Source organism: Lissotriton helveticus, chromosome 9, assembly GCF_964261635.1.
Source record: "Lissotriton helveticus chromosome 9, aLisHel1.1, whole genome shotgun sequence".
In the NCBI taxonomy this organism is placed as follows: domain Eukaryota; kingdom Metazoa; phylum Chordata; class Amphibia; order Caudata; family Salamandridae; genus Lissotriton; species Lissotriton helveticus.
The window spans coordinates 1,290,867,223-1,290,992,248 of record NC_136070.1 but is presented as its reverse complement, the minus strand read 5'-3'; the positions used below and the strand labels follow the sequence as shown (position 1 = coordinate 1,290,992,248).

General features: G+C 47.8%; 1 protein-coding gene across 3 annotated transcripts; it reads right to left on the bottom strand.

Annotated features, from left to right (window-relative positions):
• Positions 1–4,422: 4,422 nt before the first annotated feature.
• LOC144782515 (uncharacterized) lies at positions 4,423–120,489 on the bottom strand. 3 transcript variants are annotated; one of them, XM_078661918.1, is made up of 9 exons: positions 120,219–120,489; positions 94,120–94,246; positions 64,802–64,894; positions 59,025–59,108; positions 53,975–54,061; positions 51,575–51,649; positions 23,897–23,992; positions 19,021–19,122; positions 4,423–6,521 (listed from the first exon to the last, which is right to left on the bottom strand). In XM_078661918.1, the coding sequence occupies exons 1-9, from the start codon at positions 120,387–120,389 to the stop codon at positions 5,767–5,769; spliced, it is 1,590 nt and encodes a 529-aa protein (XP_078518044.1). In that variant the 5' UTR covers positions 120,390–120,489; the 3' UTR covers positions 4,423–5,766. The 3 variants fall into 3 exon arrangements, with proteins under 3 accessions (XP_078518044.1, XP_078518045.1, XP_078518046.1); XM_078661919.1 differs by having other exon boundaries at positions 59,037–59,108; positions 120,219–120,458; XM_078661920.1 differs by lacking the exon at positions 59,025–59,108 and having other exon boundaries at positions 120,219–120,456.
• Between the last annotated feature and the right edge of the window lie 4,537 nt (positions 120,490–125,026).

Sequence of the window (125,026 nt, the reverse complement as noted above, 5' to 3'; positions counted from 1 at the left end):
GAGTTTGTGTGGATCGTTGCCCCTGGTGGTCTGGATGCTGGCGGCCTGCTGTTGCGGAGGTACATTTTGGCATTGCCTCTGCTGATTTCCCCTACAAAAAAAACCTCAAAAGGGGTGAGATTGCTAGGGGAACTGCCATACCGATGGGGAAAGTGCTGTAGCTTTGCTTGCCGTAAAACTTTCCAGGGCCAAATCCACCTTCAGCCCAAGGGCATGCCCATTAAGGATTGCTGGACATTCTTTGAGAACCAGTGAAGCGATTCCAAGTGTGGTCCCGACTGCTCTACCCAGACCGTCAGTAGAATCCAGGCCAGAGAGGCTGGAGCACTTCCCTGTGTCCTACTCAACTTGTATTAGGTGTTGTGGGTATGGCCAGGTATCATCCGGGACATCAGGGAAGATGTCTGCCATTGTGCCCCACAACGCATGTCGCATGGGAGCACCTCCCCATGAGAAAGCGGATGTTGACTGACCTAAGTACAAGGCTGACAGATTAAAACATACTCTTAGCAACGGCTTCCATGCACTTTGACTCTGCCTGGCAGGGTGGTTGGAGACGCATTTGGGTTAAGATTACTCGTGGACTCCTGCACCACCGGGCTCTCTAGAATGGGATTTTGCAAGAACCCGGATCCCTGGGGGCAGACCGGTGCTGCCTTGCCATCTGCCTGTTGACTAGGGAGCAAGATCCTGGCTTTGCAAAGGCGCCCATCATCACACCTAAAGAGCCTCGTTGGAAGGAAGGAGATGTTCTTGGTTTGTTTGTTCTGGGTGAATTACCACAGTCAGGACATTAGTTTTGCCCTCCATAGATGGCAAAGTGAAGTCCAAGACTTCTGCTGCCTTCCTGATCACGGTCGCAAAGGAGGCAGGTTCCTCTGTAACTGTGGTAGGTTTGGGGGAGGATAGGCCAATGTCTGGGGAGGTATCCAGGCCAATCACATTTTGTAAATCCAAGAAAAGATTTTCATTCTCATATGGGCTCTTGTCATCAGAATGATCATAAGACTGCATCTTTTGCAGTCAGCGAGAGTTAGGAGAGCTCGTACTGGGGGCAGACGTTTCTCGGTGCAGGTGGCGACGCTGTGGAACTCTTTGCCCCTCAAGATTCGTGCTGAGCCCAAGATCCTACTATTTAGGAAACTTCTTAAGACCTATTTGTTTCCACAGTAGTGATTAGTTGAGTCTCTCCTTCTGGTCTGTCGCGCCGGGATGCCCCCGGGTAAGCTGAGCGCGTTATAAATTTCATATTATTATTATTATTATTATTATTATAACAGTCTTGATGGTAGGTGGTTTCAGGATCACAGTTGGGGTAATGACGAATTGATTGCAACCTTGAAGGGATATGTAGATGTGTTACAGAATCTACTTAACTATCAGTCTGCTTCTGGCGAGGAGACTAAGACTGAAGGCGTCAGTGGCGGCGCTGAACTTGCGTTGAGGCTGGATTCAGTGGAGCAGTGTTCGAAGATAGGGCCAGCCTCAGGCTGAGCGGCACAGACAGTGTCAGGGACGAATCCACTAGCAGTAGCCCAACTGGAGGCTGTTTTTGACACAGGGCTCAGAGGTGTCCAGGGGGATCCGGTGGGTACAAAAAATAAATCGTAACCAAAATCGTTTTCAGCTCACAAAGCTGTTGTGTTGTTACCAATGGACAAGGGAAGGCGGATGCGTCAGGAGCAAGGTCGGAATAATTTTTTAAACAGGGCAATAACTGAAGGACCTGGATGTACCTGGAACATCGTGCACCTCCAAATAGTGGAAGTGATGGGATGAGGGAGTCATATTTGAATGTCTTGTGCTTTTTGGACATCTTTGACTTACCTGAACTTCTGGACATCGAAAATAAGCGGTTGTGAGATGGGCCTAGGTAATGAGAGCGTGTCCGCTCCCTTTGACCAGGACCAGATCTTTTTCAACTCCCAATGGAGTTCTGTGACTGCAAATTTGGCTTTGAAGTCTGGATGGCCTTTCAGTTTATTTTCGCACATCAGGTGCATGAGGTCTAATCATGCTTGGGGCTGAGACACTTGTGACAGGCATCGATGGTGCCCAACACCAATATCTGGCAATGACATTCCATGCACGGTTTGAACCCTGCAGTCCGGTCCTTCTTGGGAACATGTGAGGGAAAAGTACATTCTTTCAAGTTGACAGGATCATGGACCTCCGAATCCATGTCAGAAGTCGTGGAAAGAAGGGAACAGACATCAGCACACAGATGTGGTACAGATATAGTGGCCGGAGCATAGACTGGAGTCGCATGACACACCTCCTGAGGCCCAAGGGAATTGCTACAGACAACCTTCTGGATCTAGCCTGGCACCTGGGGATAGATACAAGATGAGGAATTTGCAGTTGTCTCTATGAGAAAGATCCGTGTTCACATTATGCTCTACAATGCACTATTTGGCCCATTTGTTTACTATCAAAATACCCTGCAAAGCGTTTGTGGCAGGAGTGATGGAAGGGTTCCCTGAAACTCTCCAATATTCTTGAAGGTTACAGGTGACAAGTATTGGATCACATTTTGACTGCTGAGGTTAAGGGATCAGTCATAGATTTTAGGGCAGCATCACTTAAAAGGTGACGTGGCCAACAGGCTGCAAAGAACCTCAAAGTAGGCACAGGGAAGGCTGGTGACTTCACTGGAGGTAAAAGACAGAAGTCTATAGTAACTGGGACCCTCATCTGATTGGAAGGACACCTTACATACTCCTTGTGGAAGTGAGCAAAGCTTCCATGTATTCCAGCCTTTGTGTCATAGCTTAACACACCAAGAATCAGCACAATAAAAAAAACAACACAAAATAAAGAGTACAATACAAATCTCTCATAGGATGTAGTTCACACACGCTGCATCAACCCTCCCACAATCCACAAGGATAGGTACAGCAGAGTTTACTCACATGTCAGTTATTTTTACAGTGTAATACCCGCTCAGTCATGCTAGCAATCGGCACCGTCATAGTTTTTGAAATTCTACAAATGAGAATATTCCTTCTATTTGAATATGTTAGAAGGGAGAAGACGGATGAGCCCCAGCAGAGGAAGGGCTAGCCATAGATGCCATTTTAGCCATAAGGCCTCCGGTGAAGAGAGTAAAGTGCTGGAGCAACCATATTCAACCGCGATGTACATCAGTGCCCTGGTCCTGTGACGTCAGTAACCAGTGATGATTCCATTGAGAGAATACCTCCCATAAATAACTGTGCCTAGACAAGTTTTGAGGAAATATATTATGGTGACATAAATTGCATTATATTTAATACCAAAAATGCCTTTTTGTTTACAACGCTGGTCAAATTTGTCATATGCTCTCAGGATCGGGAGCCAACATGGCCCTGATGACTCAGAGGGGTCTCGGTCTCGACGCTGGATCATTATCTGAAGTGCTGGCTCGCGATCAGGATCGAGATAGCCCCGAAGACTCAGAGGGGTCTCGGTCTCGATGCTGGATCATTATCTTAAGTGCTGGCTCGCGATCAGGATCGAGATAGCCCTGAAGACTCAGAGGGGTCTCGGTCTCGATGCTGGATCATTATCTGAAGTGCTGGCTCGCGATCAGGATCGAGATAGCCCTGAAGACTCAGAGGGGTCTCGGTCTCGACGCTGGATCATTATCTGAAGTGCTGGCTCTCGATCAGGATCGAGATAGCCCTGAAGACTCAGAGGGGTCTCGGTCTCGACGCTGGATCATTATCTGAAGTGCTGGCTCGCGATCAGGATCGAGATAGCCCTAAAGTCTCAGAGGGGTCTCAGTCTCGACGCTGGATCATTATCTGAAGTGCTGGCTCTCAATCAGGATCGAGATAGCCCTGAAGACTCAGAGGGGTCTCGGTCTCAACGCTGGATCATTATCTGAAGTGCTGGCTCGCGATCAGGATCGAGATAGCACTGAAGACTCAGAGGGGTCTCGGTCTCGACGCTGGATCATTATCTGAAGTGCTGGCTCGCGATCAGGATCGAGATAGCCCTGAAGACTCAGAGGGGTCTCGGTCTCGACGCTGGATCAATATCTGAAGTGCTGGCTCGCGATCAGGATCGAGATAGCCCTGAAGTCTCAGAGGGGTCTCGGTCTCGACGCTGGATCATTATCTGAAGTGCTGGCTCGCGATCAGGATCGAGATAGCCCTGAAGGGTCAGAGGGGTCTCAGTCTCGACGCTGGATCATTATCTGAAGTGCTGGCTCGCGATCAGGATCGAGATAGCCATGAAGACTCAGAGGGGTCTCGGTCTCTACGCTGGATAATTATCTGAAGTGCTGGCTCTTGATCAGGATCGGGATGGTCCTGAAGACTCAGATGGGTCTCGGTCTTTACGCTGGATCATTATTTGAAGTGTTGGCTCTTGAGCAAGATCGGGATCTTGATTTCAGGGTCATTCTGGAGAGTTTCAAATAAACAAGGCACAGACATCTTTTTCAAATAAAAACATCAAATGTTTTATTTAAACTATATTAATGCATTGCTCATATATACTACAAACTTCTAGCAGTGCCGTTTTTTAAAACTGCTCTTAACATAAAATCAGATTCTCAGTATTTCATCCTCTATTAAACCAGTGCTTCATTTTATTGGAAAATTATTTAACTTGGGTGGTTTTGAGTCCAAACCACCCTTTTTTAACTGCTGCAACATTTTTAAACCTCGCCACGCAGGATGCACTTGCATTCTTATACTCTTAACTAGGGTGTGTTAACCCGTTAAGTGCACCCGCCGGCCAATGGCCGTCACAAGCACTACCTTGGCAGTGTTGCGCACGTCCGTTGGCTGACGCGGCCCCGCCCTCGCAATAGAACGCGGTAAACGGGTTAAACATGCATAATTTGTTTTCCTGAAATTATATGAAATGCCGGCAAAATGACACAAAATTATTCGTAATTACACAAAATGCTAATTTGTCATTTTACCTCCTATTTTAGGGTGAAATGCATTCTTGCGTCAATTTTTGATGAACAGTGTGAAAAAATCAAAAACAGACGCTCATTTTTGGTTGTTCCTGCATGTTTATGGTAAAGTTTTACAGGAAATTGCACGTTTGCCCGTAAATCTGTACCATAAATATTGTGTAATTAAGCAAAGTTGCATAATGGTGTTATTTCAGAAATTCCGAGTAGCAAGTATAAAGTGAAATTTCTGTAATTACGTGTATTACGCCAGCATTATTTAAATTTTGCCCAGGCCTACTTTTAACATTGCACATGGAAAATGGTCTTACACACACATGTTTAGGGTTAAGTGATTGCGAATAGCACATAATTAGAGCTAGGGTAATTAAATAATGTACCTTGAGTTAATAAAGATTCCTTAGAGAAAGGAAATGGCAGAATAATCAAGTGGCCAGAGTTTAATAAATAACCGAAAAGCGCTAAATTAAGTGAGAACTATCCACAGGCTTCTGATGCCTTTAAGGAGAGAGACAACACCTAGATTCTGGAGTCTGACACAGGTGGTGTGGAATAGGTACTGATTGCAGTTGGGTGCCACAACAGCTACACAAAGGTTTTGTTTGCCCTACAATCATATGACTGGAGGCAAGACAGGAAATAGAAATAGTGAAGACGCTAATTGATGGCTCATGAGACTAAGATATTAAGCAAGTAAAAGACTCCTCATGGAAAACTCTAAGCCATGATGAATAAATAGCCAGAAGTGGTAAAGTTGTTTTTTGAGAAATGCAATGACAAGACTGAATCCCATTCTTAACTAGGGCAGTACAGTGTAGTTGTCAGTAGTTTAATAAGCAGAGGAGGTGTTCCTTTCAAGCTTCCTTAAATACATGCGTCGACTGGTGTTTATAGAGGGTTCCTTTCATACTGAAGCGTTTCCCACATACAAAACATTCATAAGGTCTTTCTCCGGTGTGTGTTCTCTGATGCAAAATAAGATGATCTTTTCTAGGGAAGGCTTGGTCACAATCCGTACACTGGTAAGGTCTCTCTCCTGTATGGATTCTAAAATGCATAGTTAGGTTTGATTTTACGTTGAAGCTTTTATCGCACTCACTGCACTTATATGGTCGGTCTCCCGTGTGTGTTCTCAGATGCCGATCGAGAGAGCTTTTCATACTGAAGCACTTCTTACATTCAAGGCACTGGTACGGCTTCTCTCCGGTATGTGTTCTCATGTGTAATTTTAGATTTGTGTTCTTGCTGAAGCCTTTTCCACATTCGGTACATGTATACCATGTCCAGTTTAGCTGACCGTCCTGCTTATTCGAATAAAACGCTGTATTTCTCAAGGGACTCTCACTTTCGGTACACTCACCAGACACCACTACTTGGGGAATTATTTCTTGTAAACCAAGATATGTTGGACTACATGCAACTTTTTCACAATGGGTATTGTTTACTTGTTGAAGTCCCCAATTAATTTCGGACCAGGTTTGCCGTCCAGAGTTTGCACTGGTTTCAGAGTTCAGGAGGCCAGTCACTTTGTCCTTTCCACTTAAATGTTTCATATTAATAGATTCTAAAGATTCTCCTTCGATCTTTTCTCTCCTTAAATCTTCATTATCTGTTAAATTAAGAAGTACACAATTAGGACAATTTACATAATTTCATTTACTACAAAGAAAATATTATTTGTGGTTTGTCCCAGGAGTTGCAGGTAAAACGAGACACAACTTTGCCTAATGCGGCTAGATTGCTTGATTACAGCGATGGAAGGTACCTTGAGGCATAGCCATAGATAAGTCATACTTCACTAATACCAATCCTCCTGTCGAGCCTTTCTAGAGTCAGCGGTGCAAGTACCCCCATTACTTCTTAGGAGAGACTGTCCCGTTAAGAAATGTGCACCTTTTCCCTAGGTATTTCTAATTGAAAAGATAATAATAACCACTGCCAACACTTTCAAATATTTTGCCCTTCTGAAGTAATGAGCTGATCACTGCTCCTGCTTTCAAAGAGCAAAATGATGCTACATCATGGAGAGACTGGGATAACGAGGAAGAAAAAAGCAGTCACTAACAATGCCTAATACAGAATGTGCTTGCCAAAACGTTCTCTGAATGGTCAGGTGTGATGAAGGTAGGTGGAGACAAGAGTACAGTTCACTATAGAATATATAGCTAACAGAAAGCTATAGGGAACTTGAAAAGGAAATTATTACTAACCCAGTAATCATCTGTTCTTGGCATGTCATGCTTTAGATTCACATGCTGTGCATACTCCGGCCTCTAGTGTTGGGCCCAGATGTGTGCAAGTTTATTTTCTTCGGAAGAAGAGTTTTGAGTCACAAGGTAGTGTGACTCCTCCACTCACTTGCTGGTAATGCGCATGGTCGTCGACTACATGTTAGATTGATTTACTCTGCAGCGGGTGAGGATACACTGTAAAAACAAAGTGATGTACAGTGAGATGTCAATGCAAAAAGAGACCGAAAGATTACTGCAACGGAGGAATAGGCAATGTACTCTTAGCTTTAGCATAGCATGTTTAGATGCCCTCTACTATTCATCTTTCAATGCCTGATTTGGATAGGGCTATCCCTTTATGGGGTTTGGAGAAAGCAACTAAGAGCTGTTGTGTTTCTAAAAGGTTTAGTCTTATCAATGTAGCACATGAGGGCTTACTTGACATTTAAAGCATGGAGAGCCCTTTCCGCAACCGAATCAAGTTGTGGGAAAAAAACAGGGAGTTCAATGGTTTGGTTATGGTGGAACTGAGAGACCTCCATCGGGGAGGAATTTGTGGTTGGTGCGCAGGACAAACCTAAACCTGTGGACTTGGAATAAAGGCCTGACGCTCAATGACAAGCCTTAGTGAAATGATAGCAGCCAAACCACCACCTTCCAAGACTGAAACTGAAGGAGGCAGGAATAGGGGATCCAGCCGTCTTGTAAAGGCAATGTTGAGGTTCCAGGTGGGGGCCGGCAGTACCCGAGGATGAATGACCCTCTTAAGGCCCCTCATGAAAGCCTAGGTGACCCACATTCTGAAGAGTGAAATGTGTTGTCTGATCTGAAGGTAGGCGGGCACAGCAGCTAGGTGCAGCCGTGTAGAAGTGAAGTCCAAACCCAACATCTTCAAGTGGAGTAGGTAGCAGACAGTATCCTGCACTTTGGCTGCCACAGGGTCGATGTGGTTAGAGTGACATTGTTATGTGAATCTCTTTCACTTGGCAGCATGACAAGCACAGGGGGTATGCACATACATTCAAGATTAAGGTACCCAAACTCTAGGCCCTCGAGAGCCAGATCACACGATTGAGAGACCTGGGATTCGGGTGCCTGATTCCTCCATGGTTCTACGTGAGAAGGTCCTGCCTGTTGGGAAACCTCTAGTACGGAACTACCGAGCATCTGAGCAGAGTTGTGAACTAGGGTGGACGAGCCCAGATAGGAGCTACCAAAATGAGGGTGAGAGGTCTGCCGAAGCCTCCAACCCACAAAAGGGCGTAGTGGAAGAGGAGGAAAGGCACAGGCAAATATCCCTGACCAACTCACCCATAGTTATTGCCCTTGGACTATAGGTGTGGAAACCTGGAGGAAAAGCTTGGGCATTTGGTGCTTTCTGCCGTAGCGAATAGGTCTATCTCTGGGAAGCCCCATTGGTGTAAGTACTGGAGGAGGACTTGCGGGTGGAGTTCCCACTTGTTGACGCATCCTGTTGGGGAGGTCAGCTAAGTTGTTGTCAACTCCCGGGCGGTACTCCGCTAGGAGATGGATCTTGTGTCCGAAAGCCCACAGACAATTGATCTGGGCCAAGTGAGAAAGATGGGGTTATTTTTTAAGATAATGCAATGGCTGTCATGTTGTCCGTCTTGATGAGGAATACTTTGTCAATCAGGTGGGGAAGGAAAGCTTTCAATGGAGGGTGAGCAGCTAGTAGTACCAGGTAATTGATGTAGAGACCTTGGTGGCGGGGTTCCCACTGGCCGGGGACAGTTAGATCCTGTAAGTGCGCAACCCATCCTGTAAGGGCGGAGTCCGTTTTAATGGTTCTCTGCAGAACTGGGCAGAGAAAAGTCCGTCCCTGCAACAAGTTGTTGGTGTGCCACCACTGCAGTGAAGAGAGCGACAGGTGTGACGGCTGATCAACACTAGACCATCTAAATGACCCTCCTCTTGAGACCACTGGTGCGTTAAGCACTCCTGCAATGGACACGTATGTAATCTGGCATGGGGTACTATGGCAATACAGGAGGACATTATACCAAGGAGTGAATGACTGCACTGACCATGACTTGTCGGTCTGGTAGGAAAAGAGGAATGAGTGTCTGAAAAGACTGTATCCAGGCAGCATATGGATAGGCCATGAGTTGAGGACTGCCCCCAGGTAGGGTTGGCGGTGGAATTTTGAGGCGTTGATAGTAAAACCTGGTTGCAGTGGTGAGTCAGAAGGGGAGCCCTTTGAATTCGTAATGTACAAGGTGGATTGGAATGTGGAAATAAGCACCCTTCAGTTTGAGAGCGGCCATGAAGACACATTGTTGTAGTAGCAGGATGATATTCTGGTGAGGAACCATGTGGAAGTGCTCTGACAGAATGTATTAGTTTTCGGGCCTGAATTGGTCTGAGGGACCCGTCCTTTTTGGGGATTAGGAAGTACAGAGAGTATACTCCCACACCCTGTTGATGATAGGGGACAGGTGCTATGGCCCCTTTGTGAAGGAGAGTTTGGACCTCTTTCCTGAGTAGACGTTGGTGTTGTGGGGAGGGTTTGTGTTTGCAAGTTGGAATGTTGGGAAGTGTGAAAGTGAGCTCCAAACTAGAACCATGTTGGATAATATCCAACACCATCTGGTCTGAGGTGATATCCTCTAAGCGGGAAAGAACCTTTGGAGGCAGCCCCCGACAGTTGTTGGTGTTATGTGGTTGGGGCTGAGGACAGATTACGTCAGGGTTTTGTGGTGCTGACAACTTCTTTAGGAGAGCCACTTTTACATCACGTCTGAATTTGGTATCCCAGTAGGTACCTCTGAAGTAACCCCTAGGAGAGGACTGCTGGGCCTGCGGACGGTAGTAGATCGTGGAGGCATCTGGGAAGGTAAATTTCGAGCATCCACGAAAGGAAGTGTGGCGAAAGGAGCCGTGATAAGCTGGGATTTGGAGGGCACCCATAGCCTTCGGTGTCTCCTTTTTGATTTTTTTCTAGCATCTGGTCAACTTGTGGGCCGAAAAGAAGTGGACCATTGAACGACAGGCTGAGTACATTTTGCTGGACTTATGGCTTAAAGACAGAGATGTGATGCCAGGCATGCCTGCGCAGGACACTGGAATTGACTCCCCTTGCAGCAGTGTCCGCAGCATCTAGGACATAGTGTATGGTGGTATTAGAGATTTGCTTTCCCTCACCAATGATATTGTAACCGCAATTTCTATGCTCCTTTACGAGATGTTGGAGGAGCTCCTCCATCTCATCCCAGTGGGCACGGTCCCACCTAGAGTGGTACGACAGAACTGGCAATCCACCAGTGGTTGGCAGATTGTGCAGCTGCCCTTTTGCCCACTAAATCGATGCGTTTACTCTCCTTGTCTGGTGGAGGGGCATCACCGGTAGCCTGAGAGTTAGCTCTTTAACGGGCATTACATTAGAAGGTGGTGGTCGGTACCGACCATGGGCCAAAGGCAGTGGTGCCCGGCAGCCTGTCTCAGAGGCTCCAGAGCGGCAGGACAATCCTTATGCTCAAAAAGCGAGCAGTGGCAAAAGGCAAGGAAGTCTGTACATACAACAGGCTGTGCCAGAGGCAAGTCTTCAATCTCCAAATCTGAGCCGGAGCTGTCAGCAGCAGAGACGGTCCCCTTATCCATCGCCGAAGGTCATGGGCGATGTTCCCCCTCACGGTCCTCTGAGCCGAAGAGATCTGGTGTGCTGTCTCTGCCCCTAAGCCACATCTATGGACATCAAGCCTGACAGCCACGGAGAGTATTCTTGGAACAGAAGACGCGGCAGGCCTTGCAGGAAACCTCATGTTTGGGAGACAGACACAAATTGCAGACCTGATGGAGGTCAGTTTGAGGTTACTTCACGTGGCAGCGAGGACAGTAACGAAATGACATCTGTTCTATTGCCATCGAGACATGGTGGAGAGATGCAGAGAGGAGACGTAAGTAGGCCCCGAAGGGCAATGGCCATGTGGGTCGAAGTCGACCCGAAAGTTGCCCCAAGAAGCTTGAGCTGTCGACCTGAGATGAGCAAGAAATGGAAAACATGTTCAGTCACAATACCGATGGAGGGGGACGAACCATGTAGACTGAACAGACCACCACAACAGTGTCGAACCGTAGCACGACAGCACGCGTCGGAACCCTAAGGCGTAAAGAAAGCAATCTAACAATGGATAGATGACAAAGCACATTACCAGCAAGAGGAGTCACACTACCCCATGACTCAAAGGAGTTCTTTGAGAAAAAACAACTTGCACACATCTGGGCTCAATACTAGATGGCAGGAGTATGTACATCAAACAAGGAAAAAAAATCCCTTTCTGACAGATTAAATAGTGGGCAAGGTAAGTATAACTGCAAGCTACAATTCGGGTCATATGATGTAGGCACTTAAAGTCGAGAACTATTATCAAGGTAAGTTGAAATAATTTGGAGAGCACTTGGCCTTTATCATTTGCTGTTATGTGTTACAATAAAACTACAAAAATGAAACATATAAGAAACTATATATTCTTTTATTAAAAAGATCTTTTGTTATAATTAAATTTAAAAAATAGTTGATGTCGAAATACAGAGAAACAAAAACAATCTGTCACAAAACATCAATTTTGTTGCCACTTTTTAGTATACTTTTCTTAATCCAATTAATCCAAAAGAAGAAAAGTAGCAAATACAAATTAAAAAACACACAATTGGTAAAATAGCAAAGGAAAACTGTTGACTCAGCGTTTCGGAGAATTTATGTTAGATCGTCACCTTCTTCAGGACAAGAACTTTTTTCTGTTTATTTGGAATTCTTTTGAGGAGACCCTGGAATAGTCTGCCGATTTTAATGCCCAATTACCCGTAATAAAAGAACTGTATTCTTGAGATAGAAGAGTTCTATTGTGGACGTGGATACGTTTCAAACAATTCTATCTTGAAAGTCACTTAAGAGTCGTACGTGTTGTGAATAAAGATTTTTCTGATTAAAGTCACGGGGACAGTTTATTTATCAATCTGCTGCTCGCCTACACCGTCAATATCTTTCTTTCTTCTAAAATTGCCTTCATTGGCGATCCAATCCGTATTGCTGTGCTCTTGTTTTGCTTTATATTTTTTGAAATGTCAAAGAATTACGGGAACTTATTATAGAGAACAGTGGACCCTAGTATTTGAAGGATCGAAGTAATGATAGGCATACACTATATAGTAAGTATGTCCTTTGTCCAGCCGGACAGGATTTTATTTAGTGAATATAAACAATAGCACAAGAATTTTCCATAAATGACAAGTGGGCACTACCTGTGACCCACAGTGAGCAAGACAAAACAACGAAAATTCAGGCAAAAACGAACAAGGCGGTCTGTATACTTGTACTCAAGGTCCCTAGTGCATTACCTTTGGGTTCCCTTGTTTCCTTGTACCACAAAATATTACGGGAGGCAGATTTGAGTGATTGATAGGCATATTGAAGATAAAGTCCTAACGACTCTATAGTTTGGGTTCCAGGTACGTGAAGCTTGTTAGCTGAGGAGTATGTACAGCCATACATGCCTCAAACACAGACCTTTCTGCCTGTTATATCTTCAAACGAAGACATGCAGAAGGAATTTGTTGCTTACCCTGTAAGCATCTGTTCATAGTGTTTAGGACTGTAGATTCACATGCTCTGCATACTCCTGCCATCTTGTTGGGCTTGGACCTCTGCAACTTGTGTTTCTCGGAGGAAGTACTTTGAGTCATGAGGTGTGGAGACGCCTCCCTTAAATTGAAATGCGCATGGACACCAGCTTCATTGTTGGATTGGTTTTCTGCACATCGGGTTAGCATACTAATGGAGCAGTAAGTAGAACGGTATGGGGACCATGCGTAAGATTATGGATAAAGGATTGAGAGTTAAGTGTGAAAAATCTGAAACAACCACTGGCTTCCAGAGAGGCAGGTGGGCGTATGTTCATCTACAGCACTACACGCTACGAACAGATGCCTATAGTATCTGTAAAATATTCCACTTGCAGCATGTGTGGCTGTAGATGCACCAGCTCTGCATAGACTGTACGGCAGTACTCCCCTAAGCTGGGGGCAGCCAGTGGATGGTGCAGATGTTTGAAACAATGTCCTTAAGATGATTTGGCCAACCCAAGCTTGTTGGCCTGCTAGTGTAAGACAACAGTGTTTGGTAAAGGTGTGTGGAGTGGACTATGTAGTTGCCTTACAATTCCAAGGAAAGCCACAATGGCCCTTTTTAAATGTGTGAATGTGCCTTTGGTGGGGGAGCACAGGATTCTTTTGGCTTTCAGGTAGCAGATCTAGATGAACGTGGTTAACCACCTGGCTCTGCCTGCCTTTGACACAGGACTGCCTTTATTCTAAGATTTAGCAAAGACAACAAAGAGCTGCTAAGTTTTGAGAAAGGGTTTAGTCGTAGACTTTGGTGGTGACTGCATTCTGAAAGGACCCTAAGGAGGGCTGGATCTGAAGATCGGATTTGGAGGCCTTTATGGTGAATCCCAAGCTGTAGAGAAGGGAAATGGAGGCCTGGGTGTGGGGCTAGGCACTGCTGCAGGCGTGTGCTCTTGATAAGCCAATCAACAAGATAGGGAAACGCATGAGTGCCCGCCCTCCCCATCTCAGGTGGGGGGCTGCCATGGCCACGCATTTGGGTAGGTACTCAATTGGGGGTGTGGTGACCTCCAAATTGCACCACTTCGGATTGGTAGTAATTGCTCACCTACCACGAAGCAAAGGTGGCAGCGATGAGCGGGATGGATGATTATGAGGACGTAGGCATCCTTCAGATCTAGTGAGTCGACACCCTATAAGGTGGTCATGTGGAAATGTTCTGAGAGGATGTACTTGTTGAGGGACCTGAGGTGCAGTATTACTCTGAGAGAACTGTTCTTTTTGGGATTGAGGAAATCTAGGGAGTACATTCCTCTGCCTTGGTGCTGTGGGGGTGCTGGTTCCATAGCCCCTCTTAGGATAAGCATCTTCCTCTAGCAGGTGAAGATGTTCTGGCTGAGGATGAATGCAGGGTGGGATGATTGCTGGGGTGGAGGTGAGCTCAGGAAAGTAGCTCTGCTCGATGGTGGCTAGAACGAACTGATCTGAGGTGATCCCCAACAGGGAAGAAACCCCCTGAAGCCTCCCCCAACAGGTGTTGTGTAGGGGGGTATATGGGTTAAATCACTGCTTGGAGGTAGAGGTTCCTCTAACTCTTCCCTTGGAGTTATTGCCCTGAAAGGTACCGCACACATACCCTCTATCCTCTGCTGGTAGAGGCCTGGGATTGGTCAGGGGAAGAGGTTTTATAGACTCCTCTGCATTGCTGTCTCCGAAAGGAGCCCCTACCTGTTTGGGTTTGAAAGGCACCCCTGATTTTGGCACTGTGTCCTTTATCTTTTCCGACATCTCATCAACCGGCGGGCCAAAGAGGTCTTCTATGTCAAAGGGCCGGTTGATGAGGTGTTACTGGACTTCTGGCTTGAAGTTAGCTATACGAATCCAGGAGTGTCAGTGTAGAATGACAGACGTATTTACTCCTTTGGCCACCGTATCAGCAGCGTCTAGGGCACAATGTATGGTGGCGTTGTATAGCAGCTTGTCCTCCTGTACAATTTCATCCCACTCTTTTTGTATTTGTGAGGGGGATGCTGAAGTAGGCTCTCCGTTTCCTCCCATTGGGCCCCATCATCGTATGCGAGAAGGCCAGCTGCACTGACGATGCAGCAGTATGTGGCAGCACTGGCGATGCAGCAGTATGTGGCAGCACTGGCGATGCAGCAGTATGTGGCAGCACTGGCGATGCAGCAGTATGTGGCAGCACTACATTCCACCCTTTCACCAGCAGAGTCGACGTGCTTGCTCAACTTGTGTGGCGGGGAGCGGCTCCTGTAGCTTGAGCTGTGGCTCACTTATGGGCGGGAGAGACCACTAAGGAGTCTAGGGGTATATGGGCTATGATGTACAAGGAATCTGAGGGAGGAAGCTCAACTTTTATTTCTACTGTGGGTGTGAAAACCCGGGATGCGCAGAGTTTCTGAGTTCTCTTCAGCCCAGAGTGTGTCTGTTTTGCCAAAGATATGTGGTGCCCCCTTCATGGATTGCTATACCTTGAGGTCGGCCAGTATCTGCGTCTCTGCTGCTGAAGGGTCTTCTTGAACCCGAAGACGAGGCAGAAGGAGCACAGAGTGTTGTGGTCTTTCAGCAAGAGACCAGGTTACAAACCATGTGGAGGTCAGCCCAAGCGTATTGCACTGAGGGCATTTCCTCCAGGGCGTCAGTTTCATCACCCTCTACCCCTCTTCACTGTCTGGAGTTGGTACAGACGGTAGCGAAGCTCAGAGGGGCAGGATGTTTGAGGGGATGATAAGGGAGGGTGAACTTTATAAAGGATTCAGGGACCTGGTCTTAAGTACAGTCTCCAAAGCACGTTGTGGGAGAAGAGAGAGCAAATGTTGATGTAGAAATCTTCTCTGCAACGGGAGAGGAGAGAACAGACCTGGAGCAATGACCGTCGAACATGTCAAGTCAGGGACCTGCGTGATACAAGTCTCAACCTAATGATGGAGAAAAACAATCTAACAATGGAGCCAGAGCCCATGCACATACAATGGAGCCGGAGCCCATGCACATACAATGGAGCCGGAGCCCATGCACATACAATGGAGCCGGAGCCCATGCACATACAATGGAGCCGGAGCCCATGCACATACAATGGAGCCGGAGCCCATGCACATACAATGGAGCCAGAGCCCATGCGCATACAGTGGAGCCAGAGCCCATGCGCATACAATGGAGCCGGAGCCCATGCGCATACAATGGAGCCGGAGCCCATGCGCATACAATGGAGCCAGAGCCCATGCGCATACAAGGGAGCCAGAGCCCATGCGCATACAAGGGAGCCAGAGCCCATGCGCATACAAGGTAGCCAGAGCCCATGCGCATACAATGGAGCCAGAGCCCATGCGCATACAAGGGAGCCAGAGCCCATGCGCATTGCTAACAAAGGAAGGAGCGCCATTCCTTGTGACTCAAAAAGCTTCTTCAGAGAAAAACAAGTTGCAAACGCCCACGCCCACTGGCTGGCAAGAGTATGCAGAGCGTGTGTATCTACAGCGAAACATGCCATGAATATAGCTTTTTAAACTGAATGATTGTAAATGCATTTAGTGGTGTATTGTAGTTGCTCAGAAAAACTAAGCATTTGAAGTTATGTTTTTAAACAGATTGCAATCAATGGGTGAACTATGTGAACGATGGTGTCTGCTTTGTTCCTGTTAGGCTGCACTGTAAGCTTCCACCCACAGATACACGCGGTCCCTCACCATAAGGCAGTAATGTTCAATCTAGTCACCACTGGGGCTTGTTATTATATCATAGAACAGCCTGGTCACTCCGTCTTGATTTTGATAGCGCAGTTTCAGTGGCTTTTTAAATAGATTCAAGAAAATGAATTATGAAATGACAAATGTATGGCATTTGAACTGGATCTGGAGGGCTGCCTGGATGGCTCTGGTTTACTGCGTGATTGGCCAGCTCGATGGAGGGCAAAGCGGTTCCGCAAGTTTAGCACCGACATCTGCAGTGAGCTAGAGGTCATGAGTTTAAATTCAGGCAAGGCCAACTCAGGCTTGCATCCTTCAGAGGTCAGTGAATGGAGTAGCATGACAATAGATAATAGCACATATTACTTAAAGTGCTTAGAACCTCAAACAACTGATCATTTACTAATGAATTTTGCCTGGAGAGAGAGAAGGAGCTGCCACAGCTCCACCTCAGGGGATGTTGCATCAGGGAAAGGTTCAAAGGGGAAGTTCCCGCGCGCTGCCACGACTTGGTCATGGTTTAGGGCATCCAAGACATGGACAAGGAAGCAATCCGACAGAAGAAAGCCGGGGGCTGCACTCCGATCTTTTCAGAGGGACTGAGTTACTGTGGGAGGCCTCACGCCCACCACTGAAGTAGGACCATGTGATCCTAGGAAGTCTGGCTCCCCCCCCCCATCACTCCATTAGGACTGCATCACAGTGGGAGGCCTCCCCCCAATCCACACCAGAAAGACTGAGTGACCCTGGGTTTGAATGGCAGCACTGAGTGGCAGATCTGGAAGGGGAAGGTAGTGAGCTGCTCGTCAGGATCTTTACAGGATATCGGGCTGGAAACCCTCTGGGTGGGCTGGAAACCCTCTGAGTGGGCTAGCAACCCTCTGGGTGGGCTAGCAACCCTCTGGGTGGGCTAGCAACCCTCTGGGTGGGCTAGCAACCCTCTGGGTGGGCTAGGACATCTGTTACAGCAAGTGTCACCATCTTGGGAAGACTCTCGCCACATGGGGACATGTAGCTACTCAATATTGCCATCAAGAGACTTCCAGCTGAGGCTTGTGACAGCACAAGCATGTTTTAACCCTTGGTAGGAGGTAAGTGACATGTTCAGTTTAATCCACATATTTGAATCCTGTAGCCTACAAGCTTCCTCTAACCCGCAAGGAAACAAACGATGCTTTAGTAACGACTACGCAGTGTAAGAGAATCTGGGACCCAGCCCAGAGGGTTTGTAGAGATGCTCACATTCCAAAGAAGTGATACACTAAGGGGTCCCGCTTTAGCAGTGAGACGTCAGTAGGGTATGTAAGGTAAATATATGGTTATAAACTCCTTTATGATTTTTAACGTGCTTTAAATCATGTCTGGAGAAGTAAGTGAAATCTGAATGGGACCCATACGCGAACGACATCACCTTTTCATAATGTGGAGATTGGGCACATTACTGTATCGCATTTACACACAACAAATGTCATGGCACTCAAAGAAAGTCAGCTATGGACGTGACATTGCGCCAGTTCAGTCTTAAAAACTTGATGGGCCGCTACATGTAAAGCACGTCTGTTCCACAATACGGAGGCACTGGATAGTGCACGAACACTTAGCAAACACACACTGTCAAGATACCGAAACACAGGCACTCGAAGGCCTATCCTGGCTACTAGTACAGGGTGTGTCATCAGTGGGGGCATCTACTGGGACTGGAAATCACCCCCTACTTTGTGGTTAACATATCTACTGAAGAGGGCCAGGATGCACAAAGGGCTATTTATTTTCCTGGAGTGACGGACGAGATTGTGGAATATGGAGGAAAGGAGGCGCTGTCAGGAAAAAGAGGTACAAAGAATGTTATGTTATGTGGATTTCTAAAGCGCACTATCACCTGCAAGACAGAAAATGAGAGAGAGAGGAGAAATAGTGAGAGAAAGAGAAAAAAGAGCAAGAGAATGCACAAGAGCAAGAACCTGAAAGTGAGGGTAACAAAGTGAAAGTGTAAAAGACAAGACGTGTGATGTGAGAGAGCAGACGGAAAGAGCATGAGAGAGAACGAGAGTGCGCTTGGGTGTTAGTTGAGGGATAGCTACGCGAGGTGAGCTGACCCTCTGACAGAACCGTGATGTGCAGACGTAGGTACGAGTCATCCAAATGAGGATGAGTTCAACCAGTTCTAAGTACAATGGTGAAGTTTTTCAGCAATTTGTAAGTTCGATCAAACACACCTAGGTTGCTTGACTTGCTTCAACCATCACTTTACCATTATACTGTGGTAAATGGTGAGGAAGATGAGATTGGTTCAGATAAAACAATTGCTAACCTGAGCACCCCAGAGATTAGACCAAAGTGGGGACCTAAAACATCCTTCCCGGTCATTGGGAACCCATGAGCTCATAAATGTGTTACATTTGTAGTCCAGCCTACATACATTGGCCATGGCATTGTCATTGTAAAAGTTAATGGTGAGACGAGTGAGTCAAAGAGATGCCACTGTGGATTTCTCAAACCACCTATCGGTTGTACCCAATAACCCAAGACTTCTTGCAGCTGCAATCAGTAGAATGTTCATTAATATGATCAAAATGTTCTCGTTAACTCCTACCTGTTCTTTTCCCCAAAGGCTCTTGCTGCTCTTGATGGGGCGATTCTCTTTCATTGCTAATATTCACCGATGAAGCAGATGTGACATGCGTATTATCCGTAGCTTTGAAGAAAAAAACTGAAAAAATTAGCATGTTTATCCCATGACCTATTCATTTATTAACCTCTCATTTTCATGTTCTCTCAATCTCTCCATGCTAATCTCTTAGCCTCTATGTCCCGCTCTCATATTCACTCTGCCTTTCTCTCTCTCTCCCTGCCTCTATCACTTTCAACCTCTCTACGGAAACCTCTTCCTCTAACTCACATCTCCCTACCTTTCTTGTACTTCATCACCATCTTATTTTGAACGTTAATCACTCAGCAACGCCTAACTCTAAGCATATCTCTTATGAACAAAATATATAAATGTATCTAAAGTTAAACTGATTTTTTTAAAAGATAAACACCGTACCCTCACCTTACCACGACTGGTAACCTGAACTCTCCCCAAGGTATAAAAAATTGTAGAATTATATATTGTATAATTATTTATCGTTACTTATATTTATTCAAATCAAATTCATGATCATTTTCTTGTCCCCAACAATAACACTTACAGTATTGCTTCCTTAACAGAAATCTATAACTTGGTATAAATCCATAAATTAAATCAATTTACATTGATTTAGAATAATTAAGGAGCTCTTACTGAACCCCAACTAATTTTAACTAAAATAGACAAATTAAAATAAAATTAAAATACAGTTACAGTACAATTCATACATGTGGCACCCATAAACATGATCCTAAAGCTAACACTAACACTAATTCTGGTAATTGTTTATTATTTGTATTTACTTTATTGAATCAAGTTAAACAAAATGTCATTAGGTTGTTTAAAAAAATAAAAAAGAAGAACATGGACATGTTATGTTATGTTAATAACATTTTTATAGCGCAGAGCTGCCCCAGCCAAGGGGCGTCCCGGCGCTTCTGGTAAGGTCATCACACACAACACATCAAAACAGTGGGAGAGAAATACTAAAGAGGAGTTTAAAAGGGATGAGGGAACAAATGAGTTTTAATAGCTTTCCTAAAGCTCAACAGCTCATCAATTTCTCGAATGCGGGAAGGTAAAGAATTCCACAGCTTAGCCGCCAGAACTCGAAAGGAACGACCTCCGGCTCTACTCAATCTGAATCGAGGGATCACAACCAGATTTTGGCCCAAGGATCTCAGAGCGCGCGAGGGAACATAGAACTTCAAGAGATTGTTAAGAATCGGCGGGGAGGCCATCCTGAGAATCTGGAATGACAGACAAAGGGTCTTAAAATAGATCCTCTGTGTAACCGGTAGCCAATGTAGCGAGCGGATGGTGCTCTCAGCAGAACAGAACCTTGGAAGCCCCACAAGGGCTCTGGCTGCTGCATTCTGGATACGTTGCATCCGCATGATTTCAGCCTGGTTGGCACCCAAAAGTAATGAGCTGGCATAATCAAGCCGTGATAGTATAGATGCTTGAATGACCAGCTGCCTAGTTGAGGCATCAAAAAACCTCAAGATTGGTCTTAGCCCTCGAAGAATACCAAAGCATGTGGCCGCTACTTTCTTCGTATGGCCACGAAAGCTGAGGGCAGGATCAAGCCAAACCCCCAAGTTCTTCGCCTCTGTCACAGGAATAGGGGTTACACCCAGCTCAGGGGGCCACCACTCATCACCCCAAAGGTCCGCACGCTTACCCACAATCATAACCTCCGTTTTTTTGGCGTTGAGCTGGAGACAGTTGGTATTCATCCAGCTAGCCACTGCCAGGAGTCCTTCCCGGAATCTGGGAGCGTCAAGGTCTGAGTCCCCACTCAAGGTGACCGCCAGCTGCGTGTCGTACGCATACGAGGCCATAGTCAGACCCCACCGCCTGACGACATCGGCCAGCGGCCTCACATACAGATTGAATAGAGTGGGGCTCAATGATGAACCCTGAGGCACACCCAGATCAAGGGGGTGGAGTTTGGACTCAAACGGAGGAGTAGCAACCTTAAAGGTTCAGTGGGATAGAAAGGAGCAGAACCAATCGAGTGCCATGCCTTCGACCCCAGCCTCTCGCAGACGTTGAAGTAAGATTCTGTGCGAAACCGTGTCAAACGCGGCACTGAGATCGAGAAGTATCCGTGCCGCAGTCTGACCGTAGTCAAGCACAGAACGAAGATGTTCCGTCATAGAGAGTAGGGCGGTTTCCGTGCTATGACCCGCACGGAAACCGTTCTGGGAAGAGTCCAGAATGCACTCCCTCGCAAGATGTTCAGTCAATACTGCGTTCACATGGGCTTCCGCAATTTTCGCGGCCCAAGGGAGGAGGGAGATGGGACGGTAGCTCTCAAGTTTAAGGGGGTCTAGGGTGGCCTTCTTGAGAATGGGTGTCACGACAGCCTGTTTCCATTTTGATGGGACGATGCCCGAAGTGAGAGAGAGGTTGATGAGATGGCATACTGGGGGGAGGCAGACAGCAGCAGATTCTCTAAACTGTACAGGCTTCAGAGGGTCTTCTGGAGAGCCAGATTTGATTTTAGAGACCAGTTTATAAAATACCTCCATCGAGAGACTGGGTAGAGAAGATAAAGCCTCACCTCTAGTAGGAACAGGACAAGAAAACTCATCATCCTGATTGGTAGTAGGAAAGGCACGATAGATAGCCAGAACTTTTTCCCTGAAAAAGGCAGCCAGATTTCCACAGTGGTCCGAGGAGCGGACATCAGCGTCCATAACTCTTTTGGACGTCAAGTCCTTAAGGACTTTAAAAACTAGCTTAGATGGATTAGGGCGGTTTCTGAATTCCTGGGCATAATAAGCCGCACGAGCTCTGCATACCGCTCTATGATAAAGTTTGATTTTAGCGAGATAGGCAGTTTTTTTCCCAGCCTCGTACGATTTACGCCATTCCCTTTCTGCCTGTTTACAGGTTTTTTTTAACTGAGCCAGGGAACTGTCGTACCATGGGCTGGGTGCTCTAGAGCGGCATTTAGTCCAGGCAGCAGGTATCAGAGCATCTAACGCACTGGAGACCCAATCACAGAAGGCGTCATACCCAGCTTCAACACAGAAGATGGTGGAAATCTTCCAGTTTGAGTTTCTTCCAATTACGCTTCATCACTACTTTGTCTTGAGGCATGAACGAGTGCTCATTGATCACAAAGGAGATTCTCACCAAAGAATGGTCAGTCCAAGCTACAGAAGTGGGTCTAATTACCTTGACCCCAGTTAGGTTGGTGAAAAAAGGATCAAGAATATGACCCCCGAGTGAGTGGGGGAGGTAACCAGTTGACTAAGCTGAAGGGCCTCCAAATCGGCCAGAATACTGCTAATAGTGGGCATATGGGTGCAATCAAAATGGAGATTCAAATCTCCAAGAATACAGAAGTTGGCGCATCCCAATGCCAAAGAGCTAACACAATCGGGGAGAGCCATTCGAAAGGCAGTATCACATCCAGGAGGGCGGTAAATTAGGAGGCCAGATAGCGTGAACTGATGGCTAATAGAGATTTTTAAAAAAGCACATTCACACCCCACTAGGTCCACTACCTTCCATTCACATGGATAGCAAGATTTTACAGCTACAGCAATGCCACCACCCAAGAGGGCCGGTTATGCGTGAAGATGGAATAATCAGATGGAAGAGCAAGATTAATAGCAGCCACATCAGTCTCTTGCAGCCAGGTTTCCGTCATCAAAAATACATCTGGCAGTTCTTCACTGATAAGATCATTAAGTTCTGCAAAATGCTTCGGAAGAGATCTGATGTTCAAATTCCAGACCATTATATCTTGGGGACCTGAAGGTCATTTGACAGAGGGTTTAACCGAAATAAACTCCCATATAACACGAATCGGGGCGGGGGCAGTGAGGGACCATGTCCCACAGTTACAGGTATGTGGGCCACAGAGAGGACTAACCGGCACATAATGGCAGCGAGGAATGAAATATCTGATGTCGAGCAAATCGGCCCGAGAGCAAACATACCTTGATGGCATCTACAAAGGAAACTCTCAAGTAAAGTGTGTTGGCGCGTCTAGCGCCGTCTTAGCGCTGACGGGCGCAGACGGGCAGGACTCTGGCACGACTCAGGCGCAGGGAAGGCGCTCCCGCTGCGCGTCACCGCTGCGCGGCGAGTCGTGCGCCTTAAGTAGGTGGATCTGAATTGCCAGGAGCGCTAGAACGCTCAGAAATGGCGCCCTGCAAGTGACCCCTTCGCTCCCAATATGGCGAGCGCAAAGTCTGACCCCCAGGACCGGACCCGTTCGAGCAGCGGTGGAATCCAAATTAGAGTGCAGGTAGGTGGGCAGGGAAGAAAACAGCTAAAAGCAGGGCAAAAGTAAATAATAATGAAACCAAATAGCAAACAGGACGTTTTTAAAACCAATAGCGCGTGCACAGCAGCGTTAGCAGCGTGAGATATGAGGTTACCTGTCCATATAATAATTTAAGTCTAATAATAACCCTAACTCAACCCCTAGCACCTTCCCCAAACAATGGTAAATATGTTTGCTTCTATTTAGTTTATTCATTTAAGATGTGATGTGTTAAACTAATTAAAATCAAAATAAATAAAATTAAAATGATTCCCTAACTTTAACATAAGCAGTACAACTGTATTTTATATATTAATTTAATTTTTTTTTTTAATTATTCTAATTAAGTTAAAACATTGGTCAGATATTTAATTATTTACACCTTGAAAATGTAATGGGGCACAGGGCAATGACAAATGAGGTTTTGATGTTGAAGAGAGGTCACTTTGTCAAGATAATGGTCAGTATAAGTAATCTCCCTGCTCTTCTCTCTCTGCCTCACCAGCCCACTGGCAGCCATCATGGCATCAAAGCCGACATGTTCCTGCTCACCTGAGACTCTTGCCTTAGATTTGCTGTTCTTTAATACGCGCTTCTCTTCCTGCGGCCTGATGTTCAGTGAAAAGACTGAAGCGATAACTGGATAATCTGAAATAAAGGCAGCACCAAATAGGATTGTTTTGTTTGATAAGAAATGGCCTGGAAACAAGGGACAACGTAATAGGCAGCCAGACTAAAAATCAACTGTAGAAAAAAGTGTCAGAAGAATGTATTGGATCTGGGAGCAAACTAAAAACTGTCGGACAAAATGCACTCATACATAGTGTGTCTCTATCCTATCCAAATCTGGGTTTAGGCAGCCCACTGCTGAAATAAAGGCAAATGCATCCAGTTCCTTTGACAGTCCACCATGCTGTTAACTAAGGAGACTGTAATGGAAGTCATGGGATGGGCTGTGAGCCCCATATTCAAGGGCTTCAAATAATCCTTCTCAATCAACACAAACGCATCTGAGTAGCATTCCCTTCCATTGTCTTTTAGCCACTATTCCAGAAGGGGAGCAACCATAAGTAAATCCATTTTGTACCTGGCTCTAAAACCAATAGCCCACTCCATGTGCTCAGCAATACAAAATTCTCTACCCAGATGGCATTGTTGACAGATCTTAAATCAATGAGAAATCGTAACTTTTCAGATTTGTTTTAGTCACCATAGCTGGAGAAAGCCACAAAGTGACATCAGCGGGTTAAATAATTCCATTGTCTTTGATTTTTGTTAAAATTGTAGAAAGTTCACACTATGGGATACATTGCGTAACACCCTCTTTGACCTTGATTTTCTTGTACAAAATTTTTGCTTTTGCCCCCTTGCGTTGAAAACCCCCTTTAAATATTTTTTTCCAATCGACATCAGAGACAGAGTTAACCAGAGTTACTGGGTGCTTATGTCCAGGTCTAATCATTCTTATTGCCAATTTTTTAGCGTCCAAATAAACTCCTGTAAATGAAATTGACATGAAGGGTTTATTGAAGTACAGCAAACAGAGCTTCTATTGTACATCAGGGCCTTGAGGATCCCACCAACTGATCTAAGATTCAAACCAAAGTGAGGAAAATTGAATTTTGCCTTATCATGTGTGCCTACGTGTTCCCCATCCTATGTTATATGTGCATGATTAATATGCATATGTTCCCTTTTTGATCGAATAAAGACGCAATTATAGTTGTGTCCAACTTTAGTATGCCAGTTATCTAGTTCCCCTGAAAGCAACAAGTATTAGGCCTATGTTGCCAACGTTTTACATTGTGCACATTAATTCATCGAGTTGTCCCCGTTTTCTAGGCCTCAAAGGGCCCGGACACCAGATTCAAGCTCCAGTCTCCTGAACCTGCTCCGAGGAGCGATGCAGCCCCTCCCGCATCCCTGACCCTTCGCTTACTTTCTGCCAAGCAGCGAGGTGCCCGGCCTGGCTCTGTCTGCCTGCCTGCCAAGAATATGTTATGCCCACAGTTATCAGTTCAGCTCTCCGTCTTCACATTCCTAGCTAACGAGCTGCATAAACATCTTCAGCTATAGTCTAGTCTTTCTGTCTCCATGCAAGTGAATTTCTGTATTAATATCCATAGAAGACTCATGGTACACGCAATACATGAAGAATATATGCATGCACCAGCCTTAGTGTCAAGTTGCCTTTGCTCTGATGACTTTTAGATTCAATCAACATGTTCTCCAAACACGAGATACCAGATATACTATAGGTACATGTCGTCCTGACATCCCAGACTTTAGTCTGCTCTTCTAGTACAGAAGTCAGAGCCCCCAGCTCTCCCTAGTTACACGTCATGGTCCGTTTGCGCGCACCACTAGGTTAAAGGTTCCAGCTGCCCAGGTAGCCCCCTCCATGTATCCACCCATTTATGACACTTCTGTGACACTTCTGTGACGTTCTCATCACATGTCTTCGTGCACGCCTTGTGAACGCCTTCTTTTCACGCCCATATGTTCTTATCTTTCGTTTGTCACTTGTTCCGCCTACTGTATGCAATGTAATTGTAATGTTTTACTATATATACCATGTACTGTTAATATGACATTAGCTGTCCCTCTCTCCCCTGCCCCGGCAGCTGCCATTCCATTCTATGCCAGGCTATTCCGATCCTGTCCTGTCCCTTGTGCCTGATTAAAGCCTGTTCAACTCAGATACCCCGGATCCTGCCTCTTATTTATTGAGCTATTTGTTTTATTTAATGCATAGAAAAATAGTACCGGTAGTTATTTATTTATTTACCACATAATGGCGCCCGAATAGGGACGAGCCCCTTCCCCACGCGCCGGAGATGTAACGCAGGCCCCCTGACCCTTCTACAGCCGTGACGGAACTCTACCGTGCACGTGCAGATATTTCTGCTTCAAGTCTCCCTCAGGCCCACGGAGGAGACGGAGACTGCGGTCCGGCATCCAGACGAGGCGGTGAGGAATGCGGTTCGTCCCGACCAGAGCCCAAGCCGAGAGAGCAAGGTCCGAGGTATCCGGAGGCCCACCTGTAACCGAAGCCCGAAGCTCGAAGCGCATGCGTAGCAGTAACCAGACGTCGTAGCAGTCTAGTCCAGTCCGAGGCCTTCAGTTTCTGCTTCCCGGTGAGTACTGTTGCGGGGGAAGTATCTAGACAGGTTCATTAGTTTGTCCCTGGTCCGATGGGTTTGGGTACACAGATCCAGTCCGACGTGTCCATCTAGGTGGATACGGTAAGACGTGTCTCTTTATGAGACCGGTATGTTCTGTACTGTTTTAGCAGTGCATCTAGTTTCTGTACTGTTTCTAGCAGTGCATCCAGTATTTCTATTAAGTCTGTTCTCGAGAAATTCAAGTGTTATGTTTTCAGTGTATCAGGTAGTATTCTGTTCGAACTGTTATTAATGTATTTTTGTGTCGTGGTATGAGTGATTTGTTTGCCATTTCATTACTGTGTTTATCGTGTATTGTGTTTAAGTTCAAGTACAAGTTCAAGATGCCGCTGTTTTCTAAGTTACGTCAGATCAAAACCAGAAAAGGGTTACTCGAAGAATCAGTTCCTGTCCCTCCTAGGGACAGTCCTGGTCACTTTATGTATCACAAGCATGGCTTAGATGCCATATTATATCTAGACTTATGGGTGGATTATACAAAAAATCTTGAAGAGAAATATAGATGGCCTGTATCAGGTACATGGGATGCCGAGTGCATCATGCGAGTAGAAGAAGCATTATGGAAAAAGAAAGCCAGACAATCCCAGAAAGATGCCATAGAATTGTGGCGTAAAGAATCGCATAGGAGATCAGAGAAAGAATTCAGAAAAGCAGAATTAAGTAGGGAATCCTCAGAAAGAGCCCAAGAAAGGGAACTTCTAGAAGAAGGTGAACGAGTTAGAGCAGAACAGTCAGACAGACAGAGAAATGCCCTTATTAAAGGTATGTATCCTCTGCTTGCCGAGGGCTTGCCGAAGGCAACCCCGGAAGCATCCTGTAATTTACCGCCACCCTTGGTCCCGACTAAGCTACGTCATAAACCGACTGCAGCTGAAATTTTTCTTTCGACCTATTTGGACGATACAGTCCCAGAATATGCAAATCCTATTCCGCCTGCTCAACCTCAGCACCCAGTTAATAATGTAATTCCTGTTCCTCCAGTCAATGGTCCCGGGAACCCTGTCCATGTGCCAGTACCCCCGGACCAGTCCGCACCACGTGTTTTGCCAGTCACCTTACCAGCACATTCAGCATTAACTGACGATTCTAGTTCAGGAGGAGCGGGGGGAGGTGCTCCTACCACCCCGCCTCAAGTAAAACAACTAACGCTGAGAGACGCAGCGTTACAGCGCACGCCAAAAGTGACTACATACGCAGACCTCAAGCGACACCTTACTGATTGCATATATGATTCAGTTCCAGGCGAAGATCACATGATAATATACTCCATACGTTTACGACGAGTTGCCAACTATTTGGCCACCCTGCCCGACATGAAGGAACATCTAGACAGAATATATCGTTTTATCCGTACAGGGGAGGATCCAGAAAGTATTCACGAAGCTATGGCACATAGAAAAGTCGAGAATCAAAGTATGATTTTACAGTTCTTGATTAACTGTTTAATAAGAGAACAAGATCAACCTGGTAAAGACAAAGACGAGATGAAAGTCTTGACAAGATGGAGTGATAATATATCCGAGGGAAAACACAAGACACAGAATAGTATAGAAAGTATGTACAGGAAAATTCGTAAAGAAATTCTAAGTATACACGAGAAGGAGAAAGCAATACGAGCAACCGAGAAAGAGAATGACTCTTCAAGTGAAGACATAGACAGCGAGAATCCCGACAGAATAGCGTATGTAGGTAAAACTAGACTTTCCGACAGACCTTCACGCCTAGATTACAAGAAAGTTTTTCCGCCTCCCGTACCAGAACAGTGTTCTCTGGAGCAAGTATTCCAGGCTACAGATAAAATTCTGAAACTACGAATAGGTTATAGTGAGCTTAGTACCATGCATGAACAAGAACTAGCCCGATCAGCAGTCCGATGGACTAGTGATTCTACCACGTTTTCAGATGAAATAGTGGCCCAAATGTTTCTGAAGCTGCCCCCAGCCGAGCAGCGACTGGTGGGTATGTACATGATCCAGCACCTCATCACACTGTATGAGGATCAGCATTCTGATCCAGGTCCCTTGTATGATGTTCTGAGCGAGTTACTCCTAAACAGATGGAAAGGTCTAGGTACCGATTTAATTAACGTCATGTTAGAACAGCGCCACAAATACAGAACGTTCCTGACTCCGCATTTTGTTCCTGTTCCACCCCCAGTAAGAAAATCATTCTACATAGACAGACAGAATCCGTTGCGAGAAGTACACCCAGTTAAGGGAGCGGGGGGTGATCTAGAACGAGTATTTGTTTACACCCCTATCACGAAAATAGAACTCTTGGAAATGAAAAAGTTAATACCCTGTCACGATAAAGATCCAGCAGGGTTCCATCGTGAATTAAAAGACATGCTCCGTATGGGAGAATACACGTATCCTGATATTATTAAAATGTTAAAGGTCCTGTTGCCTGCGGGCATATATGAAAAACTCAAAGAAAAAGAATGGGAGGTGGGAGAGAAAAAGATAGATTGGACCGCATTAGAGACTGAAGATAACACACGAGTTCCAGGTACCGGTCTTGGGGAAAAAGCTAAAGCATTGCCTGAATTGTTAATACAAGTCTTGCCAAGATTACTAGCCACGAAAAAGGAAGACTGGGATGCTATCTCAGCCTGTAAACAGAAACAAGATGAAGACACTAGTGATTTTTATTCTAGATTTGAGAAATGTTTCATTATTAATAGTGGTCTGAAAACAAGTAGTGAATCGTATCCACATCTTTTTGTTACCAAATTAGTTGAGAATTCTTTACCACAAGTTAAAAATCGAGTACTGAAAGTCGAGAGTACTTGGCAAGCTAATACTCCGTCACAAATGCTCCAGATGCTCCAGTATCACCAGAACAGAATCAGGGAAGAGCAAGAACACGAAAGGAGACGTATGAAAGACACGAAAATGAAAGTACTAGTTGCACAGTCTGTTCCACAAGACAGTCAGAAGAGGGGTACGAATCAAACCAGTCATCCTGCAGCTCCCGTCAAAGGGACATGCAATTACTGTAAACAGCCAGGTCATTATATAAACGAATGTGCAGTTCTGAAACATAACATAGCTACTGGTAAGACGAAAGAGAGACCACGTCCTCCTAGACAAGAACCTGTTCCGCAGAACACGCAAGCACCGCAGAACGCACAACACACAGTTACAGTACCGCAGCCTATAGCTGCCACACAACACGTTACACAACAGATGTACCAGTATGCACAGTCAGATTATCCAGAATATCAGCAGTATTCATGAAACAGCCTAGAGAGGGAGGTTGGCTTGCCTCTCATCGAGATTCCTGTAGATCAAGAGGGTCCCTATGTACACAGTCAAGTATTAGGGAAAGACAGAAAGTTTCTGATTGATACAGGGGCAAGTAGGACTACCATCAGTCATGACGAGGTTCCAGGGGCTCCACTCTCAGGCTCTAGAAATGTTTCCCTTGGATTTTCAGGAAAGCCTATTGTTAATGAAATATCGAAACCAGTTACCCTAGAAGTTGGTCCATTGTCCCGAACTACAGACTTGTTACTTACGAAATCCTGTCCTGAAAACTTACTAGGTATCAAGACACTGAAAGAATTAGGAGCAATCATTTGCTGCTCCCCAGAAGGAGTGAGATTGTTTTTACGTGATTTTAAAGGTCATTATGTATTACGTGATTTTGATCCGAGATTATTGAATGTACCTCAGCATTTATGGGCGCAAGGTCCAACTGATGTAGGTTGTATGCACATTACACCCTATCGTGTCACTCTGAAACAAGGTGTTGTATTACCACGAATCCGACAGTACAAATTGCCACCTGAGGCTGTAGCAGCCTTATCCAAAATTATTGACGAGCTCATTGCTCAAGGAGTAGTTGTAGAAACTGACTCCAATGTATGTAATTCTCCTATCATTCCGATTCTTAAACGTACTGATCCCAATGCACCTCCAGTTTATCGATTAGTGATTGATCTCCGAGAACTTAATAAATGTATCATACCCCAGTACCCAGTGGTTCCAGATATCTCTTCCCTATTGACAGCCATTGATTCCGAAGCTACGTTCTTTACTGTTATTGATCTCAAGAACGCATTCTTTAGTGTCCCCATTCATCCAGACAGCCAGTTTCTTTTCGGATTCTGTTTAAATGGAAGAAGCTATAAATTCACACGAGCTCCTCAAGGTTTCACAGAAAGTCCTAGTATTTACAGTCAAGCACTTAAGAGACAACTAGACAATATTCACATGCCAACTGACACTGCCCTGATCCAGTATGTCGATGATCTATTGATCACAGCCCGTTCTGAATGTGACTGCGAACGTGCGTCACTGACAGTCTTGTATTTCCTGGCCGAGACGGGGCACAAGGTGTCCCCTTCGAAACTGCAATTTTGTGTCCAGCAAGTGGTGTACCTTGGACACTTACTGTCCAAGAGGGGTAGGCAGTTGACACCAGACCGTATCCAGTTAATAGCACATCTTCAACAGCCCAAGACACAGAAGGAGGTACGAGCTTTTATCGGCCTCACTTCTTACTGCAGACAATGGATCCCTCAGTACGCATATCTAGCCAAGCCACTGATACAGTTAACGACACAGGAGGCAGCCACATTGACTGTCCTCCCTTGGACCCAAGAACATACACTTGTTTTCAATGAGTTAAAGAAAGCTTTATGCCAAGCACCTGTTCTAGCAACACCGAACTACAGTAAGCCTTTTACACTTTTTGTTACTGAACGTGAGGGTACAGCATTATCTGTTCTCACACAAGATCAAGCAGGACAATACAAGCCCTGTGCTTATTTTTCTAGCACATTAGATCCAGTAGCCCAGGCTCTGCCTGTGTGCCTCAAGTCAGTTGCAGCCACAGCTCTAGCTATCAGACAAAGTGATTCCATAGTGTTAGGACACTCCCTGACAGTACAAGTTCCACACTCCGTGGAAGTTCTTTTAAACCGAACACAGACTCAGCACTTGACTATTGCACGTTTAACAGGATATGAACTAACATTGTTTCAGCCACATATAGAAATCAGACGCTGCAACATTTTAAATCCCGCTACACTGTTACCCTCAGTTACTTCAAACCCTGCCACACATGATTGTGTGGAAGTTGTTAACACCATGACAAAGCCAAGACAAGACTTGACAGACATTGCATTACCTGATCCCGACCTGACACTATGTGGATGGTTCATGTATGAGAACAAGTACAGGAGAACTAGTAGCTGCGTATGCAGTGACTACTGAAACTGAAGTTATAGAAACACATCGTATTGACACCCTGTCTGCTCAAGCAGCAGAGCTCGTCGCTCTGACCCAAGCCTGCATACGAGCCAAGAACCTGAAAGTAAACATATATACAGATTCACGTTATGCATTCGGAGTCGTACACGACTTTGGAGTACTCTGGCAAGAGAGAGGTTTCATGACCTCTCACGGAACCAAGATTCAGCATGGCCCCCTCATTCAAGCTCTGTTAGATGCAATACATTTACCGACAGCTATCGCTATCATGAAGTGCAAAGCACATACGAAAGTCACTGACATCATTTCCCAGGGTAACGATCTAGCAGATCGAACAGCCAAGCTTACAGCTCAGACTCCAGATATTCCAGTTAACACGACACAGACAGACGTTCCAGTTCAGACTACTTGTATGACAGTTAAGGACCCTACACAAGACGTACTAGATATACAGTCACATGCTACCCCCGACGAAATCAAGAAATGGTCTGAACAAGGAGGGGTCCAGACAGATCAGGGATGGTTGACGAAGGGAAAAGCCACATGGTTTCTCCCCGACTCTATGGTCCAAGTCATTATTAACACCGCACATAGTCCAGCACATTTAGGAGAAAAAGCCATGTTAGACAGTATTCAGAACCTCTGGTTTAACAAGCATTTACGAGCAGCAGCCAAGCAGAAAGTACGTACCTGTATGATCTGTTGTCAGTTCAATCCAGGTAAAGGTGTCCCGGTGGAACAAGGTGGATTCCATCCTCCTGACCACCCTTTTGAAGTCCTCCAGATGGACTATATCCAGATGGATCGATGTCGAGGTTTCAAGTATGTCCTCGTAGTTGTATGTGCTTTGTCCAGATGGACAGAAGCATATCCAGTTCCAGATTACACTGCCGCGACCACTGCCAGGCAGTTGGTTCGTGAGTTTTTCCCCCGCTATGGATTACCGAGGGTCGTGTATTCAGACAACGGCCAGCCATTCTCATCCGAACTCATGAAACAAGTATCCCTTCTGTTAGGGTACCAGTGGAAGTTCCACTGTGTACGACATCCCGAAGCAGCAGGTCTCGTCGAGAGACATAATCAGACTTTAAAAATCCGCATTGCCAAGGTTTGCGCAGAGAAAGGCGTAGATTGGATGGTAGCACTGCCAGTCGCCCTTTTTTACATGAGAATGGTCGCTCACTCCCGTTCAGGTCTGTCCCCTTTTGAGGTAGTTTTCGGTCGTCCCCCAAACATGTGGGGTACACCTAGGCCACGTAAAATAACTGATGTTGACAGTAATATGCTGACAGATTACCTGGCTTCCTTGATGTCTGCACTACTCTCTTGTCGTTCACAGGTCGCTGCTGCCTTTCCAGACAACACCCAGGTGAAACCGCACGAGGTCGTTCCTGGGGATCTTGTTTTGATCCGAAATTTCGATCGTTCAAGTCCGCTGGAGCCCCGCTGGAAGGAACCAAAACTTGTCCTGATGACCACAAAGACCGCCGTCAAGATTGAAGGAAGAAAAGGGTGGCTGCATTCCAGTCACGTGAAACGGTTTCATGGACTCCGTCCAAAGACTTTTTTCAAAGACTGCCCCGTTCTCAAGGACTGCCCAGATACTGACTCTAAGCTTCCTCTGTTAGAGAAAACTCCACAGCAGGAGTATAAAGAAAAATTAAGGTCTAGTAAGTCAGCCAGTTTAATTGTCTAAGTCCCTCTCGGGTGAAGCGGTTAGACAGGTTCCTGACATGTATGAGATAGACCCACATAGTGAGAGAGTTAGTCGAAACTCTAGGAAAATACGTTATCACAAAGCTCTCCGAAGCCGATGCGTTGTTACTCTTTTAATTTGATTATTTCTGAGTTTTATGATTACAGGCATAAGTTATGTTTTATATGTATATTTTCCTCCTACTGTTTCACATGTACATTTTTCCTCTAATATTACAGTAGAGCACACTTTTAGTGAACTGCCTCCGCACGAGTTATCCTATCGTCTTGCCATGCGCAATAATACTTTTATCCGAATGTTACATTATTCACACCAGACCAGCAATGCCACTAATTGCTGGGTGTGTGGTCGACTCCCCCCTTTCCAGACACCGAAGGGAGTTCTGCCACTTTTTCCCTATCCTTTTTCACACAATGGTTCGTGTGGAGCATGGTTTACGTTAACGTCATCCTCAAACGATATGTCCCTTCTGAATAGAACATGTTTCCCAGACAAGGAAGGTCTTTCCCATAGAACAGGATTAGATCTAGAAAATGAAGTATATGATCTAGATAATTATTCCTCGAATTTCATGGTTTTGAATGTTCAGTCTGAGACTACTCCAGATTTGCCTGCTATTACAGTTCTACCAGTGAAAGGCGAATTATGTGTCAGAAAGAATGGTTCAGTACATCTAGGACACAGTGATTGTACTACTGTGGTCGAGTATTGTGACAGTGGGAAATCTACTTTCAAAGCCTCACGTCATTCGTATTTTGTATGTGGTCAGACCGCATATGTACGTCTGCCCCTTGATTGGGATGGAACATGTTACATTGCCTTCCTACTGCCACCAGTTTTTCTAGCCCCATCCGATTATCACAGAAACACACATCTAGTACACGTTAGACATAGAAGGGAGATTGAGTCCCCAATTGTCGATCAAACCGAAACTGCATTAGAACAGTATACAGACTTCAATAAAGGTTTCTTTTTCTTCATAGGTCCTGTTCAGAATAGTAAGTTAATACGTAGGTTAACCAGAACCCTTGAAGCAGTAGTGAATGAGACTACTTCTGCTCTAGGTAACTTAACTGAAGAACAATCTGCTATGAGATTTGTCGTGCTTCAAAATCGCCTCGTCCTTGACGTCATACTGGCCGATAGGGGCGGAGCTTGTAGAGTCATCGGATCTAGTTGCTGCATTTTCATTCCTAATAACGCACCGTCTGTTTATTCAGCTATAACCAGACTTCATAAAATAGCCCATCAGTTGCACCAGAATCCAGGCACCTGGACATGGTCCGGTTGGCTCTGGAGTATAATATCTGCCTGGGGATGGAAAGTATTGTCATTCCTGGGTATAGCAGTAATGATCATATTCAGTTGCTGTCTCTGTTTACAATGTGGCCCTGCGATTTGCGGCTTGTGCGCTACATCTTGTATTCCTAGTCCAAAGTCCCGTTCCAAGAAGATTCGAGACGAGCAAATGATGCTATATGAAATGATAGATGGTATCATGAATATTGATGTTTCCTGATGGAAACGTAGGGCACAAGGAGGGAATGAGGAAAATTGAATTTTGCCTTATCATGTGTACCTACGTGCTCCTCATCCTATGTTATATGTGCATGATTAATATGCATATGTTCCCTTTTTGATCGAATAAAGACGCAATTATAGTTGTGTCCAACGTTAGTATGCCAGTTATCTAGTTCCCCTGAAAGCAACAAGTATTAGGCCTATGTTGCCAACGTTTTACATTGTGCACGTTAATTCATCGAGTTGTCCCCGTTTTCTAGGCCTCAAAGGGCCCGGACACCAGATTCAAGCTCCAGTCTCCTGAACCTGCTCCGAGGAGCGATGCAGCCCCTCCCGCATCCCTGACCCTTCGCTTACTTTCTGCCAAGCAGCGAGGTGCCCGGCCTGGCTCTGTCTGCCTGCCTGCCAAGAATATGTTATGCCCACAGTTATCAGTTCAGCTCTCCGTCTTCACATTCCTAGCTAACGAGCTGCATAAACATCTTCAGCTATAGTCTAGTCTTTCTGTCTCCATGCAAGTGAATTTCTGTATTAATATCCATAGAAGACTCATGGTACACGCAATACATGAAGAATATATGCATGCACCAGCCTTAGTGTCAAGTTGCCTTTGCTCTGATGACTTTTAGATTCAATCAACATGTTCTCCAAACACGAGATACCAGATATACTATAGGTACATGTCGTCCTGACATCCCAGACTTTAGTCTCCTCTTCTAGTACAGAAGTCAGAGCCCCCAGCTCTCCCTAGTTACACGTCATGGTCCGTTTGCGCGCACCACTAGGTTAAAGGTTCCAGCTGCCCAGGTAGCCCCCTCCATGTATCCACCCATTTATGACACTTCTGTGACACTTCTGTGACGTTCTCATCACATGTCTTCGTGCACGCCTTGTGCACGCCTTCTTTTCACGCCCATATGTTCTTATCTTTCGTTTGTCACTTGTTCCGCCTACTGTATGCAATGTAATTGTAATGTTTTACTATATATACCATGTACTGTTAATATGACATTAGCTGTCCCTCTCTCCCCTGCCCCGGCAGCTGCCATTCCATTCTATGCCAGGCTATTCCGATCCTGTCCTGTCCCTTGTGCCTGATTAAAGCCTGTTCAACTCAGATACCCCGGATCCTGCCTCTTATTTATTGAGCTATCTGTTTTATTTAATGCATAGAAAAATAGTACCGGTAATTATTTATTTATTTACCACAAAAGTGCAAATAGATTTCAAAAGAGAATGAATACATAACCAAGATTATGGCAGTGAATTATGAATAACAATAGAAAGGAAAACGTCAATTGAAACGGTCATCGCTGCTTTTTTCTCGTCTAGTGCTGGGAACTCTTTCGAGGTTAAGGCTGGGCTTTTGGAGCTTGAACAGGACAATCTGACAAGTTGTTAAGAGGAAATAGCCAAGGAGTTACAAATGGATACAGGTTAGTGGCAGCTGACATGTCCCGAGGGTGGTGGGGAAATAAATACATATTTTTTTATTAAAGACACTTACCAGCGAGTGCAATGTCTTCCTCGATGGTCAGGCATACTCCAAACTCTCAAGCCAATCCTGGCGCTGCTCTCATCAGGAGAACAGCAGCAGGATTGGTGGGAGTGGCCTCTTTTAGCACTCACAAGAGCACTGGAGGCTTTTACTTTCTCCATCCCAGCTGTTTTAAGATTAGAGAGGTTTAAAATGCGCATGTCTGGCTGGCCGTCGAAAGTTGGCCGGCTAAAGAGACATGCACATTTTGAACTTTGCACACAGCTCCTTGCTGCCACTTAGCAGCAATGGCCCGTCCCGTCCTGATGCTCAGTTCGGGATGGTTGGTTGCTGAAAAATAAAATGGTATTAAATAAACTTTTTTACCATTTTATTTTTCAGCTCTGGCTTGGGGCTTTTCTTTGTGGGGCGACGCTCCTCCACTCAAATGGACGTTTTTCTTCACTGAAAATCTTCAATAGACATTTGACACGTTTTAATGCCTAGTGCTTAGAAAAAAGCTTGAAACTAGAGGTTTGTGATCGCTTTAAGACACTAGAAGTTATGATAGATGGGTTTTGAGGGAAGTAGCACGCAGAGGAAAAACTAGGAGAAATACAAATATTCCTCCTCATTGTACTCCTTACCTGGGGAAGCGTAGCATTTTGGCGGACTCCCAGGTCTACCTGTAATGATAAACCTGGAAATGCAGCAAAATTCACGAATGTCTCTCTGGGGTAAAGTAACGCTTTGCATTACTCTGGATTTATTGAGCCGTGCAAAGTGGGCTTTCTTGGCTCGATACATATTACTTAGTAGTTACATTGCCGTTGCTCCCCATTGTGTGCCGCACAGCCAGTGGAACTGGCAGTGGCTTAGCGAGACCTAGTGCTGCCTGTTTTAAAGTTCATGCTTTTGAGGTGTCATGAGTGAGGTCTCGGACCAGGTCATGAGTGATGTAATATGTGAGGTCATAAGAACTGCATTGCAGGGGGGTAAGTCATAGTTAACTTGGGTAACTATAACTGCCGAATTTCTCTGGTTTTGTACGAGGGAACTCTGACCCTAACTATAAGGTCCTTGTAAACTTTGTTTTTTCAGTGAATTTCTAATTTTTAAATAAAATCCTACTTCCTAACTCTAACAAAGCTGTAACCTTTGTTTTTTCTGTGAATTTCTATGGTTTTCTAACTTTTAGTTGCATTTGCAGAGTGAAGGAGAATGGGGCGGGCTTCCAACCAGCTCTCAGGAATCCAGATGTATGGGACTTACTGGAAGTAACAGGAGGGACTGTGGGCCCCAAAGGTCCCTCAGTATCCAAGGGAACTTCATCCCCAACCAGTTGTGCGTCCTGAGGCACTTTTTCTTAATTCATTAGTGGAGGGAGAACGTTTGGCCCCCAGTCCCTGGGCTGATTTCAGTCCCAGGAACCCCATCCCCGGGGCTAGGCCTTTTTTAAATGAGGGAGGGGGCCTTCCCCCAGGGCATGGCATCTTAAAAAAAAAAAAAAAAAATTAATTAAATTAAAGGGAGGTGGGCCGGATTCATTTCAGCCACAGGCAACCCATCCCTGGGGTTCGACATTATTAAAAATATTTTTTAAACAAATAAGGGGAGAGGGGCCGTGTGGCCCTACACCCGGGCCGATTTAGGCCCCAAGGACCCCATTGCCAGGGGCCCACCTCTCTTCTGGGAGCCCTTGTATGACCCAATTGTTGGGGACTGCAGGGGGAGGCTGAAGGCCACGCGTTCCCAGCTGGCTCCCCGGCTCCTGCGGGAGCTGGCATTACTTTCACAGAGAGGGAGCTGCTAAAAATGCAGCTCCCTCTATGTGAAAGCAATTTTGCTTTGCTTCCAGCAAGCGAGAGCATTTTTAATGCTCTCGCTTGCTGGAAGTGAAGCGGTTGATGTGGCTTGGCAGGAGCAATAAAGCACCCTAGGACATAGCAGGAGCCAGACCTGGGGGGTGGCAGTCCCCAGGGCCATCTATGGCTCCAGGAGGGGGCTGTGTGACACCCCTCCTTTCTTGAATTTTGTCTCATGGCGGTGGCCGTCCCTGGGGCTGTGTGAGGAGGGGCATGTCGCTCCCTGTATTAATTGAAATAAAAGACCCGGGAGGTGGCAGCCCCCGGGGCTGCGGGGAGGGTTCCGTGCGGCCCTCCCCAGCATTTTTTCAGGACTAGCCCCAGGGAGGTGGCAGTCCAGAGGCACCCCATATAAAAGTAAATAAGCCCCAGGGAGGTGGTGGTCGCTGGTGAAGCAGGGGAGGCCGCAGGGGCCTGCCCCTGCATTCATTAATAAAGAAGCACTGGGGAGGTGGTGGTCCCGGGGCATTAATAAGCCCCAGGAGGGGGGGGCCATGCGCCCCCCTCCTTTTTTAGGTCTCGCCTATGGAGCGGTTGCGCGGTCTCTTCGAGACATGCTGTAGTCAGGTCTGAACTTTAAGCTTCGCCCACCTTTTTAATTGGCTCCCGTTACGGTCCTTTGTAAAAGGTGGCTTTTGATTCGTCAATAGGCTTAGTAGTCCTTCCTTAGTACCTCCTTTTCTCTGGTTGTAACCTCCCAAGAGGACAGCCCCGTTACATGTGCTCTTACTCTGGATGTTTTAATTAGTCTGCCAGCACTATTTCTTAAATGACTTTCTCGGACTCGCTCTCCCGCAACAGCTTTTTTTTTTGTAAAACGCCTTATGTTTTTTTGCTTCAGCTGTAATAATGGTGGACGCACCTTTCTTTTCTTATGTGCGGCTCGCCTTTTTATTTATAAGCAGTGGGGCACAACACTTTCTTTTAAAGCAACACGGCATGCCGCGCTTTATTTTATGTATTTTTTTCAGCCACGCAAAATATTATGTTTTAATTTCAGCAGCGCAGCACTTCAACTTTAACAATAGCAGATGCAGCGCGGCTAGCACAACTTGATCTGAGAATCTAATATATTTCTTTAAAAGCAGTGCAGCGCACTCTTTATTTTTTTAAAGCACCGCGGCAGGCTGCGCTTATTTTTTGTATTTTTTCAGCTGCGCAAAATATTCAGTGCTTACTGCTGGGAAAGTGTTCTCCAACTACAGCTGGGGTGAAGAGTGTCCCTGCTGTTTAAGGCTTTGGCTTCCATTTCCGCTTGCTGCGCCAGTCCTCACATTGCCTGCATCTGATCGAAGTCAAAGCTGGTCACTGTCTCTCCCTAAAGCTCTCCTCAGATTGTCCCTATTGTGATGGCTCCAACAGGCGGCAGCAAGCAGCAGTCCAAGGAGTATCTAGTCCTGCAGTACTTCAGCTGCAAACTCTACAGTATGGTAGACGAAAAACTGCAACAGAAAAAACCATAAGTGAAATATGCCATTTACAATGCCAATAGTTCTAACACACACAAATGCTAACCTATTGCATTGCAAACGCAATAGGTCTCAAAATTGTGTGTGTTAAAGCTATTGGCGTTGTAAAGGACTTCCATTTTGTTCCCTACTATTGTTCTTACAGGATGGTTCCACAAAAAAAATAAAAAATAAAAAACGTCATTTACAAAGCCACTAGCTCTAAGTTTCACAAATGCGGGACCTATTGCATTGCACATGCTTGGTATTAAATTGCGCATGGGACCTGGCCCACTTGGGGGCGATTACTAATGAATCGGGGAGCCCCTGCTTTGTTTTTTTTCTTCATTATAAAATAAACGCATTTTTGGCCCTGCAGGGTCCCTGTGTGGGGGTGCCCCCGGATCCCCCCGTGAGGCCTAGGGGTCAGGGTATTTGTACCCTGCCCCCATTTCTTTTTTTTAGATGTTCTTTCTGGCACTCGGTTCCAGCAGAGTCCTAAGATGACTGCCAACACTTCCTGGTTTGAAGTGGTGGTAGCCAATAGGTTCTCCATATCTCAAACAGACGCTTTCCTGGACCAACATCTACCTACCTGCAAAATTTGCTGTAAATCCGTTCATCAGTTGGAGCTGTAGCTGTGTCTAAAGTTTCCTATGGAAATTAACAGGGGGAAGACACGTTTTTTTGGACCTCCTTCTACTCTGCCACGGATCACCCCAAAACGTTCGAGACAGGAGCTGAATTGAGCATTGAACTAGTTTTGAAAATTTCACGAGGATTCGCCACACAATGCCAAAGTTATAGGCAAATGGAAAAAAACACTCTTCCTATGGAAACTACATCCTAACTATAACTAACTACTGGCGGCCGCCAGTAGGTAGTAAACTTCGAATCATGTTTACATAGGAAAAGCATTTTTTGACTTGCCTATATCTTTTGCACGGATTCATTAATTTTCATGACATTTTCCCAATAGTCTGCCGGTGATTGTTGTTGCGCATGGAAAGTTTCGGGGCGATCCGTCAAGCAGGGGACGAGGAAAAGAAGGGTTAATAAAAAGTGCATTTCCCAAATTCATTCCCATAGAGATTTTAGAGACTACTGCAGCTCCAACCGCTAGGCGGAACTACACCAAATTTGCCAGAAAGCTAGGTCTTGGTCCAGAAAGTGTGTTTTTTGGTGTAAATCCGTTCAGAAGTTTTTTTAATAATTTAAAGAAAAAATTAATTTGTATATCTAGAGACGCGGATGCAATGAGGATCCGACAGTCCATGCAGTGATATTTGATTGGCTGTCAACACTTCAACCAAGAAGTGTTGACAGCCATTTTGGGACTCGGGTACCCCTAGCACCCTGCCAGGGTAAAAAAGCATTTTTTTAAACAACATTTTTAGCCAGTATAACAACCAGATCAGCGACTCTGGCGAAAAATTAACAACAAAAAAGTGCAGGCTCCCGTGCTTCTTTTAGAAAGAGCACCCGGGTGGGCCATGTCCAGAGGTTTTTTTTTTTTAAAGTAGGAGGCGCCCAGGGCCTCCCTTCTAAAGCGTTTGGAGCCGCAGGGACCACCATCTCCCCATGGTTTTATTTCTAAAAATGGAAGGGAGCCGAGCTGAGCCCCTCCTGGGCTTCGGAGAAGCCCCAGGGACCACCACTCCCTCCCAGTGACTTTATGCCAAATAATGGAGGGGGGTCATGAGGGACCCACCTCCTGGGCTTCCTAGAAGCCCCGGGGACCACCACCTCCCTGGCCCACATAAAATATATAATACCAGGAGGGGGCCATGCAACCCCTCCCCACCCCCCTACCGTGGCCATATACGGACCCAGGGACCACCACCTCCCTGGGGCCGGCCCGTGCACAGAGAATTAATGTCCCTGGGGACAGACACTCCCCAGGTGCACATCCCTATGTTCTGGGTGCTCACCCCAGGGACATAGCTGTTAGATCTAACTTAGCTGGAGCTTTGCCAGCTGCCGCCAAGGCAGAGCAAACACTAACCCCACCTCCAGCAAGCAGGATATGTCAGAAGGCTACCGCTTGCTGGGATTGGAGTTTCTGTCTGTTTGCCCGCCCGCCGTCAGACGAAACGATTGCTGTTGCATTCAGGGAGCTGTATCTTTAGCAGCTCCATGCGTGTGAGAGCAATGCCAGCTCCCGATGGAGGCGCGGAGCCGGCAGGGACTGTGGGGGCATTCAGACTCCTCGCTGTCCCCAACGTAGTTGACTGGGTGGGCTCCAGGGCACACAGCATTTGAAAGTTTTGCCATGGGGGAGTAGCATCCCTAAGGGGCAAATTTGGCCCAGGGAGGAGGCCGCGTGGCCCCAGTCCTCCTTTGATTTGTGGCCAGGCCGCCGGAGGTTGGGTTCCCCAGGGCCAATATCAGGGAGGGGGCAACGCAGGCCAACTCCCCACTGTATTATGGCCGGGCACCGGGGGGATGGGGTCCCCGGGGCTGAAATCGGCCCAGGGAGTGGTGCCACGTAGCCCGCCTCCCCTTCTAATACTTGGGCAGACCTAACCACCACCCACCTTAGTAGTATGCAAAGGTCTTACTGCCTTTTGCCAGGATGATGGACAGCTTACAAAAAGGCACCCCAGTGCATGTCTTGCCAATTTTGGAATATGAGAACATCTCCCCCAGACAAAGACACACTCCCTTCATATAGCTAAGAGGAAGTACCCTTCTTTGGTTGAGATTTACTGTGCTGCATCTCATCCTCTCTATAGGAGGATTCATGTGATCACAGATTTCTAGATAAAAACACAGAAGGAACAATCACACTGCCGAAATGCACTTTTCGAGCAGTAGCAGCGTTCCCCACCCCAGCGCCTTGAGACCCTCACGGGTGAGTAGTGCGCTTTACAAATGATATGATTGAGGGTCACTAGAGACATTTCCGTGTTGTCCATTACACAGATGTAGTGTAGAATACGCACTGGATATTTCCCAGAGGTAGCAGTTACTAATTAACCAGAAGAAAGTACTCCATTTGAGTAGATATTTTGTGCAAAACTATGGACTCGTTGGATAAAGGGGCAGGTGTGGTTCAGTCGTGGCCCTGTCACTCACACAGCTACTGATACACCTACTCACAAACCCCACTCAGGCACTCACACAGCCACTGACAGACCCAATCAGACACTGATACACCCACTCACAAACCTACTAAGAAACTCACACCCACTCGCAGACCCACACTCATGCACCCACTCACTCACAGCCACATTTACACTCATGCACCCACTCAGACAGGTACACCCACACACAGACTCACTCATGCACCCACTCACAGACCCACACTAATGCACCCACTCACTCACTCACAGCCACATTTACACTCATGCACCCACTCATGCACCCACTCAGACAGGTACACCCACACACAGACTCACTCATGCACCCACTGACAGAGCCACACTAATGCACCCACTCACAGACCCACACTAATGCACCCACTCACAAACCCCCACTCAGGCACTCACACAGCCTCTGACAGACCCAATCAGACACTGATACACCCACTCACAAACCCCCACTCAGGCACTCACACAGCCACTGACAGACCCAATCAGACACTGATACACCCACTCACAAACCTACTAAGAAACTCACACCCACATCATGCACCCGCTCACTCACAGCCACATTTACACTCATGCACCCACTCACTCACAGCCACATTTACACTCATGCACCCACTCACTCACAGCCACATTTACACTCATGCACCCACTCACACACCCACTCAGACAGGTACACCCACACACAGACTCACTCATGCACCCACTTACAGAAGCACTCATACACCCACTCACAGACCCACACTAATGCACCCACTCACTCACAGCCACATTTACACTGATACACCCACTCACAAACCTACTAAGAAACTCACACCCACTCGCAGACCCACACTAATGCACCCGCTCACTCACAGCCACATTTACACTCATGCACCCACTCAGACAGGCACTCAGACATGTACACCCACACACAGACTCACTCATACACCCACTCACAGACCCACACTAATGCACCCACCCACTCACAGACACATTTACACTCATGCACCCACTCACAGACCCACACTCATGCACCCGCTCACTCACAGCCACATTTACACTCATGCACCCACTCAGACAGGTACACCCACACACAGACTCACTCATGCACCCACTCACAGACCCACACTCATGCACCCGCTCACTCACAGCCACATTTAGACACTCACACACCGACTCAGACAGGTACACCCACACACACTCACTCATACACCCACTCACAGACCTACTAAGAAACTCACACCCACTCACAGACCTACTTAGAGACACGCACTGACCAGACCCCCCCCCCTCAGGATATTGTGGCATAGATTTGCACATTTTGCGGCATAAAAATGTGAATTTTACAGCATTATTGCGGCACTTTATTTTACTCATATTCATTCCCTTTCAGCCTTAAATCAATGGACGTGTTTTAGAAGAGTATTCCACTTTCAAATAGGCATGTTTAAAGTGTCTGAGTGTGTTTGTTTGCTATATTCTCCTTTGTTGTAACATTTTGGAGCATAAGTTTCACACAGCAGCACCTTCTTCAGGAAAGCCATGGTTAAAAATATGGGGGTACCTGCGAAATATATATAACAATGAAAATATGCCCTACTACAATATATTACAGGATGAAAAGTAATAATGTACAGGGTTTGTGTCTGTTAGCCGACCGTGTTAAAAAGACACCAAGTGAGTGCTTAGTGATGAAAATAAACCAGTGAGCAAAGAACAAGAATCCAAGACAGGCAGAGTTACCACAAAGAGACATGCAAACATCCAAGTGTGCCATGCGCCCTAAAACCTTCAGTGCCTCAATGAGTAAAAAAGATAAATAGTGACAGACCCTCTATCGGGCTGGAAGCGAACACTAGTGGCCATCCTAGTGGTTGTAAGAGGGCCTTGAGGCGATGGAAACAAATTGAGCTAAATTAAGCTCTTACACACTGGTAACGAGCAAGTAGTACAACCATAAAACAGATTACTGATGAAAGAGACAATCAGCAGAAAAGGGACCAAGCCCATGTTTTGCCAAGTGCATTCGGCATGTTAACAAACAAAAAGAGTGGCCCTGCATAAGCGAGCTGCTGGCTAATAATTTACCGTAGCAGACATAAGCCACTTCATGGAGATGGGTGGTAATGTTCAAAATGCCCACTGTAATTAATAACGGGGCGCCAGCAGAATGTCTGTGAACATGACCATTATATGAACAGAACCAAACATGAGAGGACAGACTAAATACACTTATTTAAAGCCGAATAAAGACTCACCGATTCAACAATAAGATCTCCACTCTATAGGAAACAAGTGGCACACAGCACTTCGTAGTGTTAAATTGTCTATAATGTCTGGTATTTGTAGAAATATCTCAGAATCCTATTATTTTGAATAACTGTGCCAACAAAAAGCCTGTGAAAATGAACGGTCTTTGGAGTTCATGTGAAATGAGTGGAACATTTTTCCTTACATTTTTCAGAAGGAAAAAGCAAGAGGAGGTCAGATGGTTGACTTGGGCCGAGAAATTGAGTTGATCATCGAGGATCACGCCCAAATTCCTAACTTTGGTAACAGGGCGCGGGCAATCACCCGCCTCTGTTGGCCACCAGGTGTTATTCCATAGAGAAGGTGCCTTGCCAAACTCCAAGACAGTCTTGTCAGTATTTATTTTCAGAAAATGTTGGCTCATTCAGCTCATGAAATCTTTCAGGCATGTGTGGGAGCTGCTGGCCACAATCTCTGGTTGCTTAGATACCGATATCATGAGCTGGGAGTCATCGGCATACGTGATTAAGGAAAAGCCATGTTTCCTGGTGATGTCAGCCAACGGGGATCCATATACGTTAAAAAGAGTCGGAGACAAGGCAGATCCCTGTGGGACTCCGCAGGGGAGGTGGGAGGGCTCAGACTGTAGACTCCCCCAGTGAATATTCTGCTGCTTGTCTTCTAGGAAGGAGGAGAGGAGGGTCAGAGCGGTATCCTCTATTCCCACGTCCCTCAGCCGCTACACTAATACCGTGTGGTTCACGGTATCAAATGCTGCCGCTAGGTCTAAAAGGATGAGGACCGCTCTGACCACCCCCCTCCTGCTCCCCCATCAACTATCTTCCGGATCTCCTACGTGGCTAATATCAGTGCTGTCTCAGTAGAATGTCGGGCCTAAAATCATGCTGTGTCGGGTGTAGCAAATTATTTTCTTCAAGGTATTGTATTAGCTCCTTGTTCATTGCTTTTTCCAAGATCTTTGCTGTCATTGGCAGCCTAGAAATTGGTCGGTAATTTTTGGTCTCCAAGGGGCAAGAGCTATTTTTTTTATTATTGGCCTGATACAGGCTTTTTTCCAGGCACTAGGATATAAGCTGGTTTCTAAGACCTAGTTTAGAAGGGGGGTAAGGTGAGCACAAATAGTCTTAGATACGAGTTGAAATATGGCCGGGGCAAGGGTCATTAGGGGAGCCTGACTTTGTTGATAGTAGGAGCTTGTTAACCTCCTCCTGGGAGAGTGACCTAAAACGTGACAGCCTACAATGTACTGGCCTGGCTTCCATGACTGGAGTATTGCTACCCGTCACAGCAGTATTGCTACCCGTCACAGCAGTGTCATCTACGCGGCGCTTTGCCGCTCCGTTGACACCTCTAAACACGATCGGCAGCTAAAAATCCTCACTTCCGGTTTTGTGCCCTCAGACCGGTCTAGTTGTTCGCCTTTCCTGCCACTGCAGCAGAGCACTTCCGGGAGACACGCATAAACTCTGCGTAATCCCGCCGGGTCACTGCTTCGGATTCTTGCCGGATTACGTTTCCTGCCGAGATATGGTGGACGCCTATCTCTTATCGCCTGCCTTTGGTTTCCGCTTCCATGGAAACACTCGTTCCGGATCCCTATGCTGATGCGCGTTCAGGTATCCTGCTCGTAGCCGTCTAGGGGGTATTCTCGCGTTCAGGTATCCTGCTCGTTGCCGTCTAGGGGGTGTTCTTACGCTCTGAAGCGTTTCTAGGCTTGCCACGTTCCGCGCTGGTGCACTGTGTACATTGGGAATGAGAGCACGCGCAGGAGCGCTATTATTTTAAGTTCCGCTGTTTCGCGCTGTTGCGCTTTGTTATTGGGGCACTTTTGTTTTGGAATTGTAAAACATGCAGGAGTGTAACAAACGTTTAGTTGTTTTCAAGTCTTTCTCTTACTTGCGCCGGAGCGCTTACATTTGGGACACAGGGAAAGCACGCAAGGGCGTGTTTGATGTGCATGACATTGCTGCGCAGGTGCAGGATTAAAGAGCCTACAGCAGTACTCTGGCACACAACATTTGCTTTCGTAATCAAGCGCAGGAGCGCTTCCCTTCATTCCGCACAGGAGCGCCTATACTTTTATTTTCTGCAAGTTGTTCGAATGCCTTGGTGAGTTCCTTTTCAGTTGGCTCTCATTAAGGAGTGTTTAGAGCTGTACATAGGAAGAAGGAGGGGTCTGGGTTCTCTTTCTAATGGGTCTCTCTTGTCTTCTTCTAGTGCCCATCCAACAGCAGCCTCCCATCCCAAATCCTTTTGCTCCTATCCCTGGGTTCACCTCATCCCTGCCGGGTGCTTCATTCCATATGGGGTCAGGTGGGTACAGGGGCGGTAGCTCTTGTCGTCTCTGCGGAATCTCTTCACAAGCAGAGGTAAGCCTTGTGGGGATCCTGACAAGCAGTAGCCGTGTTCAGAAGATCATTATAGATCATTTGCACTTTGCTTTGATAGAAGGTGGCCAATTTATTACAAAAAGCTTGATCTGGTCTGAACTGATCTGCATACTGCGGTTTAACTAGTGTATGGACGGTTTTAAAAAGGTCCGTAGAGGAATATCTAGCATCCGCGATTTTAAAATGTGCCGGTTTGGCTTCAATAATGGTCCTTTCGTATTTTTTAAGATTTAAGTTGTATGCTGCCTTATGCTCCTTACTATAGTCGGACCTCCAGGCCCGTTCACTTCTTCTACAATTCATCTTTTCATGTTTAAGTTCAGGACCATACCAAGGTGCAGACTCTTAACTGTGATATTTACTTCGGGAGCAATGCCGTTTACGGCTGCCTGAATCCAGTTATCGAGCTGATCAGCTGCTACATCATTGTCCCTGACCAGGATGGGCGGACAGGAATTCAAAGCATGTTCTAATTCTCTCCCTCGTATCTTATTCCAATGCCGGGGCCTCACCCTGGTAGCACGAATGGGAATTGATCGACTAGACTTGATTTTTTTTTAACTCAAAGTGAATGGCCCTGTGATCAGTCCAGGGTAGAGGTAGGGCCCTGGTCATAGTTATATCTGGATCGTTAGCAAAGATTCCATCCAACGTGTGACCCGCAGAATGCGTGGGTTCTGACACTTATTGGGTGAGACCATAAGCTGCTAGCTTATCCAAAAGTCTAGCTCTATCTTGGTTACTGCATAACTCAGGGTGATAATTAAATTTGCCTAGAATAGTAAGTGAGTCAGAGTCCAGACATAATTCTAGAAAATTCGGAAGGGCTTGCGAAAGAGCCGCTCTAGGCCCAGAGGGTCGGTACACAAGTAGGCCTTGAAACGTAGAGCAGTTGTTAAGTTTAAAGGAGAAATGCAACGCCTCTGCAGGAAGCAGCATAGTGGCCTCGAAACGCAGCTTGAGGTGATCTCGATAGATCAGGGCTATACCCCCCCAACCCAGAGTCCTGTCCTGTTTAGCCACTGCATAGCCAGGTGGAAGGACCAAATTCCAGTCAGGGTCTGAGCTTTCATCTGCCCAAGTCTACGTCAAAAAAACGATATCCGGCTTATCTAACTGTAGGAGACATTCTAGTTGGAACTTATGTTTTACAAGGGATTGTGTATTTAACATACATTTCCAGGTTTGTTTTTGCCCAGGTTTAACAGCCCTAACTGACTAACCACAATTTACACCAGCGTTATGCAAGGGAGATTTTCTAGGATCCTGGATTTCCGTTCGTCCTGGGTAAGCCTTGTTCCCCATACACCGTGTATTATGGTCTGCACCCACGGTCCTGGTTTCTAGAATGAAACAGAAATCACATCCAGGGCATTCATACTCGTTTGACTTCTGTCCCTCCTCCCAATTATTAGGAGCGTGGCACTCACCTCTCCTAAGTGCAAGGAGTTGCTGACATGTATACCTACGAGCAGCGAATTAGCCAGGGGTCCTGGCGCTGGGACCGCTCCGGGCGGCGACGGGCTTGCCTGCGGCGCGCCTGCTGTGTGGCCGGGCCAGCGTGTTTTTATGGCGTACGTGGCGAAAACAACTAGGATGCTGACACCGAATAGGCGGGCTCGCTCTAACAGGCGGCACCACGGGTCGGCGGAAGTTCACTGAAATCCTTTACACTTTTAAAATAATTGTTAAAAACAGTGAGGGAGCAGATTATGCTAAAACAATAGTAAAATCAGACTGTGCCAACAGCGCAATAGCAGCTACAAGTAATGAACATTCAAGGGCTCAAGATACCCATGTACCATATTAATGACTTATATTTACTTACCTCCCATTCCAATCTTCAGATGGTTGCACTTATTGTCCCAAACAATCCTGGCCTGCTTGCCTTCCTCTTCGTATTAAGCCCGTCAATTGAACGTCCTCCTCTTCTTCTTTTTAAAAAAAAAATCTTTTTATTGGTATTTACAGTTTACATTTAATAACAGACATATGCCCTTGATGTTCGTGGATGGTCCGCCCGTTGGGTCAATGATGAGTTTGACTGTCAGGTTTTATTTGCCACAACGGACTCGAAAACACGTAACATGTAACAGATATTGTCCCCATTGGCTGGTGTCTAGTTGGAACATAAAACATACAACAATGGAGGTGGTTGATGTTTTTTGACAGAAAAACATGACCATTCTAGTGCTTTAGCTCTGTTTGTCTATGGTGGTTTGAAGGAGTCTATGAATTTGTCTAGTTTAACCCACATCTCTCTGTGGGGGTGTCTTGTGGGGGTGTCTTCCAGGAGTGTTCCTGAGCGTGGTATAGTCTGCCCCTCTGAGGAAGATCATCCAGTTTAGCCATCCTTTGAATTTGGCCTTGCTGGTGTTCTTCCAGTTCATGAGTACTATCTTTGCCGCTGACGTGAGGAGGAAGTCAAGAAGATTCCTATCCTCTTGAGTGGAGATGTCTGGTGTTATATGTGCTGTAATGATTGTGGCGAATGTATGTCTAAGGCTGCAGCCCAACGTTCTGTTTGTGAAGTCCAGGACCTGTGTCCAGAACTTTTTGACTTTTGTACAGCTAAAGATGAGGTGTTCTAGGTCTCCTCTCTCCATTCCGCAGTTCCAGCAGATGTCGCTGTCATTTAGACCTATAGAGGCTAGGCGTGCTGGTTTCCAGTGAGCTTGGTGGAGTAGCCACAATTTGGTCTGTGCTAGTACCGGTGATATCATATTCTTAGATGGGGATGCCCACAGTGTCTCTATTTTCTGTTCTGTCAGTTTGGTTTTAGTTTGGGATTCCCAGTAGGCCGACTTTTTGGCGATAAGTTTGGGTTTGGCGAGGGAAGGTGGGGCGTGTTAAATGGAATGCAGAACATTTTGTGTTTTGATGGGAAACATGTGTAAAGCATCACAGGTGGTCGTCAAGCTGTGCAGAGTGCTCAATATCTGGTTTTAGGACTTAGGGCACACCCAGGACCAGGACTAGGAAAAGGGGGTCATAGAGTAAAGAGGGGCACGGACTTGAGTAAAGAAGGTTCTTACATCTCAGTGGAAGAACAGTCTGCTTTACGGGGGAGGGTTCTGGCAGAGTGCCAGTACGCAGTACTGCCAGTATCGACCACAGCATCCATCGTCGCAAACAGCTCAAGCTTCTAGGGTGCAGCTCTCACATTAAGAGGGTTTGGACGCCAACTTGACTTGTCAGCCCTGTTCGACCCGCAAACGGTCTAAGACAACAAACAAACGTCTCTTACTTAAAGCAGTCCACATGTTAAGCTGTAATACGTCTTTGTGGGCATTTGTCTGACCTCAGTAACACGCAGAACTTTCTCCGGTCCTTGGTCCCAGAGTGGCAAGAGAGGGTGTGAATAAAAAAAAAAGCGAGGCCACCAGGATAAAAGATGAAGCACGGTGGGCATCGGCTGGATGAGAACGGCAGACGTGAAAAGTGAATTTGGATTTACTTATCGGATTAAGCGGTGTTTGCTAGCAAAGCTGTCCCACGCTCCCCGACAGCCTACTTTGCGCGCTCTCTGCTGCCCAGGCGGGAGGGAGCTCTTGAGGCAAACAAAAAAGAAAATAGTATCAAAAACTAACATAAATTAAAAGAAAAGGACGAACACATGTAACAGAGGCAGTCTGCCGGGAGGGCCAGAAACAGCAAAAGGTGGGATGAATTAACCATACTAACCAATCAGAAGCAGCCATTTACAAACGGGCAGTAACAGGAGCCAACAGAAAACATAGGAGGTGCTTCAAGCCCATGTTCTAGATACAGCATGTCTCGAAGAGACAGCACATGCGCTGCCTAGGAAAGACCTAAAAATGGGCTCAGCGCTTGGAGGAGGAGGGGGGGTGGGGGCGTCCGGCTCGTTATGTCCTGTTAAAGCACATATTAAGTTAGAGCCCCATAGTTACGAAAACAGAGCATCCTGTCAGGGGCGACTCTCACGCTCCAGTCACTGAGAGTCTCGAACCTCAGGAGCAGAAAAAGCTGAGGTACTTGGAGCTGGGTCTCACCATTATGTACATATTCCGATTCTAAACAGCCACGCCCCATTCACTTCACTCACCTGAGGGTCTGCGGACAGTGTCCCTGCTATCAGTCTCTTCCTCCTCTTTTACACGGAGTGCACTAATGTTATGTCCTGTCATACAAAAACAATCTAATTATATACTTACAATATGTATGCTAATAAACACGACAAGGTGCGTTCGAGATAAAGCTCACATTTGATGGTGTTTATTCTTTGACATTTTGTATCAACTAGTATATTTCCATATTTATTTAACCAATAAAACATACACATTCTTGAATGCCTGACAGGTTTCAAATTTATGACTACCCATCGATGAGAAATCAATACACTTACATGAAAAACACACACATTCTCGTATCAACCTTGGACACATCTACACCTGTTTAAAGCTCATTAGGAAAGCTTCTCTCTTTTTTAACTCCAGTGCCTGTCAGTCCGCCTAGCTGTTGGCATGGCAGTCCTGACTGACGTTTGTATCCATATTTATAAATAAACACAGGCTGGAAAATAGATGGTTTCTGTCCATATTTGCCTATAAAAATATTTAAAAACAGAGCATTGGGAGCCTTAATAAATCAATTTCTAATGTCCAAGAGCATGGTGTTTCTAGATTAAAGTAGAACATGCAGACAGTGGTTACAAATGGCGCAAGATGTTGGCTAAAGTGCTAAGAGCACCGTCAGTTTTACAAATCACATAACACGATCAAAGCATAGACAGAAAACAAATTGTACACGTGTTTACTGCAAGAATCAGCAAGTGTAGCAAATCAGCTTACATTTGATCTGCATCACGGATTAAAGTCAACAGGGTCCAATAAGTATAATGTCCAGTTTTTATTTATGTTTTTATTTACACTTAGCAAAGAGCTGAGCCCACATTTGGAATACACAGATACTCTATGGTAGATTCTGCACCATTGGTTGTGTTTTGTATGAAAAAAAGATTCTCAAACAGGGGGCACCTTCATATGTACACCAGGTTAATCTGCAAATACAAAACATACCACCACTTACCATCAAACCACCTTACCACAAGAAACCCGTAGGACGCACTGCTTTCTTAGTACAAGCCACCAAGTTCTGGAACTCACTACCAGCGTGCATTAAAAGCACCCAGGACCACATACACTTCCGAAGACAGTGGAAAGCGTGACTATTTCCTGGATAACTGCACCATCCACACCCCAGCAAGAGAGCCCAGTAAACAGTCACACCCTTAAGCGCAATCCTCACCTTACGACCTAAGAACTGCAGACAAATTAAACCACAATGGCCCAGTATGGCCCACAATAACACAAAAACCACAATATGCAGCGGTCAGCAACAGATTGTAACTTATAACTATTAGATTCATATAATACATATCCGCAACAAGGGTCGTCCATCACCAACACTGTGCAGCCCAAAACAACACAAGCTTCTCAAATGAACAGGCATGGAATAACTGAAGATATCTGTCTCAGATGACGAGACAATTTGGAGGACTTTAATACAGTTCATTCACTGCAGGTCCCAAATATTAATACATCTCACCGCTTTACATCTCTCAAATTAGGAGAGTTCAGCACCACCACTATTCACACAATCGCAGACTGGACAACTTAATGCAATAACCAGCTACGCAGACAAAATCATAAGAAAGACCATAGAAGACCAGCAGAGATGTTCAAAACCACCAGTGTGCTGAAAACCACGCATCTGTCTCTTACGCTTCTTCATCCAACATACCGCTACGTGCTACGTCCCATAACACGATAACTGCACCTCAGTGGCCATCACCCAAGACATGTAAACACTTCCCACATAGGATCAAAACTAAGACAACATCCTTCCAACCACACACCATACATGTGTAGCGTGCTAGTCAGATAGGCAAGCAATTCAGGGCCCCACATAGGGGGATAAGTGCTACATAAAGCTTCAATAAAATACTAAAAGCAGAAAAGACTATGGTAACTTGTCTATATTTGAAGGAAAGGGCAGAACACGTGTACTGCCCCTTGTGTGTGGAGTGTGGTCTCACCAATATATATATATATTGCACACAAGGCACTCCACAACACCAGGCCAGCGTACCTCAACAGCCGACTCAGACTCTACACCCCCACCCACCAGCTCCGCAGACCGCTCTCGCCACCGTCCCCCGCTTCCGAAGAGTGACCGCCGGTGGCAGATCATTCTCCCACCTCGCCACCAAAACATGGAACACCCTCCCCATCCTCCTGCGGCAGACCAAAGACCATCGGACCTTCAGAAGACTCCTCAAGTCCTGGCTCTTCGAACAGTAGCAGCTTACCCCCCCCGCCCCCAATCGCCTTGAGACCCACACAGGTAGGTAATGCGCTTTACAAATGCTATGATTGATTGATATAAATATATATATATATATATGTGTTTTCCAATTCCAAGTATGTAAGTTCCTTTCACTCACCTGAGGGATTGCAGACACTTTTGCTGCTAATGTCAAAGCAGTTAATTTCTTCCTCATCTTTTATTCGAAATGAAGTAATTTCATTCCCTGTCACACAAAAACAACTCAAGGATATTATTACAAAACATGTGAATACAGGTTGCTTAACACAGGACACACAGTGCGTATCCATTTGCAATTTCCAACTTTATAATGTTCATTGATCAAAGTAGAACTTTCAACATTGGATTCAACATGACATGTGAACACAAATTATAACGAATAAAAAACATTTACTGGTTTGTCAGAGTCCAAAGAACACATTAGTTTAAAGTTTAAACTATGGCTTCAACTGTTTAATTTGCTTCTTCGCTGGATAAAATAATTACTAATACTATACTCAAGGAAGCCAGAGAATAAAATATATTTAATCTACATTTTAACTGTTGTCAGAATTCACCACAGGAATAAACAAAACCAGAATCGTCTGCAAGATATGTTGCCTCATTAACCCCCTAAAGGGCAGCCGGGAAGAATCAGAAACAACCCAAAAGGTAATAGGGAAAACAAGGGAACAAAACAAGCAAAGTGAGTGTGTGGTTAACAGACTTTTGAGGAAGAAGGACACGCGGTCTCGAAGGTACTAAGGACACAACGGACAACAACCAAGCCTTGTATTTTAAAGAACATGGGGTAACAATCAATTTATCATACCATCCAGGAGAAGAAGTCGCCCTTCTTGGTTCAGAAGGAAGGATCAGACTGGAAGAACCTCCAGGGGAAAGAGCTAAGCACAAACATCACCACAGAGAAGAGCAAAAAGGACGCATAAGAAGTAAGAACTGAGAGGAAAACCAAAGCAACAAATAAAACGATAAGTGTGCTCCACAAAGGAAGGCAGGATGTGAGCTAGCGTGACCATCAAGGGAAACCCAACAATAGGCTGCTGCAGTGCGATCCCTCGGCGAGCCTCTGGAAGTCTTTGTCCTCAACGAGCTCCAGAGCTTTCCGTGGGACAACGCAGCATAGTCAGGCCAATGACGACAGCGGCTTGACCTTCGGGGCCGAGATGGTCTCCTCCAGTAGCCTTTCAGCAAAACTATGTAGAAAGTTTCCAAACTTTGATATTGTTCCTTTTGGTTCCATTGGGGAGAGAAGTGTCCAGTAGCACTAGCCAAGGGTTCAGAGATTCTGGATTCCTTCTTAGGGCTAGGACTCAATCTCCCACAATGCACCTGCACAGTAGAAGAAAAGTCAGCTGCAAATGGTCAGCTGGGGTGATCCTCTTTTGGGTGTACAGGTGACTCCTTCCAGCTTCGTTGTACCTGCTGCTGACCAAGGAGTCCATTCCTTTTCCTTTGAGTCAAACACAGTCCTTTCTCTGTGGAGTCTTGAGAGTGCAGCAGGTGCAGTTCTTTTGAGTGCTAGCCCTCTGTGGTGCAGTCCAAGGGTCCAGCAGGGCAGTCTTTATGAGTGCAGCAGGTGCAGTTCTATTGAGTGCAAGCCCTCTGTGGTGCAGTCCAAGGGTCCAGCAGGGCAGTCTTTATGAGTGCAGCAGGTGCAGTTCTTTTGAGTGCGAGCCCTCTGAGGTGCAGTCCAGGGTCCAGCAGGGCAGTCTTGGGAGTGCAGCAGGTGCAGTTCTTTTGAGTGCAGGTCCTCTGTGGTGCAGTCCAGGGTCCAGCAGGGCAGTCCTTGAGTGCAGCAGGTGCAGTTCTTTTGAGTGCAGGTCCTCCGTGGTGCAGTCCAAGGGTCCAGCAGGGCAGTCCTTGAGTGCAGCAGGTGCAGTTCTTTTGAGTGCAGGTCCTCCGTGGTGCAGTCCAGAGTCCAGCAGGGCAGTCTTGGGAGTGCAGCAGGTGCAGTTCTTTTGAGTGCCAGCCCTCTGTGGTGCAGTCCAAGGGTCCAGCAGGGCAGTCCTTGAGTGCAGCAGGTGCAGTTCTTTTGAGTGCAGGTCCTCCGTGGTGCAGTCCAAGGGTCCAGCAGGGCAGTCTTGGGAGTGCAGCAGGTGCAGTTCTTTTTGAGTGCTAGCCCACTGTGGTGCAGTCCAAGGGTCCAGCAGGGCAGTCTTTATGAGTGCAGCAGGTGCAGTTCTTTTGAGTGCCAGCCCTCTGCGGTGCAGTCTAAGGGTCCACAGGGCAGTCCTCCTCCTCTTGTTCAGGCAGTGTCTGAGAAGCTCCTTCAGCTCTCCCATATTCATCTTCTAATCTGGGCTGGCAAGAGGAGGGGTGTAGGGGGGGAGGGGTTGCGACACCACAACCAACTTGGGTTAAATTATCTTCCTCGGCTACGACCACTTTCTGGGAAGTGTGGCATATTTTTGACCTATAATGCACGGTTCGCACACAAATCAAACTGGATAAAATCTTTTGGTGTGTGTGTGTCTGTGTAATTCATCGCAAAGGTGTGGCTATCCCACTCCGAGTCTACTTAGGGGGCGGCCATCTGACTGGGGTTCGAGGAGGTGGGGGCTGGCCTGGGGAATGTGACATTTGTTCTCCTGCCTTTGAAGTCCAGCTTATCTCCCCAGACCCCTTCCTCTTCCAGGCTTCTCCAGGAAGTAAATCTCCTCTCACCATATGGCTCTATTGTTTCAGCACCAGGCCTCTTCACGCCTACTTCAGGAGCAGCTTAGGTCAGGCTGTCCAATCGGACGCGGCTGCTACAGGGCTTCTTTAGGTAACCTCAGGATAGCAAGTTCTATAACTACTTTCTTGTATTAGTTATAATAAATCCAACTGTAGTATTCTGTACTTTGTATTCCATGCAAGAGCTGTGTTTATTTTCACTCTATGTTCCAGGTTCCTTTATAGTGACAATGAAGAATGCAAGGGATGCTTCAGTTGCATCTGGAGTTGGCCTGACTGTGGATGCTGCAAGAATAAAATCTTAAAACCACTGCGTGGACTGGAATACTTTACTACAATGGCGACGAGGATGGGAATCCTATTGATGAGGGTTGTAAGGAACCTAACTTTTAAGTGTGGCAACTTTTATTTGGGGTGTGTTTTGTCTCCTTCACGGCCTGCTCACATTTACAGTTTGCTTCTTCATCAGTATTTGGTCACGTTGGCTACGCATATCCTGCTTAGAATACTCGCTTTCAATGCGCAATCTTCAGTAAGTGGCTCCATTTGTTAAATTGGCAGCTGTTCCCCTATGTGCCAAAATTACTTCATCCTATTTTGGTTAACACTTTGCAAATAGTGTGCTTATGTATGTCATTAGTGGTGTATTGGAGATAACATTTCTTGGGGCACCTGGACAAGTATTTTTATCTAAAGAAGCTATGCAGTTTGACCCACCAACAAAGTTCTAACAAAATAAAAGCCAACCCCCCCCCCCCATTCCATGGACACGATGGAAGGAAGAACATATGTTTGCACTGTCTTGGTTCAGAAGGCCAAGGGGTTTTTAGAGCCTTGCAGCAAGTCATGCCACCTGATGGTCAAGAGGATTTAAATGTTTATCAGGAAGCCATTTTAATGGTGGGGCAAAGATTTAAACTGACTACAAATATTGCTTTAAATAGGTTCAAATTTTACACTAGAGCACAGAAGGAGGGTGAATTTTTTGATGACTTATTAAGGGCTTTGTGCATTCATTGCAATTTTGGTATTATGACAGACAAATGATTAGGGACCAGATTATTGTACATGTGAGGAACAAAAAGACTCAGAAACAAATATGGGTCACATGGATTCAAACTGGCAGAAGCTATTCCAACTGTTAAGAACGCTAGCATGCATGTGGAGGGTGTTGAAGAGAGGTTTGTTGTGAAATGTACGGATGAACATTGCCCTGAATGATTCCATTCTGGGTCTAGTGCAACCCACACAAGCAATTTTGGAGAGGCTAGGAACTTTGATAGACCTGACAAAACCAGTATGTGTTACAGATGTGGCAGTGGCGTGCACATGGACCCGAGGTCCGTGTATTATGAGATCGAGTTGTCTGAAGAATCAAGACATTTAACCGCTTTCATTACTCCTCATGGCTTGTATCAATACACCAGGATCGCATTAGGGTTGGCTTCAGTAGCCTCAGTTTTCCAGAGGGCGACGTTTCACATATTCAGAGATGTCGATCAGTACGTAAACTGTTTCCAGGGTGACACCTTGATATTTTCTAGGAATAAAGAGAAACATATGGAGCGTCTCACAGACGTGTGTAATAGGCTGGCTAAACATGGGCTGACAATTAAGGGACACAATTGTAAAATGTTTAAGAAATCTATAGAGTATCTTGGGCACATATTTTCTGGTGATGGGTGATCTGAAGAAATCCAATTTTGAGGCCATTGTGAATGCCTCCGCTCCCACCAACAAGGAGCAGATATTATCATTTGCTGGTGGTATGTGAGAATACTATAGCGAATTTATTGATAATTTTGCCACCAAAATGGAAGCACTTAAAAAGGATGTGGAGACAAAATGTCCATTATGTGTGGTTGGATCAGCAGCAGGTGGCATTTGAGAGTACCGAACGTGAAACTGTAAAGGATCCCACCTTGAAACCATTTTGCGTGAAGGAGTGTCTAATTAGTGTGGATGTGAGTTTGTATGGCGCTGGAGGGGTGTTACCACAGAGGAGCGTCAAGGAAGAGTGGATTGTCGCATTTGCATCTAGCATTCTTGATGCAGGTATGCAGTCATTGAGAGGGAGTTGCTCGTGGAATGTGGACTTTTGAGCATTACAGGAATTATGTATGGGGCTGCAAACTTGTATTAAGAACAGATCACAAGCTATTGGTGAACATATTGTCTCCGGGGGTGGTTGGAATTCCACAGCACGTATTGCTAGACTGGCGTCAAAACCTCAAGACTACAGTTTTAGGACTGAATATGTGCCAGGGCGGAAAAATGCGACTGCTGATTTCCTTTCACGCCTTCAGTGTCAGCAGAATGACTCCAAAATGCTCGAGTGTGGAATGGTTGCAACCATTAAAGATATAGTGTATGCAGAGCTTGGAAAAATTTCAGAAGAATTTTGGAAAGAATGTGAAGGTGCAGACGACAATGGCAAGCTACCAAGAAATACGTGTTAGAAGGATAGCGAAGAAAGAGGGAAATCACACCTGAATAGTTACCTATGTTCAATGTGGCAGAGGAACTTGAGATGGAAGGGAGCTTATTGTTCAAAGGAAGTCGGTGTGTTCCTCCTAAAAGAATACAAGAAATGATCCTTAAACTGGCTCATAAAGTACATCCCGGCATGTCCGCCATGAAATGCCTGGTGCAGATTATTTTGTTTTATAAATCTTTGCATTCACAAACTCGACATAAAGGTACAGTTGCGCAAAAATCAATAGATGGGATTACAGTGCAGTCAAATACACATACAGATACAGTAGGATAAGTCATTGGAAATCACGGGGAGAGGGCATCATCACATTCAAAATTACAGGATGGAGTACATATATTGCCACGGCATTCATTCCAAGGGTCCCATATCTTGGACCATTTCCGGGGGCAGCCTCAGGCCTTGTAAACCGTCTTTTCCCTCAGCACACACCAATCAAGGTCTTTCTTCCAGTCTGTGATCGTGGGTGCATGTGAGGCCCCCAGAGTCGAGCAATGTTCCTCTTGGCAACCATGTAACCGAGTGTGACCCATTGTGTAGTGTGAGTGGTGAGGTCAGTGGACTCCCAGATGTTAAGGACGCATCTGGGCGCTTCTGGCTTAATTTCAACTTCCAACGTTTCACTCATTGCTTTGTGTATCGTTCGCCAGTATTCCTGGATTGGTTCACAATCTGCAGATTTATTTTTGGTGGCCTGGTAAGGATAGGGTCATTGACCGGACAGTAAGAGAATGTGATGTGTGTGCCACTAGTGAAAGGATGCTGAAAGTGACTACCCCTCCTTTGAAAAGTGGGGAGTGGCCTGAGATGCCGCGGCCACAAATTGCTATTGATATTTCAGGATCGGTTCATTTTTTACCAGTGGATGCTCGGTGTGCTTTGGTAATGGTTGATTATCATTCCAAATTGCCAGAGGTGGAATTTGTCTCTCAAGTCACCACTGGTGCAGCCATAGAATTCTTCAAGGAAATATTTACACAAGAGGGGTGCCCCTCCACGTTAGTCACCGGCAATGGTGTGCAGCTCACAGCGGTGGAAATGGAGGCTTTTGTTAGACATTGAAGTTTTAAACATTTGACGACTTCACTGTACGAACCTCACAAAAACGGTCAGGTTGAGAGGTTCAACAGAGTGTCGAAGGAGAATGTGGTGGAAGCATAAAAGCATGGAGGTGACTGGAAGAGTTCCCATAGAGAAAGGTTGTGGCTGCACCTTATAATTCTGCACACTATCACTGATGTTACCCTTTTTAATTGTCAAAAGGGAGGGATCCGGCATCTAATTTGTGCCCCTGGTGGTTGAAGGAAAAGTGGAGAAGAGAAGGAGAAGGTTGTGGTGTCAAAGAAATTGCTTTGTGAGTGAGGAGAAAGCAAAGCCAAGCCAGAGACTGGAATGATAGCGGGTGGAAGGCTAGAGCACATGAGTTCAAAGCCGGGGATTGGGTGAGGATCTTAAGACCGGGGTTCATCAGTAAAGACGCAGCCAAGTTTGGGAAAGCCATGAAAATACAGGGCCTCATTTATGAAAAGTGACGCATCGCTGCGTGAAAACAGCAATGCGTCACTTTTCACTGCGTCCTCCTTGCGACACCAATGATGCGTCATATTAACAGTATGACGCATCATGGTGCAAGGAGTTACAGATACGTCTTTCTGATGTATTCGTAGGCGCAAAAGTGACGCATTGCTGGAGTGTGTCACAAAAGTGACGCAACTCCAGCAATGTGTCCTTTCACATGGGGCAAGCCCCATGTGAAAGGGCCTGCTTCAGTCTTACGCCTGATGTGAGGCAAACGTAGAAATTGATGCATTTGTGTCCTAGAAGTGGCGCAGTGAAATCTCATAGATTTCACTGCGTCACTTCTACGACCCTTTCTTGCGTCAATACGCCCCCCTTGCATACATTATACCTGGCGCAGGTATAATGTGGCGCAGGGGTTTACAAAGTGACGCATCTACCTAGATGCGTCACTTTGTAAATATGGCGCATTTTTTACGCCACGGGTGCGTCACAAAAAGGTGACACACCAGTGGCGTAAAAGTGACGCACAGCCTCATAAATGAGGCCCACAGACGGTTTTAGCTAATAGTGTAATTACCCAGGATGGTAGAGTTTGGAATGTCAGGAGAGTAGCCAGATGCCCCGATGGCTGCAACCCAAGAGCCGGAGTGGACACTGAAGAGGATTTTCTTGTAAGTTTTGACAACCATGTCCAAAGGTCTGATCAAAATGGTGATTGTGAGAATCGCTCTGGATCACCAGACAAGGGCAAAGGTAAAGTGTCCTCCAGAGTTAAAGGTGCACAACCTTCTGGAAGATTCCTTTACTTGATAATGTGCATAATGTGAAGTACAGCCATTGCTCCACATTTTCTGATGTGCTTTTTTAAACTTTTTTATTAGGTTTCTTCCATTCTGATTTTCTCCTTGTTATGTTTAATGAGGGATGTGCAGTATTCTGTACTTTGTTTTCCATGCATGAACTGTATTTATTGTCACACTATTTTCCAGGTTCCTTTAGAGTGTCAATGAAGAATGCAAAAGATGCTTCAGTTGCATCTGGAGCTGTCCTGACTGTGGATGCTTTGCTGTGATGCAGGAATAAGATCTTAAAACCTCAGCGAGGACTGGAATACTTTTTTTCACCAACCATGGCAAACTGTTGGATTTGTTGTAAGCATTATTTTGATACTCTGAATGATATTGCTAACTAGTTCCAATCAAAAGTTAGACTTTATTATGTTTATTAAAGCCATCCCATGTTAGCTTAAGGTGTTAGCAGCGTTACAATGGGAAAAAACAACTTTGGCTGTTTTTTCCTACCAGGGCATATAAAACATTATTTAATATTGCCCATGCTTTTTATAACAATGGCCCTACCCTTGGGGCACCCAGGGCAGACCTTAAGGGGTGACTTATTAGTTATAAAAAGGTCGTTTTTGACTGAAGTACTTTTAATTCTTGTGGCAGGGGGATGCAGGACGAGCCCTTATATCACGATGCATCCCCTAGTCGTGGCAACAACAACTGGTCTCCTTTATTCATGCAGCAGACGGAGAACTGGAGAAAAACGGCCGACATCCCTTTACCCGAACAGGGAAGCGACGAGGAACACTGCTTCTTTAATTGGGCGGAGTTTGAGCAACGACACTCCCCTATCTATGACGCAGTCACGGAAGTAAATACGGGGAACGACCCTACGCAAGTGTGTTCATCACCCGGAGGAGGAAGTGAAGGCGTGAGGAGTGGAGACGGAGGATTCGAAGAACCGAGCGGAGGCGGAGGAGGAGAAGACGACGTTAGGAGGGAGTCGAGAGGTGGAGACCCGAAAGCGGAGGCGAGTCAACAACCCGAGGAGCCAGGAGGCCACCGACAAGGTGCATCGCCCAGCCACGCTTCAAGGGAAGCGTGGCTCACCCAGGTACGTTCCTGTATCGTAGGCTGGGCGGTTAAAGAGGGTTTTAAACCACCCTGAACCTCACTCGACAATTCCCTGCACTTCCCTATTCCCCGCACCATCAGCACAACGTTTCTCACCCCTGTTTGAGCTAAAACACAATGCACGTGTGTGGAAACTCACTCCTTTCCCCCTTTCCACTGTATAAAGAGAGCACCTGACCGAAGCAAGTCTACCTTTTCTTTTTATTTTTGGTTGATACCGGCGGCAAGGACGGAGTCAATGGAGACTACATCACCCAGAGACACCAGGGAAAGGAGAAGAGCTGGGCCGGAGTATTGGAAGGAGAGGACTTCTCCAACAAAGAGAGACTCCGAACCCCCTTTGCCCTACTATCGCAGTGCGACCCGCCGGCGGCGGTTATTGAAACCAATAAAACCCGCATTATCTGCACATAGAGTACCAGTGAGTTCTTATATCCCGCAACAATTCTATAAATCGTTTTCTTTTTTAAACCAGCCTGCAAGGCAGGCCTGTCTTTAAAATGACCCAGGACACCACAGCAGTGCACACTTAGATGCAATAAGTCCACTGAGGCCTCTAAACCTACATGCGCTACCATATACTTGGAACATACAGGAAGACTGTCTTGGCCAATTAGAATTATACTAATTACCATATACCTTAGGAGGACAGAGCACTGGGCCTGGTTAGCTGAGCCCAGGGCTCTTTGCAAGTCAGTAACCACCAGCATCAGTCGAAAAAATGGGGGTGATCATGACAAAAAGGAAGACTTTCATACACGTTTCAGAACCTGGGTGAATACAGGGAGAAGTATTTAGTTTGTTTTTCTTGTCTGCAGTTTGTTGTCTGCAGCCTGATGGTGTCCAGGCTGCAGGTGTGCAGAAAGCCACCAGAGGTAGTGAGCTTTCCAGTCAAACAAGGGGTGGTGCCGTTTATAACGTACTTGATGCAGCTGGTTTTGAAGATGATGTGGACTGGCAGGGGGAGTGAGTGGACTGGCATCAGGGTGTGGGTGGTCATATTTATTTAGGGTCTGGATGAGACATGCAGCAATGTCCTCAACGGGGAGAAGTATGGAGTCTGGGAAGTCATGGCACTGGGCTTTACTGTCATCCAGATGCACAGGTGCGGGGGCTTAGTGGCTGTTAGTAGAAGGGATTTATAGAAGAAAGATGTCAATAATATTGAAATGAACTCAAAACACCTTCTCAGTGGTGCTTCAAGACTGTCGGTTTCAAACCTCAAGCAAACATGAATTATTAGTCTAACTACGAGTCTGTCTTCACATTCTGAAACAACCAGTCAACCAGCAGTGTAAGGGCCACGTGCGAGAACTTTAATCTATCTGGGCAGAGGAGAGAGCGTTGCATGTAAAAACCTAACAAATGCTGCCTCTAGGAAGCCCCTGGAACGCAATGAGAAGGGAACACACTGCAGCCATTGTGTCCAATTGTGCCACAGATCTGGCTCCGCGGGAATACTGGTTTTCATTCAGTTAGAGGAAGTTAGGGTGCCATGATGTTTAAAAATTACAAAGAGAAGCTACTGAGTGCAGCCCTCTGATTCTGATAGCAAATGGATTATGATTGAGCGTTAATCCATTTGCTGTTATTCTCATGATATGTCAGACACAAATTCTTAGGATCATGTTCCAAAAATGTCACTCACGCACCACATTACAATTAGATTTATCTGTGCTGCCACAAGCTTTTTTTGATTAATTGAAGGACTCAATATTGTTAAATAAATTGATTGCTGAATATACTGGTTTCTGGCTTAGATAACCAACTTGACTGATTCTTGAAAGTAAAAAGGCATATAAACTGGAATGAGATTCTGAGTGGCCATCTTATTTCCAAAGGTTTGGGAACGGTTAGAAGAAATACAAAGATCAGGAATGGAACGCATGAACAAGTTAAATATTGGGTCTCGTGGCAAATATATTCCAAGGGGTAGAAGAGGCATGTACATCCCAGGTACCAGAAGGCCCTTAAATTCAAATAGATTGAGAGTGGCTGCTTGCAGAATTCTACAGGTGTGAAGATCGAAAGCTTATTTGATTTTAAGAACTCTGTTCTGGCAATCTCAGCTGCGGTTTAGAGGTCTTCTGCAACTTTCGGTGGATTACAAATTTAGCACCATCATTTGTATGATTTTCAGCATTGGGCGACACAGACTGATCCTCCAGAATAATTCGACAGTGAGTAGTGTAACTAGGCGAAGAGAAGGGGAAACAGCAGTCAACAGTACTATAAACACCTTTGTGTGAGCATGAGTATTGGTTCTTTAATGATATGCCCATGTTTTAATGTCAGGCCCCCTCTAATAGTTTTGGAACGTTAAAAAACATACCATGTCTTTTCTCAGATTCCTGGCTATCCAAGGGACACTCATCTTGCTTTTCTTTCGCTCTTAAGGAAAACACTGTGGTAGCAATAAGTGGACCTAAAAAGGAAAGAACAAAAATTTACAATTATACTAGTTGTTCTCTGTGATAACAATACATTATTCTGTCTTTAACCATGTGGCAAACATTTGTTGACAGACCTAGGGCTCCATTTTACGTTTGAAGGATGAAGAGCACCGCTGGAGATCGGCGGTACTCCTGTCCCACAAAACTTGCAGATCATTCGTACTAACTGGATTCAGGGGAAGCACTAGCATAAACCGGTGAGCTTCCTTGCCCTCCGCCAGCATAACCTCTGACTGGGTGGTCCGTTCGCCAGAGGGTTGCCAGGCCAGTGACGGTCATCAACCCTAGTCAGGACTTCCAAGCTTTGAGAGAAAGCTTCCTGCCTGTCAGGGGAGAAAACTGGACGCCAAGGGTCAGTAGGCTGACCTGGGCAGCTACAGGGACACAAGCTGCGAGAGGCTTTTTAGGTCTTGCTCTCGAGACCTATTGTCACCGAGATGCCTCTCAAGGGAGACAGACCGGGGCATGCGCGGCGATTCTGGTTTGTGGACACGCACGTCCAGCCGGCGCCGTGCACATCTGTTGCTCCACATGCACTCACGGAAGCACACGCACGCGCGCGCGCGGGCGCACACACACAAGCCGGCAGGCACACACACGCACACCCCTCTTACCGCACCGTGCTCTTGTTAGGTCTCGCACATTGGCGACGCCAGCGAAGCACAGCACGCTCTGTCTTGTTTTAAGGTTTCTATCGCTCAATGTACTGCCAGAACATTGTAAATTATCAACTAATCAGATTTCAAAAGAAGCTGCAAGGACTAAAACCACTCTCAGCAAATGCTACCCGTTCACAACGGCAACAGAGGCGCTTCGAAGCCAATGCGATTCACTTTAACCATGAAATATGGGGGTGGGGGGTTGTTGCACCTTTATGCACAGTGATCACGTGTGTGCATTTTATGTGTAGAAGGTTGTGTTAGGAGATTTATGTTTAACTGGTGTTCCTTGATGGCGTGTGCGCTGCCGTGGAGTTTTGAGGCATTCTGTCAGAGTGGCTGAAGCAGAGCACGCGCTGGTTGGGGGGGGGTCCTTTTAATGCTGTAATCTAAATGCTAATAAACGTCTCTTTCTCGCATCTCCTAAAGTGGTTTCAACAACATAATAGATTGCAAAACGTGCTCCGTGAAAACAATGCGAGCTTACTTACACTTCTCCCTCCCACTGACATGCACGCGTTGGAGCTTTGTTTTTAAAAGGTAAATGCGATAAGCGTGCTCTGAAAAGACAGACTGTACCTAGCAGCAGGAACGAGAAGACCCACTGGAAGACGGCGGCGGTCTGGAGCCTGCGGGACAGGGGGATGTTCAAGGGGGCGAACTCGATCTTCATACTGACAGGCTCCAGTGAGGGGAAACCGCCGGCTGGGGTGCAAAGCCGGTGGCTCTAGGGCGCTCCTTCCTGCATGGCGCAGCTCCCCTCGCGGCCCCTTCGAGTGAGCACTTTCATGCAGGAGACGTAGCGGCGCAGTCACCTTCCAACTTTGTTACACTTTCCATGCACTGCCCTTGCCGTTCGGTACACGCGCCCGACTTTCACAATGCACGCGCTGCGGGCTGGCGTAGCGACGCCCAAGGGTGTGTCCGCGAGCGAAACCGAGAACACATGTGTTCCCTGTCTAAAGGGAGTTTACGAAATACAGAAAGTGTTGACAGAATTGCTTTTCTGCTCAAAAATTATAAACTAACCATCGGATATCTGTGCTGCCTCATCCAACTTTCTGCCCCCCTCTAATTTTCATTTTTCCGTACTAAGTTGCAATGTCACGGCTCATAGTGCAAGTATGCATGCCAACATTTCAGAGCCGGCAAGTGAGAGATTTTGAACAATAATATTCGGAAGAATGTATTTTCCCGTATGTTCCCGCTGACCTTTATTGAAGCAGTGGCAAACTTCCTGAATAGGGTCAATTGCATACATTCCAACATTTTAGAAAGGTAAGTGGGAGATTTACAAAAATGTTTTTTTGTCTATTGACTCCTATTGAGGCCTGAATCTGGTCTATTGGCATTTTTGGGACTGGAGATGCAAGTGTGCTGCTGCAGGATTGGCTAACTGAAATCCAAATATATCTTCTTTTCCCTACCATTTCCGGAGCACAGAGAAAGTACTATGGTAGGCAGAGAGACTGGCGACAGCCAGCAGGGATCGGAGGTAGAGGGTGGGGGCAGGGATGGGAAGGGGGAGGCCAGGGGGGAGCAGGTGTTAAAAAATAAAATAAACAAGCATTTGCAATGTAATAGGTCTTGCATTAGGAAAGTTTGAGCTATTGGTATTGTAAATGACACAGTTTTTATTTATGGGTTGGTTTTGAAAATAGCTAAATTAATAGCTTTGTCATTTACAATGCCAATAGTTATAACTTTCGCAAATGTGACACCTATAGCCTTTGTAATGCAATATGTGTTGTATTTACGTGATTTAGATGTATTTATATTACAAATAACAATTGCTTTTGTTTTTTATAATTAATTAATACTTAAATAAAAGTTATTGTAAGTTATAATGGCAATAGCTTAAACTCTTGTAAATAACTTTTGTGAATATTATGTTCAGTGTATTTTATTGTGACAAAAATCCAAGAATAGAAGTGAAATATTAAAATTTTTTGGTGACATTTGTAATAAAGCTTGAAACATTGAGAGAACATATTTGAACCAGTTGTTGTTGAATGGTTGCACAGATTGATGCTGTGGTGGCGACGAGTGATGCTGTGGTGGCGACGAGTGATGTGCTGGCGACGAGTGATGCTGTGGTGGCGACGAGTGATGCTGTGGTGGCGACGAGTGATGCTGTGGTGGCGACGAGTGATGCTGTGGTGGCGACGAGTGATGCTGTGGTGGCGAGTGATACTGTGGTAGCGACGAGTGATGCTGTGGTAACGCATAGTAATGTTGTGGTGCCCCTGAGTGATGCTGTGGTGGTGCTGAGTGATGCTGTGGTGATGCGACAGACACATAAATAAAAATATTGTCATTTACAATGCCAATAGCTCTAAGTTTGACAAAGGCGAGACCGTTGCATTGTAAATGCTTGTTTTGGAAGTTACCAGTTACAAGTGAACCCTGACTGGACCCAAAGAAAGCAATTCGAACAGGAGAACTGCATATTTTCTATTTTTACCCCTGAATAGCAGCAGCTTCTGCAGGATGCGCTCGCTGGGAAGGGTTCACACATGATAGTGTTCCAACTTTCTGATTAGCTATAGCGTTTGCAATACAGTTACAGACCTACTCTGCCGAGCACAAGTATGCTGGGCCTACAAGCTCTGGCACTTGGTGTGTTTCTGAGCTGGACTGTCCTGATTTTTAGGTCTTGCCTACGCAGCGCGCATGCGCTGCATAGGAGGGCCTTTAGCCGTCGCTCTGCTCATTTTCAAGCACCCACTTGTGCTTGTGGCGGCATCCACCTCGCCGGAGCGAGCAGGGGCGTGCCACAAGCACGAGTGCAGCGCTTGAAAATGAGCCCCTCACATATTACATCACTTAGCCACAACCTAATCCAGAATAACATGATGACCTCCCAAATCACATCACTGATGACCTCAGTCATGACATCATTCAAGCTACTGCTCCTCAAATTACTCTATAAACCACTAGATAATTTTAGCATACAAAGTAGGTAGTAAAGGGCCCACAAAGATATACAGCATAGATTGAATATATGTAGGTGTCCATGTCTGAAATAGAAAAAGGAGTATTGTAACATGAGTGTATCCTTTGTTTTCAAAATAAAATTGGGGTTTTTGAGACACTATACTTAACCAGACAAAACTAGTGCAATGCAAAAGAACTCAGTTCATGTGTTTACCATAAGCAGCCTTTGTTACAACCTTGAGACATAAATAGCAAAGGATCGTATTAGATTTGTGGAGTCATGTGTTGTAAGTCATAAACAAATCCGGCTCAAGGGTGTGAAACTATAGACACGGCCTTCAGACATTCTGCAAAATATAGCAAAGTGTTGACTGCAGACACAAGTACAAACAGGCTCATTTAGCACTGAAAATGAAGTATGGCACAGGGTTCCAGACCATTGAATTCGAATTGGTTCATATCCATACATTAGACAATAGTAAGGCAGGCTCAACCAGGCTCTATGTACAACCCTGCACAGTATATAAAACAACCCTACACGTATTCAAGAAATGCGCAGAACATTTAGAATCATACTGTGACTTGAACTGTCTGTGAATTAACGTTAGATTATCTATTCTTCAATAATGTATGTCTCAGAATTTTCAATGAACTTCTGAGATTAAATATTTGCACATCTGCACCTAATAAATCTGCAGTTTATTTAGAAATTATCAAAAGCACAACTGTTTCCATTAATATATTCTACCTGTCCAGGCTGGGGGTGGCCTTCTGGGAAATGCACTTCTTAAAACAATTATTACTATTGTGCCTGTTTCTGCTATGCTATCAGTTCACGTTGAAGGCGACTGAAATAGTCACAAGATTGTGATGTTTCTTTGTCTATTGCAAATGTTGATCTGTGTTTTTACAGTCATTGGGATTCCATTCTTTTTTTAATGTGTTTCACGTTCTGATGCATTAGTTCCCAAAGTGAGAAAGAACTGTCCTTGTTTACACAGTTGCATCTCATGTGAGTAGGGCACATCAGTTTATTCTTTTTCATAACATATCCGCAAATGCTTTATCTAATTTCATTCAGTGTAAGTCTTTGGATCTCGTATTTCCACACCCCTATTTTTTATTTTCCTGCAAATCCAATTTATGAACCGATATATAATCATACAAGATAAAGTGCTAGGGTCAATAGTAACACAATGATAAGAGTTACATTCAAATAAACATTCAAAAACAGCAAATCTCACAATGCATTATTCTGGGACAGGAAGAGTAAATTAATGAAAACATTAGAAGGAATTATTAGATGTGACCGTGCACTGGTCGAAACAAGTCTGCGATTTTATTTTCTGTCATAAGAAGAAATAAATAACTTTTGAACACAAACTCCCTGTGTGCCGCTTAACTTCTTTTATATATTAACTAGGGGAAAAAAACAAAGGTTACAGGGACATTATAGTTAGGGTCACATTTCACTCTTACAAAACCATTGAAATTCAGCAGTTATAGTTACCTGAGCTAAGTATAACTTGTGCCCCCGCAATGCACTGCTGGTGACCTCAGATTGTACATCACGCATGACATGGTCAGAGACACCATTGATGACCTTATCCAGGGAGCGTGTTTCGTAAAAGATATATATTAAATTACTATTCTTTTTGTACTACTTAGTGACACTGTTTCTAATATATGTCATCTGCACAGCACTGTGACACCATCAGTGTGGGAGTGGGTGTCTGATTGACTGTTGTGGTGTACGTGGGTGTGTGAGTGGCTGTATGAGTGAATATGTTGTTGTGTGAGTTGCTGTATGGGTGCGAGAGTGACTGAGTGGCTGTTTGGGTTGGCGAGTGTGAGTGAACGCGGCTGTATCTGTGACTGTGATGGCTGTGTGAGAGGCTCAACGAGTGGATGAGTGTGTGAGTGGATGTATGGATAAGTGAGCAGCTGTTTGACTGGGTGCATGGATAAACGAGTGAGTGTGTGAATGGCTGTTTGCACAGTATTTGTGTGAGTGGCTGTATAGATTAGTGTGTGGGCGCGTGAGTAATTGTACTTATGTGTGAATGGGTATGTGTTAGAAACTGGGAGCTTGTTGAAGTCCCCCCCCACACACTTTTTGATGCAACTTTGACTGAGGTGTACTGGGTCCTTGCTAACCAGGTTCCCAGTACCAATGTACTTTCCCTAAAAAAGTAGCACAACTTCAGCAACCCCTATAAGTCCCTAGGAAATAGTACTCCTGGCACCTAGGGCATTGGGACTGAAGAGGGTCCACAAGGGCTGCAGCACAAATTGTGCCACCATAGAGACCCCTCACCAAGAACATGGAAACTACTACTGCAGGCTGCATGTCTTGAAACAGGGAAAACCGAAGAGGCTACATGGCACACAGCCCTGTGTGCCATGCACACATACACTGCATGAGGTATAGGACAGGAAAATTAGGAGGTGGGTCCCCATTCAGCCTGCACACCTCCTAAGGCGGGGCTGGTGATGTGAAGCCCAATTTTCATTTGCCTCTAACTTGGTGTGTGAGGTAATTAGCCAATTAGGGTCATGGTGGTGCCCCTTCCCACAGGAGGTGGTCACTCAGAGGGTGTAGACACCCTAATGTAGGAAGCCCATTGGCTCCTACCTATCGGCCCCTTTAACGCCCCTAAATTTAGCATTTAGGTGGCATCCTTGGACACTGAACTGAGATTCAACAGATACAAAAAAGAAAAGGACAAAGAAGAGCTGCTGAGGCAAGGAATGAAGCCCTCTGAAGAAAACGGCCTGTTGCCTGTTGCCTTAAGGGCTTCACAAATCGTGGTGTGCTGACTCATCCTGCAACTGTGAGGCCTCCAAGAACCCCAGAGCTCCTCCAACCTTCTGCAAATCACCAAAGAACTCCCTTGGAGTGGGGGTACTGCTCCCCTGCAGCCCACAGGCTACGAACTGAAGAATCAAGGTTTACCAACTTGCTGGTCCCCCCAGCGACTCCAAAGCAGCACCCGAACCAAAAGTGGTACATCAGCTCCGGAAGGTCAGATCTGTCTCCCCACCAAGTTTGGGGACAACAAGACCTACTGAAACTATGCTGCGCAACTACCGGGATACCGCACCCTCTGCAGCATTCACTGAGACGCAGAGTCCAAACCAGACTCCAACTGCCCAGAAAGCAAGCACCCACTGAGGGACGTCGAGACCCACTTCGTGAGTGGTTCAGTTGTCATGGAATCGCCTCTTCAAGCTGCCTGCTCCTGAATGTGAGTATATCTTGACATGCGTTGCCCGGCTGACCTATCTGCTCTGCACCCAGCCTGGGTACCGGATGTGCTCTTGCGACCTACTCCCTTGAGTGGGACCTCTCAGACTTACCTTTAAGTAGCCTTGTATAGTGTGTTGTCAGGTGGTCCTTTCTTCACAGTGCAACCACTACCAACTACCTCAACACCCTGCTTCTGGCCAAATCTGGCACGCTCCCGAGAAACCGCTGGTGTAACTTTGGGTCTGGCCTGGCTACCTACTTAAATTCCGAAGGTAAACCTTGAAATCCAACTTTGTGATTTTATATGCAGATGACTTAATAAGTGATGTCATCAATGATATCATCAGCGACGTTACTGACCAAGTCATCAGTGATGTAATATGTGAGGTCATAAGCAGTGCATTGCGGGGGAGTAAGTTATAGTTAGCTCAGGTCACTAAAACTGCTGAATTTCGATGGTTCTGAATGAGTGAAATCTGAGCCTAACTATAACGTCTCTGTAGCCTTTGTTTTCTTTCAGTGAATTTCAAAGTTTTTAAACATTGTATTTCCTAACTGTAACATGTAACTTATGATAATGGGTGTGTGAGTGACTGTATAGGTAGGGGTGTGGGTGTATGAGTAAGAGGGTGTGTGTGTCTGAGTGGGTGTGTAAGTCTGAGTGGGTCTGTGTGATAGAATACAGTGTATTAGACAATGTCTTCGTTCACACATACAACAGAGCTCAGATATTCAGAAATGGCATATACTTGGGTGTCACTGTGCCCACTAATCCTTTATGGGTTATGGAGTAGCGTGCTACTCGCCAAAAATGCGCTGTAACACCCCATCAGGGGTAACAAGTGCTATATAAATGTAAACCTTTTTCCCTCTTCTATCCCTCCTCTATCCTTTCGAATCCAAATAACTGACTAACCTATCCACCACTCAAATAACTTTCATATTTCACTATTCTAACTCAACACTAATCCTTTATGGGTTCCGAAGTAGCATGCTACTCGCCGATAAAGCGCTTCGGTGCCTCGTCAGGGGTAGGAAGCGCTATATAAATGCAATTACAATACAATACCACAGTATGCAACCTACCGAATGCTTCAAACACAAACCAATCAACCGACCATAGTACAGGATCCTTACCAGACCTAATCAGTCCAGAAGGGCCAGTGTACAGATATCATTCCTCTAGTACAGAGCTTTCCAAACTCAATGTCGGGACACAGTACTGTGTCGCCTGCCATGGGGGAGTGTGTCGCGCGATGACTTTGGTACTGTGCATTATAAGGTCTGTATCAGTTTCTTAAGGAACTTGCAGTTCATCTTCTCCAAGCTGGTTTCATTAGTGTAGTTATGCTTTTATACAGCACCAGCTTGGCCCAAGGAAAATTGGAGAGCTTTTCACATAAAATGCAATACAAATAGAAATGGCATTTCGTACGCCAGACATATACGGAGAAAGGAGAGGGAGACCGTTAGGTGAGTGTGTGCGCCCAAGGCACATGCTCAGTACGGTACGCAGAGGCGCCTCTGCTACCCATTCCTGGCAGGAGTGATACCCGGGACGAGGAGGAATGGCAGGGGAGCACATTCTGGTGGCCGCCGGGCTCGGCTGCCTATCTGAGCCCCGGTTGCATGGAGACACACAGGTGCTACCACCACCATGAGAATTGAGCCCCCTCCGTCTGGCCTGACTGACCTGCGGCAGGGCTACACCCTTGAAGGTGCTGCGCCAGCTGGAGCCGGACCTGGTGAAGTTCGCTGTACTTCAGCTGCTGGATGGCGGCTGCAGGTACAAAATTAACGCCAACTTCGAGCAGAAAAAAAAAAAAGATCATGAGCACCACTTCCTCATCACATGATGATTCTCTATAAATAAATGAGTCTGAAGTGAAGGTGAAGGTAAGCGGGGTTGGCAATGGTAGAATTTATTTTTTGTGCTTTGTATTTGTGCGTTTGAGCTGACACTACACTATTACCTGTACAAATTACAAAACGCTCTTCATGGGCAGCAACAACTCTGCAGCGTGCTTCCCTTAAAAAGCACGGTTTTCAACAGTTCGCACACAACGTCAGGCAAGACAAGAATGTCAGAGAGTTACGTCAGTAACTACAAATGTCTATTTTTGTTCTGTTACCGCGTGACATCAGAGCCACAGGAACATGAGTCAGGAGGGAAGGAGGAAGTGAATCCACAGGTAAAAGGACAGGCCCTCCCAATGAGGAGCACGTTATTAGGGACTGAAACAACATTAACCTTGGTCTGCTTAATAACTTCGCCCAAAGAGCCGCAAACCACTCATCTCCCCCAGAACAGCCAAATAAATGCAGGAAGACCATAAGGTCCCTTGAGGGCAGCAAAATCACAGCAAATATATGAATAGCCCTCATGTCATAGCTTTCAGAATTGCCAAAGTTTAAACTCGGGTCGCTTGACATTGAAATGCTGGTCCATTTTAATCGAAATGCTTTGGTCTTATATTTTTTGCCAGTCACAAGAAAATGCTATTAGAGTTCAGGACAGGCTTGTGAATCGTCAAGTGGGGAAACTTGAAAGCTGAGAAATACAAGCAGTTGGGAGTTCTCTGACAGTGAGTTCTGAAGGGGGTGGTGGTCCCCTTCGAGTGCTGGTGGTGTGCAGCTGGGGGTTTGTACAGTTCTAGCTACATACCTAGTTCTGTTCCCAGGGAGGAAGTCTCTCTATACATTTTGTTATTTACAATTTCTAATCTATGACATATGTATTTGTCCTAATCTCTTATATGCAGTTAATTTAACCTCCGGTTTGCTAGTAAAACTGAATTATGGTGTCGCGAAATGATACATGTCTAAAAATGCAGTTAATTTAACCTCCGGTTTGCTAGCAAAACTGAATTACCGTGTCTCGAAATGATGCATGTCTAAAAAGTGTGTCACCAACATGAAAAGTTTGGAAAGCTGTGCTCTAGTGCCTCAGGCTAAGGAACTCACACATGCTGCGCAATGGAGAAGTTGGCAACGGACAAGCAAATTATCTCTTACTGCAACAAGCCAGATCTACAGCGACAACAGTGAACTCTTAACAATCAAGTAAGTGATTAATAAAACAAACCTATTGCAAACAGTTACAACCACAAATACAATACAAATATATCTGCCCATTAACCCACCCAAACTCTGGCTGAACTTTGAAATCAAGGCCAGAGTATCCTGTACACCATTGTACTGCAAGGCCATATTAACGGCACCTTGGCGTGAGTCTCCCTTCCACTTTTTGCTGATGTGCCTCAGATGTTTTGCTGGTGTTCGCTGCTCAGGGCACTGCGCCACGGCCAATCCGTGCCGCAGTGCAAGTGCTCCCAATGTAAACTGTACCTCTAATTGATTTCCATGATTGGCTCATTGGATTTACTGTCAGTCCCCAGTAAAATGCACCAGGAGTGCCAGGGTTTGTAAAAACCAATACTGCTAGTGGGCCTGCAGCGCTGGTTACGCCACCCACTGAAGCAGCCTTTTAAAATGTGTCTAGGGTCTGCCATTGCAGAACCTGCGTGCAGTCTGGTACTGTCATGCTGGCTGGGCAAGTGCACACACTTGCCAGCCTCTAAACCTTCCCTTTACTTCATGTGAGTCACCCCTATGGTAGGTCCAAGGGCAGGGTGCATTGTAAGCATAAGGTAGGACAAGCCCTGATGTGTGTGGCATGTCCTAATAGTGAATTACAGCCATTTTCGTTTTTCACTATTGTAAGGCTACCTGTTCTCATAGGCCAGAATGGGCTGCTGGAATTATTACACTCTATAATCCTAACAGGCTCAAGGAACATGGTAGAAGGTGAAGTTTAGTATGCCTGAACTCAGAATAATAAAATACATCTTTTAGTAAAGTTTATTTTAATATCCTGTGTTTGCAAATGCTACTTTTAGAAAGTTAGCATTTGCTTGCCTAACCATTTCAGCCCGCCTCTGCCAGGATGTGTATCTGCTGTCTGGGTTTTGTGAGTGACAGGGCTAGGGATGACAGCTGGTGAATAGAGGGATTACACCAGAGTGGGTGGTGGGAGTGCCCCTTGACTCTGAATAGGGCTGTGCTCTGCCACAACAATGCTGGCTCCACCTCCTGGGGAGCGACTGATGACTCTGCCCAACACCTAGCCCAGGAAGAGGGAAGACTGTCAACAAAGTGCTCCTGACTGTACTTGTCGTCACAATGCTGGCTCCACCTCCTGCGGAGCGTCTGCTGTCCTTGTCCCACACACTGAAAGAAGAAGCCAGGGGCTGCACAACAAAGTGCTCCCGAGCTGAATGGGACTATGCAAAGGCCCCCCTGGCCTGAGTAGACAAAATAAACTGGGTATAAGCAGAGGAGCTCTGCTCCTAACAAACTAGATCCTGCTTGTGAACCAAGACGACCCCTCTGCCTGAGGAGAAGGAACCAAGGAAGCTGAAGGAAGAAGACTGTCCCTATCCTGGGGGACTGACCAACAGTGGGAACCTTGCTGCCAAAGGAGAGGAAGAAACTCTGCTGAAAGACTTTGCTTTTATTTTTACTTGCTACAAAAACTTGTGCTTCACAGCTCATCTCCAAGGGCCTGGAAGAGAGCTGGCCGCCTGATCTGAGTCCCAGGAACATTGGACTCTGCCCGCCTACCAAAGCTGTGAAGAAATTGCTGAGTTCTCCCCCTGCCATTGGAGCTGCCACCAGTGTGTCCTGTGTCCCTGGACTGCTGCGAAGCCGTCCTGTGCCTGCCCGCCCCGTGTGACCCGCTCTGCTTTTGAGCCGTCCTCACACCGTGTCGCTGGGCTGCCCACACCCGCTTCGCCCTCCTCTTAAGGATGCCCCGCACTGCCTGCCGCATCCCCCCTGGGGGGAGAACCCTTGCTGAGAAGCGCATCCCCGGAGACTACTGGTACGCTGAAGCGCACCATCTCCCTGACGCCGCGCCCCGCAAGTGAAAAGCATTTCCCCGCTTTTGGCCGGCACCCCCGATTGTTCGTGTCATACGCCAGAAGCGTACACAACCGCACCAGCCTTTGTTGTATCCTACGAGACGTACCGCCTTGTCCGTTAGGCCATACGCTCGCACCCCGTGTCTGCAAAGTGCCTCAAGTACGCAGAGTACGCTGGAGGCGTACTAAAGAAAACTGCATCGCCCTCGTGATCCTGCAAGCCATACCGGCATGTGGTTATCGGCCAGGTACGACTCGCACTACGCCTGGAAGTGAGTTGAGGTTTGCGTCGTACGCCTGAAACGTACACCAAGAGCATGGCACCTTGCCGTGTCCCCGCCACACCAGGAGAGCCGCATTGTACGTTGAGTACAGGCCGCCCCGTGCCACTGCCCCTCTGGGGGAACCTACTTGCCACACGAGGACGTCTGCCACGAGCCGGACCGGCACTGCAATCCCGCGTCCCGAGTACGCCTCGCACCCCCCATGGTCAGCGCATCGTCAGGTACTGTGTACGCGTCGGACTGGAAAGTCCGGTTGTCATCCATACAAAGGCCAGAACTGTACGGTTACCCCCTCGGGTGGTCCTAGAAGCCACGAACTGCATATTTGGGGGAATTTAAAGTATTACTGAAAGAACTACTTCTAAGAAAGTCATAACCTCATAAGGAAAGACTCATTTTGCATTGTTGAAGTGTTCTTCATGATTTAAAGACACTTACAAAAAGAAAGCCTATATCCTTAATCTAAAGAAAGTATTGTGTGCATCCCAAATCGAATGTTATTTATGGTCTTGTGATAATCCAGCAAAGCTCCTATTTTTACATAAAGTACCAGTATTTTTTATACAAACTCCAGCCTGGTGTCCATTTGTGGTGGGTCATTATTCTTACTGTGTATGATCATAAATGCTTAACTGACTTCACGCCCTGAGGATTAGCCTTGACTTCTCGCGCCACACAACCTAAAGGGTGAGCAGGGGTTATTTTTAAGGGGTAGTTCCCTTGCCCTGACTAGAGGAGGGGGTCCCTGTTTGTCACAAGTGCATACCTGTGCCAACCAGAGACCCCAAATCTAACATTGAAGGCGGCGGTGAGGATTTTCGAATTTGCATTTGTGGTTTATGTACAGTAAATTATTGATCACAACATAGTGAGAGCAGACCCATAACGTAGCCACATACTGTTGATTTTTTTGTGCTAAGAAAAGCTCCATTTGATTTCAAAGTCATGCCTGGCTAAAAAGTCTGGAGGGAAGGCAGCATTCATAGTCTCTGGTGGAGGTGACATTCAAAACTTAGAATGGGAAGAAGAGAGTCTGGATAACTACAACAGAGACCAGCTGAGGGCCTTCTGCCAAAGATTTCAAGTTCCTATCTCTGGATGTAGAAACAAACACGAATACCACAGGGCCCTGAAGGCCTGGATTGAATCAAGAGCACCTGAGAATGGGGGGGAAATTGTACCCCCAGAAAGTATCCACGATTTGGCAGAGTCCTGTCGCCAGAGGAGCTGGCAGACAGGGCAGCAACCAGAGCACATGATGTGGAGATGGCACGACTCAATTGACAGATGGAAATGGAGAAACAGAGATTAGCAATGGAAAGCCAAATGTTGGCAATGGAAGAGAAAAAGATCCAAATGGAACATGAGATGAAATTGAAGGAGTTGGAGCTGAAAGGCAAAAGTTTGGGAAATACTCCTTCTGGTGGCAGCACAACACCGGTACAGGTAGAGTCAAGGGTGTACATGCCAAAAGATGTGGTGAAGGAATATTTTAAGGGGGTGACATAGGGCAGTGGTTCAGGGCCTATGAGGTAGCCATGTCCTCCCACCGGGTCCCTGAGAGAGATGGGGAGCGGGGTTGTGGGGCGGTTCCTTAGCGAGGGGCGGGACACACTGTTAGATTTACCCACTGAAGTTTACAATTCCTATCCCCACATGAGAGAAGCATTGATGACCAGGTATGGGTTGACCCCTGAATTATATAGACAGAGGTTCAGGGGTTGCACTAAGATTCCTGGGAGTACCTATGTGGAGTATGTGACCTTTTTCTGCAGAGCACTGGATGGTTGGGTAAAGGGTAGCAAAGTGAATGATTTCCAAGGTCTCCTTGATTTGATTGCGTGGGAGCACTTGTCCAGTAATTGTTTTCCTGAGCTACGCCAACACCTAATTGATAGCAAGCTGTCCAACCAGAGGAAGCTTGCTGAGGAGGCGGACCTCTGGCTCAGCACCAGCGTCCACAAGGGTCCAGTGGGAGACTCAGCCAAGGGTGGGCAGGGTCCCCAGCAGAAGAGTGGGGGAGACAAGGGTAAACAGAGGGAGTTCCAAAAAAGGCTCCAAAGTAATACCAAGAGAAAGGTTCTCAGCCTCCCCCACCCCAGAGACAGACCGGGGCCCCGACAGGTAATCCTGTTCAAAGAGGGCCCATCCAGTGTTACAAGTGTGGTGACCTGGGTCATTTTGCCACTGATCCTAAGTGTCGCCTGTTTGGAAAACCCGCACCCACTGGTGCTCCGTCCCCGGCAAATAACTAGTGTTAATTTTGGGGAGGAAGTAGCAGTCCAGGGGGTGGAGATCCTGTTCAGATGACCCTAGTCTCTTTAGGAGACAGTGAGATGGTCCCTGAGAACTAACTGCCCTCTAACACTAAGAAATATGGGCAGGTAGTGACCGTCAATGGGAAGAAAGTAGAGGCTCTTAGAGATACAGGAGCCAGTGTGACTGCAGTCCGGCAGCACCTGGTGTCTCAAGAGCAGGTTGTACCCCATGCCTACTGCAGGGTTGTCAATGCTGACAACTCAGAGAGCCGTTGTCCAATGGCTCAAGTTCCTTTGGGGGGGGGGGGGTCTCTGGTACTCTGCAGGTTGCAGTGAGAACTGCCATGCCTGTTGACTGTTTGCTAGGGAATGACCTGGAGAGCTCCCCTTGGGAAAAGGTGGTGAAAACAACTCACCTGAGGATGGTGGGTTTACCTGACTGGGAGTGCGTGACCACCCGGTCAATGGCAGCCAGTAGAGGTGTTCAAGAGGTCCTGGAGCCTGAGGGAGAGGCCCAGGAACCGGCCTTAGAGGAAGGGCGCAGGAGGCGCGTGAACCGGCCCCCTGAAGTTCCCACGGCCCAGGAGGAAGCAGACCTTTAGGGGGATGCCCTGGAGCCTACCGGGGAACAGATAGCCGAACTGGGGGACCTGTCTGAGCTGACCCATTGGCAGCAGGAAGGAGGCCCCTCCAGGGAGGAATTCTGCAGGGAGCAGAAAGAATGCCCTTCGCTCATAGGTATGCGGCAGCAGGCTGCAGACCAGGCCAATGGTGATCAGTCCAGTACACATCTCATTTACTGGGAGAATGACCTCCTGTATTCAGAGCCTAAGGTTGCTGAACCTGGGTCAGCCTGTGCGCTGGTGGTACCCCAGAAGTTCAGAGCCTTCCTACTGGGGCTGGCTCACGACGTACCCTTAGCAGGACAATTGGGGCAGGACAAGACCTTTGACAGGCTTGTCACCCACTTTTATTGGCCCCAAATGCGTAGGAGCTCAGATGCTTACTGTAGATCATGTCAAACTTGCCAGGCAAGTGGGAATGGTGGGAGGAAGCAAAAGGCTCCTCTCCAAACCTTCCCTGTGGTCAGTACACCATTCCAGCGAGTGGGAATTGACATTGTTCGGGCCTCTGGACCCCAGGACAGCCATGGGCAACAGGTTTATCCTGGTCCTGGTGGATCATGCCACCCGGTGCCCTGAAGCCATCCCTCTGAGAACAGTGATGGCCCCCGTGGTGGGACGGGCACTGATAGGAATTTTCTCCAGAGTGGGATTCCCTCTAGAGGTGGTGTCTGACAGGGGCACCAATTTCATATCCGAGTATATGAAATCCCTTTGGCAAGAGTGTGGTGTAACCTACAAGTTCTTTATGGAAAATAATACACCCAGGCAACACACAAACACTGGCACAGTTCAGGTAATAATATTAATAAAGCACTAAATTAGCACAGAAAGTTCAATTTAATAGATTTTATAAAAGTGTCACAAAATGATTCATTGACATACTGATTAAAAGACAATAAAAATGTTTTTCTTTCAATGAATATACAACAGATGTACGTAATTTGTTTGTATAATTAAATAATACAGTCTGGAGATGGTTTCCGTCTCCGCGTTTCGACACGTTGAAAGTGTCTTCCTCAGGACACTACCATCTTGTTACATGTATCATATCTTCGATTAATGTAGAGAAGATTGGTTAGAATGAGTACGGTCGGGATCTAAACACAGGACTTCTTTGTCTGGGGTACGGCTGGTCCGTGATGTTGTAACTCCTTATGCTGACAAGTTGTGTCAGCGTTTCCCGTAGTGGATCAATTAATCATAAAAACGTCTTCAACTACTGAAAAGTGCGTATAGTACAGCTCTGCTCTTGGTTGAGCGCTAGTAAATTAGTGGTGTTGAGACCCGTAGTTATCCAATAGGGAGGGTCAGATTACCGACTGTCTGTGTTAAAAACCGCGTTAGTGATGTTGAGGCCCGTAGTTATCCAGTCGGAATAAGGAGGGTCAGATTACCGGCTATCTGTGTTAAAAACCGCGTAGCTGACCGGAGTAGCGTGGCGTGGCGTCTGGTACCTCATAAAATCAGTCGAGCTACAAGTTCACCACACCTTACCACCCCCAAGGAAATGGGTTGGTTGAGAGATTCAACCAAACCCTAAAAGGCATGATTATGGGTCTGGAAGAACCCATGAGGCGTAAGTGGGACGTCCTCTTGCCATGCCTTCTTTTTGCATACCGTGAGGTGCCACAGAAGTCTCTAGGGTTCAGCCCCTTTGAGCTTCTGTATGGCCACCCAGTGAGAGGACCTCTGAGTTTGGTAAAGGAAGGCTGGGAGCAATCTCCCAGGAAACCTCCCCAGAATGTATACAGTTACATGCTGGCCTTCAGAAACCAGACCAGGCGATTCAGGCAACTTGCTGAGGCAAATCTGGAAGCCAGCCAGGAAGAGATGAAGCGGTGGTACGACCAGAATGCCACTCTGGTAGAGCTTCAACCTGGACAAAAGGCGTGGGTCTTGGCCCCAGTGGAGCCTTGTGCACTTCAGGATAAGTGGACAGGTCCATTTGAGGTTGTGGAGCGCAAGAGTCCTGTCACCTACTTGGAGGACTTGCAGTCTCCCAGGAACCCTTTGAGGGTCCTACATGTTAACCGCCTTAAGCCCCAGAGGTCCGAAGTGGGCATGCTCTTGGCAACTGATGATGGGATGGAGGAGGAGACTGAGCCTCTTCCTGACCTCTTGGTAGCCTCAGAGCGAGATGGGTCAGTGGATGGAGTTAACCTCTCACCCACCCTGACGCCTGAACAACAGGTAACTGCCGCCAATTGCTGGGGCAGTTTCCAGATCTGTTCTCCATGGTTCCTGGTATCACAGATTGGTGCGTCCATGATGTGGATACCGGAGACAGCTTGCCTGTAAAGCACAAAGCTTACAGAGTGACTGACAGGGTCAGAGCCTGCATCAAAGAGGAGGTCTCAAAGATGCTTGCTCTTGGGGTGGTTGAGTCCTCCAGCAGTCCTTGGGCCAGCCCAGCGGTCTTGGTCCCAAAGGCTGCGGCGGGAGCCACACCTGAACTCCGGTTCTGTGTGGACTACAGAGGACTCAATTCAGTCACCAAGACGGACGCGCACCCCATCCCCAGAGCTGATGAGCTTATCGATCGGTTAGGGGCTGCCCGGTTCCTCAGCACGTTTGATTTAACGTCTGGGTACTGGCAGATCGCCTTGACTGATGGGGCCAAAGAGAGGTCAGCATTCTCCACACCAGATGGGCATTTCCAGTTCCGGGTTATGCCATTTGGGATGAAGAATGCCCCTGCCACCTTCCAGAGATTGGTCAACCAGGTGTTGGCTGGAGTGGCTGAGTTCAGCGCCGCCTACCTGGATGACATTGCAGTGTTCAGCAGCACATGGGAAGAACACTTGCAACACCTCTGGGAAGTGTTGAGGGCACTGTGCAAGGCAGGCCTCACGATCAAGGCAAGTAAGTGTCAGATCGGGCAGGGTTCAGTGGTGTACTTGGGACACCAAGTGGGGAGCGGCAAGGTGGCGCCCCTACAACCCAAGATTGAAACCATCCTGGCTTGGGAGCCCCCCTTATCTTATCTTATCTTAAGTGCAACTTGTATAGCGCACTAACACCATAGGCTTCCTGGCGCTTTGAGACAGAGTGAGTGAGGAAAGAAGCGTGAGTGGAGGAATTTTTTAGCCAAGGGGAGGGAAGAGGTGGGTTTTAAGCGATTTCCTGAAGTTCAGAAGGGAAGGGGAGGATTTGATGGAAAGAGGGAGGAGATTCCAGAGGCCGGGGGCCAGATGGGAAAAACGGCGACCACCGAATTTCTTGGTTTTGGTTTTAGGAATGACTAGCAGATTACGATGGGCTGATCGGAGGTTTCGAGTTGGACGGTAAGGGCAGATGAGCGATTTCAGAAACGCGGGACCGGGGCAGTGAAGGGCCTTGAATGTGAGACAGGCCACCTTGAAAGCTGCCCTTTGATTCATTGGGAGCCAATGAAGACTATGGAGTAAAGGTTTAGCCGATTGGCATCTGGGGGTATTATGAATTAGGCGGGCCGCTTGGTTCTGGACAACTTGGAGGCGAAGTAACAAGATTTGTGGGAGACCGTAGTAGATGGAATTCGAGAAGTCCAAGCGGGACAGCACAAGTGAGATGACAACTTGGGTAAGTGCGGCGGGAGGGAGTAAGTGACGAACTTTGCGGATCTTCCGGAGCTGGTACATGCAGGATGAGATTACCGCGCCCACCTGGGCTCTGAGAGAGAGTTCGGTGTCAATGATCACTCCCAGACTCTTTACTGATTTTGCCGGGACTGGGGGGGAGCCTAACTCCAAGGGCCAGAACTGCGAGCCCCAGTGAACATGACTGAGTCCAGGGAGGAGGAGCTCAGTTTTGCCGGGTTTAGCTTCAGTTGGTTCTGGTTCATCCAAAGTTGGATGTGGATCATGACTGCGTGAAATGTATTAATGGAATGAGGTGAATTGAGAGGAAGGATAATCTGTAAGTCGTCAGCGTAATTGTAGACACTGATGTCCCATTTCTGGAGAGATTGGATCAGAGGCCGGAGGTATAGGTTGAACAGGAGCGGCGAGAGGGAGGAGCCCTGGGGGACTCCGCAGGACATGGGAGTTTTTGTAGCAGTGAAGGTTCCCAGGCGGACCGCCTGTGTTCTTCCAGTAAGGAAGGACTCGACCCAATCAAGAGCAGTGCCCTGGATGCCTGCCTGTTCGACACGGTGGAGGAGGATGTTGTGGTCCACCGTGTCGAACGCGGCCGACAGGTCCAGGAGTACGAGGGCTTGGGGGGACCCCGTATCCGCGTTGCTCCTGAGTGTGTCTAAAACTGCCAGAATGACGGCCTCAGTAGAATGGGCAGGTCTGAAGCCGGCTTGATTGGGCTCGAGGTGACAAGAGGATTCGATGAAGTTTGACAGACATCGGGTGACATGGGCCTCCATTCGTTTTGAGAAGTACGGGAGGAGGGAGATGGGGCGATAATTCGAAGGCTCCGCAGGGTCGGTGCCGGGTTTTTTGAGGAGGGGCACTAGGATGGCCTCCTTGAAAGAGGTAGGGACAATGCCTCTGCTAAGTGACCCGTTAAGTAGGGGTAGAATACAGTCAGGTAAATTAAGGCATATGCTCCGCAGAACGGATGGCGGGCAGCAGTCGTTAGGGGAGCCAGATTTCACGCGGGTGGCGAGTTCCGCTAATGAGGAGGGGTCGAGGGCAGGGAAGGTGGTGAGGGTCGAGGGGTTATTAGAGGAAGTGTCCGATGGATATGGCTGGAGAGGGGGAGGGATAGAGTTTTTAATTTTTGTGATCTTCTCCACAAAGAAGGAGTTAAAAGTGTCACATGCCTCTTGAGTGGGGGTCTGGACTGGGAGGGTTCTTTCATCTATGGTGAGTTCGTTCATAACTCTGAACACCTCCTTAGATTTGTCGACCGCCGACGAAATCCGGTTGGAGAAATGTTCCATTTTGGCTAGGCCGATGGCAGCTTTGTATTCTTTACACGCGGCCAGGTAGGACTGTTTGGCTGAGTTGGAATAATCACGTCTCCAGATACGTTCTGACTGGCGCGTTTTTAATTTAAGAAGCTTGAGGTCATCAGAGAACCACCTGTGGGAGTTACGATGTCTAGTGCCGGGGAATTTAACCAGGGGGCAAAGAGGTCGCTGGCCGACTCCAGCCAGGATCCGATGTCGTGTTCTATTGCGTCGATGTCATTAGAGGGGTTAAGGACCGGACGGGTGTCGGCCAGGGTTGTAAGGAAGCCCTGGGAGTCATATGTACTCCATTTTCGTGAGGAGCCACCAGCCATCAGAGGAGCAGGAATCTGGCCGGCGACAGTGATGGTGGTGTCAACTAGGTTATGGTCAGACCAGACACAGGGGGAGATGTCTGGCGTGGACAAGGCCAGATTGCAGGTCCAAATCTGGTCCAGGATGTGGCCCTTGTTATGAGTAGGTTGAGTGACCTGTTGGGTAAGATTCAGACTGTTGAGAGTCTCAAAGAGCTCTGTGGCATGGGGGCCGGCGTTGGTGTCATTAAACCAATAGTTTAGGTCGCCGAAGAGGGCGAAGCTAGAATGCAGCGTTAGCAGATTAGACAGCTGTTCGCTCATGATGGTGGAGAAGGATGGCATTGGATGGGGAGGGCGGTATAAGAGGAGGAAGGTAAGGGCGCCGGTGTCAGTTTCCACGCTGATAAGTAAGTTATCCACCTCAGGGAGGGGGAGGGAATGGGAGGAGATAGAGTTCAGGCGCTTGGATATGATGGCTGCCACCTCACCCCCGGGCCGATCACCGGGGCGATCGGCGTGAAGAATGTAATAATCAGGGGGGAGGGCGGCCAAGATATCTGGGAGGGACTCTGATGTCAACCAAGTTTCCGTAAGGAGGAGCATGTCAGGATCAGTATTAGACAACAGGATAAAAATGTCCTCAGAGTGTTTCACTAAAGAACGAGTATTCAGATATGACACCCTGATGGATGAAGTGTTCCTGATCGGTGTGGCTGAGGGGGTGCGTCCGCATGGATGGTGTTGGGCAGGGCGCATGAGGCCAGCTGTATGTATACGGCGGGTAGCCGTTGGTGACAGTGGGGTGGCGAGGTGCTGTAGTTCTCTGAGGGATTGGGATGAGTATGAGATAAGATGGTCAGCGTGGCGCGCCCTAGGGCCCGGCCTGGCGCAGACGGGCGCAGACGGGCTTGCCTTTGGCGCGCCTGCTGCGCCCGTCCGCTGCGCTCCCTGTAAGGGGGGGCCATTTTATAGGTGTTGGTGAGGGAGGTGCCGAGCACTAGACCGCTCACAATTTTCACCAGCAAGATGGCGGGCGCCAAAGCCAGTCACACCCCTAGCAGCGTCTGATCAGCTGCGATGCGGATAAACAATCAAATCCGGTGGGTAAGTGTGTTCCTAGCAATTCAGGACTAATTAAAATACACGAGTTGTCAGAGCAAGCTTTAGTGCAATAGCAATATTAAAAACGGCGATTTCTCACTATTAAGCAGGCACAGAACACAAGTCCCGGCTTCCCGCCTCAGGAACCGACAATCACGCAACACTCGTAGTCAGCAGTGCGAGTTGCAATAAGGATTTTTATAGGTGTGGGTGAGGGAGGTGCCGAGCACTGGACCGCTCGCAATTTTCACCAGCAAGATGGCGGGCGCCAAAGCCAGTCACACCCCTAGCAGCGTCTGATCAGCTGCGATGGGGATAAACAATCAAATCCGGTGGGTAAGTGTGTTCCTAGCAATTCAGGACCAATTAAAATACACGAGTTGTCAGAGCAAGCTTTAGTGCAATAGCAATATTAAACAAGCATTTGCAATGCAATAGGTCTCGCATTTGCGCGAGTTTGAGCTATTGCCATTGTAAATGACATTGCCTTTTATTTATGTGTTGATTTTAAAAACATAAATAAAAGGCATTGTTTTTTACAATGCCAATAGATTAAACTCTCGCAAATGTGAGACCTATTGATTTGCAAATGCTTGTTTCGTGTGTTTACAAGAATGTGTCCAATTTAGTATTTTTTTCTACTTTAAGTCACATTTTTTGTTCAAATTAATGATTACAGTCCAGGCAACATCAGGCAGCAAGGTATGGTGTTTTCCTTATTCATTACACGCAGATCGATTATTTCGGCGTAGGTGTTTTAGCAAGGGCGCGCGTTCCCACTTAGTTTAGGATCTTGAATGGCCCTCTTTGCAATGCCAAAGACAGAAAGCTACAGACACACATGAGCGGTGTAATCACTAACAGCCGCGTTTATCTTATATTTACATGCTCAAGTATTCTAAAGCGTGCGCAGACACCTTAACTTTAGTAATCTGAACAACATTCCCCTCTGTCCTAGTGAACATGAGGCTAGACTAGCAAATGAACACGTCATAGGAGGCAGTGGCTTACTACTACTGCTACTGCTCCTACTAGTACTACTCCTACTATACCTACTAGCACTACTACTACTAGTAGTCTTACTAACAATAATAGCAATAATCATAATGCATATTATTATTATTATTTTATATGGCGCCTCTTGCCGCACTGCTGTCGCTTCATAGGGCTATAAATAACTGAAAGGTATTCGCAAAGTTACACTTGGCAGGTGTACTTATGTGGATGTTGTAGTCATTCATATCTTCCAACCTCTCCACCCAAACACACGTACCTTGAAAACACGCCCCACTCAGACCTGTGTGTAGCCTGAATGTCACGATCTGAAAACTCAGACTTTCACACTTCTGTTGATAAAAAGCGGGCCACTGCAATGAGCGATAATAGGATTTTCCTTTACCGCCTAGACACCGCACCCCCATTCCGTCAACTTTCACTGCCAAGAAGGTTACAGTGCCAGAATGGGGTTCAGGTCAATGTGCGTTATTAGAAAAATGCACACTGACATATTCCATATGTACGTTTCCATACTGCACCGTGCACATACTAATAGTGCTGCAAGTAAAAAAAAGAAAATAAACACGAGGGCTAGATACAAACAAGAACGAGGTTTAGGTAGCGTTCTAAAAAGCTACTGTAAGTCCCCTGCTCGACGTGTAGTCTTTATTTTTGTTATTTTTGAAATGCATGACTGCCGCTGTCAAAACGGGCGACAGCAACCTAACTCCGCCCTCCCCCCCCCGTAACTGTCACACCTGGGGACAGGTTCGTTACTGATAAGTCTTAGTGGGACGCATTGACTGTAACGGGATCACACAGTAAGGCAACTCCGCGTTTACCAAATGATTAAGTTGTAGTTGGACAAACTCCCTAAGCTTCGAACGTCCTTATCTCTGAAGTGCTCCCTGCTGGGGTAGAGCGGCTCAGCTACTGCCCCGGCCTCCGCTCGCTCTGGGAGGGGGTGTGTGAGACGCGGTACACTTATAGGATTGGGCAGAGGGGGGTGGCAGGGTTGGGGGCAGAGTCACTCGCATACGAGTCCTCCGCCTGAACCGCCAGGCAGTTCCCGACGCTCCGGAGACCTTGGTCTGCATCAGCCCGCACACGGAGCTCCGAGGCGCGATGGGTGAGCTTCGCCCGCCTTGCGCAGTTTGCAAATAAATATCAGCGGCCTGAGCGGAGGCGCCACCGAGCGGACACTGCACGCAAGTGCGCGAGGCACCAACGGCAGCCCAGCAGCCGTTCCAAAGAACCAGCAGGTTAGGGCTCACCCAAAACAGTCATGCTTTCTGTCTCCTCGTTTTCCCAGGTGCAGACAGCACCTACTTCCTGTTTGGCCGGCAATGCTTCCGGGTCGCCGCAGGCAGCGCGGCGGCCCGCCCTGCACGGGGAAGGGAGGCAGCTTTCGAGGAGGACAGCACCTGGCCGCGAGCGCGTTCTCGTGCGCGTGGCCTTAACAAATCGGCGCGCGCGGCCAGTGCTGTCCTCCTGGGAAGCTGAGCCGTTAACAATAAGGTCTCTGGCGAGAGCGAGCTTCGCTCGCTTCTAGCCGAGACCTAAAACGGCGATTTCTCACTATCAAGCAGGCACAGAACACAAGTCCCGGCTTTCCGCCTCAGGACCGACAATCATGCAACACTCGTAGTCAGCAGTGCGAGTTGCAATAAGGATTTTTATAGGTGTGGGTGAGGGAGGTGCCGAGCACTGGACCGCTCGCAATTTTCACCACCAAGATGGCGGGCGCCAAAGCCAGTCACACCCCTAGCAGCGTCTGATCAGCTGCGATGGGGATAAACAATCAAATCCGGTGGGTAAGTGTGTTCCTAGCAATTGAGGACTAATTAAAATACACGAGAATACACAAGACCCAAACTGCAGTGAGAGCCTTCCTGGGTCTCACAGGGTACTACAGGAGGTTTGTCAAGGGGTATGGCAGCATTGTTGGCCCCTTGACAGAGCTGACTTCTAAGAAGCAGCCCAGGAAAGTGATCTGGACTGACACCTGTCAGAAGGCTTTTGACACCCTGAAAACTGCCTTGTGCACGGCGCCCGTGCTCCTGGCCCCTGACTTCTCCAAAGAATTCCTAGTGCAAACAGACGCTTCAGAGCATGGTGTAGGGGCTGTTCTCTCACAGATGACTGAGGAGGGCTGGGACCAACCTGTAGCCTTCATCAGTAGGAGGTTACTTCCACGGGAACAGAGGTGGAGTGCAATTGGGCGAGAAGCTTTTGCTGTGGTCTGGGCACTGAAGAAGCTAAGACCCTACTTGTTTGGGTCTCACTTCCGGGTTCAGACAGACCACAGACCCCTCAGATGGTTGATGCAGATGAAGGGTGAGAACCCAAAGCGGTTTAGGTGGTCCATTTCCCTACAGGGTATGGACTTCACGGTGGAACACCGCCCTGGCACAGATCACGCCAATGCTGACGGTCTGTCCAGGTTTTTCCGCCTTAGTGAGGAGGAACTCTCTGGGGTAGGGTAGTTCTCCCCACATTTCAGCTGGAGGGGACACGTGTTAGACCTGGCAGAATCGAGTCACTTTGTTCCGGTGAAGTTGCTGACAACAGGTGCAACAATTGAGGACACGCGCATTTTGGAAACAAAAGCCAGGAGAGGATACAGAAAGCGCATTATAATCTGCGCTCCAAGCGCTCTGTGAGGGAACTCACTAATGGGCGAACAGAAATGAGATTCTTCTTCGCGCATTCCCAAGTGTAAGATTCCGCTTTAAAAATTGGATTAGGAGTGGATACACAGCTGCAACTGAGATTTGATCCTCTTCATGAGAGGTGGAATTGTCCTCAATTTCTACAAATAGCACAACAGTAAACAGAATATTTTTGCCTGAGCCTGAAGATAACATAAGAGGCCAGGTTTTCAGAAGATTCACAGACAATTGACAAAGCCCTGATGAAAGTCCAGGAACTGGTTTCCTTGGACTAGAAACGCGTCAGCAATTTATAACATCAAGCGTTCCAACTGGCTGTGGCCAGTTGTCAAGTTGTTTTACAACTAAAGTCTTGCTCTTTCTTTTTGACTTTGTCCCCCTTTTTTTCTTCATGAATATAGATTTGGTCTATTGAATAATAATTTTTCCAATTTATTCTTTGTGTTTGTATTGTGGATTACGTGTAGAATGTATGATAATTGTATATTTGAAATGTATATATTGTTGTTTTGTAAATAGTTGTGTACAGGTTCAAGTGAAATATATTGAATGTATTCGTTCCTTTTCTGTATAATTTATATACAAAAAATAATTGTAAAATATCGAAGTGGATGGGTATAAATAAAATACCAGGCCAAACGTAAAAGAATTTGTGTTTGTCCTATTGGTTTGAATAAGTGTTTAAAGAAAAGGTGGGGGCAGGCAATTTGTGTTTGTTACTACATATTAGGGTCCAGCCTACCCCACCCCTTACATGGGCTTAACTCCTTAGTTTTTCAAAAGACCTGGCACCTTGGCGTGAGTCTCCCTTCTACTTTTTGCCTCAGATGTTTTGCTGGTGTTCGCTGCTCAGGGCACTGCGTCACGGCCAATCCGTGCCGCAGTGCAAGTGCTCCCAATGTAAACTGTACCGCTATTTGATTTCCATGATTGGCTCATTGGATTTACTGTCAGTCCCCTGTAAAATGCACCAGGAGTGCCAGGGCTTGTAAATACCAATACTGCTAGTGGGCCTGCAGCGCTGGTTGCGCCACCCACAGAAGCAGCCTTTTAAAATGTGTCTAGGGTCTGCCATTGCAGAACCTGCGTGCAGTCTGGTACTGTCATGCTGGCTGGGCAAGTGCACACACTTGCCAGCCTCTAAACCTTCCCTTTACTTCATGTGAGTCACCCCTATGGTAGGCCAAAGGGCAGGGTGCATTGTAAGCATAAGGTAGGACAAGCCCTGCTGTGTGCGGCATGTCCTAATAGTAAATTACAGCCATTTTAGTTTTTCACTATTGTAAGGCTACCTGTTCGCATAGGCCAGAATGGGCTGCTGGAATTATTACATTCTATAATCCTATCAGGCTCAGGGAACATGGTAGAAGGTCAAGTTTAGTATGCCCGAACTCAGAATAATAAAATACATCTTTTAGTAAAGTGTATTTTAATATCCTGTGTTTGCAAATGCTACTTTTAGAAAATTAGCATTTGCTTGCCTAAACATTTCAGCCCGCCTCTGCCAGGATGTGTATCTGCTGTCTGGGTTTTGTGAGTGACAGGGCTGGGGATGACAGGTGGTGAATGGAGGGATTATACCAGAGTGGGTGGTGGGAGTGCCCCTTGACTCTGAATAGGGCTGTGCTCTGCCACCACAATGCTGGCTCCGCCTCCTGGGGAGCGACTGATGACTCTGCCCGACACCTGGCCCGGGAAGAGGGAGGACTGTCAACAGAGTGCTCCTGACTGAACTTGTCATCCCAATGCCGGCTCCACCTCCTAAGGAGCGTCTGCTGTCCTTGCCCCACACACTGAAAGAAGAAGCCAGGGGCTGCACAACAAAGTGCTCCAGAGCTGAATGGGACTATGCAAAGGCCCCCCTGGCCTGAGAAGACAAAAGAAACTGGGTATAAGAAGAGGAGCTCTGCTCCTAACAAACTAGATCCTGCTTGTGAACCAAGACGACCTCTCTGCCTGAGGAGAAGGAACCAAGGAAGCTGAAGGAAGAAGACTGTCCCTATTCTGGGGGACTGGGCAATAATAATAATAATAATAATAATAATCTATATTTGTAAAGCGCACAATCACCCGTAAGGGTCTCTAGGCGCTGGGGGCCATCGGGAAGATTAAGCAAACTATTGCCCAGAGTCACATGGTGCTGGGCTTATCTGCCACCGGTGCCGAGGATCGAACTGTGATCCCCAGAAGCTGGAGTCAGTCGCCCCTAGCCGCGGCGCCACACCTCTTCCACGCCAACAGTGGGAACCTTGCTGCCAAAGGAGAGGAAGAAACTCTGCTGAAAGACTTTGCTTTTATTTTTACTTGATACAAAAACTTGTGCTTCACAGCTCATCTCCAAGGGCCTGGAAGAGAGCTGGCCCCCTGATCTGAGTCCCAGGAACATTGGACTCTGCCCGCCTACCAAAGCTGTAAAGAAATTGCTGAGTTCTCCCCCTGCCGCTGGAGCCACCACAAGTGTGTCCTGTGTCCCTGGACTGCTGCGAAGCTGTCCTGTGCCTGCCCGCCCCGTGTGACCCGCTCTGCTTTTGAGCCGTCCTCACACAGTGTCGCTGGGCTGCCCACACCCGCTTCGCCCTCCTCTTAAGGACGCCCCGCACTGCCTGCCGCATCCCCACTGGGGGGGGGGGGTGGGGGGGGGGGGAGAACCCTTGCAGAGAAGCGCATCCCCGGAGACTCCTGGTACGCCGAAGCGCACCATCTCCCTGACGTCCCGCCCCGCAAGTGAAAAGCATTTCCCCGCTTTTAGCCGGCACCCCCGATTGTTCGTGTCATACGCCAGAAGCGTACACAACCGCACCAGCCTTTGTTGTATCCTACGTGACGTACCGCCTTGTCCTTTTGGCCGTACGCCTCGCACCCCGTGTCTGCAAAGTGCCTCAAGTACGCTGAGTACGCTGGAGGCGTACTGAAGAAAACTGCATCGCCCTCTGTGATCCTGCGAGCCGTACCGGCGTGTGGTTATCGGCCGGGTACGACTCGCACTACGCCTGGAAGTGAGTTGTGGTTCGCGTCATATGCCTGAAGCGTACACCAAGCGCACCGCACCTTGCCCTGTCCCCGAGGCCGCGCCGCACCAGGAGAGCCGTACTGTACATTGAGTACAGGCCGCCCCGTGCCACTGCCGCCTCTGGGTGAACCTACTTGCCACACAAGGACGTCTGCCACGAGCCGGACCGGCACTGCAATCCCACGTCCCGAGTACGCCTCGCACCCCGCATGGTCAGCACATCGTCAGGTACTGTGTACGCGTCTGACTGGAAAGTCCGGTTGTCATCCATACAAAGGCCAGAACTGTACGGTTACCCCCTCGGGTCGCCCTAGAAGCCACGAACTGCATATTTGGGGGAATTTAAAGTATTACTGAAAGAACTACTTCTAAGAAAGTCATAACCTCATAAGGAAAGACTCATTTTGCACTGTTGAAGCGTTCTTCATGATTTAAAGACACTTACAAAAAGAAAGCCTATATTCTTAATCTAAAGAAAGTATTGTGTGCATCCCAAATCGAATGTTATTTATGGTCTTGTGATAATCCTGCAAAGCTCCTATTTTTACATAAAGTACCAGTATTTTTTTATACAAACTACAGCCTGGTGTCCATTTGTGGTCGGTCATTATTCTTACTGTGTATGATCATAAATGCTTAACTGACTTTGTGCCCTGAGGATGAGCCTTGACTGCTCGCGCCACACAACCTAAAGGGTGAGCAGGGGTTATTCTTAAGGAGTAGGTCCTTTGCCCTGACTAGAGGATAGGGTCCCTGTTTGTCACAAGTGCATACCTGTGCCAACCAGAGAACCCCAAATCTAACAGGCAGATGGTGGTATAAAGGAATATGTCTAAGAGAACAATGATAGTGAGCGTGAGGAATGCTGTGCAGATATGAATGCACCCATCCTTCGACTGGGGAGCCTTATTAGCCAACAAACCTAGGCTCTCTGATGAGTCCAGTTACCCAGCACAGAGTTTCTGTGTCAGCTCCACACTAGTGGTGTGTTTTTCGGTGTTAAATTGGCTCCTAACAAATCTAAAATGTAAAATTACAATGAAAACTCATCTCTATACCCTTACTTCAATGCATCCATTCTGGTGTCCTGTGGCACTTCCCTCATTTAGACGTCAGCCCTTCATGTTCACTGCTTTTCCCTGATCCTTTTATTATTTTTGTTCTATTAACGTCTGTCATTTCTTTACACTAGACATGCATTTGTTGATTTTATTTTCATTATGTTGAATTGTACCCTCAGAGTTAGGGAACGCTTGTATCGATTTTCAAAATGATGGAAATACCTAGCGAGATCAAGGCCTGGTGGATTTCCTTCATCACGTTCCTGTAAAGTTCCTTCTGCCAGTCCTGCAGCAGCTTCCACTCCTGTTCGGAGAAATAGGCTGTGGCATTGTGGAAGGGAGGCTGGTCCTGCAACAGAAACATAAATGGCTTATGACCCCCTCCGTATAAGGAAATATAAAGTAGTTGTCCTGAATGATCACTACACCACCCCCTTCGACGCCCTTATCCTCTATTAACAGACATTTACAACTTACAATTTACACAAGTTTTCATCAACTTGAAATGAGAGGTGTGACAGTGACTACCAAGAGGAAGGCCTTTGAGGCTTTTGCTGCCCTGTGCGACTGAACGCGTACAAAACACTCAAACTGGGAAAAATCCACATAATAATGTTGCCAGCACTTACACGAGTGTGCACCTGGGTCAGCTTGTACACACCCTGAAATAATGATCCGTTTCAGTCCCGCTCCACTGGACGCCACTTTGGATGCACCATCATGAGCCAGGTACAGTTGAAACGCAGAGGCAGAAGACTGGACACAGAGGTTCTGGGTGGACGTATACGTGACAATGTCTATGTAATATTTACAACAAGGGGTGGTGAGGGACAGAGTCTCTGAATTAAGCAGAATACTCTCACCCAGTCAAGAGATCAGGGCTAGATCCAACACCGTTTTTTAGCTCATGGCACCATCCCAGTTTCAGAACCTGGCTGTATGCAAATTAGTCTGTCCCTGGCCCAGTGCATCATGGGAACAGGGCAGACCAGACTACAAAAGCCAATTCTTACACTGGGAAGGAAACAAGCTTCCGGGGACCGGTTTCTGGCATTACAGCCGTCTTCGGCCCGGCTTGCTTGAATCCTGATGGTGCAATGAGCAAGGGACTCATGTCTGAGTATACCCTTCCACGCTTAGGGTGGACAAAAATATTTACAACAAGGGGTGGTGAGGGACAGAGTCTCTGAATTAAGCAGAATACTCTCACCCAGTCAAGAGATCAGGGCTAGATCCAACACCGTTTTTTAGCTCATTGCACCATCCCAGTTTCAGAACCTGGCTGTATGCAAATTAGTCTGTCCCTGGCCCAGTGCATCATGGGAACAGGGCAGACCAGACTACAAAAGCCAATTCTTACACTGGGAAGGAAACAAGCTTCCGGGGACCGGTTTCTGGCATTACAGCCGTCTTCGGCCCGGCTTGCTTGAATCCTGATGGTGCAATGAGCAAGGGACTCATGTCTGAGTATACCCTTCCACGCTTAGGGTGGACAAAAATATTTACAACAAGGGGTGGTGAGGGACAGAGTCTCTGAATTAAGCAGAATACTCTCACCCAGTCAAGAGATCAGGGCTAGATCCAACACCGTTTTTTAGCTCATGGCACCATCCCAGTTTCAGAACCTGGCTGTATGCAAATTAGTCTGTCCCTGGCCCAGTGCATCATGGGAACAGGGCAGACCAGACTACAAAAGCCAATTCTTACACTGGGAAGGAAACAAGCTTCCGGGGACCGGTTTCTGGCATTACAGCCGTCTTCGGCCCGGCTTGCTTGAATCCTGATGGTGCAATGAGCAAGGGACTCATGTCTGAGTATACCCTTCCACGCTTAGGGTGGACAAAAATATTTACAACAAGGGGTGGTGAGGGACAGAGTCTCTGAATTAAGCAGAATACTCTCACCCAGTCAAGAGATCAGGGCTAGATCCAACACCGTTTTTTAGCTCATTGCACCATCCCAGTTTCAGAACCTGGCTGTATGCAAATTAGTCTGTCCCTGGCCCAGTGCATCATGGGAACAGGGCAGACCAGACTACAAAAGCCAATTCTTACACTGGGAAGGAAACAAGCTTCCGGGGACCGGTTTCTGGCATTACAGCCGTCTTCGGCCCGGCTTGCTTGAATCCTGATGGTGCAATGAGCAAGGGACTCATGTCTGAGTATACCCTTCCACGCTTAGGGTGGACAAAAATATTTACAACAAGGGGTGGTGAGGGACAGAGTCTCTGAATTAAGCAGAATACTCTCACCCAGTCAAGAGATCAGGGCTAGATCCAACACCGTTTTTTAGCTCATTGCACCATCCCAGTTTCAGAACCTGGCTGTATGCAAATTAGTCTGTCCCTGGCCCAGTGCATCATGGGAACAGGGCAGACCAGACTACAAAAGCCAATTCTTACACTGGGAAGGAAACAAGCTTCCGGGGACCGGTTTCTGGCATTACAGCCGTCTTCCGCCCGGCTTGCTTGAATCCTGATGGTGCAATGAGCAAGGGACTCATGTCTGAGTATACCCTTCCACGCTTAGGGTGGACAAAAATATTTACAACAAGGGGTGGTGAGGGACAGCGTCTCTGAATTAAGCAGAATACTCTCACCCAGTCAAGAGATCAGGGCTAGATCCAACACCGTTTTTTAGCTCATTGCACCATCCCAGTTTCAGAACCTGGCTGTATGCAAATTAGTCTGTCCCTGGCCCAGTGCATCATGGGAACAGGGCAGACCAGACTACAAAAGCCAATTCTTACACTGGGAAGGAAACAAGCTTCCGGGGACCGGTTTCTGGCATTACAGTCGTCTTCGGCCCGGCTTGCTTGAATCCTGATGGTGCAATGAGCAAGGGACTCATGTCTGAGTATACCCTTCCACGCTTAGGGTGGACAAAAATATTTACAACAAGGGGTGGTGAGGGACAGAGTCTCTGAATTAAGCAGAATACTCTCACCCAGTCAAGAGATCAGGGCTAGATCCAACACCGTTTTTTAGCTCATTGCACCTTCCCAGTTTCAGAACCTGGCTGTATGCAAATTAGTCTGTCCCTGGCCCAGTGCATCATGGGAACAGGGCAGACCAGACTACAAAAGCCAATTCTTACACTGGGAAGGAAACAAGCTTCCGGGGACCGGTTTCTGGCATTACAGCCGTCTTCGGCCCGGCTTGCTTGAATCCTGATGGTGCAATGAGCAAGGGACTCATGTCTGAGTATACCCTTCCACGCTTAGGGTGGACAAAAATATTTACAACAAGGGGTGGTGAGGGACAGAGTCTCTGAATTAAGCAGAATACTCTCACCCAGTCAAGAGATCAGGGCTAGATCCAACACCGTTTTTTAGCTCATGGCACCATCCCAGTTTCAGAACCTGGCTGTATGCAAATTAGTCTGTCCCTGGCCCAGTGCATCATGGGAACAGGGCAGACCAGACTACAAAAGCCAATTCTTACACTGGGAAGGAAACAAGCTTCCGGGGACCGGTTTCTGGCATTACAGCCGTCTTCGGCCCGGCTTGCTTGAATCCTGATGGTGCAATGAGCAAGGGACTCATGTCTGAGTATACCCTTCCACGCTTAGGGTGGACAAAAATATTTACAACAAGGGGTGGTGAGGGACAGAGTCTCTGAATTAAGCAGAATACTCTCACCCAGTCAAGAGTTAAGGGCTAGATCCAACACCGTTTTTTAGCTCATTGCACCATCCCAGTTTCAGAACCTGGCTGTATGCAAATTAGTCTGTCCCTGGCCCAGTGCATCATGGGAACAGGGCAGACCAGACTACAAAAGCCAATTCTTACACTGGGAAGGAAACAAGCTTCCGGGGACCGGTTTCTGGCATTACAGCCGTCTTCGGCCCGGCTTGCTTGAATCCTGATGGTGCAATGAGCAAGGGACTCATGTCTGAGTATACCCTTCCACGCTTAGGGTGGACAAAAATATTTACAACAAGGGGTGGTGAGTGGGTGAGAGTACTCTGCTTAATTCAGAGACTCTGTCCATCACCACCCCTTGTTGTAAATAATTTTGTCCACCCTAAGCGTGGAAGGGTATACTCAGATGTGAGTCCCTTGCTCATTGCACCATCAGGATTCAAGCAAGCCGGGCCGAAGACGCCTGAAATGGCAGAAACCGGTCCCCGGAAGCTTGTTTCCTTCCCAGTGTAAGAATTGGCTTTTGTAGTCTGGTCTGCCCTGTTCCCATGATGCAATGGGCCAGGGACAGACTAATTTGCATACAGCCAGGTTCTGAAACTGGGATGGTGCAATGAGCTAAAAAACGGTGTTGGATCTAGCCCTGATCTCTTGACTGGGTGAGAGTACTCTGCTTAATTCAGAGACTCTGTCCATCACCACCCCTTGTTGTAAATAATGTTTATGTAATGGGCACTCTTTTACAGAACAACGGTTATCTGGAAGACGTCTGAGAAATATTCGGATCCAGTCACAATGGGGATGGAAGACGTTAAGAGATGCTAAAAATACTGACACCATGTGTCCCGACAAAAGCTGGATCCATATGGAAGATAATACTGTTCGTTCAAGGGCAGTGCAGCCTGCAGCAGGGTGCAGATATTCTGTCAATGTCGGGAGATGAAACATGTTCAGGGGCAATGGTGAGGGGTGCAGGCTAGGCCGGCTGTACTGAGCCTCACTCAGGTGGTGGTGTAGTGTAGAGAAAAGCCCTGATCAAGGGCAGACAGGAGGCTCTCAGAGGGTGAATGAGTGATAAACTGACCTGATTGGATGGCTAAGGGTGAGACGATCACTCAGGCAGGTCAGAGGAACAGTGGACCTGCTCAAGCAGCATGGATTAGATGATGGCCAACAAAGTTGAGCCCCAGGGTAAGACCTTCGGGCCAATTCAAAAGAGTCTTTGTAAGCGTGCCGTAGTCGTGGAGATGTCTCCTACCTCCCCTTCTCTTTGCTCTATTTCTCTTGGCCTTGCTCTTTCTGGTCCTGTAGGATCTCCTGTGGGAACTGGTTGAGGGGCTGATTCCTGGCAAACAAACCTTGCCACTGCCTGCAGTCTTCCGCAGCTCTATGCGGCGTCTGCATACTCCCGAGTCTGTGAAATCATCTGGCCACACTTTCTGAATGAAAGCACATGCAGCCATCACATGGAACAAGAGCAGACGCTCATCTTGTTGCGACCTGATGCTACTGCGGTCCACCCCATGGGGCAGAGGCCTCTGCACTTCTCAACAATCATGAGCCTCATAATAACACTATCCAGAATGGGGCAGAAGTGCTAAGACAGAGCAGCAGTGATCTTAGGAGTAAGAGAGGCACCTCAGGCACAAGGACTGAGGGAATAAATTTGTCACCAAGTGCCAGCACACCTAGGCCAACTGGCGGGGAGTGCTTAAAGTTCCTGTGTGAAAATGGGAACCACCGCAGTTTGCGGTTCTAGGCTGCAGTGAACGTCCGTGTGCTCGTAGACGAATCAGTTTACCAAAATCTCTGCTACCTCAGGTTCCATTTCAGCATGGCCTATGGGGTTATGGTCCTTGATGGCACGGTGGATCGAGTGGGGCTCTGGGGTTGTGATGGGGCATCCATGCAGAAAACCAGGAGTTAGGATATATAGGGGCTTACATCAGGGCCAGGTAGGTCCATTCTCTCCTGGGCCCCACATAGTACTGGAAGATGTCCGTTTAAAATCCATCCAGCAACCCCCATCTCTTTTTAGGGTAAATTCATTTTTTTTTGTTTTGGTTTTTAAGGCACAGAGTCCTATTTCACAGAAGCTGCTGAGCCACACCTCTTTGCAGCTGCACATGTGTCAGGAAGGTGGGAGGGACGGAGCGCTTCCTGTCACGGAATGAAAAAGGAGGCCCAAATTGTAAAGGGGTTGTCCATACCTTTCTACTACACAGTGCAGCACACAACCCAGGGAAGAATGAAGCAAGGAAAGAGGAGGGGCGGATATTCTCTTTTAAAGAGGGCTTTTGTCTCCCCACCCCTCACGAATCATATACGAATGCCACAACTCAAAAGGCCTGGATCGTTCCCCGGCACCCTTCTAAACCACATCCCTGTCTGGGAGCTCAAACTCTATCTTGTCAGCCATCAACACACAGTCTTGTACACGGTACTGTACAAAAAGCAAACTAATTTCCATCTCTTCCCCATACATACAGAGCAAATACACGAACCAGCCATGTCGGACAAGATGGAGCAAAGGATCCTCAGACATGTTTTGAACAGTACAGGCCAGGAGACGATGCTTGCACCTAAAGACAGAAGTGAAAAGCCTATTCCTACTCCCATCGCTCCCTGCAAACGTTGCCAATCTTTCCGAGTCTGATGTGATGGCAGTAGTAAGTCAGGACATTAACATTATTTCAGTTGATAATAACCATAAAAGTTTACAGAAATACATCACAGAAAGAACAATTAGTACATATCTACATAAAAGGAAGCTTCAAAATATTGTCCTTACACAGCCAAATAAACTGTATAAAGTTCATACTGGTCAACAAAAACCTCATAATGGGTTCCCTATGCTCACCGCGTGTACCTAAAAAGTCTTAGCGGTTGTGCTCCGAAGTTTTGTTAAATATAAATATAAAAAACAGCCTAAACTGTGAGCCTATGTAATATCATACTAAGCTCTTTAAGGTGGAAGGTTTAGTGTGTCCTTATGTTAGGAGTAGGCAGCCATAAACTGTCAGAGACCCTCTTTTGCATTTGCTTAAGACACCAGATTATTTCTGAAGTACAATCTATAAAATCATAATACAGTCTTGGTTGACCTGTGTTGTTGCTACGCCTCGGAACCAATTCAATTATTCTAACTGTACAGTACAAATAATCTTAAAAACAACAGTCTTCAAGTCCCACTGAAACCCGTGGTATTCCAAATCTACAATGTGCACTTCTGAAGGAAGCTGATGCTCTGGACTGTGAGATTTTAAGGGTTCGGGTTCATGTTGTCAGCAATGGGTTATATGGTGAGGCACAAGCTGCACGCAAGGTGAACAGCACCTACTAAACAGTGCGGCACTCACTCACTCACAGGGTGGCACTTACAGGGCAGCACTCACTCACCCACAGGGTGGCACTCACTCGGCAGCACTCACTCACAGGGTGGCACTCACTCACTCACAGGGTGGCACTCACTCACAGGGCGGCACTCACTCACTCACAGGGTGACACTCACTCACAGGAGGTTGGCACTCACAGGGCAGCACTCACTCACCCACAGGGCGGCACTCACTCGGCAGCACTCACTCAAAGGGCGGCACTCACTGGGCGGCACTCATCACTCACAGGGCAGCACTCATCACTCACAGGGTGGCGCTCACTCACTCACAGGGCAGCACTCACTCACAGGGCGGCACTCACTCACTCACAGGGCAGCACTTACTCACAGGGTGGCACTCACAGAGTGGCACTCACTCACAGGGCGGCACTCACTCACTCACAGGGCGGCACACACTCTCTCACAGGGCGGCACACACTCACTCACAGGGCGGCACACACTCACTCACAGGGCGGCACACACTCACTCACAGGGCGGCACACACTCACAGGGCGGCACACACTCACTCACAGGGCGGCACACACTCACTCACAGGGCGGCACACACTCACTCACAGGGCGGCACTTACTCACAGGGTGGCACTCACTCACTCACAGGGCGGCACTCACTCACTCACAGGGCGGCACTCACAGGAAGGCACTCACTCACAGGGCGGCACTCACTCGCTCACAGGGCGGCACACACTCACTCACAGGGCGGCACACACTCACTCACAGGGCGGCACACACTCACTCACAGGGCAGCACTCACTCACAGGGCAGCACTCACTCACAGGGCAGCACTCACTCACAGGGCGGCACTCACTCACAGGGCGGCACTCACTCACAGGGCGGCACTCACTCACAGGGCGGCACTCACTCACTCACTCACAGGGCGGCACTCACTCACTCACAGGGGGGCACTCACTCACAGGGCGGCACTCACTCACTCACAGGGTGACACTCACTCACAGGAGGTTGGCACTCACAGGGCAGCACTCACTCACCCACAGGGCGGCACTCACTCGGCAGCACTCACTCAAAGGGTGGCACTCACTGGGCGGCACTCATCACTCACAGGGCAGCACTCATCACTCACAGGGTGGCACTGACTCACTCACTGGGCGGCACTCACTCACAGGGCGGCACTCACTCACAGGGCGGCACTCACTCACTCACAGGGCGGCACTTACTCACAGGGTGGCACTCACAGAGTGGCACTCACTCACAGGGCGGCACTCACTCACAGGGCGGCACTCACTCACTCACAGGGCGGCACACACTCACTCACAGGGCGGCACACACTCACAGGGAGGCACTTACAGGGTGGCACTCACTCACTCACAGGGCGGCACTCACTCACTCACAGGGTGGCACTCACAGGAAGGCACTCACTCACAGGGCGGCACTCACTCGCTCACAGGGCGGCACACACTCACTCACAGGGCGGCACTCACTCACAGGGCGGCACTCACTCACAGGGCGGCACTCACAGGGCGGCACTCACTCACTCACAGGGCGGCACTCACTCACTCACTCATAGGGCGGCACTCACTCACTGTGGTGTTGAAGCATTCCATGTTTGGAATGCATGAGACATCATTAGTAGAATGAGAATGTACGCAAGGGGATTCGTAGGTAGGACGGTTGATGAAGGGGCTGGAAGATGGTTGTATTGTAATGTTGATCCATGCAGAGTTGCCAATAAAGGATCTTATATACTCAATGGTAGTATGAGTATACTTTACAAATTGGCGACGGAGGAACAGCAACTCTGCGAGAGCCCACAGGAGAGAAAGAATCACGTTCAGTGATTATTGTGAGAAGTGAGGAATTAATCGGAGTAACAAGATTGAGGTGAGCCAAGCGAAGACTAAACTGAGTGAAAAGATGATGCGAAAGGCGAGTGGAAGTCTAAACTGACTGGAAAGTGATGCGGAGAAAACATAAAATATTAAGGGAGAATAACTTACGGGGCGCGAGAGAAGAGGCACGAGGAGGAAGTAAAAAGGCGTTGTGCGCGTGAGAAGCCAGGAGAAGTATTACGTGCACTGAGAACGTCATTGGAAGGCAACGCGAGAAGCAGAAGCATTGCGTAAAGTGGCAGAATTGTGACGTCACAGCGTGAGTGCGAGACAGGCAGCACCACGCAGAATCAGATGTGCAGCGTGTCACATAGGCGGCTATTTTGGATTGGGTAACAAAGAGATAACATCGGAAATCGGAAATTTTTAGCGTTTGTGAATTACACGAACGCATGAAATGAAGAGCATCAACGGGCAAAGTAATGAACAGGATGACATCGTGAGGCATTGTGAGTGGAATATTGTCAAGAACTAATATAAACAAAAGGAGAGAGTAAAGGGATTTTATCCACCGGAGTGGACGGAAAAATACTCCTAGTCCCCTGGGTTAGGTATCTTAATTAACAAAAAGAAGGAGTACCACCTGAAAAAATGCTCACAGGGCGATTTCGGCGGGATGATTATATACAGAAAGAAGAGAGTCCTTCTTTGGCTTTTAATAACCCCTCACTCACCTGGTCGGTGACATGCTTCATCATCGGGGCCACCTCGATGGCCGAGTGCCATCAAGGTGTGCTACAACACCTGAAATACAGTGGAGCTGGTATGTGAGTGATGAGTGCTAGAAAAAGAGGGTAGGTGTGTTAAAAATTGTCATGGTATGGCTTATTTTAGAAAAATGTTTATTCTTAAGACTACTGGACAATATTAAAATATGTGTGTAGATACAATAACAGGTATGATTATGACCAAGTGTATCTGAATAGTATGTGGAGGGTCTACATGTTTCAAACCGTAATTGGAATTACCGGTTTTTCTTCAGGACCAAAACAAAGAAATGGGTGGTCAGGGTACACTAACACCCTGCCATACCGTCATTCCTTTGTGCCTAGGTAACAAAATTTGTGATACCCGGCAAAAAAACAACAAAAGTATAACCCGGTGGTGGTTATCCTAGAATAAAAAGACTCCTAATGAGGGGTCATTGGGCAGCACGGGATTAAGAGGGAAGGGAGGCCTGTGTTCGAAAGCATATTAGTTTTCGCAGGTCTGATAAAGCATTGTACCTAGTGAGCCCCTCCATGCGCTCGTAGAAGAGTTAGATGACTTAGAGAGGTATTATGCACCAACAGTATGTGTAGCTATTGATAGGTGCAAGTGTTTCAGAAGGAAGCAGGAACAGAATGAAAAGATAGATGATTATTTAAGTGCATTGAAGAAGATGGCAGAGAAATGCAGATTTGGACAGATAGAAGAAGAATTGATAAGAGACCAAATCATCATGTTGACAAATAATAAAAGGGTGCAAGAGAGATTGTGGACTATGGGTAATGGAACATTGAACAAGGTACTTGCTGTAGTGAGAAAAGCAGAAGTATCTGTGAGGTGCGCAAAAGCAGCTCTTGATGAAGATAAAGAAAAAGATAAAGAGGAAGTGTGTGTTGTAAGGAAAACAATAAAAATAAGCAGTGCAAGTTCAGAAAAAAAGGACAAGTTCAAAGAAGGCAGAAAGGAAAAATAGTTACCCAACAAAAATTAAGTACAGAAGAGGAAACCAAACTAATTTAACATGTTACAGCTGTGGAAGTTATACTCATTTAGCTAACAGTAGAGCTTGTTGAGCAAGAGATCAGAAATGTACCGAATGTGGATTAATTGGACACTATACACGAGTTTGCTATAGAAAAGACAAAACCACAAGGATAAAATATGTGACAAGGGAAGAGGAAGAGAAAGGAAGCCAAGAAGTAGATTCTGAAGATGATGATGAGATTTTTATGATAAGAGACTTCATTTTGGATGTAAAGAGTAAAGGAAGAAGTAAACCAAAGTGTGAAATTGTTGTGGCAGGAGTGAAAGTAATGTTGGTGGCTGATTCAGGGTCGCCCTTTACTATTGTAAATTTGGATATGTGGAAAGAGAAATTTCTAAAAGAAATTGGTGAAGAGCTAAAAGTAAGTGATATTAACCTTAGGAGTTTCACTGGTGAAAGCATTCCTATGGTGGAGATGTAACATTTGAATTCAAAGGAAGAATAGCCGAAGGAAGAATGTATGTTGCTGAATATGGACCAAGTGTGTTGGGAAGGAGAGATCAGGCAAGTTAAGATATAATATTAAATCTCATTGGAAATGAACAAGTTATGGTGTTGAGTGATGGTTACGATTTAGGAAAAAAATAAGAGAAGATTTTGGGGATGTTTTTTCAGGGAAAATTGGTATGCTAAAAGGGTTCAAACATAAAATTAAATTGAAGGGAAATGCTGTTGCTGTAAATTATAAAGTGAGAAATGTTCCTTTTCCTGTAAAAAGTGAATTAGAAAAGGAATTGTTGAGGTTAGAGACATCTGGAATAATTGAAAGGATTGAATCGTCTGAGTGGATGTCTCAGATTGTTGTAGTAAGGAAATCGAATGGTAAGATCAGATTGTGTGTGGATTTGAGGGGTGTGAACAAGGAGATTCAGATGGATAAATACCCTTTACCAAAGATTAACGAGTTATTAGCTAAGACAAAAGGAATTAGATGGTTCTCCACAGTTGATTTATCGTCGGCATACCATCAAATTCAATTGCATAAAGAAAGCAGGAAGATAACATCTTTTATAACACCTTTTGGATGTTTCCAATATATCAGAATGCATTCGGGCTAGCCTCTGCGGCTGCAGTTTTTCAGAGGATAATGAGTGAGATTTTGAAAGACATTCATGGTGTGTTGTATTTTCAAGACGACATCTTGATAATGGGTGAAAACAGGAAAATATATGATCAGAGATTAAAAGAAGTGTTGAATATTTTGAGAGACAAAGAGTTAACAGCTGAATATGTAAAATGTAAGTTTGCTAAACAAAAGGTGGCCTATTTAGGTCACAATATTGGAATTGATGGTATATCTCTAAAAAAAGAACAGTTGGAAGCAGTAAGTGAAGCACCGGAGCCAAAGAACAAAGATGAATTACGTTCATTTTTAGGTTTGGCGGAGTACTACTCCAAATTTGTGCAAAATTTTACAGAAAAGTCATATGATGTAAGACAATTACTCAAACAAAGGAGTAAATTTGACTGGAATGATAAATGTAAGGAGAGTTTTGAGACTTTGAAGAGAGAGATTTGCAATGCAACACCTATTAAGGGATTTGATCCGGATTTAAGGAGCATGTTAACTGTGGATGCTAGCGGGAAAGGTTTGGGTGCGGTTTTCACACAGAATGAAGGTGGTGACAAGGAAGTGATTATTGGATTTGCGTCAAGAAGTCTAACATCAACCGAAGAACTGTACTCTGTAATAGAAAGAGAAACCCTTGGATGTGTGTGGGGAATGGAACATTTCAGAGTGTTTTTATGGGGGAATGAATTTGATGTAAGAACTGATCATAAGCCATTGGTGAATTTATTAAATACAAGTGGAATGGTAAGAACATCGGCAAGAATAGCAAGGCTTTCAATGAGATTGCAAGATTACAACTACAGGATCAAATATGTGCCTGGTGTACAAAATAAAATTGCAGATTGTTTAAGCAGAATACCTTTACCAATTAAGGAAGTACCAAAGAATATGTGGGATGATTACCAAATTGCTTTAGTTGAGGAAGAAGGTGTGAAGTCTATTGAAAATAAAAGAATGGATCTTAGAATATGGAAAAGATCAATTGATGTAAAAAATTTAAGAGACGGTCCTGGAAGGATGGGGAGAAAGAAAACCAGATGTGACAGAGGAAAGTAAGGAGTGAATTGAGTGTAGAGTCAGGATTTGTGTGCAGAGTAGGAAAAATTATACCACCAAGAGGATTGAGGAAAAGGATAATAGATTTGTGTCATGAAGGACATTTTGGTATTGTTAGAATAAAGAAAAGAGTGAAAAGTTCATATTGGTGGCCAGGAGTAGATATTGAAGTGGAAAGAGTTGTGAGGGAATGCAAAGAATGTGCAGATTCAGATAAAAGTTTAAGAACAATGAAGCCACAATTATCACCTATGCAATGTCCAGAAATGGTTTGGGACTTAGTTGCAATTGACTTTGTTGGTCCAGTTCAGAACAAAAATAGAGAAAGTACGTTTATTATAGTTTTGATAGACTACTTTAGTAAATGGGTTGAGTTGGAAATCGTTGAGAAAGCAGATGCAGAAACAGTGATCAGTTTTCTAAATAGTGTATTTTTGAGCGAAGGGTTGCTTAAAAGAATTGTGAGTGATAATGCCACGCATTTTACAACTTTAAAAGTCAAGGGGGGGGGGGGCGTGGCTAGCAGCCGAGAGGAATGGCCACGTTCTGAACCGGCTCCTCGGCCCTCGCCCGTAAATAAGACTTTGTGCTATCGCTGGTGCTGGAGAAACCCCATATCTAAAGGGGAACTTATTGCAGACCTGCCTGGCCGCTTCCTCCTGCTCCCTGGCCGCCTTCGAGCCCCGTTGGTGTTGCGGACTTCCACGGCCCGGCTGCTTCGCTGGCCCAAAATGGCGGCCGGGACCGCCGACTACCGCCGAGTCTGACTCCGGAGCAGATTCTGAGATCTGGGAGCCTCCGCAACCGGGACCTGCCGGTGTCGGGGATTGGGTACCCGACTACCTGTCAATACGTGCGGCCTCTGCCTCAAAGGAGTGCTTGGCGACGGAATACTCCCGCTGAAAGTGGGCCCCCCCTGGTGCCCGACATGGCGCCTACGCGAGTCCCCGGCTTCGTGCCTACCGCCGGGGACCGCTTCACATCGCCTGCGCCCTTGCCGGTGGCTCCCGCTGGACATTGCCTGCCATCCCGCCACCCCTGCCCAACCATCGACCTCTCTGTGGTGAGAGGGGACCCTCGTGGCATGGTGAGGGGCCCCGTCGAACCGCTCTGCCTGCAACAAGCTGGGGCGCTCTGCCACCTACCTTTGCCTCGCTGGGGGTGTTCCTGCGACTGAGCACTTTGGTCTTACGTGTCCGACCATTGAGCGCCTGATTCGCGACGACGGGGTGAGGGGTGCTGCTCTGTGGGGGGCTGGCCCCGACTGCCCCGAAGACACCGGCTCCAAGCTACTGAATTGGCACGAACGACTTTGGTCTCACAGTCCATCCTGTGTCACGGGGGCAGGCCGCTTTCCAGTACGGCACTATAGCGGTAACAGAATCACTGGTGCGGCCTTGGACCCATGAGATGGCCGGACTCTAGGGGCGCCCCCCTCTCCTCTGCTCGGATCGCACTCCTGCCGGGACCCTTAGGTGCGCTGGGCGCTCTCTGACGGGACCTGGGATCTCCTGCTGAATGAGTGCCGCCTATACAATCCACGGTCTACGGGTGGCACTCAGCCTATTCTCCTCGGCCTCCACCTAGGCCGTATACATCCCGGTGTTCCCGGTCTGGCGGAGGGAGCGACGGCCCACCAGACTCAAGGGGGTGATAATCTACTTCCACCAATTGTTTCCAGACTTGCGCCACCGGACTACGCTGGGTTTCTTGGTGCCTCAACATGGCATGCAGTAAAGGCGGCCGACCGTCTCACCAGACACAGATCAACAAACTCTCGTGGGGCTCTAAAGGAGAGCCCAAGGGGGCGAACTCGGATACTGCGCCTAAGACTGCGACCCCACCCCCCGGTAGTACGTATCCCCACGCTGGGCGATGTGATGGAAGCGATAGCCGGAGTTCGCTCGTCGCTGGAGACCCGGATAGACTCGGTTAATATAGAAGTCACCTTACTACGAGCAGACCTCCGAAAAATTGACTCCAAAGTGCGAGATATAGAGGTCAAGACAACGGCGCTCATAGATGACACTTCCACTCTCCAGCAACAGGTGTCCCAACTACAGATACAGCAGGCGCAGATGGGAGAGCTCCTGGACGATTATGAAGGGCGCGCTAGGCGCAACAACCTCCGCATCCTAGGGGTTCCGGAGCGAGTGGAGGGGCCGGCAGCCGACCCCTTTGTCGAAAATCTAATCCTAAAGCACCTCTAGCCGAAACAGCTGTCCAATTACTTCTCTATTGAGCGAGCGCATAGAGTTCCTGGGGGAAGGCCAAAGGTGGGCGCCCCCCGACCCATAATTGCCCAGGTGTTCAACTTCAGAGACCGGTATGTTATCCCTTAAACGGCACGTACAGGACCACCCCTACGACTGGAGAACGCCCAGATCACATTCTTTCCCGATTTCACGGTGAAGGTTCAGGCTCGTAGGCGCAGCTTCCTCGAAGTTAAGAAGGCACTCCGTGCCAAAGAAATTAAGTACGCTATGCTGTTTCCAGCCAAGTTACGAGTGGAGGCGGAGAGGAAAACTTGGTTCTTTTTGTCACCTGCTGAGGCGTGGGACTGGCTCGAAGGATGGCGTCAATCGGGCGCCACTCAGCACCATCGTCGTGAATTGAATGAACAGGCCAACGCTGGACTGCCCCTGAAAAGTAAGGATCTGTTCTCAGATGCCAATCGAAAGGACTTGTGAAATTACCAGCGGTCCACTTTTTTGCCATCGACCGGGACGCTGTCCTAGAACTCGAATGATACGCTTGCGGTCTCCGACCCTGACTGGACGGGGACATAATGGGTCTGTGTTTGCTCCTGCTGGCCTGTCTACTCTTCTCTGCAGTTCCGACGCCAGGAGGCGTCCAGGTTGTGTCATTGCTTAATGTACTATGTGAATACTATGGTGGATATGTGTTTATTGACGCGGCACTAGGCTCAATTATCTGGTTGTTTTGGGCGTGGGCACTCAAGGCTCTCCACACACCCCATACATGCTTGGGAGGGCGACAGGCACTCTGCTTAGTTGGGGAGTGGATAGTTTCAAGTCCGCTGGCAGGGGGGCTGGGTGGGGGGTTGGAATGGGAGGGAGGGGGTTCTGAGATGTTGTGTTTTGGTTTTAGTGGTTTTCTTTTGTGTTTTCAGCAGAGTCTTTCCTTGTCACACTTCATTGTTCCTTCAGGGTCCACATACGGCGCGCTGGCCACCACGGGTACCACCCTGTCCCCGAGAGGATCGGAGGCCTCCTGATCCTGTGTCACTTCCTGCCTCGATAGACCGGCGGCCCGAGAGGCCTCCCTTACATTACTCCTTCCATAGATCCCACATTGTCCACCATCATGTCTCATCCCACCACTAGAACCCTTACGATCATGTCCTGGAATGTTAATGGGCTGGGGCATAAAATAAAACGAGGCATACTCCTTCAATTCTGTCGGCGCCACTCCCCAGACATCGTTTTTGCTACAAGAGACACATCTGGTGGGCAACACTTGCCATGCTCTTCAGAGAGGCGGCTACAAGCTATTAGTTCACGCGGGGTTCACCTCTGGATCCCGTGGCACAGGGATTCTTGTTAAAAAGAATCTCGCGCTTACACACACAAAATCATGGGCTGACCCTCTGGGCCGATTTGCACTGGTTGAGGCCGTTTGGGAGGGACGCCCTCTAAACATTGTTTCTGCCTACCTTCCACCGACCTTAGTTCGCGACTCACTCAAGGAGCTGGCCGCCCGATTGCTGGGCCTCCCCGCTGGTACACTCCTACTTGGGGGGGGACTTCAACATGACAATGAGAGATTACTTAGACCGCAGACCTAAGCGCAGTTCTCATCGGCAGAGTACGGATCTGTCCGATTTTGTGCATGCTATGGGGCTGGAGGACATCTGGCAATATCACTACCCGGACACACCTTATTTTACTCATTATTCTAACGCACACACCAGCATGTCCCGAATCGACTACTTGTTTTGTCCCACCACAGACATTGGCTGTTTTATCCGCCCGAAGGGGCTTCCCTGAGGCATCTCTGACCATTCATTCCTTAGTGTTGAACTAACCTATAGCTGCCAATTTAAACGCGGCCCCATTATTATTAACCCCTGGCTCATGCAGATCCCAGACATCAAAGATAGTCTGATTGAACGAACTGAATTTTATTTTGCGGAGAACGTCGGTTATGTGAAATCGGCTGTCACGCTTTGGGCGGCGTACTTGGCAGTGGTCAAGGGCGAGGCACTGGCACTTAAGCTGGGGCATTTACGTGGACACAACAAACTGATTCTGCAGGCTGAAGCAGACCTCACTAGCCTCGAAACATCCCACAAAGAGGCCCCCTCGGAGGACACGGCTCGCCGCCTCCGCGCTCAGCAAATGGCCTACAAAGCGTTAGCACAGGAAAAGGCGCAAGCTCGATTGCTCCATACACGCCACCGCGTGTATGAATTCGGAGACAATGCGGGCAAGATGCTCGCTTGGTTGGAACGACGCGCCTACCCACCCGTTGTTATGAATCTGGATTCCAGTATTTAGCAAGAATTACGGGTTGTTCATGTCTGTTTTCCCTAGGTGCTGATAAGAAGGCTGAATAACGAGTTTCTTCCGTTTGAAGAATTGAGATGGAACTGGGTTTCCTGTTGACTTCCATGTTGGAGGATATTCATAATACTGTTGGTTTACTGGACTTTTTTCTGCAAGTTCAAGCAAAGAAAGAAGAAGATGGGACTGTTCCCAGGGTTCTTATGAGGGCTAAGGAGGCGTGGCTGATGTAGAGCATCATGGACAATGTCGTTTTTTATACTAAATTGTATGTTTATTGGCTACTGTGATTTTTACAGTAAAGAGAGGGCATAATCCTCGCCTCCGTGTCCTTAATAGAATTGAAAATTCTTGGCGCGAATGCTAGCTCATTTTTGATTCGTGGGTAGGACGGATGATGAAGGGGCTGGAAGATGGTTGTATCATAATGTTGATCCATGCAGAGTTGTCAATAAAGGATTTTATATACTCAATGGTAGCATGAGTATTCTTTACACTCACTCACAGGGCGGCACTCACTCACTCCTTCACTCACTCACAGGATGGCACTCACTCACTCTTTCACTCACTCACAGGGCGGCACTCACTCACTCACTCACTCACAGGGTGGCACTCACTCACTCACAGGGCGGCACTCACTCACAGGGTGGCACTCACTCACAGGGCGGCACTCACTCACAGGGCGGCCCTCCTCTCTCCTCACTCACTCACTACTCACTCCTCACTCACAGGGCGGCACTCACTCACTCACAGGGCGGCACTCACTCACTCACAGGGCGGCACTCCTCACTCACTCACTAGTCACTCACAGGGCGGCACTCACTCACTCACAGGGCGGCAGTCACTCACTCCTCACTCACAGGGCAGCACTCACTCACAGGGTGGCCCTCCTCACTCACTCACTCGTCACTCACAGGGCGGCACTCACTCACTCACTGGGTGGCACTCACTAACAGGGCGGCACTCACTCATCACTCACAGGACGGCACTCACTCCTCACTCTAAGGGCGGCACTCACTCACTCACAGGGCGGCACTCACTCACTCAGTTACAGGACGGCACTCACTCACTCACAGGGCGGCACTCACTCACTCACAGGGCGGCACTCACTCACAGGGCGGCACTAACTCACTCACAGGGCGGCACTAACTCACTCACAGGGTGGCACTAACTCACTCACAGGGCGGCACTCACTCACTCCTCACTCACAGGGCGTGGTAGGTAATAATGGGGTAAACCCTTACCTCATCGACCTGGGTCAGTACAATGTTATAAAAAGGGTGGTCGATTACAAAACAATTAAACATTCCATTACTTAAACATAAAGGTACACACGCAAAGTAAGTATCATTTAGACTGCATTTAATTCAACTATTCGCAATGGTTTCCTACAGTTTCGCATATATTATATTTCATATTCATACAATACATGGTAAATTACGTACAATTCTTCAATTAGTGCTCGGTGATTGTCAGAGAAGAAAGGAAATTTAAAGGAGGGTAGGGTGTGTTTGGAAAAGAATAAGGGACAAAGAAAAGGAATTGTGTCCTATAAACAATTCTGTCTTATTCACAGAGCATTTCCAGTCATGTTACAGATCACAGTTGTTCCCTAGAAATACACTATACACGGGAGCTAAGTTTAGCAAGTTTTCGGTAGGGCGTGTATGTGTTGATGATGTTGTCGACGTTTCGACCCCCAGGTTAAGGGCGGGTGGGTCCTCAGTTTGGGGTCTTCCTCAGGACAATTAAAAACAGTGACATTGAGCACCTAGGAAAACAGAAATGTGTATCACTAGATGGAATCATTTAAAATTAAAAAACAGGGCAAAAGTCACGGTGTACCTACATGAGCAGGCGTTCGAGTGGTGTCCCTTCTGAATAAGGACTCGCGCCTGTAGAGTTGTTCTATAGAGGAAATAGATTAAGATTAGGAAGGATATTGAAGGCAGGTCGTGGTAAATCAGCCCGAGATAGAAAACATGACTTACTGAGTTCGCCAGTCTTTGAAGAGCATTAGTCTCTTACAGGCGTCATAGATGACGAAACTGGGACAGTATATCCGTGGGTGTGGCGTGCGTCCTACATCCACCGGGCGATAAAATTCAAAGTGTAGATAAGTTACACCATCTGCAAGAACACAGAGATACTGTACTCCTTCATATTTCACCTCATCGTTGAAGAGAGAATTAAATAGAGGTTGTCAGTCCGTCAAAAAAAGACCAGGAACCCTACTGGTCGACATCATGCCCGCATCAGATTATGGAGGACAAAAGAGGAGCCAAATCTCTTAAAAGTGGTATCCCATGCGCATTATTATACAACGATTAGGAGACCAGCCGACATCCGTAGTGGATACACAGTGTGGTTATTATGACAGACATCTAACCAGGGAATCCCGGGTCCGTAGTGTAAACAGTGTCACCAGTCCGGCGCATGCGCCCCACGTAGTCCTCCAGCCGCGCAGCAGCCAGCGGCAGCACCGCGAGGTGCCGGGACACGCCCCCTAGACACGCCCGCTATTTGTATGGGATTACGAGCGCCTGCGAGCTGTCACTGTGAACGATCCGTCAGCAGTAACACAGGTATGTCCGCTCCGCGCTGTTTTGCGAATCACAATGTCAGAACAACCAAGTATCGGCGAGTAGCGCTCACGGTCTTGGTTAACTCAGGCAGCCCCACTTTTTCTAGTTATGGACTAATGATTGTCATAATAACCACACTGTGTATCCACTACGGATGTCGGCTGGTCTCCTAATCGTTGTATAATAATGCGCATGGGATACCACTTTTAAGAGATTTGGCTCCTCTTTTGTCCTCCATAATCTGATGCGGGCATGATGTCGACCAGTAGGGTTCCTGGTCTTTTTTTGACGGACTGACAACCTCTATTTAATTCTCTCTTCAACGATGAGGTGAAATATGAAGGAGTACAGTATCTCTGTGTTCTTGCAGATGGTGTAACTTATCTACACTTTGAATTTTATCGCCCGGTGAATGTAGGACGCACGCCACACCCACGGATATACTGTCCCAGTTTCGTCATCTATGACGCCTGTAAGAGACTAATGCTCTTCAAAGACTGGCGAACTCAGTAAGTCATGTTTTCTATCTCGGGCTGATTTACCACGACCTGCCTTCAATATCCTTCCTAATCTTAATCTATTTCCTCTATAGAACAACTCTACAGGCGCGAGTCCTTATTCAGAAGGGACACCACTCGAACGCCTGCTCATGTAGGTACACCGTGACTTTTGCCCTGTTTTTTAATTTTAAATGATTCCATCTAGTGATACACATTTCTGTTTTCCTAGGTGCTCAATGTCACTGTTTTTAATTGTCCTGAGGAAGACCCCAAACTGAGGACCCACCCGCCCTTAACCTGGGGGTCGAAACGTCGACAACATCATCAACACATACACGCCCTACCGAAAACTTGCTAAACTTAGCTCCCGTGTATAGTGTATTTCTAGGGAACAACTGTGATCTGTAACATGACTGGAAATGCTCTGTGAATAAGACAGAATTGTTTATAGGACACAATTCCTTTTCTTTGTCCCTTATTCTTTTACAAACACACCCTACCCTCCTTTAAATTTCCTTTCTTCTCTGACAATCACCGAGCACTAATTGAAGAATTGTACGTAATTTACCATGTATTGTATGAATATGAAATATAATATATGCGAAACTGTAGGAAACCATTGCGAATAGTTGAATTAAATGCAGTCTAAATGATACTTACTTTGCGTGTGTACCTTTATGTTTAAGTAATGGAATGTTTAATTGTTTTGTAATCGACCACCCTTTTTATAACATCTCACTCCCAGGGCGGCACTCCTAACTCACTCACTCGTCACTCACAGGGTGGCACTCACTCACAGGGCAACACTCACTCACAGGGCGGCACTCACTCACTCACAGGGTGGCCCTCACTCCTCACTCACAGGGCGGCACTCACTCACAGGGTGGCACTCACTCCTCACTCACTCACTCATCACTCACAGGGCGGCACTCACTCACTCAGTTACAGGACGGCACTCACTCACTCAGTTACAGGACGGCACTCACTCACAGGGTGGCACTCACTCACTCACTCCTCACTCACAGGGTGGCACTCACTCACAGGGCGGCACTCACTCCTCACTCACAGGGCGGCACTCACTCACAGGGTGGCACTCACTCACAGGGTGGCACTCACTCACTCATCACTCACAGGGCGGCACTCACTCAGTTACAGGACGGCACTCACTCACTCACAGGGTGGCACTCACTCACTCACTCCTCACTCACAGGGTGGCACTCACTCACAGGGCGGCACTCACTCCTCACTCACAGGGCGGCACTCACTCACAGGGTGGCACTCACTCCTCACTCACTCACTCATCACTCACAGGGCGGCACTCACTCACTCAGTTACAGGACGGCACTCACTCACTCACAGGGTGGCACTCACTCACAGGGCAACACTCCCTCACAGGGCGGCACTCACTCACTCACAGGGTGGCCCTCACTCCTCACTCACAGGGCGGCACTCACTCACAGGGTGGCACTCACTCCTCACTCACTCACTCATCACTCACAGGGCGGCACTCACTCACTCAGTTACAGGACGGCACTCACTCACTCACAGGGTGGCACTCACTCACTCACTCCTCACTCACAGGGTGGCACTCACTCACAGGGTGGCACTCACTCCTCACTCACTCACTCATCACTCACAGGGCGGCAGTCACTCACTCACAGGGCAGCACTCACTCACTCACAGGGTGGCACTCACTCACTCACAGGGTGGCACTCACAGGGCGGCACTCACTCCTCACTCACAGGGTGGCACTCACTCACAAGGCGGCACTCACTCACTCACAGGGCGGCACTCACTCACTCACTCAGTTACAGGACGGCACTCACTCACTCACAAGGCGGCACTCACTCACTCACTCCTCACTCACAGGGCGGCACTCACTCACAGGGCGGCACTCACTCCTCACTCACAGGGCGGCACTCACTCACAGGGTGGCACTCACTCCTCACTCACTCACTCACTCATCACTCACAGCGCGGCACTCACTCACTCACAGGGCGGCACTCACTCACTCACAGGGCGGCACTCACTCACTCCTCACTCACAGGGCGGCACTCACTCACTCACAGGATGGCACTCACTCAGTTACAGGGCGGCACTCACTCACTCACAGGACGGCACTCACTCACAAGGCGTCACTCACTCACTCACTCACTCACAGGGCGACACTCACTCACTCAGTTACAGGACGGCACTCACTCACTCACAGGGCGGCACTCACTCCTCACTCACAGGGCGGCACTCACTCACAGGGTGGCACTCACTCACTCACTCCTCACTCACAGGGTGGCACTCACAGGGCGGCACTCACTCCTCACTCACAGGGCGGCACTCACTCACAGGGTGGCACTCACTCCTCACTCACTCACTCATCACTCACAGGGTGGCACTCACTCACTCACAGGACGGCACTCACTCACTCACAGGGTGGCACTCACTCACTCCTCACTCACAGGGTGGCACTCACTCACAGGGCGGCACTCACTCCTCACTCACAGGGTGGCACTCACTCACAGGGTGGCACTCACTCACTCACAGGACGGCACTCACTCACTCAGTTACAGGGCGGCACTCACTCACTCACAGGACGGCACTCACTCACAAGGCGTCACTCACTCACTCACTCACAGGGCGACACTCACTCACTCACTCAGTTACAGGACGGCACTCACTCACTCACAAGGTGGCACTCACTCACTCACTCCTCACTCACAGGGCGGCACTCACTCACAGGGTGGCACTCACTCACAAGGCGGCACTCACTCACTCACAGGGCGGCACTCACTCACTCACTCAGTTACAGGACGGCACTCACTCACTCACAAGGCGGCACTCACTCACTCACTCCTCACTCACAGGGCGGCACTCACTCACAGGGCGGCACTCACTCCTCACTCACAGGGCGGCACTCACTCATAGGGTGGCACTCACTCCTCACTCACTCACTCATCACTCACAGGGCGGCACTCACTCACTCACAGGGCGGCACTCACTCACTCACAGGGCAGCACTCACTCACTCCTCACTCACAGGGTGGCACTCACTCACTCACAGGACGGCACTCACTCAGTTACAGGGCGGCACTCACTCACTCACAGGACGGCACTCACTCACAAGGCGTCACTCACTCACTCACTCACTCACAGGGCGACACTCACTCACTCAGTTACAGGACGGCACTCACTCACTCACAGGGCGGCACTCACTCCTCACTCACAGGGCGGCACTCACTCACAGGGTGGCACTAACTCCTCACTCACTCACTCATCACTCACAGGGCGGCACTCACTCACTCAGTTACAGGACGGCACTCACTCACTCACAGGGTGGCACTCACTCACTCACTCCTCACTCACAGGGTGGCACTCACTCACAGGGCGGCACTCACTCCTCACTCACAGGGCGGCACTCACTCACAGGGTGGCACTCACTCCTCACTCACTCACTCATCACTCACAGGGCGGCACTCACTCACAGGACAGCACTCACTCACAGGGTGGCACTCACTCACTCCTCACTCACAGGGTGGCACTCACTCACAGGGCAGCACTCACTCCTCACTCACAGGGTGGCACTCACTCACAGGGTGGCACTCACTCACTCACAGGACGGCACTCACTCAGTTACAGGGCGGCACTCACTCACTCACAGGACGGCACTCACTCACAAGGCGTCACTCACTCACTCACTCACTCACAGGGCGACACTCACTCACTCAGCTACAGGACGGCACTCACTCACTCACAAGGCGGCACTCACTCACTCACTCCTCACTCACAGGGCGGCACTTACTCACAGGGTGGCACTCACTCACAAGGCGGCACTCACTCACTCACAGGGCGGCACTCACTCACTCACTCAGTTACAGGACGGCACTCACTCACTCACAAGGCGGCACTCACTCACTCCTCACTCACAGGGTGGCACTCACTCACAGGGCGGCACTCACTCCTCACTCACAGGGTGGCACTCACTCACAGACAGGACGGCACTCACTCACTCAGTTACAGGGCGGCACTCACTCACTCACAGGACGGCACTCACTCACAAGGCGTCACTCACTCACTCACAGGGCGGCACTCAGTTACAGGACGGCACTCACTCACTCACAGGGCGGCACACACTCACTCACTCCTCACTCACAGGGCGGCACTCACTCACAGGGTGGCACTCACTCCTCACTCACTCACTCATCACTCACAGGGCGGCACTCACTCACTCAGTTACAGGACGGCACTCACTCACAGGGTGGCACTCACTCACTCACTCCTCACTCACAGGGTGGCACTCACTCACAGGGCGGCACTCACTCCTCACTCACAGGGCGGCACTCACTCACAGGGTGGCACTCACTCACAGGGTGGCACTCACTCACTCATCACTCACAGGGCGGCACTCACTCACTCAGTTACAGGACGGCACTCACTCACTCACAGGGTGGCACTCACTCACTCCTCACAGGGTGGCACTCACTCACAGGGCGGCACTCACTCCTCACTCACAGGGCGGCACTCACTCACAGGGTGGCACTCACTCCTCACTCACTCACTCATCACTCACAGGGCGGCACTCACTCACTCAGTTACAGGACGGCACTCACTCACTCACAGGGTGGCACTCACTCACTCACTCCTCACTCACAGGGTGGCACTCACTCACAGGGCGGCACTCACTCCTCACTCACAGGGCGGCACTCACTCACAGGGTGGCACTCACTCCTCACTCACTCACTCAGTTACAGGACAGCACTCACTCACTCACAGGGTGGCACTCCTCACTCACTCAGTTACAGGACGGCACTCCTCACTCACAGGGCGGCACTCACTCACAGGGTGGCACTCACTCCTCACTCACTCCTCACTCACAGGGTGGCACTCACTCCTCACTCACTCACTCACTCAGTTACAGGACGGCACTCACTCACTCACAGGGTGGCACTCACCCCCTCACTCACTCACTCCCTCACAGGGCGGCACTCACTCACAGGGTGGCACTCACTCCTCACTCACTCACTCATCACTCACAGGGCAGCACTCACTCAGTTACAGGATGGCACTCACTCACTCACAGGGTGGCACTCACTCACTCACTCCTCACTCACAGGGTGGCACTCACTCACAGGGCGGCACTCACTCCTCACTCACAGGGCGGCACTCACTCACAGGGTGGCACTCACTCCTCACTCACTCACTCACAGGGCGGCACTCACTCACTCAGTTACAGGACGGCACTCACTCACTCACTCCTCACTCACAGGGTGGCACTCACTCACAGGGCGGCACTCACTCCTCACTCACAGGGCGGCACTCACTCACAGGGTGGCACTCACTCCTCACTCACTCACTCATCACTCACAGGGCGGCACTCACTCACTCAGTTACAGGATGGCACTCACTCACTCACAGGGTGGCACTCACTCACTCACTCCTCACTCACAGGGTGGCACTCACTCACAGGGCGGCACTCACTCCTCACTCACAGGGCGGCACTCACTCACAGGGTGGCACTCACTCCTCACTCACTCACTCCTCACTCACAGGGCGGCACTCACTCACAGGGTGGCACTCACTCCTCACTCACTCACTCACTCCTCACTCACAGGGTGGCACTCACTCACAGGGCGGCACTCCTCACTCACAGGGCGGCACTCACTCACAGGGTGGCACTCACTCCTCACTCACTCATCACTCACAGGGCGGCACTTACTCACTCAGTTACAGGACGGCACTCACTCACTCACAGGGTGGCACTCACTCACTCACTCCTCACTCACAGGGTGGCACTCACTCACAGGGCGGCACTCACTCCTCACTCACAGGGCGGCACTCACTCACTCACAGGGTGGCACTCACTCCTCACTCACAGGGCGGCACTCACTCCTCACTCACAGGGTGGCACTCACTCACAGGGTGGCACTCACTCCTCACTCACTCACTCCTCACTCACTCACCTCGTCCGGGCCCCGCCGGGACATGACCCCGCTCCGCTGCGGCTTCTCCCCGGTAGTGTCCGGCTGCAGGGGCTGCGAGGGGCGGAGGAGGCGGCGGCGGACCCGAGAGAGAGCGGTGGAATCCGGGACAGAGCCTGCTGTGGACGAGGAGTACACAGGAGCAGTGCGCATGCGCAGGACACCAGGGAATGTCTACCAGCACACTGAGCATGCGCAGAACACGGCTTCGAGGTGTCAGCACACTGCGCATGCGCAGAACACCGAAAAGTTCATACTGTGCATGCGTACGAACCGGGGGGATTAATTTATGAGCGTACTCTGGATGGCGCGAGCAGCAGCATAGTGTCAGCTCCCTGCCCATGCGCAGGACACCCGCCCTGAGCAACTGCACATTGCGCAGGGCAATGAGGATAGTATCCGCACAGTGCGCACGCGCAGAGCGTCAGGCTGTCGTCACATCCGAACAGCTGCGCGTGAGCGGCCTCAGGACACCCTGGGCGGCAGCTGATACGCTGAGCGGCAGCAGCAGGATAGTGTGGGCTCAATGCGCGTGCGCAGCAGGCCTGGATGCAACTATTAACACACTAGGCATGCTCGGAACACCGCACACTGCGCATGCTCAGAAACCCGGCCTCAGGATACTGTCAGCACACTGCGCGCGCTGGAATTACTAGCAGTGCCTGTCTAGTGCGCATGCTCGAACACCAACATGAGAGCGTATCAGCGCACTGCGCATACCCGGAATTAAGAGTATGGGCGCAATGCGCATGCTCGAAACATCACAGCCCACGGAGGGGTTACGTCCAGTGCGCATGCTCAGTGTTACGTCAGGCACCGGGGCGTGAACGAGGAGCAAAGAAAGGAAAATAAATACTACTGTACACAATGTGTTTATTGCTTTTACCAACCGAACTGGAGTCCCACACATAAGATAAGCCCGACCCATCCCATTGGTAGCTCGGCACGAGCACTCAGGCTCGTCTCACAGGCAGCGTGTAAAGCTTGGATGTACACACATTAAAAACACCACAACACAAGCTCACACACATTTAGAAAAATAGCCAACATTTATCTGGATAGAACAAGACCAAAACTACAAAAACCCAACATACACAAGTAAAGATCTCACTTTTCAAATGTTAAATACGTTCAGTCCGTAGATATCTATAGATGTGTTTTTTTTTTGTGGCACAGAGTATATCGGGCGCGTCAAAATTCAAACACAAACCAGGCACAGGGGACGTGAGGTGCCGGAATAGCAAAGTGATGCGCCGTTTCTTACTCCCAGAGTTCATGCGTTGGTTGCTTACAGCCATGGGAGGTGATGGATCAGTTCCGTACTGCTACGCAGAGGAGGTGATGCGTCGGTTCCTTACTATACTGGAAGGTGATGCGTCGGTTCCTTACTATACTGTCCAGAGACGTGGCCTCGGTTCCTTACTGCTGGGCAACGTCGATGAGGAAAAAACAGTGCCCAGGGTCGATGCGTTGAAAACCCAAAAGCACTGAGGTAGGTAATGCATTGGAGATGGAGCAGTGTGTCACAGACTTTGGTGACGTGGGTGCTCTAAACTCCTGATGAAGCGGATCTTCTGACGTGCTGCAACGGAACCCAGGAGCCTGTGCTGAAAGCCATGGTCAATACGCTAAACAGGAACCACACTCTGGTGCTGGCAGCAACAATGCATCAAAGTTCGAAGCCATGCATCGATTAAAACAGACACTGGGAGTCAATGCACAAGTTACTTACCTTCAGTAACCATATATCTGTAAGAAACATTAGTAGTGATATATTCCTTACCTTAGCATTACCCCCAGGCGTCAGACTAGATCCGGAAAGTTTTCATCAGCAGTACCCCTGCGCATCAGTAGGTATCATCGTGCGGCTCCACGTGCATCGTTGGCTCAGGATGATGTCGCTGGAGCTACTTAGACACGCCCTGACGTCAGTTCTGTACGTGACTTTCCGTGCCAGGAACGCAGAGCCATGCAAGAAACTGACCACTGATGCCATGAAACTAGGGCCCTGAAAGGGATGACCTTAACCCTAGAAATCAGTTCGCAGAACGGGGAAGATGGGTGGGGTGGTAAGGAATCTATCACTACTAATGTTTCTTACAGATATATTATTACTGATGGTAAGTAACTTGTGCATCTGAAAGAAACATGTAGTGATAGATTCTTTACCTTAGAATACATACCCCAGCAATACCAACCGTGGTGGTGGGTCTGCGAACCAAGATCACACCAGAAAATCCTGGAGAACAGAACAGCCAAAGAAGCCGTCCCTCCGGACTTGGCTGTCCAGGCAGTAATGCTTGGTAAACGTGTGCCGTGAGGCCCACGGAGCTGCTTGCAGATGTCATGCATGGGAACTCACAGTCCCAAAGCAGTAGTGGCTACCGTCGCCCTAGTAGAATGGGCGTGTAGCCCCACCGGAATCTCCTTTTTAGCCAAAGAATAACAAGCCTTAATGCACAGAACGACCCATCGAGAGATGGTCAGCTTGTGCACCGCCCGACCTTCCTTGGCACCCACGTAGCAAACAAAGAGCTGGTTATCCACCTGGCAGTGTTGTGTGCGGTTAAGGTATAATGATAGTGCACGTTTTGGGTCCAGATGATGGAGTCTCTTTTCTTCTTTAGAAGGATGCAGAGGTGGAAAGAAGGTGGGTAAAGTAATGGTCTGCCCAATGTGAAAGGCAGTGACAACCTTTGGCAGAAAAGATGGACAAGTCCGTAGAACAACTTTGTCCGAATGGACAGAGAGAAAAGGAGGTTTAGAAGAAAGAGTGTTGCTCACTCACTCTTCTGGCAGAGGTGATGGCAACCAGGAAAGCAGTCTTTAAAGTGAGAAGACGAAGAGGGCAGTTGTGAAGTGGCTCAAAAGGAGCACACATCAGATAAGTCAGAACTAGATTCAAGTCCCACTGAGGCATTATGAAAGGAACAGGAGGGAAAAGATGAGTAATGCCTTTTAAGAATCTATTTACAACGGGGGACTTGAAAAGGGAAGGCTGATCTGGAAGCCGTAAAAAGGCTGAAATGGCCGAGAGATAGCCCTTGATAGTGCCCAGAGCAGAGCCCTGCTGGGCCAAAGAGAGGAGAAATAGAGGGACCTCTGAAAGAGGGGCAGAAAGAGGATCCACAGCCTTTGCTGTGCACCATGCCACAAATTTATTCCACCTGCAGGCGTATACCGTTTTAGTGGAGGGACGCCTGGCTGCCAAGATTGTGAGAAGTTGGCCTGATATATGATGCTCACTAATTCTAGTGATCACCTTGTATCAGTCCAAACAACCCTTATGGTGATTGGTTGTAAGTCAACCTGATAGACCAGCTATCCTAGTAGCCTGGACAAAAGCAGTCTTTAGGCTAAACTCTTTTGGCATGTGAAGCCAGCTGTTTTACCACAATATAACCCCTTGAATACCAGATGAAAGGACACCACACAGGTTGTTATGAAAATAAATGATATATTTATTAATAACGCATTTCTTGAGCACGGAAGCACTTTGGCTGTATTCTTGAACCACCGCGGCAACTGCAGGACTTCAACCACTTCTTGCCGCACCCGCTTCGCGGGTGCCGCTTCGCCCCGCAGGATACCGGGTCGTTTGGGGAAGGACTGTTGCTGGCTATCGGGTGAGTGCGGTCAGCGGGGCTGCGAGCGTGCAGGGGACTCCATTGCCCAGGAGTCCCTGCAAGACCACTTTCCAACTTCCGGTCCGCTCTCCCTGCTGCCGCCCCCCGCCCCTCAGCAGCCTCAGCAGCCTTAATAGCCCTTCTCACCTTTCCTTCTGTGGGACGCATTTCTTGAGCACGGAAGCACTTTGGCTGTATTCTTGAACCACCGCGGCAACTGCAGGACTTCAACCACTTCTTGCCGCACCCGCTTCGCGGGTGCCGCTTCGCCCCGCAGGATACCGGGTCGTTTGGGGAAGGACTGTTGCTGGCTATCGGGGGAGTGCGGTCAGCGGGGCTGCGAGCGTGCAGGGGACTCCATTGCCCAGGAGTCCCTGCAAGACCACTTTCCAACTTCCGGTCCGCTCTCCCTGCTGCCGCCCCCCGCCCCTCAGCAGCCTCAGCAGCCTTAATAGCCCTTCTCACCTTTCCTTCTGTGGGACGCATTTCTTGAGCACGGAAGCACTTTGGCTGTATTCTTGAACCACCGCGGCAACTGCAGGACTTCAACCACTTCTTGCCGCACCCGCTTCGCGGGTGCCGCTTCGCCCCGCAGGATACCGGGTCGTTTGGGGAAGGACTGTTGCTGGCTATCGGGTGAGTGCGGTCAGCGGGGCTGCGAGCGTGCAGGGGACTCCATTGCCCAGGAGTCCCTGCAAGACCACTTTCCAACTTCCGGTCCGCTCTCCCTGCTGCCGCCCCCCGCCCCTCAGCAGCCTCAGCAGCCTTAATAGCCCTTCTCACCTTTCCTTCTGTGGGACGCATTTCTTGAGCACGGAAGCACTTTGGCTGTATTCTTGAACCACCGCGGCAACTGCAGGACTTCAACCACTTCTTGCCGCACCCGCTTCGCGGGTGCCGCTTCGCCCCGCAGGATACCGGGTCGTTTGGGGAAGGACTGTTGCTGGCTATCGGGTGAGTGCGGTCAGCGGGGCTGCGAGCGTGCAGGGGACTCCATTGCCCAGGAGTCCCTGCAAGACCACTTTCCAACTTCCGGTCCGGTCTCCCTGCTGCCGCCCCCCGCCCCTCAGCAGCCTCAGCAGCCTTAATAGCCCTTCTCACCTTTCCTTCTGTGGGACGCATTTCTTGAGCACGGAAGCACTTTGGCTGTATTCTTGAACCACC

What these genes read in the sequence shown, in the direction of transcription:
- LOC144782515 (XM_078661918.1), bottom strand. Translation starts at nt 120,389, where the DNA reads ATGCGCACTGCTCCTGTGTACTCCTCGTCCACAGCAGGCTCTGTCCCG. An exon ending in CCCGGCGGGGCCCGGACGAG is followed by an intron (nt 94,247 to 120,218) that starts GTGAGTGAGTGA and finishes TTTCTGTTGCAG; the next exon opens with GACCAGCCTCCCTTCCACAA. An exon ending in GAACATAGGTAACTATTCAG is followed by an intron (nt 54,062 to 59,024) that starts GTGTGATTTCCC and finishes TTTGTGTGACAG; the next exon opens with GGAATGAAATTACTTCATTT.